The sequence below is a fragment of the Bos indicus genome, chromosome 9 (assembly GCF_029378745.1).
Source record: "Bos indicus isolate NIAB-ARS_2022 breed Sahiwal x Tharparkar chromosome 9, NIAB-ARS_B.indTharparkar_mat_pri_1.0, whole genome shotgun sequence".
In the NCBI taxonomy this organism is placed as follows: Eukaryota; Metazoa; Chordata; class Mammalia; order Artiodactyla; family Bovidae; genus Bos; species Bos indicus.
The window spans coordinates 61,102,024-61,246,202 of NC_091768.1; the positions used below are offsets into that span (position 1 = coordinate 61,102,024).

At 41.4% G+C, this 144,179-nt stretch overlaps 4 protein-coding genes across 7 annotated transcripts; 2 read left to right on the forward strand and 2 right to left on the reverse strand.

The window, feature by feature from the left end:
* Window positions 1-18,856: 18,856 nt before the first annotated feature.
* Window positions 18,857-55,973, forward strand: GABRR1 (gamma-aminobutyric acid type A receptor subunit rho1). Its single transcript, XM_019967370.2, has 9 exons — window positions 18,857-19,504; window positions 34,880-34,986; window positions 36,624-36,691; window positions 38,276-38,499; window positions 42,855-42,937; window positions 45,503-45,643; window positions 47,959-48,111; window positions 49,976-50,172; window positions 52,197-55,973. Exons 1-9 carry the CDS (start codon window positions 19,401-19,403, stop codon window positions 52,488-52,490), a joined length of 1,371 nt encoding a protein of 456 aa, XP_019822929.1. The 5' UTR covers window positions 18,857-19,400; the 3' UTR covers window positions 52,491-55,973.
* A 3,886-nt stretch (window positions 55,974-59,859) lies between these two features.
* Window positions 59,860-77,788, reverse strand: PM20D2 (peptidase M20 domain containing 2). The gene is made up of 7 exons (XM_070796084.1): window positions 77,194-77,788; window positions 74,660-74,808; window positions 70,378-70,520; window positions 68,884-69,038; window positions 66,153-66,288; window positions 65,005-65,112; window positions 59,860-64,784 (listed from the first exon to the last, which is right to left on the reverse strand). Exons 1-7 carry the CDS (start codon window positions 77,647-77,649, stop codon window positions 64,645-64,647), a joined length of 1,287 nt encoding a protein of 428 aa, XP_070652185.1. The 5' UTR covers window positions 77,650-77,788; the 3' UTR covers window positions 59,860-64,644.
* Window positions 77,789-105,437: 27,649 nt separating this feature from the next.
* On the forward strand, window positions 105,438-128,324 carry SRSF12 (serine and arginine rich splicing factor 12). Of its 4 annotated transcripts, none has more exons than XM_070796086.1 (5): window positions 105,438-105,880; window positions 113,467-113,571; window positions 114,897-115,000; window positions 115,178-115,319; window positions 122,246-128,324. In XM_070796086.1, exons 1-5 carry the CDS (start codon window positions 105,816-105,818, stop codon window positions 122,613-122,615), a joined length of 786 nt encoding a protein of 261 aa, XP_070652187.1. In that variant the 5' UTR covers window positions 105,438-105,815; the 3' UTR covers window positions 122,616-128,324. The 4 variants fall into 4 exon arrangements, with proteins under 4 accessions (XP_070652187.1, XP_070652190.1, XP_070652188.1 ...); XM_070796087.1 differs by lacking the exon at window positions 113,467-113,571 and adding an exon at window positions 113,709-114,055 and having other exon boundaries at window positions 105,686-105,880; window positions 114,877-115,000; XM_070796088.1 differs by lacking the exons at window positions 105,438-105,880; window positions 113,467-113,571 and adding an exon at window positions 113,709-114,055 and having other exon boundaries at window positions 114,889-115,000.
* Window positions 128,325-137,089: 8,765 nt separating this feature from the next.
* On the reverse strand, window positions 137,090-141,136 carry PNRC1 (proline rich nuclear receptor coactivator 1). Its single transcript, XM_070796085.1, has 2 exons — window positions 140,433-141,136; window positions 137,090-138,171 (listed from the first exon to the last, which is right to left on the reverse strand). The coding sequence occupies exons 1-2, from the start codon at window positions 140,976-140,978 to the stop codon at window positions 137,728-137,730; spliced, it is 990 nt and encodes a 329-aa protein (XP_070652186.1). The 5' UTR covers window positions 140,979-141,136; the 3' UTR covers window positions 137,090-137,727.
* Between the last annotated feature and the right edge of the window lie 3,043 nt (window positions 141,137-144,179).

Sequence of the window (144,179 nt, forward strand, 5' to 3'; positions counted from 1 at the left end):
CCTTGAGTAATTTAATTAATCTCTCTGAGTTTTAATCTCTGTACCTGAAAAAAAAAAAAAAAAAAAGAGGATAATTCTGGCCTCTTAGTGTGGATGGGAGGAATGAGTTAGAGGGTCTGAAGTATTCAGTTCAGAAAATTTAAAAATAGACAAAGGGGAGAAGGAAGGGGATGAGGAGGAAGAAGAAGGAAAAGAGAGGGGAGAAGGAGAGGACGAGCCAACTTTTAATTTTGCCAAGTGAAAATATTTGAAACCACACCCACAAACCAATCTATAATTGCATCTATAACTGCAATCATTTCTAGTGCTGTTGTTCAGCTGTGTCTGACTCTTTTCGACTCTATGGACCGTAGCCTGCCAGGCTCTTCTGTTCATGGGATTCTCTGGGCAAGAATACTGGAGTGAATTGCCATTTCCTCCTGCAAGGGATTTTCCCAACCCAGGGATTGAACCTGTGTCTCCTACATTGGCAGGTGGATTCTTTACCACCTAGAAAGCCCACAATCATTTCTAAATCAAGAACAAAAATTTTCACACTGAAAATGTAGGAAGACGTGATCTCAGAATATAAAATCCTTCTAGTCTGCTCTTTACCCTGACATTTTCATCAAAAGAACAGATGAAAACTGTCATGGACCAGCTGGAGTGTTGGGAGGCCAACTTTCCAGGGAACTGTCCCACCCTTCATTTTGCAGATAAAAAGACAGACCCAGAGAGCCTGAGTAACAGGCTTTATGTCAGATGGCTAGTTATTAAATAAAAAGTAATACCCTAATATGGACAAAAGTATCTTGTCCAGATACCCTAAATTAGTTAGTATCCATCAGACTATGCAAAACTGGTGGCAACATGTGACCTAGGTTGAGGCTTGTCCTTTTGGCTCCAGAATTCATCCTCCCAGCCCTCTGATGCCCTGGGATACCTGTGAACACCCCGATCCTGGTACTACATGGGTTCTCTCTGAAGCTGGAATGAGATGGCCCAGCTCTCAGGATTCTTCGCTGAATCTTGCTATTCATTGAGCATCATGGAGTATGTTTCTGGCCTCAGGAAAACTCCTTTGAAAAAATTCTCTTCATGTCATGGAATACCTTCCCAGTTGCATTTGTTCTCAGTGACTTGCTGTTTCCATTAGACTCAGTTACCACTGAAAGAACAAGGGCTTCAGAAGAAAGCAGTCTGGAAGAGGCAGTCCAGACAGTACATCAGCTCTCTCCATATAGACCTCAGGGACGGGAAACTTTCTAGCTCACCACATACAGCCCTAGAGTGTGGCCCTTGACCTCATGGTTCAAGACAGTGACAGGAGCTTGAGCCATCATTGTTTTTTCAAATTTTTTAAAATTATTTTTTCTAGTCCTGCCACATGACATGTGGGATCCTAGTTTCCCGACCAGGGATCAAACCCATGCCCCCTGCAGTGGAAGCATGGCATCTTAACCGCTGGACCACCAGCCATCATTTCTGCCACTGGAGAAGCAGGATGCTTAAGGGGATGAAGGGGAAAGGGAGTGTGCCTGTAATCTTTCAAGGAAAGTTCCAGGAGGTTGTCACACATTTCCCACTGGACAGAACTTGGTCCCTTGGCCACATCTACCTGCAAAGAATGCTGGGAAATATATTTATTCTGAATAGGCATATACCTAACCCACAAAGAGGAAATGCTGAAAGAAAGGGAAAACACAGAGTATAGGATAGAGCAGTTCCTGCCATACCACCGAATAGCGCACTCCCTTGTTCCCATGTGCTGTGCTGTGCTAAGTGGCTTCAGCCGTGTCTGACTCTCTGACGCTATGGACTGTAGCCTGCCAGGCTCCTCTGTCCATAGGATTCTTCAGGCAAGAACACTGGAGTGGGTTGCCATGCCCTCCTCCGGGGATCTTCCTGAAGCACCAGTGAAGAACTATAGGGAAGCTCCTCTCTAAGCACATGTATGGCTGATGCATCCGCTCTCCCTGCCTCTCACGCATACTCCTTCCTGTTATATCTCAAATGTGAAGCAGACGGTTAGAGAGAAATGAGTCTTTCTAATGTACTATGGTGATGTCTAGAGCTTCAGCTACAACTAAGCTCAGGGAGACGTGGAATGTTTCTGAGCCTGGAAATAGGACCCGAGCAGTGAGTGCCCATTGTTGTTTATTTTGGGGGAGAGAGGAGTTCTCCCTTTCCCGCCAACTCTGCCAATTAGGAGAGAAAGCAGTGGGGTCAGGAAATCTAGGGCAATTCTCCTTGGGGTAGACTGTGGAGTCCCAAAGATTCCGCTCCCACCAGCTGCCCCACTTGTTTGGTGATTGCTCCCTGAGCTGCTCTCTCCAGAGGACAAGCTGGCCTGTAATCGCCACCCTCTAGAGGAAGTTTGATTACCACATTCAAGAGGGCAGGACATGGTCTCCGTAGTGAGTCATCACTTTAGTTGTTTTCCCAGGCGCATGAAGGATTTGCACCAGTCACCCCCACTCTCACCACAACGATAGTGCCTCGTTTTGAGATATCTTGCTGGCTGAGGGGATGTAAATGTGACCACAGGGGAGAAGAGAGGTTCTTCTGAGTTTGAATATTTTTTAAAAATTAAGTCAGTAGGCAAATATGATATATATATGTATGGAAAACAAGAAGAATATCAGAGTGAGATCGGATAGGTGGAGTTTACTGTTCTGGAGTGGCTTTCTTCACTAAAGAATAAAGACTGCATTTAAAAACAATGTTGTAAATTAACAATGGGTCCCTAAATGAGTTAGTAATCTGGATTGCTTGATTCAAGATACTGCTCACCTTAATGTTGTAGCGTCCAAGAACAAAGGAATCTTTTATTTTCTACCACGTTATGCTGCTCTTGTCTACCGAATGTTAGTCAATAGTCTGTATGAAGTGTTGTTGTTCAGTTGCTCAGTTGTGTCTGACTCTTTGTAACCCCATGGACTGCAGCACTCCAGGCTTCCCTGTCCTTCACCATCTCCCAGAGTTTGCTCAAACTCATGTCCATTGAGTCAGTGATGCCACTCAACCATTTTGTCTGCATGAACATGGGCATCTAAATAGTTGGCATGCTTTTTACTGAGTCCAAGCTCACTCTGCTTGCCTCAAGATGGTCCAAGAATCCAAGACAAAGTGTTGGGACAAGGAAGGGACTTTATTCAGGAGTCAGCTGACCAAGAAGATGGCAGGTAGCGCCTCAAAATAATCATCTTGTTGGGACTTGGTTGCCAGGTTCTTTTTTGGATGTGTTAGTTTCACTTCCTTACCATCCTTCAAAAGTGGGCAGCTCAGGCTATCTCCCTGAGGCAGGCCATTATGTTTACCTGCAATAACAAAGCCTTGGTGGCTCAGTCAGTAAGGAATCCTCCTGCAGTGCAGGAGACTTCCTGCAATATAGGAGACCAGGGTTCGATCCCTGGGTAGGGAAGTTCCCCTGGAGAAGGAAATGGCAACCCACTCCAGTATTCTTGCCTGGAAAATCCCATGGACAGAGGAGCCTAACGGGCTCCTAACAGTCCATGGGGTCACAAAGAGTCGGACACGACTGAGCGACTGAACCACCACCACAATAACAAAAGTGGCAAGATGAGGGTTAAAGTTACAGAAGCAGATCCAGCATAAATTCAAAATTAACCCTTCCCAATTATATGCCTAGTCATATCTATATTTCTGGGAAAGTTGCCTTTTTTACCATAAAGATTTTTTATGATGTTGACCATTTTTAAAGTCTTTTATTGAATTTGTTATAATATTGCTTTTGTTTTATGTTTTGGTTTTTTTGGCCAGGAGGCATGTGGGATCTTAGCTCCCCAGCCAGGGATCAAACCTGCGCCTCTTGCAATGGAAGGTGAAGTCTTAACCACTGGACCTCCAGGAAAGTCACTTCCCTTTTAATCATAACTGTATAACCACCTACAGCTGACAGCTTTTATTGAGATATGATTTACTTGCAGTAAAATGCACAGACTTTAAGTATACAGTTCAATGAGTTTTAAAGTATATTCTGCTTAACCTGTCTTCCTATTAAGAGACAGAACATTTCTGACACCTTATAAAGCCCCTACCTGCCACATTTCTAATCATTCCTTGTGTTCACATTCCCCTGACCTGACATCCAATATTCTGAGTTCTATCACCATTGCATTTGTTCTGTCATTTCTAAAGCTTCATATAAATGGGATTATAAGGTAGGTTCCCTTCTGTGTCTGGCTTTTCTCACTCAATATAGCATTTTTGAGATGAATTCATGTCGTTACATGTATCTGTAGTTTATTCCTATTTGTTGCTGAGAAGTAGCCTCTTGTTTGAATAAACCATGATTTCTTCTTCCATTCTCATGTGGTAGACATTTAGATTATTCCTGGTTTGGAAAAATAAAGCTTCTTGTAATAATGATGGTAAATAAATAGTGACGTTGTAACTCATAAACAAGAAACTAGCAGGTGTGTGTGAGAGTGTGTGCCTGACATCGCACAGAAACACGTTCATTGAGAAGGTCCTGGATTAGGGACTTCCCTGGCAGTTCAGTGGTTACGACTTCTGTTGCAGTGAAAAGGAAAGAAGAAAAGAGGAATGAGTTTTTTTTTTTTTTCCTTTCCCTTTACTGAGAACAAAGAAGATAAATAGAACAGTGAGCAAGCCTGAACATTCCTAGTTTTTTTCACTTTAACTGCTTCTAACTCTGCATGTCTGTAACTAAGTTTGCTTTTCTGTCCCATAACTCTGTAGGAGCTACACTTCACATCTATTTTCCTTTGACCATATGCTAAATACATCCTGTGTCTGGTATTTATCCTTACAGCACCCTTCCCCTTGTAATTACGTATCAGAAAGAAGGCTGAAGAGCCACCAAACGGCCAGAATCAATTACTGGGTTACTGACACCAGCCTATGACTGTCTTTGAAACAATGCGAGAGGAAGAAATCAAGTTCTTAACACCTTTGTTCCTCATCACAGACTCCTGACTGTGAGTCCTCTTCTAATAGAAGCCCCTAGACTCCTCATGGAGGGGAGCACAGTTCCTGAGGCATGTGTTCCCCTCTCCACCAGCTGAGAACTAAAGCCACTTTTCTATTTCCTCCAGACTGTATTTCCATGTTTTTAAATTCCACTTCAGTGACAGAAATAGCCAAGATTTTGGCCAGCAACACTTCACCTTCGAATGCAGGGTGTGAAGGTTCTATCCCTGTTTGGGGAGCTAAGATTCCACATGCCTCTCAGCCAAAAAAAAACATAAAACAAACATTGTAATGAATTCAATAAAGACAAAAAAAAAGGGGCTGTCCACATCAAAAAGTCTTAAAAAAAAAAAAAAAAGAAAGAAGTTCCTGGGCTAAAGCTCAGAGGTGGCGAACATACACTTGAAGTTTGCTTTGGTTGGACACAGGTGGTGAGTGAGGACTTTGTAGACGTTGGTAGGATGAAGCAGAATTCGTGCAGTTTAAACAAGTTGTTATCAGGCGTCCCTGGTGGTTCAATGGTGAAGATCCCACGTGTCGCGGAGCAGCTAAGCTCATTCTCCACAACTATTGAGCCTGTGTTCTAGAGCCCGTGCTCCTCAACAAGAGAAGCCACCCCGATGAGAAGCCCGAACACCACGACCAGGGAGTAGCCCCTGCTTGCTCTAACTAGAGAAAGCCTGCACAGCAATGAAGATCCAGCAAAGCCAAAAATAAAAATAAACAAATAAAAGTAGTTTTAAAAGATTTTTATCTATTGCAACCAAATGAAATAGGCTTGGTTGGAAAATGCATGTCTACAATTTAGAGATGAGCCACTCCTGATGGGCTAGTCATCATTCCATTTTACAGCAGAAAACTTTCTTGGGCTCTTAGCTTCCTTAGGTGTAAAATAGAGGCGTTAATTCCTACCTAGCCAACCTCCTAGGGCTGTTGTGAAAAGCAAATGGGAGATTGTTAGCTTAAAGCTCTAATTGCAAGGTGGGTGGTGTCTGTAACAAATTCACAGTTTTCCCTTGAGAGACTAGAGTGGAACATTTTACATGTCATGTACTTTTTGTTTGTTAAATCATTTACCTCCCCAAGAAATAAGCACGGTTGCTATCATTTCCATTTTACAGATGAAGAACTTGAAGCCTGGGCAGGTTTACCACCCAGAAGCCACACAGCTATAAATAGCATCTCTAGGATTTGAACCCAGGTAGAATTGGCTCTAATCTGAGCTGTTACTATTGTGCCATCTGTCTTTCTAAGAAGTTGTCATTATACCTCCTCCTAGCCACCCACGTTACAGGAACTGTCTTCAGCCTTTATTTCCTCGTGGGAGGGTTGCTATATTCAAATTCTTTGGCATGTTATCTAACAGATGTAACAGAAACTGAAAGCTTGCCTAAAAGCTAATGGTCGTCCCAGAGGCTTGCTGTGACATAGCTGAGCCAGCCATATTCTTGGTGTAAACTTTGTATTTCACAATAATCAAAACCACCAACCTGCTGGAACAGATCCCAGGAGCTCCCACCTTTCCCAGGACACAGCATGGTGTCCAACTGATGTGGGAAATGCCCATGGCACTGAATGCTAAGAAGTGAGCATCCCTACACCCAAGGCCGTTTGGTCATTTACTAAATGTCTCTGTCCTCAGTGCCTGCGCAGTTGGACTTGCTTCTTAACAGACTCCTTCAGCACCTCAGTGGCCACCTCCTTCTGTCTGAGAGGCCATGAATAACTGAGCTGGGGAAGAAGCTTGCAAGACTGGGTGTGGACAGGTGGGGCTGGACAGACCAGCTTTTCATTTGCATTTAAAAATTACTAGTTGGAGGGAAGGGATAAATGAGGAATTTAGAATTAACAGACAAACACTACTACATATAAGATAAATAAACAGCAAGAACCTACTTGTTCAGCACAGGGAACTATATTCAATAGCTTGTAATAACCTATAATGGAAAAGAATCTGAAAAAGTTATACATATATATATGTATATAATTGAATCACTTTGCTGTACACTTGAGAGATTGTAAATCAACTATACTTCAATTAAAAAAAAATTACTAGGGATCAACAGACTAATGCCTATAAATTGACCTGAAAGTAAAACATGGTTTTTAAGCAAAAAAGTTATGTCTAAAAATTACACTTCCCTAACACTGAGGTTTCAAGGTGTGAGCTGTGGACATCCTAAAGGTGAATGAAACTTCACTCAGCAACTTCTGAAACAACTGAATACACAACTCAAGAACCAGCTGAGAAAACCACCTGCAGCTGCTCTCTTTAGCATTTGCTATAGAACAGTTGACTGGCTTCCCAGGTGGCGCTAGTGGTAAAGAACCTGCCTGCCAATGCAGGAGACATAAGAGATGCAAGTTCGATCCCTGGGTTGGGAGGATCCCCTGGAGGAGGAAATGGCAACCCACTCCAGTGTTAATGCCTGGAGAATCCCATGGACAGAGGAGTGACGTAGCACACCACCCATAAAGTAATTAAAAGCAGGAGTCATGGATCCAAAGACCACATCACCAGGGACTGGCCAGCTCTCTCTCCAGCGTTGACCAAAACCAGGAAATTACAGTTGTACCTAAATGGAACTAATAAAACCAGAACCTTCTATGACTTTATAGCCACTTGGAAAAAGCAGCTAAAACCAAATAACCCATCTGGAGCTGTGTTCTGTTACTAAATGAGGTAAGTTAACCTGGGGAGCCCCAACATGTATTCCCAGCTGGAATAGTCATGATTCTGTACATTTGAGCCACCACCAGTGAGGGGCTACAACCCTCCATGTACCTGTAATGTTCACATTTGAGCTGTCCTGGGTGTTTTCTCGGTGGGGAGGCAGGACATGGAGGAGAGAGATTGCAGAGGCCCCCAAGGAAATCCTAACCCCAACTCTCAGAGGGCAGAAGGTGGACACAGGCTACAAACATCCCATGTCACTGACTCAATCTCCAGCACCTTCTCTCTCCTTAAAGCAAAGAACCATGTCATCTGAAAACATGGAGACGAATACAGTCTGAGACTTGCTGTTTAAAAAGATTTTTTAACAGATTCAGAGAAAAAATGGAATTTGTTAGCTTATTTTACTAAATTATATGCAAACAAAATTAATCTATGAGCCAAGAAAGTGACATGCTGAAAAAAGTTAAATAGTGAAGGGAAGGCGAATAAGTCACCCCCAAATAGGCCACTTTGGCATGTGGATTGTTTTGAACTGAAGGCAATCAAGACCCAGCAGACTCAGGGAAGACTTTTACTTTCCCTTAACTGCCTAAAAGAACTTAGATAGGGGGCCTGGTCCAGGAAAAGAGATCCTAGTAGAGACAACATTTTATTTGAACGACCTATCTACATGGAAGGATGAAGATCTAACCATCAAATACCAGCTCTTCTTATCTTCTTGTGAATTACCCTCCTCCCTTTGGAAGACTCGGGCCCGTGGTCCAATTCTTTATTTTGGCTGCACTGCATATGGGATCCTAGTTCCCCGACCAGGGATCAAACCCCTGCCCCCTGCCTTGAAAATGCAGGGTCTTATCCACTGTACTGCCATGGAAGTACCCCTACCCGATGCTTGACTGAGGATGGCATGTAAGTCTCAGTTGCCCAATTTAACTCTGGGTCTCAAATTTTTATGGGAATCCTATATATACAAAATTAAATTTGGTTGTTCTCTTATTAATCTGTCTTATGTCAATTTAATTATTAGACCAGCCAAAGAAGCTAGAATGGAAGAAGGGAAAAATTGTCTACCCCTAGAACATTAAATTGCATTGTCACATATTAAATTGCACAACTGTCCTTTTCTGCTGGACGTTGACTCATGAGCTCAGTTTAAGCCTGTTGTTTATTTAGTCATACAATTAAATTACATTCTTTCTTTTCTTCAAGAGTTGAATAGGTCCAAATGTGGTTTCTGACTCAAAGAATTCATTCTAAACCACTGCCAGAAAAACCCTTTATTTCATGCTAATGAATCAGTTTCTCAAATTAGCAGGGAAAAATCTGGAACTAATTAACTAAAAGATCTGAGTTGTCATCAAACTGCCTTGGGAAACATATTGAGTAAGATAACAAAATCATTTTACAGACCAGCCAGGAAGGGAAAGCAAGATATAGAGTCAATAGAAAAGCATGGGCCCTGGGACTGAAAGCACAAATTTTCCTATTTATTAGCTACATATCCTGGGGAAAATGATGTCTTAAGGCCTTGGGTTCCTCACTGATGAAGCAAAAGTAGTAACCTAAGTCTGCCTCCGAGTTCATTCTTGGGGCCCAGTGAATCTTGTAAAAATGTTTTATAAATGCCAAAGGGCCATTTGACTGCAAACTACAATTATTTAGTAGTCCAGCTGCTTTGGAGACAACAAAGTCCTTGTGCTTTACATCCAGCTTTCAGACCACGTAAGGCTGCTGCTGCTGCTGTTGGTTAGTCGTGTCCGACTGTCTGTGACCCCATGGACTGTAGCACACCAGGCTTCCCTGTCCTTCACTGTCTCCCCGAGTCTGCTCAAGTTCATGTCCATTGAGTTGGTGATGCCATGCAACCATCTCATCCTCCGCCGCCCCCTTGTCCTTTTGCCTTCAAAGGCTGCTGAGGGGACCCCATATCCTCACCCACTCTTCCATCCTAACAGACTCCCTGAGGGGCTCCATATGATTAAGGCAGCTTTAGACCTAGATTGATCTCACAGTATTTCCTTTTTTCTCCACAGTGACTCCCCTGGAGCCAGAACAAGAATATCAAAGTCCATCAACAGAAAACAAGGGGACTTTTTATATACTTGAACCTAGAAACGTGTTAAGTGAGATAATAAAATTTTTTGCATACTCGAACCTAGAAGAATGTGGTTTTAAAAACAGATTTGGGAAGGAATTAAGTTGCCTTCAACAATTTTGCTATGATTCCAGTAGAGGGCGACAGGGCTGCACTGACTCTCCTATTGGAGCGAAGTCAAGTGAAGTGAAAGTTGCGCAGTCGTGTCCGGCTCGATTGCATGGACTTCTCCAGGGAATTCTCCAGGCCAGAATACTGGAGTGGGTAGCCGTTCCCTTCTCCAGAGGATCTTCCCCACCCAGGGATCGAACCTGGGTCTTTCACATTGCAGGCGGATTTTTTATCATCTGAGCCACCTGGGAACTGCAATGTAATTCAAAGGTTAACACCACAAAGAGCCTGTCTTCTTGCAGGAGATGAGGTTCGATTATTGGATCAGGAAGGTCACCTGGAGGAGGAAATGGCAACCTACTCCAATATTCTTACCTGGGAAATCCCACGGACAGAGGAGTCTGGTGGGCTATAGTCCTTGGGGTCGAAAAGAGTCAGACTTGACTTAGCAACTGAACAACAGTCGCAGTTTTAATATTTTTGTGGAGAAAAGACATTACTGAAGGCCATTATGCTTTCAGTTGCACTTCCAAACACTTCCAAAATGGGTTTGAACTTTTTTTAATTGCAGGAGCCACTTGGGCTTTTGCAAACTGAATGCTTTCACCTTTGGTGAGCAATGGGCACCACTGGTGGCTGAGCTAGCAGTCATCCTGTTTTCCTTCTTCCTGAATCAGAACTTTGGTTTTGCTCAAGTATCTCCCCATTCCTAGTCCAGAAGAGATCCTGTCTAGTCTGAGCCAATCAGAGCATGTTTTAACCTGGTAAAAGCAACTGGTCCAGGAGTGGACTTAGAACCTTTCTTGGTCCAGTCAGACTGAAGTACAGGGCTTATCTATTATGATCTGGAAGAAAGCTTTTCCTCCTTCTTTCCCACTGGATACGAATGTGGAATGAAAGTGGAAGCTTGTTGTTTTTGGCAGTCATATTGTAACCATGAGTACGATGGCCAAAGGAAAAAGGAGGAGGGAAGGAAAGAACCAGATTTTTGGTAGCATCACTAAATCCAACAACCCTGTAACCTGGACTTCTTGTCTTGAGAGGTGATACATTTCTGTTTAAACCTGCTTTTGTCAATCTTTTATTTTTTGCAGATATCATGCTTATATGGATTAATGAACTCCATTCAGTTTCCCCAAGGCCACCCACTAGCTGAGCTGACATAGGGGCCAAGAGTAACTACTTTGGACTACTCTTCATTTTAAACTATCTATTGGTTTTCCCTGGGTCACTTGTTGAGAATGTTGTTGAGTATTATTCTTTTAATTGACCCAGTACTTTAAAGATACTTGTTATTTATTCTTAGTCCTAGATGGATCTGTAACTTAGAAGGGTTATCGCTCCAAGTGAGAGATTGCAGCACAGCAAGTCAAAACATGTCCAAAGTCACCCAAGATGTCCACGACTGTGCTGAAAATACCACGTACTTCATAAGTGCTCCATTCATTTCTAGTTCTACCCTGATGGCGGGAAAAATTAAAGTTAACTAACATAGCAAATTATGGTCATTTTAAAAAATTTTATTCATTTATTTTTGGTTGCACTGGGTCTTCGTTGCTATGCTCAGGCTTTCTCTTGTGGTGAACGGGGCTACTCTCTAGTCGGGGTGTGTGGGCTTCTCATTGCGATGGCTTCTCTTGTTGCAGAACATGGACTCTAGGGCATGTGCTCTACAGTAGTTGTATCACATGGGCTCAGTAGTTGTGGCTCATGGGCTGAGTTGCCCCACAGTATGTGAAATCTTCCTGGACTGAAGATTGAACCCGAGTCCCCTGCATCGGCAGACAGATTCTTAACCACTGGACCATCAGGGAAGTCCTATGGTAATTTAAAAAAATAGAAATCTTTACTGCTGCCTCCTTTGTTCTCTTTTTCAAAGGGTGGGAGATGATATATGTGTTTTTACTTATCGATTTTTCATTGCTAGTTAATCTTTATAGCTTCTAAAAACAGTATTATAAAAGTCTTTCATGGCTTGTGGTAGAAAGAACTTGCCAGAGCAGGAGGACTGAGCGACTTCACTTTCACTTTTCACTTTCCTGCATTGGAGAAGGAAATGGCAACCCACTCCAGTGTTCTTGCCTGGAGAATCCCAGGTACAGGGGAGCCTGGTGGGCTGCCGTCTATGGGGTTGCACGGAGTCGGACACGACTGAAGTGACGTAGTAGTAGTAGTAGTAGTGGTAGTAGTAGTAGTAGTAGTAGTAGTAGTAGTAGTAGTAGTAGTGATTGCCTCACAGGAAGGAGACCTAGACTCAGCATCCAAAGGACTTTGGCCAAGTGTTTGACGGCTTGTTCAGAGAAGCACCAGTTAAATGATCTAAGCATTCATGAAACAGTTATTATTCGGCTATAATAATGAGAAATAAGAGAAGGGCATGGCAACCCACTCCAGTATTCTTGCCTGGAGAATCCCATGAACAGAGGAGCCTGGCAGGCTGTAGTCCATAGCTTTGCACAGAGTTGGACATGACTGAAGCAACTTAGCATGCACGCAGGCATGAGAAATAAAGAACCAAAAAGGAGGGGAGTTCCCTCGTGGTCCAGTGTTTAGGACTTAGTGCTTTCACTGCCATGGCCTGGGTTCAGTCCCTGGTTGGGGAACTAAGATCCTGTGGGCTGTGCAGGACAGCCAAAAGATAAAATAAAAAAGGGATGTAATTTTTCAGCTAACAGTATACAAAATCTTGTGCTCAGTGCTGATGTGATTAAAAGATGACTAAAATACAGTACTGACATTTATATAGTCTTCCTTAGAGAAAGAAGACTAATACGGTATATGGGAAAACAAGTAGTCAACCATTTTAGGCAGCAGATAATTAAATGCCTGCTGGGAAAGACAGAAGGCAGAAGGAGAAGAGGGCGACAGAGGGCCAAATGGTTGGATGGCATCACTGATGCAATGGACATGAACTTGGGCAGACTTCAGGAGCTGGTGAGGGACAGGAAGGCCTGGCATGCTGCAGTCCATGGGGTCATGAAGAGCAGGACATGACTTGGTGACTGAACAACAACAACAATTAAATGCCAAAGTTAAGAGATATAGAAGTGCTATCAGTATACGGAAGAAAAGGGCTTAGAGTGAGCTACTATGATCAGGGGAGGTTTTTTACAGAGAAGCGCTAAATAGGGTGGTTTGGATTTGAGTCAACTTGCAAAGGGAGAGAATTGGGGCAGTTACAGTATTGGGTTTAAAAAATGGTATCAATATTAGTCAGGAATAATTTTTGTGTCAAACACTGTTGTTGAAAAATTTCTCCCAAATGTATTAATACATGAGCATTGAAATAGTTAACAGTATTTTAGAATATTTCAAAATTAAACTTATAAAAAATGTAAATATACTTATACATTATCTTCCTTAAGAAATAAAAGCATTGGGCATTTAATAGGTTCATTTATTCATATACTAAATATTTATGGAACACCCACGGTGAACCAGCTAAGGTTCCAAGTGACGAGCAAAACTAATATGCCTCACTGATGATTAAAATCTTAGGGATATCAATAAGATATGTTCAGATCACAAGACTTATACTGTAAAAAAAAAAAAGTTAACTCAAGTACCTGAAGCTTCTTATTAATTTAGATTTCCCATTAGAGATGAAAATTTCTGTATGGATGGTGGGTAGTCTCTGAATGCGCTTCCCAGGTATCACTACTGGTAAAGAACCTGTCTGCCAATGTGGGAGATGCAGGTTTGATCCATTGCTCAGGAAGATCCCCTGGAGGAAGGAATGGTAACCCACTCCAGTATTCTTGCCTGGAGAATACCAGGGACAGAGGAGCCTGGTAGACTGTAATCCATAGGGTTGCAAAGAGTTGGACACGACTGAAGCAACTTAGCACGTACAGTCTCCAGACAGCCTATTGTCGTTGCCATATTAAATAACTTGAATTAAGTAATTTAAGTGTTTTTAGTGGGACTGGTGGTTCAACAGGGAAGGGGCAACAGGGAAATGAGAAAGAGAGCGCACATTACAGATGGGCTTTAAAGGACCTAGGGATCAAGGACTCTGACCTGAATTAGAATAGCAATGCAGAACTGGGGTGGTAACTGAGCTGCTCATCATAAATACCAGCCTTTCAAAAAGCCTCAGATGAATGGTCTGACTGACTTTTGTCCCCTTTCTCTTTAGTCTGGATGCTCTGACTGACCTGAAAAGTTTAGCTCTATATTATAAAGCAGGCCAGGAGGAAAGGGACCCAGTAAACCCTAACAAAAGGGGTTTATTGGAATAGAAGCTGCAATTCTAGTCACTGCTACCTGATTCCTAAGATGGAAAGCAAAGTTGGAGAGTTTGGCAGATGGCTGAGTGTTCCTCCAAATTTACTCTCCTTTTTTCCCATAGTGATGGAATTTTAGCTGAACATAAGATGACTCAGCTAGAGACTACATTTCTGACTCCTCACAGCTAGGAGTGGCTATGTGGCCAAGTTTTTGCCAATGGAATGTGAATAAAAGTGATGACTACAGCTCTTGTGTCATTTGTGAAATTGCTTGCCTTTCATTTCTTCTCCTTGCCTCTCTCAGTGGCCAGGACCACAGTATTAGTGGCCACCCAACTTTGTGCATCTGAGGACCACACACCAAGAAAGGGCAGCAAGACAAAAAAGGCCATCATATGCAGCAGACACCCCCAGCAGCCTAGGTTATTTGCCTCTGAATTTTTACTTTTCTGTCTTATTTATCTTCAGATGTCTTGTCAACTCCTTCCCATGTCCACGTCCTGCAGACGGGCACAGATACTCTGCAATGGAGTCATGTGGTGTTAATGGAAAAAGACAAAACAACATCCATCAAGAGTACTTACAAGCAGGAAAGTAGCAAAGATCACACAGTTTTCTGAGCTCTCCTGATCCCCCTGAGTTGTGTTGGGCATGGTTGACTGGGGCTAAATGGCTCCAGGGTGGGCTCCTGCCATCCAGCTCTGCCATGGGAGCTTCCTGGTGAAGGAAGAAGTGGCTCTGTTGGGAAAGCTCAGCACGTGGTATCAGCCTGTGCTTCCACTGCGCTAACTCAGATCTGCTGAGCCAGCTCTCTACAAAGCTACTGAGAAAAGGTAGGAAATGCCCTTGTGAGGCCATCCAGATTTGTTCTCTGTGGTTATGTCCAGGCTTCTGGCTGCTGGAGCTAGTCCAGGGTTCTCCAAACAAGAAAGAAAGAGATTTTCTAATCTGGGCATCAAAAAGCCATTTAATGTCCTTCTCAATGCCTTCTTGGCCTGGAGACCTTTTTAATATACTCAACCCCAGAATCATCCCTCTTTGCTACTTTGGTTCTTCAACAAGTCACTATTGGCTTCCTAGGTGGCTCAGTGGTAAAGAATCCACCTGCCAATGCCGGAGACAGGAAACTTGGGGTCAATCCCTGAGTCGAGAAGATCCCGTGGATCAGGAAATGCAACCCACTTCAGTATTCTTGCCTGGGAAATCCCATGGACAGAGGAGCCTGGCGGGCTAAAGTCCATGGGGTCACAAAGAGTCCGGAATGACTGAGCACAGATGTGCACGCATGCACATGCACACACACACACACACACACACACACACACACACATCAACTAAGTATCCAATGATGCTTGGCTTATATTGACTTCTGGAGATATCAAATATTCTGCCTTTCTTTCTGTGTGTTGAACTGTTTCCAACATGTATTTATTGAAAGTGCTTTATTCTGATTTACACAAGAGGATTTAATTATGACTCACATAACCATAAAATGAACACATGTGAAAGAATTTGCTTAATTCATTAATTAGTGAGGGAACATGCTATAACTGGTTCAAATGAGGATTTGCTTTTCAGAGATTTATATTCTCTAGTGGACAAGAGGAATAATTTGCATAGCTATGGACAGGAGAGATATGTATTACTATTAGTTTTCTACATGTTAATATCTACCTTTCACAGGGTTGTAAAATAGTGTAAAGAAAATCAACACTCTTCCACTGTTGGTGGGAATGTAAATTGTTATAGCCACTATAGAGAACAGTTTGGAGGTTCCTTAAAAAACTGAAAATACAGCTACCATATAATCCAGCAATCCCATTCCTAGGTGTGTATCTGGAGCAAACCATACTTCAGAAAGATACATGCATCCAAATGTTCATTGCAGCATTTACAACAGCCAAGACATAGAAGCAATTAGATGTTCATCGATGGGTGAATGGGTAAAGATGTGGTACATACATACAATGGAATACCACACAGCCATAAAAAAGAAAGAAATGATGCCATTTGCAGCAACACAAATGGACCTAGACATTATCATACTACATGAAGTCAGACAGAGAAAGATAAATATCATGTGATATCTAAAAAAAATGATCCAAATGAACTTATTTACAAAGCAAAAACTGACTAAAAGACTTAGCAAACAAACTTAGTTACCAAAAGTGAAAGACATGGTTCAGTTCAGTCGTGTCTGACTCTTTGCGACCCCATGGACTGCAGCACTCCAGGCTTCCCTGTTCATCACCAACTCCAGGAGTTTACTCAAACTCATGTCCATTGAGTTGGTGATGCCAACCAACCATCTCTTTCTCTGTCGTCCCCTTCTCTTCCTGCCTTCAATCTTTCCCAGCATCAGGGTCTTTTCAACTGAGTCAGCTCTCCGCATCAGGTGGCCAAAGTATTGGAGTTTCAGCTTCAATATCAGTGCTTTCCAATGAATGCTCAGGACTGATTTCCTTTAGGATGGACTGGTTGGATCTCCTTGCAGTCCAAGGGACTCTCAAGAGTCTTCTCCAACACCACAGTTCAAAAGCATCAATTCTTCGGCACTCAGCTTTCTTTATAATCCAACTCTCACATCCATACATGACTACTGGAAAAAACATAGCCTTGACTAGATGGACCTTTGTTGGCAAAGTAATGTCTCTGCTTTTTAACATGCTGTCTATGTTGGTCATAACTTCTCTTCCAAGGAGTAAGCTTCTTTTAATTTCATGGCTGCAGTCACCATCTACAGTGATTTTGGAGTCCAAAAAAATAAAGTCAGCTGCTGTTTTCACTGTTTCCCCATCTATTTGCCATGAAGTGATGGGACCAGATGCCATGATCTTTGTTTTCTGAATGTTGAGCTTTAAGCCAACTTTTTCACTCTCCTCTTTCACTTTCATCAAGAGGCTCTTTAGTTCTTCTTCACTTTCTGCCATAAGGGTGGTGTCATCTGCAGATCTGAGGTTATTGATATTTCTCCTGGCAATCTTGATTCCAGCTTGTGCTTCCTCCAGCCCAGTATTTCTCATGATGTACTCTGCATATAAGTTAAATAAACAGGGTGATAATATACAGCCTTGACATACTCCTTTTCCTATTTGGAACCAGCCTGTTGTTCCATGCCCAGTTGTGACTGTCGCTTCCTGACCTGCATACAGGTTTCTCAAGAGGCAGGTGAGGTGGTCTGGTATTCCCATCTCTTTCAGAATTTTCCACATTTTATTGTGATCCACACAGTCAAAGGCTTTGGCATAATCAATAAAGCAGAAATAGATATTTTTCTGGGACTCTCTTGCTTTTTTGATGATCCAGTGGATGTTGGCAATTTGATCTCTTGTTCCTCTGCCCTTTCTAAAACCAGCTTGAACATTTGGAAGTTCACGGTTTACGTATTGCTAAAGCCTGGCTTGGAGGATTTTGAGCATTACTTTACTAGTGTGTGAGATGAATGCAATTTGTGTGGTAGTTTGAGCATTCTTTGGCATTGCCTTTCTTAGGGATTGGAATGAAAACTGACCTTTTCCAGTCCTGTGGCCACTGCTGAGTTTTCCAAATTTGCCAGCATATAGAGTGCAGCACTTACACAGCAACATCTTTTAGGATTTGAAATAGTTCAACTGGAATTCCATCACCTCCACTAGCTTTGTTTGTAGTGAGGTGGGGAGAGATAAATTAGGAGTTTGGGATTAACATATACACACTACTACATATAAAATAGATAATCAATAAGGACCTTAGTGTATAGGATAGGGACCGCTACTCAACAGTCTGTAATAATCTATATGGGAAAAGAATATGAAAAAGAATAGATATATGTATGTGTGTGTGCTCAGTTTTGTCTGACTCTTTGCAACCCCATGGATTGTAACCTGCCAGGCTCCTCTGTCCACGGAATTTTCCATCCAAGAATACTGGAGGGGGTTGCCGTTTCCTGATCTAGGGCATCTTCCTGACCGAGGGATGGAACTGGCATCTCTTGCACCTCCTGCATTGGCAGGCAGATTCTTTACCACTGTGCCACCTTGGAAGTTCAGATATTGTATGCTGCTGCTGCTGCTGCTGCTGCTAAGTCGCTTCAGTTGTGTCCGACTCTGTGAGACCCCATAGACTGCAGCCCACCAGGCTCCCCCGTCCCTGGGATTCTCCAGGCAAGAACACTGGAGTGGGTTGCCATTTCCTTCTCCAATGCATGAAAGTGAAAGTGAAGATGCTCAGTCATGTCCGACTCTTAGCAACCCCATCGACTGCAGCCTACCAGGCTCCTCCATTCACGGGATTTGCTAGGCAAGAGTACTGGAGTGGGGTGCCATTGCCTTCTCCCCAGATATTGTGTATGTATGACTAAATGACTTTGCTGTACACCTGAAACTAATACAACACTGTAGATCAAACAGACTCCAGTATACAGAAAAAAATTCAGAAAAAGAAAGCATTTACTATCCTCCACATCAAAGCAAAACAAACAAACAAAACAAAGACAATAAAAACCACATCCGTAGAGGATGAGAAGATTCCTGGAGGGTCCACCAGACAAGGATTAGCCTTCTACTGAAATGAAATGAAAGTTACTCAGTCGTGTTTGACTCTTTGTGACCCCATGGACTGTACCGTTCATGGAATTCTCCAGGCCAGAATACTGGAGTGGTTAGCCGTTCCCTTCTCCAGGGGATCTTCCCAACCCAGGGATTGAACCCAGGTCTCCTGCATTGCAGGTGGATTCTTTACCTGCTGAACCACAAGGGAAGCCCTACTGAAGTGTTAGTCAAATAGACAACCCACCCAGTTACAGAGCCCTGAGTTTCCACAGATTCATCCACAAAAAGGAGTGGGGGCAGGGAACTGTCCAAATCCAGCCCTCAGCTGAAGCAAATAATAATGGCTAAAAGCTTAAAATAGATCCAGGGAGGAGCTCAATTTCGGGACATAAGAAGCAGTTCAGCACCTCAGGCAGTTCTGGATTTGGAAATTGTTTTGGTTCCTCCTTACTTCCTTCTATTCGTTGGACCAGAAATTCATACAGACCTTTCTGAACTAATTCACCAGGTCTGATGATGAACTTATTTAGACCAGCCAAAATAATTGTCAGCCAGGGACACAGGACTTCAACCTCCCTGCAGAAAATCCCTGACATCTGACGTAGGAGGATTTATAGGTTTAGTGGAAATTGCTTTCTCCTGCTCTCCAGATTACAGACTGTGGGTTGAATTTTTTTTTTCCGTGAATAAACATCTTTCTAATAATGAACAGACCGATAATGTCTTAAGAGAGAAAAAGAACATCCTTTTCCTTTTTTTTTTTTTTTTTGCTGTTTCTTCAGAGAACTATTTGGATTTGGAAACCCACGTTGGCCGTCCAGAATATGAAAGTTGGCGTTTTCTTTTTGTGGTGGGTGTGGGTTTTGCCTACTGAAAGCAGAGTGCACTGGCGAAAAAGAGACATACAGGAGATGTCGAAGAAAGGCAGGTGAGTGGACATTTCAGCACAGAGGATTTAGAGGGAGACGGTGTGTGCAGCGAGCTTCTGGTTTCATTGTGGAATCGTTTCCAGTATGCGGTGTTTCCTGGGGATGCCCTTTGCCTTCTTGCTCCTTTTCCCTTTGTTCTCCTGCTTCCTTCCCCTCTTCTTTTTACGATGTTAGAATTATGTTTTCTTTTTAAATGATGCTTAGATTTGGTACAGTGCTATCATTGCATATTCTCCAGTCTCTTAGGAATTGTCGTGGGTGAAAAGATTCTGGGGAAAAAAAAAAGCATATATGCACGTTAAAAATAACAAGGGCAATTATTTGATGTTTGCATCCTAGGTTGGAGAAAATCTGGGAATTCTCAAATGACTGATGGGACCTCTAATTAGTGAGAATGATTATGTGAGTTCTAATTATTTCTGCTAGATGTGTAGGTCCCTTTTACAATCTTTTAAAAGAGAACAAAACAGCTTTCTTCAAGCTATACGGCCCGGAGGATCGTTAGATTGTCCCCATCTGTAAACTGGGAGGGTACGGGGTGGACCAGCCTGAGGACCAGCTGCTGATGGTTGCCAGCAAGGTACGTGCCGCCCTGGCTGTGCCAGTCTGCGGAAGGAGCTCAGACAGAAACAGACCGATCCTTCAGCATCAGCTTCACCAGGATGGCTCTGTGACAGTGCTGGTAATGGAAATGCATGTCTGCACACCTGTTTGCCTGATACGCATCAATAAAATAGGGTATTTGGAGACCCCACTCCCCACCCCTAAAACCAGCTCTCTCTTAACTGATGGAGAGATGGAGGCAGGAAGGGCATTCTTGATTCTTGGTTCTTTATTATCCTGAATTCAAATTGAGCTTTAGCTTTCTTCATCTCTGATTGTAAGATGAGCAGAGGTCATAAGTATCAATTACTATGGGACTTTCTTGGTGGTCCAGTGGTTAAACCTTCTTCCTTCCTGTGCAGGGGGTGTAGGTTCAATCCCCAGTCAGAGCACTAAGATCCAACATGCCACAAGGTGTGGCCAAAAACTTTTTTTAAAAAAGCAAAATTGATGAATATGAAAGGAAATCCGGCTTCTTGGAGCCTGGGGCTAGTGGGAGGGCTGGGTATCTGACTTCTGAGTGACCCACTCTGGGTTTGAGAGAGCCCTTCACACTTGGGCTTCTGAACAGCCAGCTATGGCTCACAGCCCTTGTTTCAAGCAGTTTTAGCAACATATCAAAGTTAAGGAGTTGAAATATGCATTGGTCGTGGTGAGCCCAGGACACAGACAGGGACTGCTGTGCACACGACACGTGTCCCATCACTGTCAGAGTCAGGGGCTGTGGGACAAACAGTGGAATTTGTGGAGCGGTGCCGCCATAGAGATGATCTGAACCAAATGTGCTCTCGAGGATTACAGATGGCAGCAACAAATCCTATTGGTTGTCACCAAAAACTTTTCAGCCTCTCTCCCAAGCCAGAGTTAGAGGGGTGACTTATTAGGAATACCAGTGAGTCACTAGTGGTAAAGAGTCTGCTTGCCAATGCAGGAGATCCAAAGACTCAGGGTGGATCCCTGGGTCAGGAAGATCCTCTGGAGAAGGAAATGGCAATCCACTCCTGTATTCTTGCCTGGAAAATCCCATGAACAGAGGAGTCTGGTGGGCTACAGTCCATGGGGTCACAAAGAGTGAGACATGACTGAGCGCACACACACACACACAATGACAAAGTGAGTCCTGAAAGCAAAATAAATTTTCTTTTAAAAATTACTTAAAGGAACTTTTATTTTTATTATGAAAGACACATTATTTTAAAAACCACAGGAAAAAAATGTTTCTGAATGCACAAAAATCACCCATAATCCCCAAAACCTAGAAATAACATTGTTAACATTTTTGTGTATTTTCTTCCGTTTTTTTTAATAAGCATGTATTGAATATTAACTAGACTGGGGTTTTTCTATGCATATAGTTTTGTAACCTTATTGTTTTTAATGTGATTTTATCTGCATATTTTCTTATTTGAAATATATAGTGTTATCATTGGAATGAACACACTATAAAGCATCATAACAATTATAACTGCTTAAGTATCTTCCTCTGCTTACAATATTTAACTGCTTTCTCTTTGTTATTATAAATATTCTGTCTGGATATCTTTGTATATAAGGTCATTGTTTATGTGCATGATTATTTAATTAGGGTAGACTCCTGGAAGTATATTAGACCAAATGGCATAAGAACATTTAAAGTTCCAGTATAACTGGCAGAATTGCTTTCCAAAATGGTGAACCCAGCCAGGTGTTTTGTTTTTATGTAGCCTAAGTTTTTAAAGGGCTCACTTAATTTTAGCCAGACTCTAAACTCATAAACTGCTGGTAATTTGTAGCCAGGCTGCTTTTCACGGTTCATACTAATAACATAAGAAGCAAGGTGAACACACACACGTGGTGAGAGTGAGGCTAGTGAGGTGCCAATGATGCAAAATCTAAAGTGACCCTTGGGAATTCCCTGGCGTCCAATGGTTACTACTCTCTCCACTGCCAAGGGCTCGGGTTTGATCCCTGGTCAGGGAACTAAGATCCCACAAGCTGCAGAGCACGACTGAAAAATAAATAGCTGACTGAATGAATGAATAGGGCCTTGCACGACCCAAGAGTAAGGGCCTTCTTACATTTTGTGCCTCACTTGGGGCTTACTCTAGTCTCTGCCCTGGCAAATAATTTCTGTGTTTTTCTCAGCATCTTCCTGGGAGATATATCCAGATGGGATCCACCTTCATGAAACGTGCTGGATAAAGATCAGAGTGCCAGGGCATTGAGCAGTATCAATTAGAATGTATCAGAATGTATTAGAATGTATCAATACTTATGGTCTCTCCCTCACCCTTGGAAGAATGAAAATCTAGCCTGTCTACACCACAGGCCCCTGGACAAATTCCTACTCAAGCTCTGGAAGCACAAAGTGATCCCATCAGAAACAAGTACCATTAGCATTCTTGTCTGTAATGCTATAGAACTCAAATTTAAACTGCAGGAAAGAGAGGTTCTAAGAGTTTCAGCTGATTTCCATTTTGGGGAGATGACACTGGTGGCAGGGTGGCAGGAGGATGCAGAAGGAGTTGCAAGGCAGACAGAAAAAGTCATCCAGAGTCCCTGCTTTAGACCAGATGAGAGATGGTGAGAGCTGGAGCTAGGATGGTACTAGTGGGATGAAGTGAACAGGAATGGGGGAAGATGGATGAGAACTTTCAGGAGGCAGAATTGCCAGGATTAGACTGGGTGGGAGTCTAGCAGGTATCTGGAAGGTGTAACTGGGTAGGGGGGAGTGCCTGGGAAGGGAGAGCAGGAGGAGAAGTAGGTTTGGGGGCAAAGAGGATGAGATCAGTATGAGCATGTGGACCTGCGTGTGCTTACAAGCTACTAGGAGATGGTCGTCCAGTTGACAGGAAGGCCTCTAGGTCTGTGGCTCAAAAGAGAATTAGGGTCTGGAGATGTAGCTGTAAAGAGAGTTTTCCGGTGGTGATGGATGAAGTGACCCAAAGACAGCATGAGATAAGAGCAAGACAAAGAGAGAGCTGTGATGAGCAACATTCAAGGCGAAGATGAAGAGGACTCCGTGGGGACCTCCCTGGTGGTCCAGTGGTCAGGAATTCGCCTTGCAATGCAGGGGACACGGGTTCGATCTCTGGTCGAGGAACTAAGATCCCACATGCTGCAGGGCAACTGAGCTCACTCACCACGAGGAAAGATCCCGCATAACACAACTAGAGGATTCAGGGAAGGAAGCTGGAAATGGGTGATCAGAGAAACAGGTGTGGAACTGGAATGGAGAGGTGCCAAAGAGGCTAAGGGAGCATCTACTGGACAGTTATCAGATGCGTGTCACAGAGCAGACACTGCCCTGGGCAGTGGGTGCCTCATCAGTGACCAAGTCAGGTACACACTCTCCCCACAAGAGGCTTGCGGACCAGAGAGGCGTTCAGTTGAGGTGTCAAAGGTTTCCAGAAGGAGGGAGCAATCCATGTGGATTGCAAAACCTGGTGGGTCAGATCCCACCAGGGTCAAAATCAGTCAGGTAGAGGGCCAAGATGCAAGCTCCACTTAAGTGGTGAAGAGCCGTTAACAATGTCAGCGAGAGGAGATGGGCAGCGGTGTGTTGAGGAGAGGAGAAAATGGAATGAATGTGGTTCACTTTTACAAGAAGCCTGGCTGTCAACTGGACCACTGAGACTAGAAGAAGCTGAGAGCGATAGACAGTGATGGGAGCTTGCAGCGGATTCAGGTGATGAAGGGCAGAGGCCAGGAGGGAGGAGGTTGTTGGCTGTCAGAACCTGTCCTGACAAAGCACAAACCTCTGGGTTATGGGCGGGGTCTCTCTGATCGCCCTACACCTCTTTTATTAGATTTTTATTTTAAAATATTTTTTCTTAATTTGGCTTTGTTGGGTCTTAGTTGAGGCATTCAGGACCTAATACCCTGATCAGTAATTGAACCTGGGCCCCCTGCACTGGGAGTACGGAGTCTTAACTACTGCACCACCAGGGAAATCCTGTGATTTTTTCTTTTAAGTTAGCAGTGTTCTCTCTTCATTGCATCCCTTCATTCTCCAGAGAGCTTGCTAGAACTTTGAGTCTTTGTGCTTCTCACTCTCTTCTGGTTACAAAACGCCGCTCATCCTGATAGTTTCCTGAGCCTTCACTGGGCTGCTCCAGGGCTCACCACACCCATCTCTTCCCTCTTCCTCTGGCTCATTTTTTTTTCCTCCTCCAACATTTAGCATAGATGTCACCTTTTTTCGAGGACCTTCCTTGGCCCTCCCCAGCCCCTGCATCTGAAGCCTCAGATGACTTTTTTCCGAGCTTCCACGGCCCCCATCTATCCTATCTCAGACAATTGATCATTCAGTATTATCAGCCTATGAGCCCCCTGAGAGCTGTCTGCCCAGGCTGCCATAACAAAACACCGCAGGTTGGGTGGCTTAAACAACAGACATTCGTTTTCTCAAGTCCTGGAGGCTAGAAGGCCATGATCAAGATGGTAGCAACTTTGGTTTCTGGGAAGGGATCTCTTCCAGGCTTGTAGATGCCGCCTTTCTGCTGTGTCCTCACAGCATCTTTCCTCTGGGCTCACCGCTGGGGAGACGGAATGTGATGGGGAGGCTCTTTGGTGTCTCTTCCTCTTCCTAAGTGGACACCAGTTTCAATTAACCTTAAATACCTGCCTAAAGGCCCTGCCTCCAGATAGTCACATGGAGCATTAGGGGACGATATGAATGGGTGGGGCACAGTTTAGTTATAACAAGGGCTCAGCTAACACCTTTATCCTTGTCTCCCCAGGTTCAAGTACAATATCTGATAAATAGCAGATATTCAAGAAATGTTGGGCATGAATAAATGAGAGACTCTTAACCCTTCCTTTTCTTGTACTTCACTCATTCATTCATTCATTCAACAAATATGTATCAATGACACTCTGCTCCAGGCACTGGAAGAAGCAGTGAGCAAATTGGACCTCACCCCTTCCTCTACAGAATTTCAAAGACCTTGGAAATGCCCCCCTTTTAAAGATGAGAAGAGAAAGGCACAGAAAAGTACAGAAGTCATGCCAGGTCACACAGTGTACCCTCAGAGTTCTGCATCCCCTGTTTCTCTACTTCCTGTGCCCAACTCTGACCACCATAAGAGAACGGGAAGTTATACTCATGGATGTAAAATTCAGCTTGAACCGTATGAAAATGTTTTCATATGTCAAAACCAGAGCAATGTTTATGTTAACATTTTCTTATTTAATCCTTATAGTGATCCTATAAGGTTAGAGTTATTCCCTCATTTTATAGGAAACTGAAACAGAAAGATCAAGAAAAGGAGATGTTCAAGGTTGAGATTTTACCAGAGAAGCAGGTGGACAAACATGCCCTTGCTGCGTCCTCTTGTGCCCCTGGAAGGGCCACAGCAGGCCAAGTCTGATCCATCGAACCTGGGTCCATCGTGGTGGCCAGAAGGCTGGATCAGAAGACTCTGAGACAGCACAAACACCCCACCTATGCCAGACACAGCCTTCCGGTTCTAGGCAACTCAGGTCTCCCACAGGTGTGCAGACTTCAGGCATCATGGAATATTCACTGTCTCGATTAGTCAGGGTTCTCCCAAGAAACAGAACCAATAGCATGTGCATAACATGTATATATCTGGGCTTCCCTGGTGGCTCAGTGATAAAGAATCTGCCTGCCAGTGCAACAGATGCAGATTCAATCCCTGGGTCAGGAAGATCTTCTGCAGAAGGAAATGGCAACCCACTCCAGTATTCTTGCCTGGGAAGTCCCATGGACAGAGGAGCCTGGTGGGAGTCCATGTGGTCCCGGAAGAGTCAGACACAACTTAGATACTAAACAACAACAACAATGTATGTTTGTATATCTATCTCCCTATCTGTCTCTCTATGGTATTACACACATACATATATATGGTACAATATTTATTATAATATATATATATATATATATATATATATATATATATATACCTATATATGTATATATACAGGGCTTCCCTGGTGGCTCAGAAGGTAAAAAATCTACCTGCAATACAGGAGACCTAGATTCAATCCCTGGGTTGGAAAAATCCCCTGGAGGAGGGCATGGCAACCCACTCCAGTATTCTTGCCTAGAGAATCCCCATGAACAGAAGAGCCTGGCAGGCTGTAGTCCATGGAGTCACAAGAGTTGGATACAACTGAGGGACTAAGCACATACGTGTACACACACACACACACACATATGAGGGGAGCTGGGGTGGGAGGAGGATTTATTTAAAGAATTGGCTCATGTGATTGTGTGGGCAACCAAGTCTGAAAGTTACATGGCAGTCAGGCAGGCAGGGGGAAATTCCAGCAGGAGCTGATGTTTCAGCTGAAGGCAGTCTGCAGACCAAATTCCCTCTTCCTCAGAGGACCTCAGTCTTTTTTTCTAAGGTCTTAAACTGATTGGATGGGACCTACCCACATTACGAAGGGTAATCTGCTTTATTTAAAGGCTACTGATTTAAATGTTAGTCACATCTTAAGAACACCTTCACAGCAACATCTAGGCTGGTATTTAAACCAAAAACTGGTACCAGAGTCTAGCCAAGTTGACACCTAACTTACCTATCACACATTCTTAGAGGCAGTGGTTTGAAAAAGAGATCATCAGTTACCCAAAAATCCATTTAGTGAGGAATCCAAGGAAAGTTATACTTGAGGGAAAATACACAGTCCTTACTCATTATGTGGAAAAATGCACAGTCTCCCTAGCGGTTCAAGAAATGCTGTTCAAGACAGTGTAAATAACATGATGGCAGAAATAAATAAAATAAAGAAAAATTAAATGCACACACACATATTCACACAACCCCCAGGCCAACGAGTCTGTGGGGAACACAAAACCACCTCTGTGGGGCTCTGGCAGTAAACTGGCCATTTCCACATTGCCGTCTGCCTCTAGGACCAGAGCTATAATGTTGCTGTTATTCAGTCGCTCAGTTGTGTCCAACTCTTTCCGACCCTATAGACTTCAGCATGCCAGGCTTGAAGATGAAGTAATGAACAAAGTGAAGTATAACTTATCGAATTCTCTGCTATTAGTTAAATGAGTCTTCTGGCAGCACCCTGCTCCTAATGGGCCCCCAGACCTGATCTAACCTCTGGGAAATGTTTTGAGAAAACATCATCTTTAGACAAACAGACTGGGAACTACGGCAAGGAAATATCAAGAAGAAAGACCACGGACCAGAAGTTTTCATAATCTGACTTAGCAGCAGCAGTAGCAGCAGCAAGAAGATAGAATAAAAATGTATGTTCAAGAAACATACACCCTCCATTCAGTTCAAGAAGCTGTCTCAAACGTCATCCTGTATTATCATAACTTCAGTTCACTTCAGTTCAGTCGCTCAGTCGTGTCCGACTCTTTGTGACCCCATGAACCGCAGCACGCCAGGCCTCCCTGTCCATCACCAACTCCTGGAATTTCCTCAAACTCATGTCCATTGAGTCAGTGATGCCATCCAATCATCTCATCCTCTGTCGTCCCCTTCTCCTCCTGCCCTCAATCTTTCCCAGCATCAGGGTCTTTTCAACTGAGTCAGCTCTTTGCATCAGGTGGCCAAAGTACCGGAGTTTCAACTTCAACATCAGTCCTTCCAATTTACACCCAGGACTGATCTCCTTTAGAATGGACTGGTTGGATCTCCTTGCAGTCCAAGGGACTCTCAAGAGTCTTCTCCAACACCACAGTTTAAAAGCATCAATTCTTCCACGCTCAGCTTTCTTTATAGTCCAACTCTCATGTCCATACATGATCACTAGAAAAACCATAGCCTTGACTAGATGGACCTTTGCTGACAAAGTGATGTCTCTGCTTTTTAATATGCTATCTATATTGGTCATAACTTTCCTTCCAAGGAGTAAGCTTCTTTTAATTTCATGGCTGCAGTCACCATCTACAGTGATTTTGGAGCCCCCAAAAATAAAGTCTGACACTGTTTTCACTGTTTTCCCATCTATTTGCCATGAAGTGATGGGACCAGATGCCATGATCTTCGTTTTCTGAATGTTGAGTTTTAAGCCAACTTTTTCACTCTCCTCTTTCACTTTCATCAAGAGGCTCTTTAATTCTTCTTCACTTTCTGCCATAAGGGTGGTGTCATCTGCAGATCTGAGGTTATTGATATTTCTCCTGGCAATCTTGATTCCAGCTTGTGCTTCTTCTAGCCCACCATTTCTCATGATGTACTCTGCATATAAGTTAAATAAGCAAGGTGACAATATACAGCCTTGATGTACTCCTTTTCCTATTTGGAATCAGTCGTTGTTCCATGCCCAGTTCTAACTGTTGCTTCCTGACCTGCATACAGGTTTCTCAAGAGGCAGGTCAGGTGGTCTGGTATTCCCATCTCTTTCAGAATTTTCCACATTTTATTGTGATCCACACAGTCAAAGGCTTTGGCATAGTCAATATAGAAGAAATAGATGTTTTTCTGGAACTCTCTTGCTTTTTCCATGATCCAGCAGATGTTGGCAATTTGATCTCTTGTTCCTTTGCCTTTTCTAAATCCAGCTTGAACATCTGGAAGTTCACGGTTCACATATTGCTGAAGCCTGGCTTGGAGAATTTTGAGCGTTACTTTACTAGTGTGTGAGATGAGTGCAATTGTGCAGTAGTTTGAACATTCTTTGGCATTGCCTTTCTTTGGGATTGGAATGAAAACTGACCTTTTCCAGTCCTGTGGCCACTGCTGAGTTTTCCAAATTTGCTGGCGTATTGAGTGCAGCACTTTCACAGCATCATCTTTCAGGATTTGAAATAGTTCAACTGGAATTCCATCACCTCCACTAGCTTTGTTCGTAGTGATGCTTTCTAAGGCCCACTTGACTTCACATTCCAGGATGTCTGGCTCTAGGTGAGTGATCACACCATTGTGATTATCTGAGTCATGAAGATCTTTTTTGTACAGTTCTTCTGTGTATTTTTGCCACCTCTTCTTAATATCTTCTGCTTCTGTTAGGTCCATACCATTTCTGTCCTTTATTGAGCCCATCTTTGCATGAAATGTTCCCTTGGTATCTCTAATTTTCTTGAAGAGATCTCTAGTCTTTCCCATTCTATTGTTTTCCTCTATTTCTTTGCATTGATCACTGAGGAAGGCTTTCTTATCTCTCCTTGCTATTCTTTGAAACTCCGTATTCAAATGGGTATATCTTTCCTTTTCTCCTTTGCTTTTCGCTTCCCTTCTTTTCACAGCTATTTGTAAGGCCTCCTCAGACAGCCAGGTATCCAACTTGGAACATGTCAATTCCTTCTTCTTAAGTTCCTAGGGACTTAATCAGTAAATGCACTCATTTTTTTCCCCAACCAGGATTGAACCCACTTCCCCTGCATTGGAAGCATGGAATTTAAACCACTGGACTGCCAGGGAAGTCCCAATAAATGCCCTTGTTTAATCAATGAGTGGGCACCAGTTTTGTGCAAGGTCCATGCTGGCTCTTCTGTGAGGGGAAAGGTAAGCTTGGACCTTCCACATTGAACCCAAATTCCAGGCAATGGGAGCCAGATCTCCCAGTGAGATACAGTGGCCAAACTTGCCTCCCATCCTTAGAGCCAGAGCCTCTGAGTGTGACTCCTGGCTCCTTCACTTTCACAAGTTATTCAAACCATCTGTGTCTTAGCTTCCTCATATATGAAATGAGCACAATGGCAAGGCCTACCTCACAGGGTTGTTATAAAGACTAACCCAGTTAATACATGTGATATTGTTAGCCTGGTAACTGGCAGAGAGTAAGTACTCAGGCAGTGTTAGTTATCCTTTTATTTGCTATGTGTTACACTTCATTTCAAGGTCAATACTCATACCTCGGCTGGTACAATGATGCTGGTGACATGAAAAGTATTTGAAGATATATGTAACTTGAGTTAAAAGCAAGTTACAGTGTTTCCCCTCTCTCAGGGTTGTAAGGATATACTCAGGATGGTACAGGTTATTTCTTAGTGGTTTTCATCCTTTCCTTTAGGCTTCAATCTATTTTCCAAAAAATGTTAACATAGGAATGTGAACAGAAAATAGTTATTTTAAAATATTAAATAGCAACAATTTAAAAAAGATTTTAGGGGAGTTCCCTGGTGGTCCAGTGGTTGGGACTCAGTGCTTTCACTGCCATGGCTGGGATTCAATCCCTGGGCAGGGACTAAGATCCCACAAGTTGCATGGTGTGGCAGAAAAAGAGTAAGATTTTACATGTCCTAATTATCAGTTTTTTGCGAAGCTAGAATCTCAGCCTCATGATGGCAGAGGTAGTGACATCTCAGAATTTGGTAGCCCTTCCTTTAGTCGGTGCCCAGTTCTGTTTTAGACTGGCCCAAAGCCACAGTAGGGCTTCCCTGGTGGCTCAGTGGTAAAGAATTCACCTGCCAATTCAGGAAACTCAGGTTCGATCCCTGGGTGGGGAAGATCCTTTGGAGGAGAGCATGGCAACCTACTCCAGTATTCTTGCTTGGAGAATTCCATGGACAGATGAGACCGGTGGTTTATGACATAGTGACTAAACAACAAAAGCCACAGTAAGATTGGGGCCCAACTTGATTTTTATTCCTACCCTCTCTTTCTTCCTGCATCTCTTGTATTGCTCTCTCTGGCACCCATCCAAAGAACTAATACCGTTCTTCACTCACTAACATGTACTGAGAGTCCACAGGAACTCGGCACTGTGCAAAATGCCAAAGATGAAGAGGACTCTGCCCTCAGTGGCCTGTGGCCTCGTCCTGCCCCTGCTGACCATCCACTGTGATGACCTGTAGCTCTCCCTCCAGTCTTTGCCCTTCCCCAGCCATGGAACCTGGAGAAGGCAATGGCACCCCACTCCAGTACTCTTGCCTGGAAAATCCCATGGACGGAGGAGCCTGGTGGGCTGCAGTCCATGGGGTTGCTAAGAGTAGGACACGACTAAGAGACTTCACTCTCACTTTTCACTTTCATGCATTGGAGAAGAACACTCCAGTGTTCTTGCCTGGAGAATCCCAGGGACGGAGGAGCCTGGTGGGCTGCCGTCTATGGGGTCGCACAAAGTCGGACACGACTGAAGCGACTTAGCAGCAGCAGCAGCAGCAGAAGCAGCCCTGGGACCACCTCCTGCAGAGCGCACACCTGCCCCTGCTCCACTTTGTCTCGAATGACATAATCCCTGTGCATCAGCCCTGATATCCCTGGGTATCAGTCGGGTCTTGGCAGAAAACAGCACTGCACTCAAAAGGGCTTAACCAATAATTGAATAAAGAGACCGCTCGCAGAGTGGTGCACAGGGTTCAGGGCAGCAACCAGGCAAGTGAATGCCCCACCCCCAAGCACAAGAAATACAGGAAGCCATGCCTACCTGCAGACCTGAAGGGGAAATTGTGTAACTGGAGCTTATTGAAGTACTGTGATTATCTGCGGTTACAGAGCAACACAGACATGGCTAGTCCCTGGCATTGAAGCCGAGAGAGAAGGAGGACTTACCCTCTGCTCTCTCATCTCCTGCCAGTGCACTTTTGGCTGAATCCCTAAGCTGAAGTACAAGGATGCCCAAGAGAAATGGTTCACCTGGCAATGTGTCGCTGTCCATACTGACAGCTTCATGGCAGTTCCAGGTTAAAAATGCCATCAGTTTCAGTTGGGGAGATAGTTTAGATCAGACCTCTTGAAATCAGGCCTTCTGAATAATTAATCCTCCAATTCCTGCTTCTGTGGGTCATGGGAATTGCTCGTTGAAAAGCTAAAATAATGCATTGCAGTTTTGTAGTCTTTTTTTTTTTTTTTCTTCACATTTTATTCCAGTTAGATTTGAAGCAAATCTAGAGGGTGAAGGATACTTTGTTGATTTGAGTACCTGGACTCTCTAGAATACCTTTAGTTTTAATTTCATAGTAAGCCTCAAAGACGGAGTGCACAAAGATGTCCTCAAGTAAGGCATTCAATGACCAGAGGTGCACGCACACCAGTGTAAGGGACCTCTTCTCCACACCTAAGCTACAGTGATTTGCAGCAACGCCTCTACTCCTGGCTGAGGGGCATGGAGCAGAAGGAGGGCTCCTGGCTCCATTAGGAGAGAGAGAGGAGGTGGGCAGCAATGGCTTCCTCCCTCCCTTCCAGCAGCAGTGTACTTCCTCCCTGATCCATTAGTTAAGATTCTTCCCTGGGGCAAAGCCTTTGTTGCCAGGGATTTCCTTCCTTTAGGAGGAAACTTCCTGTTGGCTGAGAAACAACAATGACTCCTTCCATGTGCGGTCCACCTTCAAGTTCCAAAAGCAAGTACACACACACACATGATCCTATTGGCTCCACACAGCCCTGGTCCTGTCACAGAGCTTCACCTTCAATAAGATGAGGAAACCGAATCCCAGGGAAAGGTGCCCAAAGGCACGGAGCAGGCAGGTCACTGGAGGGTGGAGCTCTGTTTTCCTGTCTCCCAGACACATTCTCCACACCCCACAACCCCTGCCCAGAATGATAGTTTCTTTAGGAAGGAAGATAGCCAAGCACTTAACGATGGACTGAGCCAGTTACAAGGGAGGAAATTGTGTGTTGAGGATGAATGCACCAGAGCTCTCGTTCTCAAAGTGCCATCTCCAGGGACTTCTCTGGTGACCCAGTGGTTAAGACTCCACACTTCCAATGCATGGACCAAGGTCCCATCCTTGGTCAGGGATCTAATATCTCACGTGCTGGGTGGCGTGGCCAAAACATTAAAATAAAGTGCCATCTCCTGACCACCACCACCAGCAGCAGCATCTGGAAACTTGTAACAAATACAGATTCTTAGACCTTAGCCCAGACCTGCTAAATCAGAAACTTTGGGGCAAGGCAAGGTTCAGGAACCTAGGTTTGAAACAGGCCTCCAAGAGATGCTGATGTAGGCCAAAGTTTGGGACATGTGCATTGAAAGAAGTGTGAGTGTGTGTTTGAGTGTGCATGGTACACGGGAGGACACACACACACACTGCTGTTGGGACGAGGAGGAGCTGGGAGGGCAGTTGATTGTTTCTGTGAGTTCCAGAGATGCTGCTGAGGGGTAAGTGAAGACTGTAAAAGGCCCTTGTGGCACTGATTGTAACAGCAAAAGACTAGAAGCGACTCACGTGTCCACTGATAGAGGACTGAGCGTGTGAGTGATGGTACATCTGTGCAATGCAACACTATGTAGTGTGAAAAAGAATATGAGGCTTGGGATACTTTGATATGGAAAAAAATCCAAGTTATATATATATATATATAAGGGAAGAAAGAAAAAGTGTAAGTTTATATGTTACTTGATGTGTAAAAATAAGAGACCATTTGCCACAGCATACATGACAAATACTGTATCATTTCACTTCTACGTGGAATTAAAAAAAAAAAACAAACTAGTAGGTATGGAGAACAGATAGGTGGTCGCCCTAGGTGTGGGGTGTGGGGTGTGTGGTGGGCGAAATGGATGAAAGGGATCAAGAGGTACAAGCCTCCAGTTATATCATAAATAAGTGCTGATGATGGTAATGTACAGCGTGGTGACTATAGTTAACACTACTATATTGTATATTTGAAAACTGTAAGAGTAGCTCCTAAAGTTTCTCATCACAAGAAAAAAAAATGTGTAACTATGTGAGGTGAGGGATGTTAACTAGATGCATTGTGGTAATAATTTTATCACAAAATATACATGTATCACATCATCATGTTGTACACCTAAAACTAATACAATGTTAAGTATTGAGTATATCTCAATGAAACTGGAAAAATATGGGATATAAGAATGTATGTTTGTATTTACTGGTACCTACGAGATACTCTGAACAGATAGACTAGAAACCAATAAGAGAGGTACCAGGGAGAAGGGGGACTTCCCTGGTGGTCCAGTGGTTAAGACTCATGCTTGCAAAGCAGGGGCTCTGGGTTGAACCCTGGTCAGGGAACTAAGATCCTACAAGCCCCATGGCCAAATGAAGAACACAGAGAGAGCAGTAACAGTGGTTGGGGGAATGGGATGAATGGAGGCACAGGTAGAAAGCCAAGTTTTCACTGCATTTCCTGTCTAATTGTCAAACCCTGCAAATATATTACCTACTTAGAAAAAGTGAATATGAATTAAAATGGCCCTAGATGCGATTCAGAACCAGAAGTACAAGAAGCTGCCTCCAAGGAGCCAGAATGGTTGGCATTTGACCCAAGGGCAAGTCCACGCTCTCTCTGTAGGATGGGCCAGAGGGGTCCAAGGGAGACAGGCTCAGCCCACACCCACTGCCTCTCCCCTCCAGCTGCAACCTGCCCCAAATAGCTGAGGAGCTTTGGGTGAATTTAGACTTATTAGTAAGCCCAGGACCAGCAGTTTTCGCTCTTGGTTTCACATTAAAATCATCTGGGAGGCTTTTAAAAACATTAATGTCCAGGTTCCATTCTGCCCAGATCAGCACCTCTGAGATGGGGCCTGGATATTGGGTTTTAAAATATTTTATTTATTTTAAAGTCTTTGTTGAATTTGTTACAATATTGCTTCTGTTTTATGGGTTTTGGCCAACAGGCATGTAAGATCTTAGCTCCCTGAACAGGGAGCGAACCCGCACCCCCTACACTGGAAGGTGAAGTCTTAACCACTGAACCACCAGGGAAGTCCCCTAGATATTGGTATTTTGCAAGCTCCTCATTCACATTCCTAAACTCCTGTCTTGGACCTTCTGGGTTGGTTCATTGATCCAGAAAGCCCGGGAATGGAAGAGAGGATTTCCAGTAGCTTTAAAGAAGAAATACCACAGCCCATCAAACTTGTCAAGATCAAGTCTGAATGCAAATAGTTTTCAACCGACTTAATTAGGGTATGTGATCAACCTGTTTTCTCCCGCTCTGCAGCCCAGTTCTTAAACGAAGCCCTGATATTACGAAATCGCCACTAACAAAATCAGAGCAGCTTCTGAGGATAGATGACCACGATTTCAGCATGAGGCCTGGCTTTGGAGGTATGAGGCATGCACTCTTGGGGCTTGTCTTCTTTCCAGGTCCTTCTGTCTATCTGTGGGCAGCATCAGACCAGGGAACCATTCAGCATTGCTCCCTACCCGTCAGGTCTGCCTAGGTTGTGAACAAGGCCTGAGCCCCCAACATCATCTGAGCACCTGCCCTGGCCAGCCTGCCTTGGGCTGTGCTGAACGCATTCTTGGGAGGCAGCTGCTGGTTTGTGGCCAGACCAGCCCAGCTGTCCTCAGGCCACGGCTCCCAACAAGGATGTCTCAGTATTAGGGAGGCTAGTAGCTGGCTGTAGGGACAGTTGCAGTCCAAAGTTGCCTCCTGAAAAATGCTCTGAAATAATTTTTTTTAATTGGGTCTTTTAAATTTATTTCTTGATTTGTGGAAGCAGTTTTTGAAATTTTCTTAAATGCTCACTTTCATAGCTCCTAGAAATACATAATTTTTAAAATAAAATGTGAAAGTTATGACTGTAATATATGTTTAAAAATGCACAATAATCATACCCCTAAAATCATGACTGCATTATCAATTTAATGTGAAATACCAATCTTGGACTAAATTTATTCTTATCCTGGAGCTGGCAGACAGAACTCTGGGCTCATATCCTAGGGTAGAGTGTGGTCTGGTGAGTTTAATTAAATTAAAATTGTTTAGAAAATAATGATTTAGTACCAGAGCCCTTTGAAGCTGGCAGATTTCAGGTTTCTTAGTGTCAAGTAGGGTTTTCACTCTTATGAGTTTTGGTTTTTTTTTCCCCTGGGGAAAAAATATTTATTTCAGAAATCATTCTCATGCCTTTTATTTCTTCCAGTCACTTTTGCCTAAAGGATAAACAGGTTCTAGAAGGGAGTCTTTATTCAGTCTCTAATCTGTTGCTGTTGGACCCAAATTCACCTTTTTACTCCGTGATGATGTTCCATGATGATATTCTGTGATGATGTTCCATGCCTGTCCTATACACCTGAAAGCAGGGAGGAAAAGAGGCAGCAATCTACTTCCCTGATAATTCTTTCTTTTTATAAATATTAAGTTTTTATGGCCTAGAAATGCCCCCCAAATATAGTATTTTCATATCCACCCAGTGTACCACATCCCCCATGGAGGCGACTCCATCATCTAGCAAAGATGCAGATCAGCACCTTGGCAAATGTTTTGAATATCACCTTGGTTCTAATTCACCAAGCAGGGCCTTTCTCCTGGCCAGAGACACTGGCTTCCAAGATGAAAGAAGGTGCAAAATCAGGAGGTAAATACAAAAATTTTAAAATGTGTGGCTTCATGTTAAGGAGTAACTCTTTATATGGGACCCAACTTTGACCCAGGTCTCATCTTTCCTTTAGATGAGCATATGTAACCAAAGACAAATGCTTTGCATTAACTTCCTCATTTCAGAATCACCTGACTGATTCAGACCAAAAAAGAATTTTTTTTTTTTTAACCTTAGCTGGAATATTCTAGGGAGCGAGGACATGATGCCAGCCTTTTATCTCTGGTTTCACTTTAGCCTGGCATGTGGGACACCAAACCTTCAAATCTGAATGTGCTAGGAGAAATCCTTATGCCTGTCTCATTTGTAGTCAAAGTTCAAATAAAAAGAGTAAATGCTCTTGCCATGCCCTGTCCCCAGGGCCAGCCATTCCTGTCGGCGTGGATGTGCAGGTGGAGAGCTTGGACAGCATCTCAGAGGTGGATATGGTAAGCGCTTCTCCGGCCAAGGCTGTGGGCGGGGGGGATCCCCCCGGGCCCTGTGCTGGGCCAGGAACGCCACACATCACAATTCCCCTGGCTCACAAGCCCTGGGTAGTGGGAATTCCCACACTCATGTTACAGGTGGCTCAGCGAGGTCAAGACACTTACTCAAAGCTGCCCCATTGGCAGGAGACAGAGCCGCATGGCAGACATGACTGACCCCACCCCAGTGTCCAGGCTCTTGCCACCAGGATGTGTTCTCTGGGCAAATGCTGTCCAGCATAAACAGCGGGATCCAAGGAGCCAGACACAAGCTGCTCCTGTGGACTCTGTGTCTGGCTGTGAAAATGCAGAAAAAGCTCAAGTTTCCTCTGTTTTTCTTTTTTAAATGGGCTTTGATTAACAAATAGAACATTCTGCAACTCTTTGACTTACACGACTTTTTAGAAACTTGTCTTAGCTGGTGAGAAGCAGATCTGAGACTAGCATTCTGGCACAAGTAGTTTAATGGCAGCCCACTCCAGTATTCTCGTCTAGAAAATTCCATGGACAGAGGAGCCTGATGGGCTCTGGTTAATGGGGTTGCAAAGAGTCAAACGCGACTGAGCACACACACAGACACCAAGGAAATACAAGAAAAGAGTGGGGGGAATTCTCTGATGGTCCAGGGCTTAGGACTCCACACTTTTAACTATTGAGGGCCTGAGTTCAATTCCTGGTCGGGGAATGAAGATCCTGCAAGCTGCATGGCACAGCCTATATGTGTGTGTGTGTGTGTGTGTGTGCGCGCGCGCACGCGCGCGCACGCTAGGTCATTTCAGTCATGTCCAGCTCTGTGTGACCCTATGGACTGCAACCTGTCAGGCTCTTCTGTCTATGGGATTCTCCAGGCAAGAAAACTGGAGTGGGTTGCCCTGCCCTCCTTCAGGGGATCTTCCTGACCCTAGGAATCGAACCTGCATCTCCTAGGTTTACCTGTATTGGCAGGCAGGTTCTTTACCACTAGCACCACCTGGGATGGTGGTGTCAAAAAAGATTATCTGTATCTATATAAGAAAAGGGTGGAGAGGTGAGACAGGGAAAAGGAAGGAAGCAAAAATGGTCATGTCATCAGATCAGATCTATGTGAGAATCAGTCCCTCTGGGCTTCTCTGGGAATCAGCAAAGAGCTCACCTCAGGGTTGTCCCCACTGAGGGGCCAGAGAGCTGGGTTATCCATCCCCCTTACCCATCCCCAGCCCCACTCCCTGGCTGAGGGCTGCTTCCAGAGGCGTGAACTCTTAGGCTGGCAGTTGGCCCTGTGTGTGGGCAGGCTGCCCTCAGGCTGGGGTCCCAGCACCGGCAGGAGCAGCCTTCTGCAAGTGGAGGCAAGTGCCCAGGGGTGGGGTGGGATGGGATTCAAGGACCCCTCTGTACAACCTCCTGCTGAGTCCCCCATGCAGGGTTCCCTCCCTCCTGAAGCAGCAGAGACTAGAAGCAAGGCCTCCTTGGGCTCAGTTCACTCCTCAGCCTGGTGGCGGGGGTGCAGGATGCCCTGCTATCACCCGGCCGTTCAGTGTGTGGGCTCCTCCTCTCTACCCTTGGTCCCAGGACTTCACGATGACCCTCTACCTGAGGCACTACTGGAAGGACGAGAGGCTGTCCTTCCCGAGCACCAACAACCTGAGCATGACATTTGACGGCCGGCTGGTGAAGAAGATCTGGGTCCCCGACATGTTTTTTGTGCACTCCAAGCGCTCCTTCATCCACGACACCACCACAGACAACGTGATGCTCCGGGTCCAGCCCGACGGCAAAGTGCTGTACAGCCTCAGGTGAGCCCTTCCCGACCTCCTTCTGGGCCTCTTCCCCTCAGCGTCCTCTTATCCCCGAAGCTGGGAGGAAGTGCAACTCATTTGTCTACCAAGAGTATCATTGCTCCCACCACAGCGCTTTTGCTTTTCGCTTTGAACAGTGAACTTCTAACTTTCCAGGGGCTCTGACTTTTCAACATCAGGAAAACTTAACTCTACACATGAGTAAACATTTTAAAGAATTATTTCTCCTTGAAAATACATTCGGGGAAATTTCTCTTACTGATGCTTATGATTCAGGCCCTGTTCAAGTTCAATTTCAATGTTTAATGAAGGTTTTATTTCTCTAGTAGGAGTCAGAAAAGTAGATAATGTAATTCTTCTCAAAGACCTGCCTCCTTTGACCTCTCTGATTCCCATTTTGGAATTTTGCTTTAAAAAAAGTTGTTTACCTCACCTGGTCGGTTTAGGCTTTTTTTTTTTTTAATCCCTTCTCACCAGAGTGTCCTCCTTGAGAGACTATGGGGACCCCGGGCCACTTGAGGATTTTAAATGGTATTTTGAGCATCACTTCAAAAATATAAAGAATAAAATAATTGAGCTCACCTGACTTAGAAATGTTTTTTTTTTCTTCTTTTTCTTTATTCCTTCCTTCCTTTCTTTCATTCATTTATTCTGTCTGTACAGTTGATTTATAATATACATTAGTTTCAGATGTATGACATAGTGATTCATATGTGTATAGACTATACTCCATTAAGTATAAAATATTGGCTATATTCCCTGTGCTGAGCAGTAGCCTTAGAAATGTTTAACTACTCATTAAGCAGTGACCTGGATAACCTTCCCTTAGGCACAGACATCGCAGTGGGGCTTTCCCTGTATGGCCCCTTGAGAAAATCCTGGTGCCCGCCTCCCCCAGGAGGACATGTAGAGATGAGCTGCAGGCCTTTACAGAGCAGCACCTCAGCTACTGGCTGAGATTTACTCCTTCTGTGCTGTGCTGAGAGTGCATTCAGTTTTACAGACTTTATTTTGGTAAAGCTGAATCCACACACCAGTGTCTAAGAAGGGAATGCCTATACCGATGCAGTGTGTCTTTAGAGTCAGAGATGGGAATGTTGAAGCTGAATTTTTGCCCCAAAAGAATATTTATAGTAATCTTTTATTACTTTATCCTGACTTAGAATCTAAGCAGCTAGGTACCAGATTCAGAGTTTTACTTCTGTTCTTAACATAACATTAATTTTAAGTAATGGCTATGTTTGGGACTTTCTTGGTGGTCCAATGATTAAGACTCTGAGTTTCCAGTGCAAGGGGGAATCTATCCCTGATCCCACATGCTGAGCAGCAAAGCCAAAAGAAAAAAAAATTATGTTTAACAAGTGGCTTTTAAACTTCTGATAGTCTAGCAGTCAGGTCTCATGAACTGGTGGAGGTCGAGTCTGGCACTATTGGATGTGACACCAGAGGCAGAAGAGAGAAAAGAGGAAGTGGAAAACCTCTGTTTATTCAGCATCAAAGTTGTCAGTGAGCCTCCAGGTGCCTAAAAACCTATAATTTGATTTTTCATTGCAAATGAAATCATGGGTTTGTTTAAGAGAGAAATAAAGAGGTCCAAGTTAGTGAGGGCTATCACTCTGAGATTTATTTGGGGGAAAACATGGAGGAGCTGGGTACTGTCACCTCTGTCGACAGCAGGTTAACACAAACCAGTACTAATACGTTGCCCTCCACCTCATCCATACTCTTTGAGCCATTCAACAGAATGTGTTTATATTAAGATTGGCCGCCAGAGTTGTACAGATAAAAACCCTGTCAGGTCTTGTCTTAAGCTCTGGGTGCATAAAGATGAATAACACTGAGCTTAGCATGATTGCAGCCTAGTGGGGGAGACCTGCAGGAACCAAAGGATTAGATGCAGAGAGAGGCACGAACACCAAGGAGGTGTGGGCAGGGAGCGACAGGTAACAGGAAGGTGAAGTTTCCTAGGCAGCAAGAGACAATAACAAGTGAAATTCACAAATGAGATGCTCCATCACACTAGGTAGATTGAAAAATCAATTCCATGGTTCTTGAATTCCCAGTCAGTTTCAAGATTTGAGAGTCAATGATTGTTGGGAGGAAGAGATTTTTCTTGGGAGAGAGGTGTGGGCATGCCATTTGCTGGACTGCAGAGGACACATGTGTGCTTATGGTTGGGGGACACTGCAGTTAGAGGGTGAGAGAAGAGCTGTCTCACCACTGAGGGGCAGAGCTAGGAGGAGTTTTGGCTCTTATGGGGCCAGTATGCACTCCCAGGCTTGTTGGGAATAGTTCAGCATGTGTGGCATGGAGACTGGTGAGCCAAGAGATGGAGTGGAAGATGCTGCTGGAGGATGGAGGTGCCCAGTAGAGGGAATGAAGGACCTGGGGAAAAAGTCTCAGCTTCAACCACATAGTGGTCCCAGAGAGCTTGAAACCACCTCACCAGAGAACCATCCCTCTCTTATCTCACTTCTACCCATGTAGGAGGTGATTAGAGATGGGCAGACACTGACCACTCAAATGCCAACTCTGTGCCTTAGCTGGGAAGGGGGAGCAGAAGTCTCAATGTGAATGAAGTTTGAAGTGTCGATACCTTGGACCAAGATTCTTTGTTTCTGAACTGAGATATATTTGGTTACTTCTGAGGATTTTGACTGCCTGTTACATGAGAGGGGTAAGCAGGAAAATCTCAGGACCGGCCAAGCTTCCAAGGGAAGATGCTCTAGATGAAATAATTCAAAAGGACTTGAGGGAAACAACAGTGAGCATGGGTGAGATTACACCACATGCTGGGCTTGTTCAATGCGTGGGAAACAAGCAGAAAAGCATCAAGTCAGGGTGCCAAGAACAAGTCTGATAATGTCTGTGATTCTAAAAAACCTGTTCCTGTATCAACTGACAACAGAGAGAAGAGCTGTTTAATACTTTCGTTCATAGCAAAACCTACCTGCATTTGACATCTGATGTCCCCAAAGTTTGCCACAAGTGTCTCCAAGCTTAGCCCCTAGTTTCTTTCTTGCTGGTGATGCCATCAGGTATGGTTGTGCTGGTGATGCACCCATAGAAATGGGAGCCCACCCATTAGGTGTCCAAGTCAGAGGCTGGCCTGACCACCCCCCCAAAAATACATCCTGTGTATCAGTATTCCCAGGGGAGATAAGATGATCCAGCTGCTAACAATACAAGATCCCTCCCTACAACACTCAAATGGAATGAGGAAAATAAGGCAAATATCTGGATAACTGAGTTTCAAAAAAAGCTCTTTTCCTTGAAATTTCCATTTAAAAGTGATTTTTTCTTTTTGGCCATGAATTATCCAGATAATTTTCATAACTTATACATAGCCAATTTTCTGTGGCTGAAGGAAACATAGTATGTTCAAAGCTAATGACTGTTAATAATACCCTGCCATGGAATTCCACACCGGGTGGGAGATCTTCTACGACTAACAATCTGTCTTTGCTTATTCTTTGACGCAAAAGCCAATTTTCCTGTGTAAACTCCGAAGCAAAATCATTAGATGCTAGCAAGTGCTTGCATGTTGATGCATAAGATCTTCCAGTGTTTTTCCATTTTTATGATCTCTATGGAATTATCCACTAAGAACACCTGTGCCCACTAGTAGATGTTATTATCAATATAGAAATATCAACATTGTAAAAAAAAATAGAATGCCTAATTTGGCAACTGGCATAAATACTTCATGAATATTATTGTAAAAACATTGTACACAAATAGTGAATGTCAGTAAAATCAAGAAAAGAAGAATTTGAATGAATCTGAAACAGGAGAGCAATATACTCTTACGGTTTCTTTTAAGAAGCCATAGGAGTTGTGGTTTCACATTGTTTTATTTTTTATTTACTTTTAATTTCAGAAGTGGTTCTTTAAAAAAAAAAAACATTTATTGAATTTGTTACATTACTGCTTCTGTTTTATGTTTTGGTTTTCTGGCCACAAGGCATGTGGGATCTTCGCTCCCTGACCAGAGATTGAACCTGCACCCCCTCCCCTGGAAGGCGAAATCTTAATCATTGGACCACAAAAGAAGTCCCCACATTGTTTTATCGATGGAGACCATTGCTTCTCTAAAATGCTTGCATGCGATGGGGGTTAGTGGAGTCATTGTTGGCCCCATGGTGAGCCTGGGGTTAAACATAAACACCCAAGAGTTCTCCAGTGTGGAAATCACACATAAGCTACTTGGTTCTCTAGGTCCTGGCACACTGCTTATGAACTACAAGATTCTTCTATATTGGGAGGAAGCAGAGGCCTTTTCTTTTTGTTTTATCATTTTGCGCTTATATTTTGCAGCTTCTGTACATTGGATTTTATCTGTTTGTTTCTAGGGTTACAGTGACCGCCATGTGCAACATGGACTTCAGCCGGTTTCCCCTGGACACACAAACGTGCTCGCTTGAAATTGAGAGCTGTGAGTAAGCCTATGCTCAGACAGCCCCCGCAGACCTTAAGTTACCCTAGAGCCTCTGACTCTCAGGAGTAGGAGCAGAATATCTTGTTTCTCTTTTTTTTTTTTTACATGAAATTTAATCTCTTAATAAATTTTAATTAATTTATTTATTTTTAATTGGAGGATAATTGCTTTACAATATCGTGTTGGTTTATGCCATATATCAACATGAATTAGCCATAGGTATATGTGTGTTCCCTCCCTCTTGAACCTTCCTCCCACCTCCCACCCCATCCTACCACCCCTCTAGATCATCACAGGTGACTATGATTTTGAGATGACTTTTCAGATAGAAGCAATATCTCAGGTAAGTTTGAAAATCAGGAACAAATTTGGCACTGAAAACCTTTTATTCCCATAATTGACCCTTTTAATACTCATGGCAGTGGTTATAAACTCGGTCCTGTGGAAACTGAAGGTTTCCCAGTTCCCCAGGGCAAGTGCCTGGGTAAGGGGAGCTGAGGGCTCAGCAAACGTGGGTCTCCTTCCAAGCCCCCAGCATGGCATTCATCACACAGTCCACCAGAGAGCTCCTGTGGATCTCTTTTATTGCTCTTCTGAGTAAGGTTTCCATTGAAGAATTTCCTGGTGAAAACAAGTTGGGCAGCAACTGCACCAGGGCACAAGTGAGTGCAGGTGGTGGCTGAGACACTCAGGCATAACCTAGGGGCCTTGGGAAACTTACACACATGCAGAAACCCTGGAAAATTAAATAGCCATAGGAGGACCAAGGCTGCGGCCGTGTCCAGGACTGCCATCCCTAGCTCTCTATGCACCTGCCCCGTGCTCCAATCTCTGCCAAAACGTTTCCTCTGACTGTCACAGTCTGGTCCACCCCCCACCATGACTCCTTCTACACTCGTCTCAAACCAGCACACACCCACTGACACGTCCCAGCCCATGTCAGAGTCTCAGTGAGGACTTTCGTTGACCTGGGGCATCTTGGTAAGCCTGCCAGGGCCGTGGTGGTGGATCAGGAGTCTCCTGGCTCCAATCACCCAGGGCTGAGGAGCGCAGGGACATGGACTCCACACATAGGAGGGACAGCTCTGTGGGCCGCTCAACGTGGGGTCAGGGAGAATAAATCCCAGGACCAAGGGAGTGACTGCCTCGTGCACCGTAGCTTTCGGCCTGCTCTGTCCTTTAATCCTCCCAAGCTCCCTGTGAGAAGGTTACTGTTATCTCCTTTATGGAGCTTAACAGCGAGGGACTAATCGTTGGCTCCAGAATTTTGCTTTCCCTATGATACCCAGGCAGTGGTACCTGTCAGGCTTTCACCAGAGAAACAGAAACATAGGACGGGGGTCCCCAGCCTTCAGGATCTAACGCCTAATGATCTGAGGTGGAGCTGATGGAACAATAATCGAAATAAAGTGCACAATAAATGAAATGTGCTTTAAACTATGCCCCCTACCCTGGTCCAGGGAGAAAACCGTCTTCCACAAAACTGGCCCCTGGTGCCAAAAATGTTGGGGACTACTGCCATAGGACATACACAGGGAGCGGGCTAGTGCAGAGGACGGGCTTATGTGACTGTGGCCTGGTGGGCAGGAGCCCACCCTGCTGTCCACATGTGGAATTTTATCTTCCTCCAGGAAACCTCAGGTCCGCTCTTAAGGCCTTTCAACTGATGGGATCAGACCCACCCAGGTTATCCTGGGTCATCTTTATTTCATGTGAGCTAGGTGTAGATAACACAGCAACAAGCATCTCCCCAGCAGCACCCAGATTAGTGCCAGATTGAATCACTGGGTACTTACTATAGCCTGGCCAAGTCGACACGTTAAGGTTAAAGGTAGAATAAAAGAGGAATAAAACAGACCCTCGGGGAACCCCAGAAAGAACGGTTGACACAGGAGCAGCCCCTTCAGGTTTTACTCCTAGTTCTGCTCAAACAGCAGGTAGGTCTGCTGGGTTGGGGTAAGCAGTGTGCTCACCTACAATAAGTGGGGTGGGGAAGTATGGGACTGGAGGGAGGGATCCTCAGGGAAATCCCCTTGATTCTACCCTGCGCAGAGCAATGAGAGGCCTGCACAGAAAGACCTTGTTTGGCTGCAAATCTCCTTGTGGGTCTTTTCTTGCTAGAATTCAGCCCCTATTACCTGAGAGTGTGTAAAGGTGTTTGCCATCAATGATGCATCATCACCCTTTGAAAGAAGAAAGGGCTAGATTACCTGTGGTTAAGAAAGTTGAACTATATGCAATGTTGCCACTATTTAACCTGCAAAAAAAAAAAATTTTTTTTAAAGAGCAAATTGTAGTTTCTAGTCTACAAAAATAGCAATTTCATCTGCTTTTAGGCTGACTTGAAGGGTGAACACTTTTGCAGTCAGGATGAGTATTTAGGCCTGAGAGCTTTGCCCTGATGATTCTGGAAGACTGAGGAGAATTAGATTTGTCTTTTTGGATTTTGTTTTGCTTTGTTGGACTGCAGTTTGTTTATTCAGCTGATCTTGTTACAACCCCCACAGAGCCTCACAGACAGGCTCATCTTTCCTGGCGTCTGATGCCATCTTGTCTTTTCAGATGCCTACACGGAAGATGACCTCATGCTCTACTGGAAGAAAGGCAATGACTCCTTAAAGACAGATGAGCGGATCTCCCTCTCCCAGTTCCTCATCCAGGAATTCCACACCACCACGAAGCTGGCCTTCTACAGCAGCACAGGTGAGGGCGAGGGGGCTACTTGGATCTCAGGAGGCGTGTGGATTGGTTATCAAGTGAGCAGAGCCTGTGCCTCTAGGATTTGAAACCAAAGATGAGATTTCCAGATCGGGTCTAGAGGGTGGTGAGCACGGGGTGAGGGAGGTTTTTTGATACCACCACAGCATCAGAAGTGATAATCTAGAAAATCTTAATAAAAACTACAACATAAGCCCTCTGTGTAGGTCTATTTGAGACAATTGCATTGACAGTTTAACAGCAGAAATTTCACCCTGATATGACTCCCAGAGACCCCTGTCCAATAGGCAAAAATAGTCCAATTCCAGGTTTATTATTTTCCATTCATGTTCTCTTGACTTTAGCACCTTTGAGTGCTTCTCTCTTAACCAATCCCCTGCTTCCATACTGTTTGCACAGCTCCTCTCATGACCCTCTTGTGAGCCACAGTGCAGGAACTACACACCCCACGGGCAGTATCGTTGTTGTTTTTTGAACCAAGTCTGGGCAAGCTTGCCACCGCTGCCCCCCGCCTCCACCACCACATTGCCTGTGGACAGGCGCTGTGGCCTTCCTCCTGGCAGCTGAGGTTACAGCTGAGCTTCACTCTCTCCAACCCTTGCAACTAATTGCCTTTCAAGATGACTTTGCTCTTATCTTTCCGCAATTTCTGTTGCCAAAACACTGCATGGTTGACTACACTCTTTGATCTGTAACAGAAGGCATTGTTCATTTCCAACATATGGTGATATCACGTCTCTTATTTTTTGCATACCTCACCCACCAGTCTTGGTCCTTCAGGGAACCCTCATTCCTTTGACTCTTAGCATTTTGACATTCCCTCTTGTCTGAGTGTGCTTAGGCTGCTATAAAAAACTACCATAATTCTGTGTGTGTGTGTGTGTGTGCTCAGTTGTGTCTGAGTCTTTGCAACCCCATAAACTTGTAGCCTACCAGGCTCCTCTGTCCATGGGATCAAGAATACTAGAGTGGATCACCATTTCCTCCTCCAGGGGATCTTGCCAATGCAGGTAGCGAACCGGCGTCTTCTGCATCTCCTACATTGGCAGGCAGATTCTTTACCACTGAGCCACCAGGAAGCCACAGACTGGGTGGCTTCTAAACAACAGGAACTTGTTTTGCACAGTTCTGGAGGCTGGGAAGTCAAGATCAAGGAAACTCACCCTACTTACAACCCCCACAGAGCCTCACAGACAGGCTCATCTTTCCTGGAGTCTAAAATATTCAGTGTCTGATGAAAGCCTCCTTCCTAGGACTCACTGTGTCCTCACATGAAAGAAGGTGCAAGAGAACTCTCTGAGGCCTATTGTGTAAGGGCACCAATCCCACTCACAATGAAATCACCTTCCAAAGGCCCCACCTGCAAATACCATCACTTAGAGGATTAGGTTTCAACCCATGAATTTGAGAAGGACATATTCAATCTCTAGCACCTCCACAATCACTTTCTGGAGCTGTTATAAATATAACTGTTGCACTAAAATTGTCCTGGGATGCCAGTTTTCCAGTTAATGCTGCCAAGTCCCCATTTTATTTTCAGTTCTTGTCATGTCAAGTTTATCCTGCCTTTTCCTCTCCTTCTACCATTCTCTGTTCCCTTCAATTCCTCCATACAAGTTTTCCTTGTAAAGAGCACCAGGGTGAAGCTAAAGCATAGCCTAAATGCACTGTTGTAGTGAGCAAGGTATTTTTACTTTAAACATATTTTTCCCCCATAAAGAAATCCAGAGGGAGTTGTTAAATCCACACATCTCAAGCTTTAACATATGTAAGAATCATGTGGAGAGGAGTGTTAAAAGAAGTTTCTTTTTATTTTTTTTTGACCACAGTGCGGGGCTTGTGGGATCTTATTTCCCTGACCAGGGGTTGAACCTGGGCCACCACAGCGAAAGCACCAAGTTCTAACCACTGGACAATCAGGAAATTCCCAAAAGGAAGTTATGATTCAGTAGATCTAGGGCAGGGTCCGAGAATCTGCGCTTCTAACAAGCACCCAAGTGATGGTGATGCTGCTGGGCCATGTGCCATATTTGAGTAACAAAAGTCTTACATGGCCTTCCGGAGGGGTTCCCTTTGTGTATAGGATGGGGGCCAAAGATTCCTTGAAATGTACTAACCCGTATGATGTGGGTTATCATATAATTATTCTGTTCCATGGTTTTTCTGTCTTCCATTTTATAAAGGTAGGGTAAGTTTACAGGCAAGCGTCTAAGGCATTTATGATTCTCTGAATCAAATCGGTCCTATGGGGAAGCTGAGTGGCTATGGTGTGTATTCTTTCTTCTTCCTGTGTCCCGCAGGCTGGTACAACCGTCTGTACATCAACTTCACGTTGCGTCGCCACATCTTCTTCTTCTTGCTCCAAACCTACTTTCCCGCCACCCTGATGGTCATGCTGTCCTGGGTGTCCTTCTGGATCGACCGCAGAGCCGTGCCCGCCAGAGTCCCTTTAGGTAAGCAACATCTCAAGTGCACGTTCCAGACATCTGAAAATACAAGGAATTCCTTCCAGATTAAAAACCCTTCTTTCCAAATGGGTCCTGAATCCCGGTGGGCATTATAACTCAGAAAAACATCAAGTTATTCATTCACAGGTATAATGCCACTATTAAGAATCTGTGCAGCAAAGCTGTTTATAGGTCCTCCTGGGAGTCCACACAAACAGTTCATCTTTAATCTTATTAGAGCTGAGTCCTGGAGTGGGTTGTCCTGGTCTGCGGTGCTTTCTCTGCTCACCTGGATAAGAAAGTCACATTCTGTAACAGGGCTTTTCAAAAGGTGGCCCAAGGGATCTTTGTGATAGATTCTGTGGGGGAAATTGTTTAAAATGAAGAATCCTGGGGTCTATCTACATGTATAGGATCAGAATCTCTGAGAGAGTTCCAGGAATTTGCATTTTGAACAAGCTCCCCCAGTAAACCTTTTTTTTTTTTTTTTTTCCTTCGATGTGGATCATTTTTAAAGTCTTTATTTAGTTTGTTATAACACTGCTTCTGTTTTATGTTTTGATTTTTTTGGCTGAGAGGCATGTGGGATCCTAGTTCCTTGACCAGAACTCGAACCTACACCCCTGCATTGGAAGGTGAAGTCTCAACCACTGGACTTCCAGAGAAGTCCCTCCCCTAGTAATTCTTATACATACTCAAGTCTGAGAATCCCTACTGTACTATCAATGGCTGTTTGCCATCCACTCTCTTCCCTGATTTAAATATTGCACCCATTCCACACGCACCACCATGGCTCAGAGGTCCTGGGGCTTCAAGGGAGAGAATGACTCACCAGGTTTTAGTGAAACTGGATTGGTGCTGGCTCTTAAGATGACCCCAATCCGCTGTGATTTGGTGTTTGCCAAGCAAATGTTCTGAGCTTAATTTGAAATCTCAGGGACATTCCCACTGACAGATGCCCTGGCCTTTAACGGTTGTTCTGTAGCTTGAACAGTTACTGTGCTGAATAAATAAATATTCTAGTTTCAGAATCTGTCTCCCATAAATGAGGTTAACATCATTCTTGGTAAAATTGACAGGGTCCTTAAGTCAACATTGCAGTGTGGGCAGCCAGGTCCAGGACCCAGCAGGCCCTGGCAGCTGACAACACAGGCCAAGGACTACAGGATTCTACCCCAGCAACAAGGACACATAGATTAAAATGCAACTTGTGTACTTTCCCCCCCTCTTTTGGAGAAGGAGTTCCAAGAAACATACATACCTGCTCGTATATACAGTCTTCTTCTTATTTTGTTTATAAATATTTATTTTATGAATAAAGTTAATTAATTTATTTTTTGACTATTTTGCAAGGCTTGTGAAATCTCAATTTCCCAGCCAGGGATTGAATCCTAACCACTAGACTACCAGGGAACTCCTCTGCAATCTTTGTTTTAAGCAACTGAATGTAAAGAATTGTCTTACTGCTAACCTGTCAGGGGCTCTCTGCGGAAAAACAAAGTGATAAAGGTGCCAGGATGAAGACACAAGGAGGGGGAACTCCCTGGCAGTCCGGCGCTTAAGACGCCATACTTTGACTGCATTAAGACTCCATGCTTTCACTGCAGGGCGCTCAGGTTCAATCCCTAGTCTGGGAACTAAGATATGACACTGAGCAGAGCAAAAAAAAAAAAAAGATTCAGGGATACAGCTGGGAGCAGAGGAATAGGAGAAACTTTATAAAAGCTAAAACTGGAAACTTGAGCAGCTGGAGGGCCAGGGAGGGAGACGTTCTAGGCCAGAGGAGCAGCTGGGAGAAAGAAGAGGCACGGAGACATCCAGTGGGTTTGGTGGAAGACAAACCCCTGCTCCTTTCTCTCTGTGTCTGCAGGGATCACCACGGTGCTGACCATGTCCACCATCATCACGGGCGTGAACGCCTCCATGCCCCGCGTGTCCTACATCAAGGCCGTGGACATCTACCTCTGGGTCAGCTTCGTGTTCGTGTTCCTCTCAGTGCTGGAGTACGCGGCCGTCAACTACCTGACCACCGTGCAGGAGCGGAAGGAGCGGAAGCCACAGGAGAAGGTGACTTTACCATGAGCAGGAGTGTCTGCAAGGGTAGGATCTGGTCTAGCAATGGACCTTGGGCAGGTCCGACTTCCTCTGTAAAATAGGGTAATGGCACTCCCTCCTCCACTATTTCACCAGTTAGCTGTGAAGAGCAAACAAGAGAATAAGTTAAATGGTGTGAAATTTACTCTGAGCTACCTCTTTTACTCATTCAAACATTTATTTAGCACCTACCATAAACTAGCCTCGGAGAAGGCAATGGCAACCCACTCCAGTACTCTTGACTGGAAACTCCCATGGACGGAGGATCCTGGAAGGCTGCAGTCCATGGGGTCCCGTAAAGTCGGACACGACTGAGTGACTTCACTTTCACTTTTCACTTTTCACTTTCATGCGTTGGAGAAGGAGGCGGCAACCCACTCCAGTGTTCTTACCTGGAGAATCCCAGGGACCGAGGAGCCTGGTAGGCTGCTGTCTATGGGGTCGCACAGAGTGGGACATGACTGAAGCGACTTAGCAGCAGCAGCAGCAGCATAAACTAGCTTCCTGGAAATGGCAACCAACTCTAGTATTCTTGCCTGGAAAATTCCATGGACAGAGGAGCCTAGTGGGCTGCTGTCCATGGGATCTCAAAGAGTCAGGCAGGACTGAACAACTGAGCACCCACACATAGACCAGGATCTGCTAAGTCAAGTTAACTAAGGCCAGGTTGCTTCAATCTTGGTGGTGTTCCTAGTTCAGTGATAAAAGTAAATGGCAATTCAACATGGTGGGACAAATGATTTAGAGGAATCATAAAAGAAGCTTCCAGAAATGTCTCTTTCCAAGACAATCTTTTTAATAGTTGCATAATAAAGAATGTCTTGGATGTAGTATAACATGATTTATTCCCCTATTGATGGGCAGTGTTTTTTTTCCATTTTTTGCCATTATAATAAATGCTGCAATAAACATTATATATATGTATTATACATAGATAGATGGATAGATATGTCTGTCTCTTGAAAGCTTATATATATATAAGCTTCCAAGGAAGCACATCCTCCATTCTAGGAAAATTTCCTTAATATGTGAGCTCATACAACTCCCACCACTTCCCAGATCACCTTCCCTCCCACCTGGTTTCCCCTTCATTCTCCTGTCTGCAGTTCAATGATTATCTCCTCCAGAAAACTCAGGTTCTGTAGAGGAAACTATCCCCACAATGCCACACTTTTCAAATTCCCATCCCATGTCTCTCTCTTTCTCTCTCTCCCCCTCTCATACACACACACACACACATACACACATAATAACTGCAAACATTTCTGCTACTGCTGCTGCTAAGTCACGTCAGTCGTGTCCGACTTGCGCGACCCCATAGACAGCAGCCCACCAGGCTCCACCATCCCTGGGACTCTCCAGGCAAGAATACCGGAGTGGGTTGCCGCTTCCTTCTCCAATGCATGAAAGCAAAAAATGAAAGTGAAGTCGCTCAGTCGTGTCCGACTCTCTGCGACCCCCATGGACTGTAGCCTACCAGGCTCCTCCATCCATGGGATTTCCCAGGCAAGAGTACTGGAGTGGGGTGACATTCAGGGGTCATATCAGAGAACATGGCAATGATCTGATCGTGATCCTTCTTGTGGGCCTCCGATATGACTTGGTGTTTCCTAACAGTTGATGGGTTATCTGCTCTTTCATTGATAAAATGTTTACAGTGCCACCATCATTATTTCCACAACCCCTTAAAAGAAAGAACCTCCCTGTAGCTCAAATGATAAAGAATCTGCTTGCAGTGCAGGAGAGTAGGGATTGATCCCTGGGTCAGAAAGATCCTCTGGAGAAGGGAATGGCAATCCACTCCAGTTTCCTTATCTGCAGAATCCCATGGACAGAGGGGCCTGGTGGGCTACAGTCCAGGGGGGGTCACAAAGAATGAGACACGACTGAGCAACTAACACACACACCTTGAAAGAAAGTAGGAAAAGGCGATCCCCTCCTCTGTGCAACTTTGTTGGCTGAGCTTGAATTCCAGCATGTGTTTGCTGTGTCCACAGCTTCCCTGCACCTGCGGGTTGCCTCAGCCACGCGCGGTCCTCCTGGACGGCAGTTACAGTGACGGGGAGGTGAATGACCTGGGCAACTATACCCCCGAGAACGGAGACAAGCCCGACAGGATGATGGTGCAGCTGACGCTGGCCTCGGAGAGGAGCTCCCCGCAGAGGAAAAGCCAGAGGAGCAGCTATGTGAGCATGAGGATTGACACCCACGCCATCGATAAATACTCAAGGATCATTTTTCCAGCTGCATACATCTTATTCAATTTAATATACTGGTCGATTTTCTCATAAATGCCTGTAATTCTATACATTTCACATTCTTCTGTATGTACTACAGAAATAATTGAATGATGAGACATACTTTAAGGTTATGATGAAAAGAAAGTTCCCAGTACCCACCCTTTTCCAGCTTTCCAAAACTACACTGACAAGGCACTTACTGGTTTAATTTACACGTATTAACCGCTTATTGTATACACAGCATTATATTTGGTACTGCAGGTATAGAGATACCCATAGCAACTGATGATAGTTGTTACTGGGATCTCTTAGAAAAGCACACTGCTTTTCTAAGAGAAAAGGCACACTGGGATGGGGTAGGCACATGTAGTTCAACCTCTTTTAGACTCTAGATACTTATTCCTACGAACCATATCCTTTATGTGAGTGTCACTCTAGTCTCTGGACCAGGTGGATCTGGGAAGCACCTGAAGTTCTTTCGTTGCTGTTGTTTAGTCATTAAGTCATGTCCGACTCTTTGCGATCCTATGGACCGTGTAGCCCAGCAGGCTCCTCTGTCCATGGGATTTACCAGGCAAAAATACTGGAAAGAGTTGCTGTTTCTGTCTCCAGGGGATCTTCCTGACCCAGGTATCAAACCCACATCTCCTGTATTGGCAGGCGGATTCTTTACTGCTGAGCCACTCATTTACATGCACCTAAATCCCCACTTTGACCAAAACTTATGCTTCAGTCTGTAGCCTCTTACCTATTTTATATGCATTTCTTTGTGTTGGTTTCATTACAAGGCAATAATAATATTCCTACTTTATTTACATCTTGTGGTTCCTAAGGATTCACCTCTTCACAACAAAAGCTCTTTAGAGTGGTACAGTGGTTTCTGATTTTGGTAGGTATTTCCCTGGTAGGGAAACTTTGAAGAAGAAACTATTTGCAGGCATTTTGTCAGTTTTGTCATAGAGGTAACTAGCCTAGAAAATCTGTGTGTGAGTATTCCCTGTTTGGAGAAGGCAATGGCACCCCACTCCAGTACTCTTGCCTGGAAAATCCCATGGACGGGGGAGACTGGTGGGCTGCTGTCTCTGGGATCGCACAGAGTTGGACACGATTGAAGTGACTTAGCAGCAGCAGCAGCAGCATTCCCTGTTTAATAATCACTGCTTCATGAATCTCCACCTTGCAGCCTGTCCAAATTCAAAGTGAAGTTAGTAATGTGATATCTTCACTGATGAGCCTGGGATTAGACTGACTTTTTCTGCATAACCATGACAAGGAAATGCATCATTTGGGACTACCTATAACTTGTTAGGATGAGAAATACGTGGTTACTGAATGTAGAAGAGAATGCCAAAATGAAAAAGAAATGGTTACATATCACTGGATAGCTCCATTTATACTCAGTGAATACCAGCATCTTCTGTGAACCAGAAAATAATGGCCACTGATATCAGGGCAGGGGATAAAGGAGAGGGTTCTAATTTGGTGTATTATTTAAACAACATATAGCTATTCATACTATATAGCCACAGGATCAACTCCCATCAAATTTATGCATAAAGCATTTGTTTGAAATTCAAATAAACTCTATACCTTGTCATTTTCACTCCAAAGCTAATTTGATCCCTATATCACGTTATTTCTTCATGAGGGCTATACTTTGGTCTTTAAAAAAAAAAAAAACAACCAAAATTTCAGAAAGTCTAACTACAGGGCAATCTCCCATTTTCTTGAAATAAAAAAAAGTTTTTTTTTTTTTAATAGCAACTAGTAGAAAAATGTAAAGCAATATAGATGAAATAGTTAAATGTAAACTTTTAATACTAAAAATATTTTTAGAACATTACCTTTTTCATGCTTATTTTAGGAAACAATTCCAATCAAATTTCACAAACATCTTCGCCACTTGCTTTTTCCTCGGAGCAGGACCACTTTGAACCATCTGGGCGGGTTTCCAGGACACATAATGTGCACTTCCATCCACAGCGTTTGGGGAGCTTTGCCATTTGAACCAGCATATAGGATGCTGTATTGTATTAGTCTGCTCAGGCTGCCAGAGTGGAGTACCGTAAACTGGGCAGCTTAAACAATAGAGATTCATTTTCTTTCAGTTCTGGAGGCTGGAAGTCCAAGGTCAAGGGGTTGGCAGGTTTGTTTTCTCCTGAGGTCTGTCTCCTGGGCTGGCAGATGCCGCCTCCTTGCTGCCCTCGTCTGGCCTCTTTGTCTGAGCACATGCGTCTTTGGTGTCTCTTCTTTTACGTGACACAAGTCATATTGGATTTCAGCCCTGCCCTTGCGATCTCATTTAACCTTAATTACCTCTTTGAAGGCCCTATCTTCAAAGAAATCACAGGGGTGAGAACTTCAAAATACAAATTTTGGGAAGACACAATTAGGGAATTATTCAGCTTCATAACAGTATAGATAGTGCATCTGAGGGCAGGAGGAGACGGGGGCGACAGGATGAGATGGTTGGATGGCATCACTGACTCAGTGGACATGAGTTTGAGCAAACTCCAGGAGATAGTGAAGGACAGGGAAGTCTGGCATGCTGCAGTCCATGGGGGCACAAAGAGTCGGACACAACTGAGCAGCTGAACAACAACAGTGCATATTATAAGTATTTACTCTTGATCTTTACAACATAATCACATACAATATTGTTTTTTAGAGTGATCTTTAAAAGGCTTGTTCACATTGATATCTATACTAGTGGTATGAAGAATAAGTTATTGAATTCATGCTCAATGTCTTTGCTACCTTTTCTAGCAACTCTCAGGTGACCTCTACAAAGCATCTAACAGCATTGATTGAGGTGGCAGTACTTTGCTTTCAAAGCTGTCACTGAGACAGAACTCTGTAATTTGACTTCATAAAAACCCAAATACAAAGCAACTCTCTTTTCTGATAATTTTGGAGAAAACCACCCTTTATACGTGGACATCTATAGTACTTAATAAACTTGTTGGCTTGACTGGAGAGTAGAGAGATTTGGTTAATAATATTGTCTAGTTAACAGGCAGGTATGAGGACTTCCCCGCCGGTCCAGTGGTTAAGACTGCGTCTCACTGCAGGGGCATGGATTCAATCCCTGGTGAGGAGACTAAGATCCTGCATGCCATGCAGTGCAGCTAAAGAAAAAAAAAAAGGCAGGTATCACCTGAATACTGAACAAATAAATTGGCACTCACAATACATGAACATTAATATGAGGAAAAAATTTTTAATAGTTGCACTTTTCTATTTATTCATTTTTAATAGTGGCACTTTCTGTATCCATTCATTCATTCAGCAAGTAATTCTAAGCACCTAGTATGTAGCATGCAACGTTCAAGAGCAGTGCTCCTCAAACTGTCTGTGGTGAAGGACCAGTTTGTTTAATTATTTTATATTTCCAATTCACTGGAGAACTTCACAAACCTAGGTCTAAGCCTGCATTCCACCCTGTAGGAATGGACTTGTGGGTTTGACCATGGAGCCCAAAATTGTGTGTGAATGTAAGTCATAATAATCAAAATAAAGCATACAGAAAAAGAACATTTCATTCTGATTATTAAAAAAACTGTGTTACAACTGAGTTTCTTTGTATGGGAAATTCCAGTATTTGCAGTAATAAGAAAGCACATTATCCAACAAACACATTAATAATGTTAGAATAAAACCATTTAATTCACTTAAGTATTATCACCACTCTCAAAATAATTGGATGCTTTAACTTTTCAATTTAATATTGTTTAATTTTTATCTATATATAATTGGGACAAATACTTGTAATTCCCAGAAGAACCCTGGCATTACCTAGGAACATGTTAGGAAAGCAGAACATCAAGCCTCACCCCACACCCAATTAGAATCTGTATGTTAACAAGTTCCCCAGGTGATTCTTACGTACATTCAAGTGAGCAAAGCACTGAACTAGGTTTGTGTGACCATATACCTTTAGTATCATTCACAAAAAGTTACGTAAGAGCTGCATTTATACATGAAGCAACTCAGTATTGCATGCTTACTCTATGTGGGAGGAATATTTCCTTTCTTTCTACCTTTTTTGTTTTGGAGGGGATGGTAATTTGTAAAGTTGTAAAAAGCAGAAAAAAACCCATTCATAATCCTATTAGCCAGGGGCAACTAGTGTTACTTATCTTTTTTTCTACATGGTTTTGTAAAGTTGCCACCATATGTTATATACAAATTGATACAGGCTTTTTTCCATGACATAGTATGACCATTTTCCTACTAAAAACTCCCTATAGTTTGCAGCCATTAAAACCATTCCATACTATGAGTGTGCATCTTTTCCTTAACACTGGATAAAAAAATAATACTGTGATGAATACTCTTAGGGAAATATTCTTGTCACACTCTAGACTTAATTTCCTCATATTAACAATGAATGTATAGAATGGATGCTGATTTGAGATCAGTAGTATTATTATATTGAGTAAATAGTGTGTAGTGTAATTCCAAGTTCTCAGCTTTTTAAGACTTTAAAAATCACAAATGGAACTAAACTATACCTTGTTAATGTTAGTCACTCAGTTATGTCCGACTCTTTGTGACTCTATGTGACACCATAGCCCACCAGGGTCCTCTGTCCATGAAATTCTCCAGGCAAGAATACTGGAGTGGGGGTAGCCATTCCCTTCTCATGGGGATCTTCCCAATTCGGGGATCAAACCCAGGTCTCTTGTATTGCAGGCAGATTCTTTACCATCTGAGCCAACCAGGGAAGTTCAAAACTATACCTTAGTGATTCAATGGAACAGAACCCACTCAAACTAGCTTAAGACCACAGGAATCACAAAGACATGAAGTGCATAAATGGCTATGCCTGATGAGTACTGTAACGATTGCAGATGGCTTCTCTTTCTCGGCAGTTACCTTTCCTTTTTTTTAGTGTGATTTGCTTTATTCACTATGAAGATTGTCCTTTTCTGCTCACACATGACAGTCACCTCCAGATTCATTGACCTTAAAATCCCAGAGGTCATCATCCTCTAAATGACCTCAATTCTTAATTCCCAGGACAGCTAATTCAAGTATCTCTCCACCCTTATCAAAGTCCCATTTCAGTCTGTATAGGCCTTCTACTGAGCTAAAAGAGGGTGAGCTGGCCCTTCAGGAGATGTGAAAGGAATTAGAAACAAGAGTCAGAATAAGCTTTTTCCTACTCAGCCTACCCTGCACTCAATAATAGCTGTCTGCAAATGAGGTCAGAACAAGGACACTTCACAGTGTTAAACAACCTACCCCCGCAAATTACCAAAACATCAGAAACTGATTGAACATGAAGAACACGCTTCTGTACAGGCAGAAAAATGTATTTCTTTGGCAATGGGAATGGATAAATCAAAGCCATATATTAATAGGTAATAATAAATACAGTTATGACATATTGGGGTGAGGAGAGAAGATAAGTTTGATTAGTCAAATTGTTCTTATCTTAGAATAAGAAATCTATGCTTTGTGAGTTAATTTCTAAATTTTGTTATTATTTCCACTTGATTTTCTAAATTCTTTTGTTCCAACCTTGGATCAATGAAACAAGTAGTATTTAGGCCGCCAGAACTTAGAAAATGGCAGAGGGTAGGTGGGGTAATAGCAACATCAGAAGCTGGGAAACATGGGCTAAAATCTGATTGGAGAGACTCCTAGAGATAAGGGGCTTCCCAGGTGGACCCAGTAGTAGAGAACCTGCCTGCCACTACAGGAAACATGAGATGTGGGTTCAATCTCCAGGTTGGAAAGATCCCCTGGAGGAGGGCATGGGAACCCACTCCAGTATTCTTGCCTGGGAAATCCCATGGACAGAGGAGCATGGTGGGCTACAGTCCATAGGATCACAAGGAGTCGGACATGACTGAGCACCATCATAAACATCTGAAACAGCTGTGGCTGCGATCTCTTTCTGGCTGGGATTTTCTATTATAAGCTCTTCTTACATACATATTTTTTACAAAAGAGCTTGTCTTAAAAACACACAACCCACCTGAGTGGGTTTTGTGACTTTGGATGGATGGGCAGAAGCTAAAAGCTAAGCCAATGGGAGGTATACCAAATAGTTGCTGCGGGTAACCGCTCCATCTCTGAGGAAACATTAGGCTGAACAATAACTGAGTAGCCCCTCACCACTTTCAGAGATTAATGGACAGACAACAGCTTAAAGTTTTGCTAAGATTTCAACTGCACCCAAGTCTACTTTTTCACAGGTGGCCTCTTACTCCCCTATCAAGCTAAAAGCAAACTTGAATTCTTATAGTTCAGGGGTACTTAGATTCGTATCAAACTCTTTTAAGCTTCTCATACACAACACATGATCCTCCTGTGAGGAAGGAGTCAGGTCTGATGACAAGGCTTGAAGTGATGGTTAATCCTGAATCTATATCATTCACAGGCAGTAACAGTGCTTGGATCTAGATTTGGTTATTCCTTAAATAAATTAAGCTCAAGTGGGAAAACATGAAATTTTGCAACTGCTTTCCATTCTCTCGGGTCAAATAAAAAGGTGTCAGGCATTAGCAACACAACTAATAGATAAAAGTCCAAACTCTCAAAGGCAACTCATTGTTTGCTCAGTGGGGCAATGGCTAGTCTTTTGAGCTAAACAAGAATTTTGTCTATTGAAGACCCTGACTTGATATTCTTTTCTATTTCGTATATCTGAGGTTTATTTTTTAAAGCGACTGGATGCTGTGAGCCATTATACTAATCAAAGCTCATTTTACATTTTATTTTTATTTTTTTATTTTTTTTAAATTTTACGCCCGCCGGAGAGAACATGGTGACGCCGGCCCTGCTGAAGGTCGGTCAGACAGGCCTCACCGCGCATGCGCGGAAGCTTCGTTACGCGCCCCGCCCACCCCCCTGTCTCTCATTTTACATTTTAATCATTGGGAAAAAAAGAACAGATTTGGACTCTATTTTGAAAGCCAGTTCAAACCAAAAAAAACACGGACACTTGTAATTTTTTTCATATGAGGCACTTATTCTCTAGCCATTGATAAGAATCTAAAAATCTGCTCTGTTGCATTTATTACACAGTATGACTTTGTACTGAAGTTGAAAAACATTTTTTAAGAAAATTCAATACTGTAATTATGTACCTATGTCTTATCATGTAAAACTTGTCCTGGCATTTCTCAGCATCTGAGACTAGTAAAACACTCGTTTTTAAACAAAAATAATTGTTCTTTTTAAATTCTCATATACATAACATGACATTATAGTATAAAAGCAACATCTGTAATACTGAATAAGAGACTATAATATATACAGCAGAAACCAACACAACATTGTAAAGAGATTATCCTCTCCAAAAAATAAATTTTTAAAAAAGATTATGTCACACTGTATTTGGGTAATTGTGCTTTATAGTCATGCATTTTCAAAACTCCCTATATAGGTTGAAAAAAACCACAACTGCTATTTGATAAATACATTTATTAACATCATACATTTTTTCATACATACTTTAATATATGTATGCATTAAAATATTTTTTAAATGACTATGATCTGATGGTAGTAGAGATTGATTTTACTTGAAAATATTAACTTCATACATATCAAATGCATCATCCTTAACTATATAATTTGTTTGCAAAAGGCTTGCTGAAGTATAAACAAAAATAAAGAAGCAGTTTTTCATACTTTACACACTTATAAAGAGTTGCTGGCTAGCAGGAAGACAATTGACTTATTTTATAATGAAAATTTACTTTGATCTTTTGAAGGCTAGTACTATGTAGGACATTTTCCAGAAGACCAGAGATACTTCAGATAAAAAGTAAGAAATGTATAAAATAAAAACTATCTGAAAGGTTTTCTAAAAAGAACATATTATACAGGTTTGTAGATAATCATTCTTTAAGAAGACTTTTCATATCAATTTCTTCTATTCAAACAGACTGAGATAACTCAGGTATTTTAAAATATTTCAGAAACACTTCCTCAAAAATTTCCAAGACAGCAGCCTTCAGGTGTTCCCTCAAACCCAGTGTTGCTTAAATGAAGCCAATCTTATGAGAAGTTACCACCAACCACAAGTGTTTGGGAGCATGAACTATATTTCACTCTTTACCTTACCCCCAGTGCTTAGAAGTAGGCTCTCCTGGACAAATGTTTACCAAACTCAACTGTTGAAAAGATCACTACAACTCACTAATAAATAAACAGTCCTTTGGAGGATTGTGGGAAACCAAAACAGTTCCAGTTTATATAAGTATTCACAAACCGATGAAAATGTTCTGCTGCTGCTGCTGCTAAGTCACTTCAGTCGTGTCCGACTCTGTTCAACCTCATAGACGGCAGCCCATCAGGCTCCCCTGTCCCTGGGATTCTCCAGACAAGAACACTGGAGTGGGTTGCCATTTCCTTCTCCAATGCATGAAAGTGAAAAGTGAAAGTGAAGTTGCTCAGTCATGTCCAACTCTTAGCGGCCCCATGGACTGCAGCCCACCAGGCTCCTCCGTCCATGGGATTTTCCAGGCAAGAGTGTTCTAGTTTAACCTAAATGTCCCAGCCCTTATGAGTGCTACAGGAAGAAGCAATTAAAAGGGAAAAATTCCTGAATAATTAATAAAATATGAGTAGTTTTTAAAACTAATAGAACCTGAGAATTTTAAGAGGCAAGCTAAATATTAGCTACATTCAATCATTATTATAGTATATAGCAACTTGGTAGTGAGTCAAAGTGAAGTCGCTCAGTCATGTCCGACTCTTTTCGACCCCATGGACTGTAGCCTATCAGGCTCCTCCATCCATGGGATTTTCCTGGCAAGAGTACTGGAGTGGATTGCCATTTCCTTCTCCAGGGGATCTTCCCGACCCAGGAATCGAACACGGGTCTCCCGCATTGCAGGCAGACGCTTTACTGTCTGAGCCACCAGGGAAGCCCTCTAGTAGTGAGTAGTACCACATAATCGTTTTATACAGGTCCCATATTCAGTCAGGCCTGCTTTTAAAATTAAATCACAAAAGAAAACACATGTTCAATCTGTTATTAAATGTAAACCATTAATCTGGATTATACATTTTAGGTCTATTAATTTAACAAAAATAGCCAAAAGTTGGTATTTGAGGAAAAGGCTTTTAGTTTAGCCTGTGAATAGTGAAAGTTAAAAAAAAAAAAGCATGTAAAAAAACCATTTTCTATATAAACCAAGATACTCAAGCAGGTCCACCTATGTCTCTAGTTTAGGTCAGAAGTTGATTCAATATTTTAAAGGTCAAATTCTTTTAAACTTTATACTGACTTAGCTTGGCCTGTTTTATCTTTCAAATGAGTCAGGTTTTAATGTACCTAAAGGAAATTAAGCATACTGAAAAGACAATGGCTTCAAAGAATACATAATTGAGCAGAGGAATAACATACAATCACTGAATCTAAGAGATGGTCAAGTGTCATTATTCAAACTAATTCTGGGAGAAAAAGTTAGTTGCCCCCTTTCTGAAAAACGAGACACCAAATTTTGAAAAAGTCTTATTCATGTGTCAACCTCCTAAAATTATTCATCATTTACATATATAGAGTATATGTATATACATATATATATAACCCTTTTTATCTAGAAGTGACACTGTTCTCCTGAAATTGAGTGGTTCTCCATTTATCCTCCAAATAATCTTTGGAGATTTAATCTAAAATGTGAGGCCCAATCAACACAATGATAATTTAAGCTAAGTATAAACATTTATGAAAATTTAGCACATTACAAACACGCCACTGAAGTATGAGGATAAAGAAAGACCTTAGTTCCAAAAGGAAAAACTACCGTTACAAAGAAGTGTTTCCCTGGTGACTCAAACGGTAACGAATCTGCCTGCAATGCGGGAGACCTGGCTTTGATCCCTGGGTTGGGAAGATCCTCTGGAGAAGGGAATGCAACCCACTCCAGTATTCTTGCCTGGGAAATCCCATGGACAGAGGAGCCTGGTGGGCTACAGTCCATGTGTCACAAAGAGTCTGTCACGACTGAGCAACTAATACTTTCACAAAGGAAGTAGTCTCCCAAATTCTAATTACATAGCGAATATTAGCTACACTTATTCCTCTGGATGGGAGATTTTGACTCAGCATTTATTTACGTATTTATTTATTTATTTATTTTTTTCTTGGGGTAAGTGTGAAGGACTCCCGTACTCTCCGAGTTGACCCTTCTCCCCCAGTCTCCAAGTTGGCCTCCTATTTACGTATTTATTTACATGCTTTAATGTAACATGGCTATTAACTCACTAGTAAATAAAAATGAAGAGGGATTTAAAAAGTCTTAATTATAAAGAATAAAGTCTGAATTATACTAAATAACTTAACATAAAATGTGAAGGTGAGATCTAGGGGGAAATGGAATTCTCCAGGCAAGAATACTGAAGTGGGTAGCCATTCCCTTCTCCAGGGGATCTTCCGGATCCAGGGATCTACTCTGATTTTTAAAAATCAGACAAAGAATGTCAAGGAGGATCAAGTTCTAAAAGCTGATACAAAGAGTTAAGAAGAGTGGCTTGCACAGGAGACGGCCTTAAGGCTGGATACTACAAGAAAGCAAACTTTGAAAGAGCCACAACCCCCAGTGAGGACAAACCACTGACACATTATGGGCACTGCTGTCTAAATCCCTTTCTCAGTGTTTTCGATCCAGAGGCTTGAAGTCTTCTTCTAGGAGAAGATCTGATTATATGATGTAAGTCAAAGAGGACCAGTTTTTATGTTATACAGGATGGACTGGGGCAGACAGTAAATATTTTAGGTGTTGCAGGTCACACAATTTGCTCTCTGATGCTGTTTCTTCCTGCTCCCTTTAAAAAAAGAACAGCTCATTTTCAGCATGCTAGCCATAAACAATCAGGCTGCTTGCCAAATCAGGCCAGTCTGCAGACAGCAGATACAGAAGGAAAGCAATTCTCAAATACTAACTCTCCTCTCAAATTCCCCTTTCTTTTATCTTTAAATAGCTTCAGATAGAAGAGGAAATAGAGGTTTAAAAGACTATAAGGATAAGGGATCAAATCTAACTTTCCAAATGAGAAGCCAAAGTGTTAGAGCATACAAATTGACCTGCTTACAGCTGAGACCAAATGCTCACTTTGCTCTCTTCCCCCCTTCCATTTTTGGAATGCTTATGACTCAAATTTGAGGACTCTCTTTAAAATAAAGACTCCTGGACCTTTACTATACTCACAGCTTAATATATTTGTTTTACTGGAAACTTTTCACATTTTTTTATCATGACAAAGAAAGTCACACCAGGAAAAACTAATATAATACTTTTTAGTTTATACTGGGTTAGCATGGGGTTTAAGGGGGCTTAGAATTCTGTTCCCTAAATTTAATAAACTACCGAGTTTGCTCAGGCTGGACAGGCTAGCTTCTGAGGAGAAGCCTGAATAGGGCTGCTAGGTAAAGGGGACCAGTTCCATGATATTAACATTCAAGATAAGCAGACATCACTCCTCTCACCATATTCCTCTAGGACACATGGGGCCACCAAGCAAAAACCTTACAGGAAGAGTCTAATCCTATCCATCTACCATTTTCCCTATTACAATAATACGGAATGAGAAACAGCACTTCATTGCCACTTCTCAGAGTAGGTTATATACAAAAAAGAACATTTTCATTTTCTTTCAAATGGTAACTTAAGCTCATTCTTTGTAGCTGAGTTTCTAATTGTTTCCCACAGCATTTCTGATTAAAAGCCTACCTTTATTATCAATGAAAAGAGTCTCTAGACTGAAACAGATACAGTCAGATATTCCAAATGAATCTTCCCTAAATTTAGAACAGGAATTCTTAAACAACTTTATAGAACACGTGTTACCAACCAATACCAAAAATATCTCTTCATGTGCCCATTATGAATGTAAAGCCTGAAATCTCTTGGATCTTTTAAAATACACTCACACAACATATGGCTTTATAAAATATTATCACCAATAAACCATGTGTCATCCAGGTTGTTTATGAAATGCCAGCTCTGAAAGGTCACAATTTCATCAGACACAGATTTGCGAAATTTTCACTGTAGATATGAGGTAATATGTTTTTTCCACATCATGTCCTCACTTTTCAGGTAAGAGGAATTTGACTCCTTTAAGACTGAAAAACAAGCCATGCCCTCCTCGCTCATTAAAAAAGATTACAGGAAAAAAATTATCACTTCTTCTGAATGATCTGTAAGTAGCTCCTAAACCCTCCTTTTATTCTACTGTATTTAAAACTTTTCTTCTTCTAGTTTCAATCTGAAGTCCTCTCTGATTCTTTCCAGCAACTCTGGTTTAAAAATAACATCCAATGCAGTCATTGCCAGAGCTTTGGCTGTTCTCAAAGTGTAGAACTGAGCTTCTTGTGATCCTAAAGAGGAGAGAAGTTAAATAAAGGTAATTTCATATGTATTACACCTAATTTATTCGTTTTCAGGTTAGCTCTCAATATCTAAATGGCCTCTCAACTGACCACCACAATACAGTATTTCCTGAGGTGTTCGGTAAAGAAGTGATAATGGGCTAAACTGAGCAGTTAGAAGGGCAGCTACTACTACAAAAAGAGCTCATGTCAAAACATCAACACTTACCTGCAGCTTCAGTATATTGTTCTGTATGATTCAAGGCATTAGACCCAATGTAAAAATATGGATGAATCCCGGGAACCACAAAAGAAACATTTCCAAAATCGGTAGATCCTTGGAAAGGTAAGACGAATCATGAATTTTTAATTGCTAGTCCAACAGAGCACATGTACCTTAATCTCTATACATCTGACATGATTTATAACTCCTTCCCTTCCAGAAATTCTCTACCCTTTTGGTTTCCATGACTCCACTCTCTACTGACTGGCTTTCTCTATGACTCCCTCTCTAGTCACTTCTGTTGCCTGTTTCCTGAGCACTGGTGATCCCTAGGGCTTCATCTCTGGGTTACTCCTTCCTCTGTGTCCTCAGGCAACCTCCTCAACATTGAAACCTATGTCTTCAATCACCTCTCATGTGTTGACAACCCCTAAGTCTGGACCTAGACAACTTTTGGAATAGGCTATTGAACAGCTTTCCTGAGAAGTCCTATGAAGACCTCAAATTTAACAAATGAATAATTTATACCAACCCACCCTACTTCAGCCTGCTCTTTCCCTTGAACTCTTATCTCATTGAATGACATCAACACCCTGTTTTTATCTCCAAGTCCCCCTGAGTCTACATCATCAATATCTACCATATTTTAGGAGATACATTTCTAACATGTAAACATGTTAACAATAATGCTCTTTAAAGCACAAAAAAAAAACCCTAAAATAACCTGATATACTTATGCATGTTTAAATTCTAATAGTTGTTTGTTATTTCTCAGAAACTGAAAATGTCCCCATATAGCCAAGTCCTTAGTAACCTGTTTACTGATAACTGAGAATGAATTAAAATTCGATTTCCCCTTTAAGTAGCTTACTTAAAAATTAGAACTAAGCAAATTTAAACACTAGAAACACTTAGAATATAAAGCCAAGAGTAGGTTGGCTGTTTCTAAAAGCAAATCTGTTCACATGACATTCTACATTCACTGAAGAGTTCTTTAATGTCTTTCTCCTAACCATTAAGTTTGTAAAAAAGTGTCATTAAAAAGCATAAGCAATACTTCCCCCAACCTCCAAAGTTGTTAAGCAAAACCATTTAACCTTGGATGGTAGTTCCCTTCCTCAAACAGCATGGTATGTCTGAAAGAACTTAATTACCTGAAGGGCCACTGAACATAGCATCTTCTGAAATGAAGTCTATTCCCAGCTTTTTTCCATTTTCAACATAAGCTTTCCACAGACTCTTATTGGGAAGAACATTGTAATAATCATGTGCTCCACCGTTAATTTCCACCTAATAAAAATTATAACACAAATTTAAAATTAAGAAATTTGAATTCACGATCTAATTTTCAAATCAGCACTGGTTCTCTAACAGGAAGAGGTTTTAAAAGGAGGCGCCTCCCCTTCAGGATATAAACTCTCTCAAATCTTTACTTTAAAAAAAACACATTTTTCTATAGTGGGAGTTCCTAGGACCCTATCTCCTTTATGCTTTACACGCACCAAAGCACACAAGGTCACCTAGTTCTACCAACCAGTAGTCTCAGTTTCAGTCACCTAAACCAGGAGTGGGGGCAGCCAGGAATCTCCACTTTAACCAGCACCCCCAAGTAATTTTGATGCAGGTGGTCCCAAAGCCACATAAGAAACACTGCTCTAGGCTACAGCCCCTAAAAGACAAATCAAGATTTACTAATTTTCAGCCTGGAAAACCCCATGGACAGAGGAGCCTGGTAGGCTGCAGTCCATGGGATCGCTAAGAGTTGGACACAACTGAGCGACTTCACTTTCACTTTTCACTTTCCTGCATTGGAGAAGGCAATGGCACCCCACTCCAGTGTTCTTGCCTGGAGAATCCCACGGACGGAGGAGCCTGGTGGGCTGCTGTCTATGGGGTCGCACAGAGTCGAAGCGACTTAGCAGCAGCAGTAGTATACAAACTGACACTGACACCACTACCTGGTCTGAAAGGTATGAAGTACTTTAAGAGAAAGACAGAAGATCCACAGTGTGGAGGGGTTGACTATGGTCCTCATTTATTAATTTCAGTGCATTAAGATACAGAAGCAGTTTACATGTGCCCAGTTAAGAGGATTTACAGATTTAGATTTTATTAAATAAAAAATGGGCAATATTCCCACAAACTAAAGATAATTCCAATAACATTAGCAAAAACCAATTATAAAATGGCAGAGATAATAATTATTTTACTCTTAGCAATATCTAAGTTAGAAACAATGAAAATCTAAACAAAGTCACACAGTTGTGTCTGACTCTTTGTGACTCCAAGGAATTCTCCAGGCCAGAATACTGGAGTTGGTAGCTGTTCCCTTCTCCAGAGGATCTTCCCAACCCAGGGATTGAACCCAGGTCTCCCACATTGCAGGTGGATTCTTTATGAGCTGAGCTACCAGGGAAGCCCAACAGATACTATAAGTCAGCCAAAACATAAAAATTATTAAAAGACTATTTAAGTATAAGAGGAGATAAGCAATCTATCTGATAAGATATTTAAAGTAATAATCATAAATATGCTCAAAGAACTCAGGAGAAGAATGGATGAACAGAAAGAGAAGTTTTAAACAAAGAGTTGGAAAATATAAAAAAGAACTACACAGAGCTAAACAATACAGTAACTGAAATAAGAAATACACTAGAAGAAATCAACAGTAGATTAAATGATACAGAGTAACAGATGAGCAAAGTGGAAGACAAAGTAGTGATAATCACTCAAGCTGAAAAGAAAAAAGAAAAATGAATTTTTAAAAATGAAGACAGTTTAAGAACCCTTTGGGACAACATCGAGAGTATTAACATTTGTATTATAGGGATCCCAAAAGGAGAAGAGAGAGAGAGGAGCAGAGAACATACTTGAAGACATAATAGCTAAAAACTTCTCTAATCTGGTAAACAGACATCTAGTCCAAGAAACACAGAGAATACCAAACAGGATCAACCTGAAAAGGACCATGCTGTCATTAAACAGCAAAAATTAAAGATGAAGACAGAATATTAAAAAGCAAAAGAGAAGAGCAACAAGTTACCTACAAGGGAATTCCCATAAGGCTATCAGCTGACTTTTCAGCAGAAACTCTGCAGGCCAGAGGGAGTAGCGCAATATACTTAAAGTGATGGAAGGGAAAGCCTACAACCAAGAATACCCTCCTGACAAAGCTTTCATTCAGATTTGAAGCAGAAATCAAAAGTTTCACAGACAAGCAAAACCTAAGAGTTCAGTATCACAAAGCCCCAACTTTCTAAGAAATGTCTGAAGGACTGTTTAAGCAAAAAAAAAAAAAAAAAAGGCCATGATTGAAAATATGAAAATTACAAAAGGAAAAATCTCATTGCCAAAGGTAAATACATGGTAAAAGTAGTAGATCAACCACTTTAAAGCTAGTAGGAAGGTTAAAAGACAGAAGTAGCAAAATCATGTGTAATTATAATAATGAGTTAAGGGACACACAAAAGAAAAAGGTGTAAAATACGGTATCAAAAGCAGTAACTGTGACAGGAGGAATAAAAACAAAAGATAGGTTTGGCTGATTTTGCCATAAAGTTGCCTTCATAGCAACTATATAGAGCAATTCTAAAAGCATAACTGCCAATAAGGAAAAATATAACTTGCAGAAAGGCAGGGATTCTAGCTCAGCAATACCAGTTATTCTAAGTCCTGTGCGATAAGACAACTGTGGTCTTCCCTGTGCGAACACCGAGTAAAATAAATAAGAATGAAAGACTTTCAAATCAACTGATTTTTGCATATTCAAGACACTGCCAAATGAAAGCAAGGCAAAATTAGGTTCTAATGTAACTTAATATAGACAGTCCCAGCCCACATATATACTTCTGATTATAACTTAGATTAACTCTTAAAAGTTCTTACTGTGCACCCAGTAGCCAAAGCTGCAGCTCTGAAGCAATCTTCTGCCTTTTTGGTCAAAACTGGAAGTTCTTTCATTGAGGGTGCACGGAAGTAATATATTAACTCAGAATAAGAGGGAATGATATTGGGTTTTACACCACCATTTTTTATTATACCTATAAAAAGAACCAAATTACTGGAATTGAACTTGGAGCTTGGAGACCATTCCTTTAGTTTAAATACAACCATAAAGTTTTTCAGCCAAAACAAATATACAGAAAAATAGTTTAAACTTATTACCTTCACATATACACCAATCAAGATTTTGATGTTATTCAAGTTTCAATGCATTGTGGGATACTTACTGGCTAACAGGAAAAATAAAATAACTGTCTGTATGTACTTTAGCCTGAGGAATTTACATGATGTTAATAAATTATGATTCTTGACTAAAAAGAAACTGTCAGAAATTTTTACAAGTATTGTTAGCCTTCTGAAAGGGAGTTTTATTTCAGTGGGCTTTCTCACAGTTGTATATTTTGCTAAACTTTTGACATAAGGAAAAACCCCAATGGTATGAGGTTCTATAATTACCCTCATATCTTAGGAATCCCACTTTAAATGGCGTTTGGCTCTGGGGAAATATTTGAGAATATTTTTATGTCAATAAGAAACCAATACAAATCAAAGATCACAAAGTATACTCTCAGCTGTCAAAACAAATGCATTTATTTGGAACTACACTGAGAAGGAAGATGTATCCATTCAAAATAATAACTAAAATAAATAAGCAAAGCCTAATATTTTATGACCTGCTTTTTTTAAAAAGTATTTTTACATATTCATGTTTGGTCCTTTTAAAGACACTAAAGTAGAAAATTGGTAAAAGTGCAGTTACGAACTAATTTTAGAGTACAGCAAAATCGGGTAAAGAAGAGATTTGAAGTAGAATACTTTCCCAAAGCATAAGGAAAGAAACTAAAAAATAAATCTGCAACTTCAAGACAGTACTTTATTACTGTATTTACATTAAAGTGCTACACATAATTTTAAATTATGCGTAATACGTTTACTTAGGATTAACAGCACTTGAATATATAAAACCAGTAACCATCAATTTTTTTTAAATGAGAAAACAATGAAATTTTGTTATCAAGAAACAGGATAACTGGGAAATCAAGTTCTAACTTTCAAATACCAACAGAAAGAACATATATCCTTTACATAAAAACATCAGTTCTAATACTCAAAATGACCATACTATTTATGTACAAATAATCTTAACCACATGTAAACAAACATCTACTATCCTGCCCCAGGAATTTCTGAAAATGTTAAAAAATTTTTTGAATATTCATACAGTACATAAAATGTCCCCAATTTTTTTTACATTTAAAAAAATTTATGTATTTGTTTTAAACCCCAATTTTTTTCATCAAATAGTCTATTAAAGAATTGTATTGCACTCAAATATATTAAGCACCATCTATTACCCAAAGTATCTGACATTTGTACCATGAACTCTCCAGGTTGGTTTCAGTTGCTGTCTTAACACAGACAGATTGTTGTAAGCGAGGACAGCAGCATCTAATGCATTCAGCCCTTCCCAGGGATAAGCAGCAGCATGAGACGCTTTACCGTAGTACTTCACAGTCACACTAGGAAATAAAACATCATTAGGGATTACTTTTTTCAATATCACTAAACAAAGAAAACCCAATCATTATTCAAAATTAATTCACACTGCTGGAATTTTTATTTGCAAATTATTTGTAGCAATAATGTATCAATTTACATATTTTAGTTCTAATTTACGTGTAAAACAGGAACTAACACAAAGAAGGCAGTCCAAAAAAGAATTTTGCTCAAACTCCTCTTCAAATTAAATCTGTACACCATTAAACTTAAATAAACAATCCAATACTGTATTAAGTGCTGGTATTACAAAAAAGATGGCTCCTGTCTTCTACACTGTATTGTGACAGTTCTCTATCAAAGGTCTGCAGAAACTCAGATAATTCTGTCTTAGGGGTGGGGAAAGGTCAAGGAAAGCCAAAAGGAGGTCACTTTTTTGTGTGTGTGGGTTTTTATTTTTACTTTTTTTTTTTTTGCAGAGCTACCCCGCTTATGGATTTTTAGCTCTCTGAGGAGGGATCAAATTCTGTGCCCTCAGCAGTGAGTGCACAGAGTTCTAACCAGTGGACTACCAGAGATTTGCCAGGATGTAATATTTGAAATGGGTTAAGAAAACCTCTAAAAATCAGATTAAACTCACAATTTTATAAATACTATTGCTTTAAGTCAGCTGTTCCTGATCAATACTTTATTAATGTTCCAGAATACCCGTATCACTAAAGCCTTAAAATTTTATACACTGTTTTCTCACTTTCAAATAGTTCTCATGCTAGTCTAACTACTCAGATACAATAAAAAACAAATTTCAAGGGATTAGATCTGACAGACAGAGGGCCTGAAGAACTATGGACGGAGGTTTGTGACACTGTACAGGAGGCAGGGATCAAGACCATTCCCAAGGAAAAGAAATGCAAAAAGGCAAAACGGTTGTCTGAGGAGACCTTATAAATAGCTGTGAATAGAAGAGAAGCAAAAGGCAAAGGAGAAAAGGAAAGATATACCCATTTGAATGCAGAATTCCAAAGAATAGCAAGGAGAGATAAGAAAGCCTTTCTCAGTGATCAATGCAAAGAAATAGAGGAGAACAACAGAATGGGAAAGTCTAGAGATTTCTTCAAGAAAATTAGAGATACCAAGGGAACATTTCATGCAAAGATGGGTATAATAAAGGACAGAAATGGTATGGACCTAACAGAGGCAGAAGATATTAAGAAGAGGTGGCAAGAATACACAGAAGAACTATACAAAAAAGACCTTCATGACCCAGATAATCACAATGGTGTGATCACCAACCTAGAGCCAGATATTCTGGAATGTGAAGTCAAGTGGGCCTTAGAAAGCATCACTATGAACAAAGCTAGTGGAGGTGATGGAATTCCAGTTGAACCATTTCAAATCCTAAAAGATGATGCTGTGAAAATGCTGCACTCAATATGCCAGCAAATTTGGAAAACTCAGCAGTGGCCACAGGACTGGAAAAGGTCAGTTTTCATTCCAATCCCAAAGAAAGGCAATGCCAAAGAATGCTCAAACTACTGCACAATTGCACTCATCTCACACGCTAGTAAAGTAATGCTCAAAATTCTCCAACCCAGGCTTCAGCAATACGTGAACCATGAACTTCCAAATGTTCAAGCTGGTTTTAGAAAAGGCAGAGGAACCAGAGATCAAATTGCCAACATCCACTGGATCATCGAAAAAGCAAGAGAGTTTCAGAAAAACATCTACTTCTGCTTTATTGACTATGCCAAAGCCTTTGACTGTGTGGATCACAATAAACTGTGGAAAATTCTGAAAGAGATGGGAATACCAGACCACCTCACCTGCCTCTTGAGAAACCTGTATGCAGGTCAGGAAGCAACAGTTACAACTGGACATGGAACAACAGATTGGTTCCAAATTGGGAAAGGAGTATATCAAGGCTATATATTGTCACCCTGCTTCTTTAACTTATATGCAGAGTACATCATGAGAAACGCTGGGCTGAATGAAGCACAAGCGGGAATCAAGACTGCCGGAAGAAATATCAGTAGCCTCAGATATGCAGATGATACCACCCTTCTGGCAGAAAGCGAAAAACTAAAGAGCCTCTTGATGAAAGTGAAAGAGGAGAGTGAAAAAGTTGGCTTAAAGCTCAACATTCAGAAAACGAAGATCATGGCATCTGGTCCCATCACTTCATGGCAAATAGACGGGGAAACAGTGTCAGACTTTATTTTTTTGGACTCCAAAATCACTGCAGATGGTGACTGCAGCCATGAAATTAAAAGACGCTTACTCCTCAGAAGGAAAGTTATGACCAACCTAGACATCATATTAAAAAGAAGAGACATTGCTTTGCCAACAAAGGTCCGTCTAGTCAAAGCTATGGTTTTTCCAGTAGTCATGTATGGATGTGAGAGTTGGACTATAAAGAAAGCTGAGCGCCAAAGAATTGATGCTTTTGAACTGTGGTGTTAGAGAAGACTCTTGAAGAGTCCCTTGGACTGCAAGGAGATCCAACCAGTCCATTCTAAAGGAGATCAGTCCTGAATATTCATTGGAAGGACTGATGCTGAAGCTGAAACTCCAATACTTTGGCCACCTGATGCGAAGAACTGACTCATTTGAAAAGACCCTGATGCTGGGAAAGACTGAAGGCGGGAGGAGAAGGGGACGACAGAGGATGAGATGGCTGGATGGCATCGTTGACTCAATGGACATGAGTTTGAGTAAACTCCAGAAGTTGGTGATGGACAGGAAGGCCTGGAGTGCTGCAGTCCATGGGGTTGCAAAGAGTTGGACATGACTGAGTGACTGAACTGAACTGAAGGTTTAAAGAAACGATTACATATTAAATAGTTATTTACAAAGATGACTTGCTTTGATAATACTTTTTAAGCCTGAATAATAGTACCCATGTGTAAATTAATAAAAAGTCACTTAGATTTTTTTTTTAAATGAGTAGATTCAGGAGGCTCATGACAATTCTTACTGATTCCAAACATTCAATTAACAAAACAAAACAAGTAAAAGCATTCAAGTAAAATACATTTTAAAAATTTTAGGATACTTGTTATTTCCTCAATATATATCTTATCACCATCACTCAGAAACTGGAATTTTAACAAAACTGGTGATAAATATTATAAAATAGAAAAGGATGTCCTTTATGAAAAGGATTCTAGCACTATTTTTTCTAGGATTCAAATCTATGTACAATTAAAGCACAATAAACTACAGGAAAAGAAATGCTAATGCTTGTTTTGTATTAGCATTAGTATTTTAGGCTTAAAAACGTATTTAAAAAGTGATGTGGAATGATATTCAAGACATACTGTTTAATTTAAAAAGCAAGAGCAAGATCAACAATATATTTAGAAGAATATTTTTTTGGGAAATCCTCCTTTAAAATTTAATTTATACATGTACCTATTTTATGGCTATTAATACACCCTAAAAGTTCTGGAAGAATATACATCTCTAGAAAAGGACAGGATGTGACACAGTGCTTTATTTATTGTTACAGATTTTTAGCATAAATAGATGAGTAATTTTTTTAAATTTTTGTTCTTGTTCTCTTTCCACCTTAGAAGATGGCCAATGAAAATCTAAGAAGTCAGATACTAAGAAAAGGCCTGAGGCCAAAAGGGCTGACTTCAGGATCAAGGCCAATAAACCTACCTAACCCTAAATCCTAGAAGGCTAATGGACTGGGAAGCCTGCCTGCAGCCACTGGCCCCTTCTAGCCAGAGGCATTGGCAGAGATTTCTAATCTCTAAAGTTTTTCAGAGGTGTACTACTATACATCATCCTTGAAACCAAAGACGAAAGATTCTTCCTCCTGTCACAACACCAATTTCTGGTGATAAGGCCGAAGACACCAGGACAGTTAAAATACTCACCCTCTGAAAACAGGGGATGCAGAGAGGTAGGTTAACTGAACTATCCTTAGCACTGAACTATCACTAGCCCTCCTGGGTTGGTTCCTCTATTACTCTCTAGATACTGCAGAGAATGTAGGGTTTTCCTGAAGCACCTGAGCAGTGGCTCCTTGGAACCAGACTACTAACTGGACCATTAACTATTATGGTGAAACTTCTGATGTAAAAATTTAAACCACTTCAATGATGCACCCAGGTACCAAAATAAATAAGAAGTTTCTTTCAACTTGATTACTCACTCATGTTCAGCAACATCAGGTAGATAAGCAGCATTCTCTTGAGATGGATGGGCCATAAAAACAACATCAAGATTTTTGAAAGCCCCGGCTTCAATTAAATCAATTTTGCCACCACCATCTTCCTCTGCAGGGGTTCCCAGGACAATTACCTAGAAAGAAATAACTGTGTCAGAGGGACAAAAATTCCTAGTAGGAAATGTCAGTCAGATTTCCTTGCATATATATTCACAATCTACATCAAACTATGAAGAGAGATTTTGTTCTCTGACTCTTAAATTATGCAGTGGGCATAAATATATGGTGCTAAATTAATCACAAACTTGCAGTTGACATTATTATACCAATTTATTGCAGAGTATGTACTAAAACCTCTACAGGAAATTTTTCCCAATCTTCTAACACAATTTTATATAACTAATGTCAAAGATGAAAAAAGATAAGTACTATATACTAAGTCCCTCAAAATTATTTAGGACTTATTTCTTAAAGCTTTTATTTGATTATCTTTTAGTATATGTATATAATGATTCATAATCACTTTACTGTAAGGAACTTTTTAGTTACTAGTTATCCTCACAACAACCCTGTGAGGTAGGTAAGAGATTCTTGTCATCATTTTAAGAAAGGTGGTTTTGAGGCACGGAGTCAAGTGTCTTGCCCCAGGTCACAGAGCAAGTCTTAAGGCAGAGCTGGGATAGATACCCTGACCTTCAGGCCTGAACTTTGTTTCTTTACTAAACTACCTCTTTAAAAGGTCTTAACACATTAATCCTTTATGAAAAATATTAAATAAATCTTAATACCACAGTTAGAAATGGCCAACTGTTACACAAACTTACTAATTCGATTCCACCAGCTCAACCAGGCAGATTTATTGGTCACCAAACACCTAATTAAACAAAAGAGAACTTTACAGAATAAACATTTTACTTTGATATTTAAACTTTAACTTCTTCAAACAATTTTTAAAAGTAAAGACAAATTATCTATAAACAACTAATACACTTTCAAGGTCACGTACAAGAACACAATGAAACAAGCTGGAAAAAGTCTTGGCTTGCAAAGAGAATCAACATAAAACTCCATTTTCAGGTAAGACAGATAACCTTCTAAATCTGAGTATTAAGATTCAAAATCAGAAGTGTGTATACTTCCAGGCATCCAAACTCTTATATTAAGCTGCTTTTTACTCTTAATCTTTGACTCAAGAAATCTGATGACTTTTCAGGTTAAATCTTGCTGACTTCTCTGAACCTTTCATAAACCTGGTTAAAGCTAAACCTCTCCAGTGTTTCATGCAACAGCAAAGGACACCTCCTCCCCCAAACAAAACAAAATCCTAGCCAGATGAAAAACAATGGCCCAATCAGAGGCAGAAAAGAGAAGGCAGCTAAACAAAAAAAGCCACAAAAGATGGAACTGTTAGAATAAAAGAGAAAGGTTACTGACGCTGGAAAAAAATGGGCTAAAGAATATTAAATATAACACTAGTCTTCCCCTTAACCGGAATGGTGCTGACTGAATCTTAGCTCACAGAATGAAGAATATACAATTTGGAAAAACAGAGTAACACAAGATTAAACTTGCCCACCTGGTGGGCTGCCGTCTATGGGGTCGCACAGAGTCGGACACGACTGAAGCGACTTAGCAGCAGCAGCAGCAGCAGCAGCAGCACGGCTAACATAAACAACATTTCCCTGTTTAATTTCGAGTTAATTTCTTAAAATCACGAAATAAACTTTAAGACTTAAGGATCAACTCATCTATGTTCTTAATGGTCACTCTCTTCCCATTTTCTGTATACTTCTAGAAGTTTTGTAGTTCTACTGGCTGAACATTTCCTATCCAAACTCCAATGATTCTAATCACAACAGCTTCTAGAACTGCCACAAACAAAAAAAAAATTTTTGGAGTCTAACAAGGAGGGTCTGCAGGTCTCCCTACAATAACTACTTCCTTCTAGAGCTTGCACAAGCTTGTCAGCCAATTGCGATTGCCCCATTACCAAAAATAAGCCATCACGAAAACCAGGCTTGGTTCTAAGGTTCTTTACTAAGGGAGAAAGTCAACTCAATTGTTTACAACTATACAGGAGAAACTTCCCTGGCTCAGACGGTAAAAGCATCTGCCCACAATCCGGGTTCGATCCCTGGGTAGGGAAGATCCCCTGGAGAACGAAATGGCAATCCACTCCAGTACTCTTGCCTGGAAAATCCCATGGACGGAGAAGCCTGGTAGGCTACAGTCCGTGGGGTCACAAAGAGTCGAACACGACTGACTGACTTCACTTCACATACAGGAGAGAAAAAGCAAAAATCTGTAAAATGTCGCTAGGTCTGCAACTCATGAACTACTGATTTTGATCCAGGGATTCTGCCCACTATAGCAAAGGCCAGGACATCGAGCGCTGTCTCTTACACCTGCCCCGGGGTGGGAAGGGACTGATGCGCAAGGGAAGCGCCAGCTGCCGCCCTTCTCCGGTCGGTCCTGGACTGGGCAGGCAAAGAGAGCCCCACTCCCGGGTCCCACCTCACCTTCACCGGCAGAGGCACTCCGGCGAGGCTCTCCAGGGCCCCCTTCACGCCCAGGGCGGCCGCCGCCCCGACCTCGGCGATCAGGTTGTGGCCGCAGGCGTGCCCGATGCCGGGCAGCGCGTCGTACTCGCATAGAAAGCCCAGGTGCAGCGGGCGCGGTGCCGCCCAGCCCCCCGGCGACCCCCACTCCGCGCGGAAGGCCGTGGCCAGCTGGTAGTGCGGCTGCACGGCCCACGACCCGGCCGGGGTCTCGCTCTGGAAGAAGCGCGTCAGCACTCCGTGGGCGTGATGCTCCTCGTAGGCCAGCTCGGGCTCGCTCCAGATGGCGCGGCTCAGGGCCCCCAGGCGCTCGGCCGCCGCGTCGATGCACTCCGCCGCGCGCAGCTTCAGCAGCTCCAGATCGGAGACGCTGGCGCAGGCACCCCCTTCCACCGGCCGCTCCTCTCCGGGTCTCATCGTGCCTACAGCCTGTGACCGGTCAGCAGTTCTCGCCGTGGAACGCTGGCCGCTCCCGGCGGCCCACCGAGCCTGCGTACACACCCGGCGTCCGCGGAGGTCGTCGCCACAGCTCCCGGGAGACCCGCCCCCGAGTCCCCCCGGCCCCGCCTCCAGAGCCTCGCCCGAAACGTGCTCCGCCCCTTCTGCAGCCCGCAGGTGCTCCGCCCCCCAGTCCGGGCGCGGGTCGCTGGGAAAAACCCGGTTCTGGCGCCTCCTCCGCTCTTCTCAGGTCTCGTGGCTGTCCTGACAATTGATCTATGCTCTAAGGATATTATTCCTTGCCCGTCGTTGCTTCTGTCCCACAGTAGCAGAATGGGGACGGTTTCATTGGCTAATAGGTATCAGAGGCAGACCAAGTGAACGTTTGTTGATATTCAGAGTCGATAAGTCGTGTCCGACACTGCGACCCCGTCGACTGTAGCCCGCCAGGCTCCTCTGTCCATGAGATTTTCGGGCAAGAATACTGGAATGGGTTGCCATTTCCTTCTCCAGGGGATCTTCCCAACCCAGGGATTAAAACACAACCCCTCTCCCCCCACCTCAGCCCCAGCACGTGCTGCAGTGCAGGTGGATTCTTTATCGCTGAACCAACCAGGGGAGTCAAGTGGAACATAGTCTCCCTGAAAAACCAGCTCTCTCTAAAATAGGAATAAGCCACTCTGTTTCTAGAATAGTAATACAAATTTATACAAGGTTTTTAGTTCATAAAATTGGGTGCCAATGTAAATGGTTTGCAAAGAACACCGGTCTATAGACTACGAACTTCACTTTGCGGTTTGCCCTCACTTTCTTCTCCTTGAGGTTATTACTGTGTAATAGAAAAGCTGAAACTACTGTATATGGCTTTCTCATTAGAATCAGTACTCACTAATGACTGGAACAGCGTCTGGAACGCAGTAAGCACTATCTATGTATTCCCTTTATAGTCTATTTGAGTGGAATAGAATTAGAATTAAGAATGTAAAATGAGGTTTTGTTTTTTTTTTTTAAAGCGCAAAACAAAGTTAATTAAAAGATGACAGAGGATGAGATGGCTGGATGGCATCACTGACTCGATGGACGTGAGTCTCAGTGAACTCCGGGAGTTGGTGATGGACAGGGAGGCCTGGCGTGCTGCGATTCATGGGGTCGCAAAGAGTCGGACACGACTGAGCGACTGATCTGATCTGATACTCATTCTACTTTGTTGATTTGACTATGTTTTTTTTAATAGTAACAGCTTTGACAGAGAACATATTTTCTGTTTTCATTTACAATTTTGAGGCTGAACTCAAGTAACATGAGGTGTGCGGTTGCTGTCCACGTTATAACTCGGTTTTAGATTACCCAATGAAGAAATTCAAGATTCTCCAGAGTGAAGCACAAAGTCTGAAAAACTGTTGTTGATGATATAACTATTAATAGCACGGTAGAGATTTGTAATCTAAGGTGTTCCACATAGTAAAAGCTTCCATCAGCATCTCATACCCTATCACCTCTATTCTTAATTTGTAACAATTAGGTTAAATCAGACAGAATATATTCATGTAATAAGACAAATATATTTTTAAAAATATTTTTGGTATGAATCTTTTTAAAAGCCTTCATTGAATTGCTACAGTATTGCATCTGTTTTATGTGGGATGTTAGCTTCCCAACCAGGGATTGAACCCACACCCCCTTCATTGGAAGGGGACGTCTCAACCACTGGACCACCAGGGAAGTCCCCCAAATGTGTTTTTTTTTTGAAAATGCATTTCTGATCTAAAGAAAGCTAATATACATGAAGACTATCTACTGCTGCTTTTACCTACTACATGTATTGACATCCTAGAGTATGTTAAAATACTAGAGTAATGTCACATTCTAGATCAGAAAATACTGTCATTCTCAGTCTAACCAAAACTCAGCTCTAGAGACAACAAAGGTGGAATTAAATTCCTGGACCGTCTTGTCTATGCTTAATAAAGTTACCAAGATACACTCCTGCAGTAATCTCCTTTGAGTCTATGTGATTCCGCATTACTGTGCTCAGCTGGCTGAAAAACTGGCCTTGTTTGAGTAAAAACAATAGGTGACATTTGTAGAGCACTTCCTCTGTAACAGGAGCTAAGTGCTTTACAAAGTATTAACTCATGTAATTCTCATAACAACCGATGAGGTTGCTAATGAGATTGTTTATCTTCACTTTACAGATGCACTGTATGAGATTTCACTGCTGGTAAGTAGTGGATCTTCTAGATATGTATAGATAAGTATAAAACAGAAGCCAGTCTGGCTCCAGGGGCCTACTTTCAGCCTCTGTGCTCTATTGCTTATCCAAATTCTTAAATTCATCTATAGCTTGTCAATTGTCACCAGAACCCATAACAGTTACTCATTTTGAATAAATTTATTGCAGCAACCCTGCCTGCTGACATCAGTAGCACTCATGTTTGCTTGCTTTTATAGGCAGCTATAAACAACAACAGAAAAGGGGTACATAGAAATTCTATATAGAAGCTGCTATTTATATGACTTGTGAATTAACAAAGCTGTCACTTGAGGTAGAGAAAAGTAGATTCATTTCAAGCTTTGTTTTGTGTGTATGCACATGCATGCATTCATGTGTTGGGTTTCTATTGTTGGCAGCCTGTATTTCTTACTTATTGTATTCTTAAATTAATTTATTTAATAAATTGTAATAAGTTGTTGAATATATATCTTCCCCTCCAGTCTTTAAACTTCTTTTGCCTTCCCACTGTGTTTCTAACATGGTACGGTGGTGATACAACCTTTCCTTGTCAATAAATGTTTGTTGGTTGATTTTTCTTCTTGAATCTAATAGGCTAATGGAGTAATGGTAGCAATTAACCACTCAGCTATGATAAATACCTACAGATACTGTGTGTGTCAGTGTGATTCTTCTCCCCAGACTTCTCAGTCCTTTGCCTGTGGGGGTTGAGAGGCAGGAAGAATGGCTTCTGGAAGCTGATGGAGTTGGACATATGCCTTCTTGAATCAGGTCAGCTCAGTAGTTCTCACTATCACAGTCATTTATACGCATAATGTTCATACAACTGTCTATGTGCTGCCACTAAGAAGCCTGTAATTCTTTTTCCCAGAAATATTTTTTTTTAATGTAGAGTACTTCCCTTCCTTTACCAGGTGCTATATGTGCAAAAATAATACAATACCCAGAATTTAGTATTAAACTGTTAATTTTGACCTTTGTTTTGGGGAATGGCTGGGTAGAAAGTGTTCTCATTAAAGGATTGGTTTTAAAGTCCAAGGTACTTCTCTCTCTGCTCAGGAAATGAGCCTCCATGACACCAGATTCCATATCTTTTAGAAGAGAAAATTCATGACAAATGAGTGCTTTGGTGGGAAGAATAGATCAAGTATTTCCTTTACTCTGGGAAAGCAACATTGTCCATGACTGAAACACCAGCCAAATTGTACAAGACTAGACTGGATAGTATTCTGGACTTCAGATTTAGAACTCTTTCTGGCAAGACAGCAGACTTGGATAAGGTTTATATTCTTATGATTATAATAAAATAAAATAGTAAAATAAAACCCTCAACATAGACTTGCAAAGCATGACCTAAATGAGAAGAAAAAAAATATGTTGAGAACCCAGAAAAAGAAATAGAGTGAAAAATTAGATAGCACATTAAGAAACCACTTCTGGGCTAAGATATTGGGAAAGCTGGCTATAAGGCTGAGTAACCAGAGAATTGATGCTTTCAAACTGTAGTGCTAGAGAAGACTCTTGAGAGTCCCTTGGATCGCAAGGAGATCAAACCAGTCAATACTAAAATAAATCAATCCTGAATATTCATTGGAAGGACTGGTGTGGAAGCTGAAGCTCCAATCCTTTGGCCACCTGATGTGAAGAGTCGACTCATTGGAAAAGACCCTGATGCTGGGAAAGTTTGAGGGCAGAAGGAGAAGAGGGCAACAGAGAATGATATGGTTGGATGGCATCACTGACTCAATGGACATAAGTTTGAGCAAGTTCCGGGAGTTGGTGATGGGCAGGGAAGCCTGGCGTGCTGCAGTCCATGGGGTCTCAAAGAATCAGACACGACTGAACAACTGAACAACAACAACAATAATAAGTGAACCAAGAGAGCGGGTTAGCAGAAAGATGAGTTTTGATTGAGGGTGAAGGGACATAGCAGAGTTGTATACACTTTTTTTAAAAAAAAACATTTATCTATTTTATATATTATTTGGCTGCACTGGGTCTTAGTTATGGCATGTGGGATCTAGTTCCCTGACCAGGGATGAAACCCGGCCCCCCTATACTGAGAGCATGGAGTCTCAGTCACTGGACCACCAGAGAAGTCCTGCACTGTTAAGGAGACAGTGAGTAACTATCAGATGTTACTAAACAGGAGAGAAATAAAATCAGATTTTTGTTCTGGAAGAATAATTGATGATGATGTGGAGGGTAAATGGAAACAGAGACTTTGGGCTGAGACAAGCTAAAAACTTCCTGCAAAGTGCCCGGACTCTAAAAACATTCTTCAGACAGTAGTGGCCAGATTTGATGCCTGTTTGAAAGGCATTCTTTTGGGGGAAGAGAAGTGAGCAAAGGAGGCGAGATGACTGAGGTTTCTAGTGGGAATGGCTAGGTGGATGGTAAAGTCATTCAACAGATAGGGACAGTGAGAATGTGAGGGGCCAGTGGATGGATGTGTGTCAAAGGAGATGGATGCCGCCATACTAGAGCCTAGCAGTGGCTGGAAGGAAAGAGGAGGAGCTAAGGAAACTGCATATCCATGTATCTACTATGCATATTGGGTTATACCCAGAGGAGAATTAAACCATCCAGGGAGTGAGTGAGTAAGCAGGAAAAATGTTAAACTGAGGAAGAAACTCTGGAAGACAAAAACAAACGGAATGAGCAAAGATGTCTGGCAGGATCTTGCTTCTGTTGGGTAAGGTTCTAGTACAACTTGTTTTCAAGTTCTGTATAGATTTCTTCAAATGACCCATGAGGTAAAGGCAGCTATTTTAAAGCCTGGAATGTCCTGGTACTAAGTTACTTGAGGCTCCCTTTGACTTCCCTCCCTCTTGGCAGTGAGATTAGCTGCTTTGCTGACCATAACCATTCCTGGAAATGAGGATAGTGAGCTTCTCTCAGAGGAAAGGTGTCTTTACTGCCTGATTCCCTAGGGCTAGGGGACTACAACACTGTGTGGACACAGCCCAGCTTGTGCTGTGAGAGCATTTCTCCCCTAAGGTTATGGTTCAGGTAAATGGAGACAAATTTTATGGCTCCCCTACCCTTGTTGATACAACATTTAGAACTTGGACCCAATGCAGTACTAGAAGGTCCTTCAAGAGAGGACATCTCTTCAAGGTCTTCTCTCAAGCAATGTGTACAACTTGATCATGTACATATCACGTTAATAATTACCTTTACTAAGGATTCACCTCTCAAACTTCTCAGTCATTTTGGTGTTACTTGTTTGTTTATTTTTGGCCGCAGCATGAAGCATGTGGGATCTTAGTTCCCTGGCTAAGGAAGTGCAGATTCATAACCTCTGGACCACCAGGAAAGTCCTGGTGCTACTTATTTTGAGTTGCTAGCAGGACTGGATTACATGAATGGTCATGGGATGCTTAAAATACTCAAGAAGATTTATAAAGGATGTGATCATGAAGAGCCATTCAGTTCAGTTCAGTTCAGTCGCTCAGTCATGTCCGACTCTTTGTGACCCAATGAATTGCAGCACGCCAGGCCTCCCTGTCCATCACCAACTCCCGGAGTTCACTCAGACTCACGTCCATCGAGTCAGTGATGCCATCCAGCCATCTCATCCTCTGGCGTCCCCTTCTCCTCCTGCCCCCAATCCCTCCCAGCATCAGAATCTCTTCCAGTGAGTCAGCTCTTCGCATTAGGTGGCCAAAGTACTGGAGTTTCAGCTTTAGCATCATTCCTTCCAAAGAACACCCAGGGCTGATCTCCTTTAGAATGGACTGGTTGGATCTCCTGAAGAGCCATTAGTGACTTTTAAAATGTGTGGTCTAAAACTTAATAAATAAACATCTAGGAATTAAATGGAACATTAAACAGGAAGCAAATGAGAAATATCCAATAAAACTGATTAGGAAAAATGCAGTTACAATGTTCTCTAAGGTCTTCTGCATAAAGTGCTCCCTATTCTGTTTTGCTTTCGGAGAAGGCAATGGCACCCCACTCCAGTACTCTTGCCTGGAAAATCCCATGGACGGAGGAGCCTGCTGGGCTGCAGTCCATGGGATCGCTAAGAGCCGGACACAACTGAGCGACTTCACCTTCACTTTTAACTTTCATGCATTGGAGAAGGAAATGGCAACCCACTCCAGTGTTCTTGCCTGGACAATCCCAGGGATGGGGGAGCCTGGTTGGCTGCCTGCCGTCTATGGGGTCGCACAGAGTTGGATAGGACTGAAGTGACTTAGCAGCAGCAGCAGTATTCTGTTTTGCTACAAAGTGTAAGACCAAAGTAAAGGAAGAAGAGACACTGGTGAAACTTCTGGCTGACCTAAAAAGACAGAAAAGCCAAGTTAAGTCTTTTTACTAGTTAACATTTGAAATATTTTGTTTGTTAATATGAAACAAATAAGCTTCTGGTACTTGGTTAAATTGAAACTGGAGCCAAGCTAGAAGGCTCAATGCCTGAAGAGAAGTGGTCAAAGGGTACAGAGTTTCAGTTATACAAGATGAAAAATTCCTAGAGCTCTACTGGACAGTGTAGTGCCTGTGTTGACAATTAAGAATTGATTTCCCTGGTGTTTCAGTGATTAAGAACCTGCCTTCCAATGCAGGTGACACGGGTTTGATCCCTGGTCAGGGAACTGAGAGCCCACATGCCAGGGAAACTAAGCTGACGCATCACAACTAGAGAGCTTGCAAACCACAACAAAGACCCCTCACAGCCAAAAAAAAATTTTAAGAATTGGTTAAGAGAGTAGATGTTATATTAAGTGTCCTTATCACAAAAACTAATAATAATGAAGGCAGGAGGAAGCTTTTGGAGGTGATGGATATGTTTACGGCATAGATTGTGGTGATGGTTTCACTGATATATACTTACATCCAAGATCATCAAGGTGCATACATTAAATATGTATAGCTCTTGATATGTCATTCATGCCTCAATCAAGTGGTCTGTTGAGAAAGAGGTGCCTGTAAGAACCACAAAGCCTTCCTGAATATCATATTCATAGCCCCCGCCCCTCACATAGCATGATGATTTCCAAGTTAAAAGGTTTTAGGGGAGTCTGCTCAACTCTAGGGGTAAGTCCTAGTTTAGGTTAATTAATGGCTGAGAACGTTTAAATATTAGTGGTTATGGTAACAAATTATAATTGAGTTCACATTTTAAAAACATGTGTCTAAATTGTGTGGCCTATATTTATGTAACCAGAGACAGGGATCTCATCTCAGTCCTTGACACTTGACCAGTGTCTGCTTGGGTCATTCAGGTTCTCACCTGTAAAACGAGGAGATTAGACTCAGTTTTGGGTAAAACCCATTTTGGGGTAAATATACTCCCCTATGACCTCATTCTTTAATCATTCTGCCTACCTGCTTCAATAAAATATTTTCATTTTTAAAGCACAAATTTACTAATAAGCATGCTTTTCATTGTGAGTTGATCGTGGTGGTGAGGAAAAAAAGTCCTAGCACAACCTACCAGTACCTTCTGTAGTTCCCTCTCATCCGCACTCTCCCTTTTGCTCTCTTCTTTTTGAGTGTCCTTTTCCTTATTTATGATTTTTAAATGTAATATATCATGGGAATTCTCTAGTAGTCCAGTGGTTAGGACTCCAAGATTTCGGTGCTGAGGGCCAGGGTTTCATCCCTGATCAGGAAACTAAGATCCCATAAGCTGTGTGGCATAGCCAAAATAAATAAATAAGTGAATAAATAAAATAGAAAGAAAACAACTAAGCCCAAGTGCCGCAATGAAAGATCCTGCATGATGCAACAAAGATCCTGTGTGCTGCAACTAAGACCCAACACAGCCAAATAAGCCAATTAAAAAAAAAAAGAGTATCAAGCCTTTGCTTTGAATTCCTCCATTTACTAAGTCCAAACATCTGAATTGCTTTAGAGAAAATAATAAAATTTCTACAATAGAAATATCAACAATAGAAACTGCAAATTCTCAATCTCTTATGCAATTCTTGAAATACTGTTAAAATCTGTAATTTAGTGACCAGCTGAGTGAAGTAGATGCATCATCACCGTCAAATTACTTATGTTGTAATGCTTTAACTGGAAACATCTCCTCTGTTCAAAAGTGGTATTTTGACGCTCCCCAAGGCGAATCTGGTGCTATCTCTACCCTGTGCATCACATCAGACGTTGCCAATCCGCAGACTCAGAATTTTATTTAATGTACAGTCCTTTTAAATCTGTATTGTGCCTTTATCTACTATCTTAGTCTGCCCAGGCTGCCATAACAAAATACCAGAGCCTAGGTAGCTTGAACAACAGAAGTTTATTTACTCACTGTCTGGAGGCTGGAAGTCCAAGATCAGGTTGCTGTCAGGATTGGTGTTTGGTGAAAACTTTCTTCCTGGGGTTGCAGACAACCACTTGCTCATTTTGTCCTCAAATGACCTTCCTTCTGTGCTGGGGAAGATGGGTGGGGAGCGGAGATGAGAAAGAGAGAGAGCTATCTGGTGTCTTTGCCGCTTCTAAGGACACGGATCCTATTAGATTAGGAGTCCATCCTTATGACCTCATTTAACCTTAATGCCCTAAAGGCCCTATCTTCAAAGACAGTCGTATTGGGAGTCAGAACTTCAACCTATGAATTTGGGGAAGTGCAATTCAGTCCATAACAGCTACCAAACATCAGCAGCTCTAGATAACTACGTATCAGCAAAGCAGATGATTTGTTTTGAGTAATCTCTCATTATAGGCTATGATAAAAAGTATTTCTAAAAAGAGACATGTATGGTAAACACTTAACAAAACTAGATACATTTTTAATAAAGGCTTCCTGTGTATTGGCCTTGAAAAATTAAAAACTGTTAATGTATTTTTTGATAACATTAGAATTGAAAATGTTCATTTCCTTTCTAGAGATCATTCCTTGAAATTACATGTTTTTTTAAAGTAATAAGTATGAATCAGATTAAAATGTTCTTCAAAAGGTGCTTTTCACCTCTCTATTTGCTCTAATGCATTTTATGTCAGTTAACACATATTTAATTTTTGTTATTATAAGCTATTTAACTTCACTGAAACTAGCTTCCTTTGTTATAAATTGATATGGCTTAGGAGAAAAGTTCATTCAAGCTCACTTATGAGAGAAGAGAGATTTCATTCAATATTTTAATTTTTTTCAGGGAAATATGATAGCTGACCAGTTTTTAAAAATCTAGAATGTCACTTATCATTTCAGAAAAACATATTTTATTCATTGTCTAATTCATATCAAATGGCAGCAATTGGTCTGTCCCTTGAGGTTGGCCCACTCCCACTATCCGCTGTTTAATAAAAGTTCTGTATCCTTGGACTGTATGGAAAAAAAAAAAAGCAGCAATTGATGCTCTTCTGTGTTTTTCTTTTTCTTGTCTAAAATTAGTTTATAATTTTACCTAAGTGTTGTTGTTGCCAAGAAGTCAGTTTCTTTCTCCAGGAACACTTGACTAGTGATCTGCAATCATAAGGACATGTAATAATGTACCTATCACCTTGGTTTGAAAGCTTCAAAACCCAGATTTGACCATAACATTCAATACCAGAGTTCAACACAGAGCAAAGTTAACTGTAGAACAGTGTATACTACTGAATAGAAGTGAACCAAAATTAATATTTGAAATGGGAATAAAAGGTCTAAAGTCAAAGTTATTACACAGAAATATTCAAGGTTTATACTTGTCATTAACAGACAAGACCCTATACCATATAATTTTACAATACTAGAGAAACGATGAAAAGAAATTGAAAAATGCAATGTATATAAAGGAGAGAGCGACAAAAAGAGGGGTAGTAAGGAAACATTTTGCAGCTGTGAAATGTTTACACTGCTGTAGTCTCGTCTAAATGGTTTTATTTTTAAAATTAAGTCTGCAATATGTACAATTAAACACACATAAATATGCCATTTTTAGCCCAGGGAATACACAATGAAGGTGAAGATGAAGAAAACAAACTAGGCTAAATTAAATGAGTAAAAAGGCCAAAATTGCCAATCCATGACCAGCCTATTTGTCTTCTTTCAGTTGATGGCTACATGAATTTTACACAAGATCAAATTCAACCCAAGTTTCTGCGTTGCACAATAGGATGATCCACCATAGCTGCTAATCCAAGATAATTTGATCTTCAGATGCTAATGCTGTGAAATAAACTCCGCAAATCGTAACCAACAATCTGGTTTCAAATTCCCAAATTCTTTCTGAAAAGTGCCTCTTATGTCCCTTTTTGACATCGGAGTACCTGTATTTCCATTAGCTTTATTGTATATTTTTACACGTGAGTCTGAGTGAACTCTGGGAGTTGGTGAGGGACAGGGAGGGCTGGCGTGCTGCGATTCATGGGGTTGCAAAGAGTCGGACATGACTGAGTGACTGAACTGAACTGACATCAATATAGAATCTCAGCAAGTGTTTGTTAGTTAACTTTGATTGATGTGGTATCTGAAACAGCAGTTATTAGTAAACTTTTGGTAGAATTGAAACCCTCGTGTGCAAGGAAATTACACTGCTATCCAGAGTATCCGCTTAAGCAGCCTATGATTCTGATAAGACAGCAAGCCTGTGGAAGCTGAAAAAGCTTAAAAGTTTACAGAACAATCCCGGGGAAACATCTTATGAAAACTATCATGGTAAAAGTTCCATAACAATGGATTCTACTTTTAGCTTCTGCTGCTCATATCAGAGAAACTGCCCACCCCCATTGCTACACTGCCATTTTCTTTAACTTATAAGGAAGTGTGGTTGTCGTTGTTGTTCAGTCACCAAGTCACGTCTGACTCTTTGCGACCCCATGGACCATAGCCCACCAGGCTCCTCTGTCCATGGGATTCTCCAGGCAAGAATACTGAAGTGGGTTGCCATGCTTTTCTCCAGGGGATCTTCCCGACACAAAGATCGAACCCACGTCTCTTAGTCTTCTGCATTGGCAAGCGGGTTCTTTACCACTAGCGTCACCTGGGAAGCCCCCATAATGAAGTGTTCAGTTCAGTTCGGTTCAGTTGCTCAGTCGTGTCCAACTCTTTGCGACCCCATGAATCGCAGCACGCCAGGCCTCCCTGTCCATCACCAACTCCCAGAGTTCACTCAAATTCATGTCCATCGAGTTGGTGATGCCATCCAGCCATCTCATCCTCTGGCGTCCCCTTCTCCTCCTGCCCCCAATCCCTCCCAGCATCAGAGTCTTTTCCAATGAGTCAGCTCTTCACATGAGGTGGCCAAAGTACTGGAGTTTCAGCTTTAGCATCATTCCTTCCAAAGAACACCCAGGACTGATCTCCTTTAGAAAGGACTGGTTGGATCTCCTTGCAGTCAAAAGAAAAATATATTCTGAGGAAATATATAAAATTAATGTGTATAAAACCTGAAACTTTTCTGAGTACAGTATAACAGTATGCATGATATATCTGGTTAGGATTATATGAAGGATTAAAGCATCATGTGGATATGTGTGTTTGAAAACTACTTTGTGTACTAATAAGTTAGAAGTAAATTGTACTGAATTAGCAGATTTAAGTGAACATGACTCATTTGCTAAGAATGGGTCTCAGTCAGCAAGATATTTGGAAATAGATACAACAAAGAGGATGAAACCTCACAGTGTGAAATTCCTGTATCACAAAACGAGGGAGAAACAGAAGTGAAGTTTGGGAGGAATTTATGCAGAAGCCAGTGTTTAAGATCACGAGAAGTGATTGGTTTGTGAATAAAAGGATGTTCTTGTGTCTCATTCAACTGAACATGTTGGGCATAGTGGCTGTTGTTTCTCCTGGTACTGTGATTGCAACAACATAAGTAAACTAAGTGTTCCTGTTTGATAAATGTTATTCCACCTGTCCAATCGGGACGCAAATATACGATGAAGCTAATGGAGCTTAAGCTTCAGAGTCCCTCACTCACACAGACTGCTTCCAAGCACATTAAGGGCCTAAAAATGACCTCATATGGTCATATATTTGAGTAGAATTTGCCAAAGATATTTCAATCACAATCAGTTAGGACCACTATTTCTTTCCATTCTTACGTTCCCTCTGATAGACTTCCCCTTAGTCATGTCACGTTGGAATGGTCATAAGCATTTTGGGATCCAGTTAATGGGAAGTTGAACTGCACACACATTGGTTTGAGTTTCATGGAATATGATTATGTGTGATGCAGTATTTCTGTGTAGAGGTAAGTATTACTAGCCATCCAGGTATAGAAATGGCTTTCAGGAATATTCCTACTGCCCTCTGTGCCAGCTTACCTGGGATCCTGTCATGTAAAGTTACAGAACCAGAGGATACGTTGCAATGTGACTTTTTCCTACAATTGATGGCCCAGTAAGTATTAATATGTGGGTTAGTGGAGAAGAAACAAAGACTAAAAGGAAAGGAGGTAAAAGTCAGTCTATTGGAAATTCTTCCAGTCACTAGATAGTAAATTGTTAAGGAGAGAGAAGTCTATGTATATTCTCCTAGGATGGAGAAGGAAATGGCAACCCACTCCAGTGTTCTCACCTGGAGAATCCCAGGGACGGGGGAGCCTGGTGGGCTGCCGTCTATGGGGTCACACAGAGTCGGACACGACTGAAGCGACTTAGCAGCAGCAGCAGCAGTCAAAAAGGAAGTTCTGTCCTGTCAGCAACATGCTCAGTAATGCCATGTACACAATTATCAATGTATCATAGTCTGGTTTTAGTCTGGGGTAACTCTACAGCCACCAGGGACCAAGGCTCCTATATTTCTGCTTTGTCATCCTCAGCATGTGGCTTCCTTCCTGAAGATTCTCTCATGAATTCAGAATAATTACTGGTGTTTCAGCTATCATGTTTACCTTCCAGGAAGAAGAGAAAGATAAAAGGATGTGCCCTACAGCCAAATCAAATCCCATTAAGGGGCTATTCCAGATATTTTTCATAGCATTTCCCTTTTGGTCAGAATTTAGTAATGTGACCATAACTAGATACTAAGGAGGTTGAGATGTGTCATCTTTTCAGATAGGCGATTTGCTGCTAGAATACAACTTGGAAAATGGCAAACAGGTGGACAAATGGAGACCTAACAAAGCAGAGAAAGCTGACATTTAAGCATCTGCAGTCAGGGACCTCCTTGGTCGTCCAGTGGTTAAGACTCCATACTGCCAATGCAGGGGGCCCAGGTTCCATTCCTGGTCAGGGAGCTAGATCCCACATGCTGCAACAACAGCAACAAAAAGCATCTGCATCAGAAAAGCCAAAAAGCAAGACAAAAATGGCTGCAGAATTGGAGTATCTGTCACTTTGAATGGGGCATGGATTAAAAACAAGATTAGTTGAAAGTCTGTATAAAAAGCAGTTAGATCTCTATATGCCAGCCCTAACATTGCACAGCTGGGCACCTAAAACTTTCCCACCCCAACAGAAGACAGGTATTCTCACTGGAAAAGTTGAACCAGAACTCTAGCCTCAGGAATATTTTAGGAAAGTAAGACAAAAAAGTAAAACAAGGAGATAAAGTTAAATTTTATATCCTGCATTGTGAGAACTTAATTCCCTTGCCCTTACTCAACTCCTAGAATAATAGCAGCCATGTTTACACCCTCTTCTGAAACATACAACAACAATACAAACAAACATAAAAACAACCCAAAGGGAAAAAACCCTGCAGATGCTAATATTTGCACATCTACAAAGTAAGGCCTGAGTATAGGCCTACAGTAAACTGTACAGTGAAGCCATCAGTTAACAGCTCCTAGCCAAGCTTTTGAGCCATTCTGATGTTTCTCTCTTAAATAAGAACAGAGAGCAAAAAAAAAAATCACTAGATGTTTAAGGATGTCTCTGCAAGATCACCTTATTGGCACTCTAAAGGCCTGGGATCAAAATCCCAGTGTATGTGTTAGTCGCTCAGTCGTGTCCAACTCTTTGCAACCCCACAGACTGTAGCCCACCAGGCTCCTCTGTCCATGGAGTTCTCCAGGCAAGAATACTGGAGTGGGTTGCCATTTCCTTCTCCAGTAAATCCCAGAGATGCCTGCAACTGGGATTTATGCTATTTCTGAAGCTCTCAGTTCAAGGAAGCATATGTTAGCCTGAAAGACTGCAGGTGATTAAAAAAAAGACAGTGCTCATGTCTGGTATTCTGTGCTATCGTGTGCTCTGTCTTGTTTATTGTGCACAACAAGATTGATAGGGTGCTCCCAGCTCTAATGAGATGGCCTCTGACATAGATCAGGATTGGCTTAAGTGCAGAAATCCAGGCTCTCAGCTCCTAAAATTACCCGACATAGCTGCTTGCGACTTCTCTACTGAAAATGAATTACTAGACTGCTACCAGACAACCCGTTGACATGGCAGCACAACTTAGGGACACTCAAGACCAAAGGTTCCCATAATTTCCTGGGTGGTGTCAGAGAAGCAATGGAATAAGGAAGGAGCAGTTACATCTATCTCATTGATTTAATGTGACTGATACATTCAGGAACATTTGAAAAGGGGCAGGATGGGAGGAGTCTAGAGAATTCATAGAGCAGAGGCATCCAGTGCCTGGGGATGACATTGTCCCCATTACGTGCTGTCTCTCTGACAGTGGAGACTGCAGTTCAGATGAAGCGAAGTAAAGTCACTCGATCGTGTCTGACTCATTGTGACCCCATGGACTGTAGCCTACCAGGCTTCTCTGTCCATGGGATTTTCCAGGCAATAATACTGGAGTGAGTTGCCATTTCCTTCTCCAGGAGATCTTCCCGACCCAGGGATTGAACCCAGGTCTCCTGCATTATAGGCAGACGCTTTACCACCTGAGCCACCAGGGAAGTCGAAGTTCAGAAGGATGTGACTGAGCTTCATTTGTTGATGGCGGTGTCCACAACTCTGGTAGGAGAAGGCAAGGGAAAGTCAGCCTGAAGGGCCTAGTTACATATGGTGTGGTTGGCTGTACATTCCAATGTCTTAGCTTAGTTTTGTCTGAAAGCAGAACCAGAGACATACTCTCAGGGGCATGTAACTTATTTGGAAGCTAATCCCGGAAAAAGCAGAGTGATACAGGCAAGGAGAGAGAGCCAATAAAATGTATGTTATTGAATGGTTACTACCCTATAGAGCTCAGGCTTGATCCTACTTGTGCTGTGCTTAGTCGCTCAGTCGTGTCTGACTGTTTGTGACCCCATGGACCCCAGGCTCCTCTGTCCATGGGGATTCTCCAGGGAAGAATCCTGGAGTGGGTTGCTATGCCCTCCTCCAGGGGATCTTCCCAACCCAGGGATTGAACCCTGGTCTCCAGCATTGCAGGCGGATTCTTTACCATGTGAGCCATGAAGGAAGCCCTCAGTCCTGCTTGGGACTCTCTAAAGAACTATAGAATCCTCTTGGAATTGTATGCTATTGATAAACTGCACGTATAATTAAGGAAAACATAATATATAGTGAAAAGTAAAAATAATTATAAAATTTATATAAAAATAATTTCACAAAACCCTATTCAGAGAACTAAAGGTCTATTGATTTTTTAAAATATTTATTTTATTTATTTATTTGTTTGTACTGGGTCTCAGTTGTGGCATGCAGGATCTAGTTCCCTGACCAGGGATTGAACCTGGGCCATCTGCATTGGGAGCTTGAGTCTTAGTCACTGGACCACCAAGGAAATCCCTATTTATTGTTAATTAGAGCACAAGTATGGTTCTGGAAGTAGCATCAGTTTTTAAAATGCTGACGAATGAGATTAAAATTCCTTTTGAAGAGACATAATTTGTAAAAGTCTCTAGTTTCTTGATGTTGGTTCCAGTCGTTGGTTCATTTGAAATTTGGATTAACTTCAAAGGAATTCACTTCTGTTTTTAGGGCTTGAGGGTTGAGAAGAAACTCCAATCCAAGAAGGTGGGGGTGGGGGGTTGTCCATGAGCACCTCCCAGAGGAAGAAGAGAAAGAATGGGAGGTCTCTGCAGGAACTGTTTGCTTTCATCATGGGCAATGACAAGGTCATACTGGAGGGGAGGTGGGTATATGTGGCCTGGCAGCACGGGAGGCCTCTGCTTTCAGACCAAGGCCCACAGTTTGGAGGGACAGCAAGGAAGCTGTTGTTTGAAGTTTACTGAGATGTGTTCGCTCCTGTTTCAGTGACTGGGTCAGTCTTGTAACTTTAGTCATCATCTCCTTTTTTCCTGAGTATCTGGATCTCTCTTCATCTCTCACTTTTACTAGGTAAGTATTATTTTATTATTTCCTCCTTTAGGATACAGTTAGTATTCGTCTGTACTCCCTCTGATTCTGCTAGGCTCTGAATCTTTGATAACTCTTTCTCTAGGCTTCTATTCTCCAGAGATGACCCAGTCGCTGTATCCCCCCTTTGCACAGTGCCATCCTTGCCAAGGAGTTGATACTTCTCTTAAATTAGTGCTACCAGTTTGTGATTTTTCAGCCAGCATTTGTAAAAGCAGCATTTCCTGTTTCACATAAAGTCAGCTTTTAGACAACAAGTCTGAACAAATATTCTAGGTTGCTTCAGTCGTGTCCAACTCTTTGCAACCCTATGGACCAGAGCCTGCCAGGATCCTCTGTCCACGGGATTTTCCAGGCAAGCCTACTGAAGTGGGTTGTCATTTCCTCCTCTAGCGGATCTTTCCAACCCAAGGACCGAGCCAGCATCTCTTAGGTCTCCTGCATTGACAGTCAGGCTCTTTACCACTAGCGCCACATATGAGACCTACCAAAAGGCTGATGACTGGTGCACATATCTCAGACTCCAGCTGGAGGCTGCAGAGGGCAGGGCCTGGGTGCCCCTCACCCAGCCAGGGCTCCACCACCACTGCTTGTAGCTTCCCAAGGATGCCTGAAGCCAAACTCTAGAGTGACTTAAATCCCTCCCATGAGACTGAAGCCCACCACAGAGTCCTGTAGAATAACCACACCCCTACCCAGCTCATGAAAACTTCTGAGATCCCTCTAGTTACACTGGCAACATCCCACACTAGCAACCCAAGCAAGCCACCAGTGGAGCTGGTTCAGAGAATGGATGCGTGCTAAGTCACTTCAGTCTTATATGACTCTTTGCAGCCCTATGGACTGAAGCCTGCCTTGCTTGCTGTCCATGGGAATCTCCAGGCAAGAATCCTGGAGTGGGTTGCCATTTCCTTTTCCAGGGAATCTTCTTGACCCAGGGATCAAACCTACGTCTCCTGTGTCTCCTGCATTGCAGGAGTCTTTACTACCGAGTCACCAAGGAAGCCCCAAAGAATGGATGGATCAAGTTTTTAGTTTCTTACAGTTACTGTCCACTGACCCCCTCCTCTCTTCTTAATTAAAAAAAGAAAAAACATTACCTTTCTTTTTTCAAGCCATGCTATGTGGCATGTGGGATCTTAGTCCCCCTACTAGGGATTGAGCCTGTGCCCCCAGCAGTAGAACTCAGAGTCAGGAAAAGTCCTGAAACATTATTTTTTATTAAGGTAAAATATATGTTCTGTGAATACATATCTTAAATGTATATAATTTGATGACTTTTGACAAATATATACACCTGTATAACCAACATGCCAGTCTGGATGTAGGACAGTTTCATCACCTTCAGAAAGTTCCCTCATTCCCCCTTCCAGGAATCCCTACTTCCTGAAGGCAGTCGTCTCTGATTTTTATCAACAGATGTTAATTTGAACTCTTGGCATAAATGGCATCACGAGAACGTATTGTTTTGTATCTGGCTTCTTTTGTTCAGCATCATGTGTTTGGGGTTCATCCATGTTGGTCCATGTCTTTCATTCTGAGTTGAATGCCATTGTACAAACACACATGATTGGACATCATCAGCCCACCCCTCTAGCTCCCCATTCACTCCACCGCCTCTGACCTCACATCAACAAGGCAGCCCCCTAGCTCTACAGCAAGAACCCCTCATTGAGTGCCAGGGGTCCTCAACCACAAAATAAGAGGCCACCACATCCTCTAGTTCACATTAGCTTCCATCCTTTTAAAAAATGTTTGCAATTTATTTGTTAAAGAAACTGGGTAGTTACTCCTATAGATTCCCACATAGTGAAACTTGTTAACTGCTTTCTTCTGGTATTGGACAGTACAGATACAGAATACTTCCAATATCAAATAAAGTTCTGTTAGGCAGTGCTGAGCTATAGGCTGGATCCCTCAATGTTTTTGCAAGAGTATACTGATATGAACTTCCTTCAAGAGGGCATATAACTGGTTGTTTCTTTGTGTTAATTGAACAGCCATTCATGGTCATTGCCTAGATCCATTATTTCTCTAGAAGTTGCAAAATTGTGATATTTTAATTCTATCCCTGGAGAAGGAAATGGCAACCCATTCTAGTATTCTTGCCTGGAAAATCCCATGGATGGAGGAGCCGGGTGGGTTCCATGGGCTTTGTGTCCATGGTCACAAAGAGTCGGACACTGAGAAATTTCACTTTAATTCTATTGTTCCTTCTTTAATTCTATCATTCCTTCTTTATTTTACTGACTGAAATACTTTTTGAAAGAAAACTTCTCTCATCAACCATTTGGGTTTCCTTGAGGTATAAGTTTACACAGAGAAGTTAGGTTCAAAAGGTGATCAATCAGACTTATTTTTTAGTATGAGTGGGACCTTGCACACTTACAAATAAATGATGCTTTAATTTATCGCACTTATTGATACTCAAATTGTCCCCTCTTTAGCTCTTACTGACTTTTGAATCCTTTTGACAGGACACCAGAGGACTTTGATAGCTTCTTTACTTCTGATTTTACAAAATATTCTAGACTTATTTTCTACATTTCTTTCCCCAGACCTGACATTAGCCACTCTTTCACAGTCATGGTTCCTTTGAGAAAAAAAATTATATTTAAAGAGTATAGTCCACGCTTTCAGGGTGCTAAGCCTTTTCAGTGAACAAAGCTAAGAAATAGTATTTAAATTGAGGTATAATTGACATTGGGAAAGGAAATGGCAACCCACTCCAGAATTCTTTCCTGGAGAGGAGCCTGGCAGGTCACAGTCCATGGGATCACAAAGAGTCAGACATGACTGAAGCGACTTAGCATATTTGCGTATAATTGACTTGTAACATTGTATTAGTTTTAGGTGTACAACATAATGATTTGATGTATGTAGATATTGTGAAATGACTACCACAGAAAGTGTCATCAACATGCATTACCACACACAGATAAAAATTTTTCTTTACTTGTGATGAAAACTTTTAAAATTTACTTTAAGCAACTTTGAAATGTATAATACAGTATTGTGAACTCTAGTCACCATGCCGCACATTTTACCCCCAGGACTTATTTTCTCACTATTGGAGATTTGTACCTTTTGACCACCTTCATGCATTTTCTTCAGCCCCTTCCCCCTGGCTTTGGCAGCCATCAGTCTGTTCTCTGTATCTATGAGCTCCTTTATTTTAGATTTCATAGGTAAGTGAGATCCTGTAGTATTTGTCTTTCTCTGTCTGACTTAAGAAATATTTTTTTTAACAGAAAACATACCACATGTAAGAGCCTTTTAACTGATCTGTTTGTGCCAGTTTCTACTTCACTATTCCTTCCAATTCATCCTCCGCATTTCTGTCAGAATCAGCCTTGTAAAACACAGATCTGATCTTCTTAATCCCCTGCTTAAAAACTTGTGCTGGAGTTCCATTGCCCAAAGGATTAAGCCAAAGCTCCTTGGCATGATATACGTGCAGATCCTCTCAAAATTTGGCTCCTGATCTCCATTCCAACCTCTTTACCATTCATTCTTTCCTCCCCCGTAGTTCAGCACACCATACTGTTCCCACCACACTGTCCCTTTGCTTATCTCCCTGAAATGCCCTGATTTCTCTATTCCTCAGTAAAATTGTACTTATCCTTCAATAAATAGCTCAAACGTCAGTTTTATCTAAAATAAATTGTGGTCCCCATAGAAAACTAATCTGTTTCTATCATGTCCTTCATAGTACTTTGAAATATCTGTATGTGGTGCTAATGAAATTGTATAATAATGATTTGTTTACATGCATCACTCTCTCTCTTTCTCTAGCTAGAATGTTCCCCCAAAGGTAAAACACTTACCACCAGTGGTACTGTAAATTGTTTTATGTGTTCCACCGATATGACATTAAATATTGAATTGCATAGTGTGAGAGTTATTCCCCTTTTAATACTTTAGGGAGGAAGTTTTAGTTTTGTGCTAGTTACTAGCTTCCCTGGTGGCTCAGATGGTAAAGAATCCGCCTGCAGTGCAGGAGACCTGGGTTGGAGACCTGGGTTTGATCCCAGGGTCGGGAAGGTCCTCTAGAGAAGGGAATGGCAACCCACTCCAATATTCTTGTCAGGAGAATCCCATGGACTGAGGAGCGTGGCAGTCTATAGTCCATGGGGTCAAAAAGAGTCGGACATGACTGAGTGACTAAGCAGGCACACATACATGCATGGCTTTAACATCTATTATTGAGTGATTAATTTCCCTTTTAAAAGAGAGAGCAGGTGTCAGGCTTGAAATTATGTAGATACCTACTTAAATTGGCTGAAGTTTATATATTTCTTCAAAATATTTTCTTTTCTTTCTTTTTTTTACTTTCTGACCTCACCGCACAGCATGTGGGCTCTTTGTTCCTTGTCCAGGGATTGAACCCGCGCCCCCTGCATTGGAAGCACAGAGCCTTAACCACTGGACCACTAGATAAGTCCACTTCATGATATTTTCTGATGATTGCTTTTTGTCTGTGAAATTTAAAAAATTAATATCAACAATAGATTTTTCTTTTAAAATAAAAGATAATTTAAAGAAACATAGCTTATAATAGTAACAAAGTGCATCACTATGGCAAAACTCTTATAGGATATGTGAAAATGACTTAACGCCAGGAAATTGCACTAAGTCCTTCAGAATTAGGAAACATCTATTTTCATCCTAGTACTATGTTTAGTAGATCACTAGATATTTGTCAAATTAAGTTAGGAAGAAACACCCACCTCCAACATTTTTGAGATTTGGTGTAATTTGGGGGGATATATAAAGAGACAAGCCTTCTCTAATTTGACTTTTCTGAAAAAGTTAAATAATACTCATTGTTATCATATAAACTACCTTTAAAATGGTTTCCTATAGCTATGCTGTGCTTAGTCACTCAGTCGTGTCCGACTCTTTGCGACCCCATGGACTATAGCCCTCCAGGCTCCTCTGTCCATGGAGTTTCTCCAAGGAAGAATACTGGAGTGGGTTGCCATGCCCTCCTCTAGGGGATCTCCCAACCCAGGGATTGAATCCAGGTGTTCCGCATTGCAGGCGGATTTTTTACCATCTGAGACACCAGGGAAGCCCAAGAATACTGGAGTGGGTAGCCTATCCCTTCTCCAGGCGATCTTCCCAACCCAGCAATTGAACCAGGGTCTCCTGCATTGCAGGCAGATTCTTTACCAGCTGAACTATCATGGAAGAAATGTTCATAATCCTCATAAGAGGATATGTTCTTCAATTGGATTGTGTGAAATGATGTCTTATTAACCAAAGTTCAGGGGCAATAGAAGAATGTTTACAAGACATTCTATTCAAATCACCACATCACTTTCTACCAACAACACCATCAAGGTCATGGTACATTTTAAGGGAGGATAGACCAGAATAGCTGTCACTAGAGGCAAGCTAGCACCATCTGTTGGAGAATTAGTTCACAGCATAAGATGAGACCAGCTGACTTCATTACTGTGGAATTTATTTCTCCAAAGTACTTTTCATCTTCCAAATTTCAACACATTCATGCATATCCAAGTACAATTTAATTTTCATTTACGTCTAATTCTCCACTATGATAGTCAAAAACAAAACTAGTTAATTAAACTGATTAAAATATACTAATTTTTCATGATTTGACTCTTTAATTACAGATTTGATAATGAGACTATTTTGACCCATTTAAGAACTGGAAAAAAAGTTAGTGATATTATACAGCCTCAGGCATTGTAGGTTTGCTGTAGAATAACAAATACATATTGCACAAAACAGACTCATAGATACAGAGAACAACTGGATGGGTAGTTGCCAGAGGAGAAAGTGGTGGAAAGGTGGATGAAACAAGGACGTTAAGAGGTATAAACCTCCGGTTATAAAATAAGCCACAGGGGTGTAATATACAGTATAAGGATATGGTTAATAATACTGTAACAGCTTTGTATGGGGATGGATGATCACCAGACTTACTGTGGTGATCACTTCATAATATATGTAAATGTCAAATTGCTATGTGGTACTCCTGAAACTAATATACTATTGTACATCAGCTCTATTTCAATTTTATATATATGTGTGTGTGTGTGTGTGTGTGTGTGTGTGTGTGTTCAGAGTGAAAAACAAAAATACATTGTTTGCTTTTATAAACCAGCCTTGGTATCTCTTGATTATCCATGGTAATTAGAAATAGGGCTATCCTTAGGACTTCCCTGGTGGTCCAGTGGTTAAGAATCCACCTTCCAATGCAGGGGATGTGGGTTCCACCCCTCATCAGGGAACTAAGATCTCACATGTCACAGGGCAACTAAACTTTCACTTTCACCTAAATGCTAAATGACAAGTGAGTTATCAGCAATTTTCCCAGAGACAGGGCTTAGGAGTAAAGTTTCAAACATTAGAAATAAAATCGTAAGTGCTTTTATTTTAAACATAACTTACAGGTGGCCGATTTGAAAGATTTGTCCACTACAACAAGTTTTAGCAAATTAAAAAAGGATTCTGAATTTTTCATGCTATATTCTCTATGGAACTGTGATTTCAATGAAAAAGTTTAACATTTATTTACTTTTGAAAAGTGAGCTAGGTAAAGTAATGATATTATTTAAATGAGAAATAACCTAATTTTCCTAAAGTATTTTCCAATCAAAGTCTCTCTTACAGGGAAAAACAAGAAGCATTAGATTGTCAGTCAGTCAGTTCAGTCGCTCAGTTGTGTCCGACTCTTTGCGACTCCATGAATCGCAGCACGCCAGGCCTCCCTGTCCATCACCAACTCCCAGAGTTCACTTAGACTCACATCCATCAAGTCAGTGATGCCATCCAGCCATCTCATCCTCTGGTGTCCCCTTCTCCTCCTGCCCCCAACCCTTCCCAGCATCAGAGTCTTTTCCAATGAGTCAACTCTTTGCATGAGGTGGCCAAAGTACTGGAGTTTCAGCTTTAGCATCATTCCTTCCAAAGAAATCCCAGGGCTGATCTCCTTCAGAATGGACTGGTTGGATCTCCTTGTAGTCCAAGGGACTGTCAAGAGTCTTCTCCAACACCACAGTTCAAAAGCATCAATTCTTCATCGCTTAGCTTTCTCCACAGTCCAACTCTCACATCCATACATGACCACTGGAAAAACCATAGCCTTGACTAGACAGACCTTTGTTGGCAGCATTTATTAATTACTTATTTATTTTACGGAGCTAGAACTGACATAACACTGCCTACATTTAAGGTGTATAACATTTTTTTGATACATTTATGTATGGCAACATGATTAACATTTGCTAACACTTCTATCACATCGCATAATTAATACCTCTTTTAGGTGAATATAAAGTGTAATTTTGAAACTGCATTATTATTATTATTATTATGTACTGGCCACGCTCCTTGGCTTGCAGGATTTTAGTTCTCTGACCAGGGACTGAACCTGCATCCTTGGTAGTGAAAGCACAGAGTGGTAGCCACTGGACAGCCAGGGAATTCCCATTAAAACTGTATTAAATGGAAAGGAAGTAGTAATTGCTGCAAAGAATGATACATATAACTCTGCTATACAACAGGGGCTATAGTTATTAAACAGTCATCAGATTTTGCCAGTGGTATACCCCTTGGGAATTCTCTGGCAATTTAGAGAGAACATTAACTCTCCCAAGCCTTGAGGGGTACCATTTAATGCCATAAGGCAATGATTCATTAAAGCGATACTTTCACTAAATGCATCTAGCTAAAGTCTAGTCTTAGGGTAAATATGAATATGTCCGTGAGCCTGGTGACAGGCACAGTATTTAGTCTTGACCTAAGCCTTTTCTTCGCTTCCTTAAGTAAGAGTATCTGCCCTTGTGGCTCAGCTGGTAAAGAATCTGCCTGCAGTGCGGGAGACCTGGGTTCAATCCCCAGGTTGGGAAGATCCCCTGGGGAAGGGAAAGGCTACCCACTCCAGTATTCTGGCCTGGAGAATTCCATGAACTGTATAGTCCATGGGGTCGAAAAGAGTCGGACACGACTGAGTGACTCTCACTTTCGCTTTGGTAAGTACCCAAAAATGCCAAGGGAAGGGTAAAGCACAGAGCAGCAATTACCATCTGAACTGGTTTAAGGACCTGGTTAGAGGCTGGGGGAGCCTAACCCTCTGTGTAACGCTCTTTGGTTGTCCCTTCCTGACAACAGCCCTCTTCCAGACTTCCAACTAGAGAGCAGTTCCCCACACTTCTTTACACTTCATTGCCTCAAATCAAATTTGGAAATAGGAGGAACATACATTTTTATGTCATATAAACAATTAGGGTTCCATAACTTATTTATTATTTTAAATTAAAACTGTACACATTTAAAGCATACAACATGATAAATGGGTATATACACACGCATAGTGAAATGATTACTACAGTCAAGCTACTTATCGTATCCATCTCTGACATAGTTATCATTTCCATAACTTAGTTTAAATCAATTCCAGCTAGCTTTAAAGTTCAAGTTTGTAACTGAACTTCCATAGTTTAAGTCCCTTTCCTCAAATGCTTCTATCAATAGGAACAGGAAAAAACCCACTACCTATCCATTGGGTCTTTTCAGATATGCCAATAAAAGCTTTTTTCAAACTGTAAAGAGATTTGTAGGGTTTTTCCAATTATAAAAAGCATTTTAAAAATAACCCGACAATACCAAATGTAAGGAAAAGAAAGTGAAAATCAGAGTGTAACGCCTCCACCTAGAAACAGCTCTGTTTATAAATGAGCATACCAATGCATATATTTTTAACTAATAGGTTCATGGTTTACATAGTCTAGTGAATTTTTACCCCACAATGTGTCAGTGTGCATGTGTGTGTGCTAGGTCACTTCAGTTGTGTCCAACTCTTTGTGACCATATGGACTGTGGCCTAGCAGGCTCCCTCGTCTGTGGGATTATCCAGGCAAGAATACTGGAGTAGGTTGCCATGCCCTCCTTCAGGGGATCCTCCCGATCGAATCCACATCTCTTACACCTCCTGCCTTGGCAGGCAGGTTCTTTAACCACTAGCACCATCTGGGAAGCCCTAGGGAAGAGGTTTATTAATAACTCTCACTTCCTACTAAATCTCTTTCCTCGGCAAGGTCAGTGTAGTGGGTTGAATGGTGGCCCCAGAAAAGACAGGCTCAAAACCTAATCTTATTTAGAAAAAGAGTCTTTGCAATTAAGTTAAGGATGTTGAGATGAGATCATCCTGGATTACCTGGGTGGGCCCTAAATCTAATGACAAGTGTGCTCATAAGACAAAGAGGAGAAAGCTGTATGAAGATGGAAGCAGAGACTGGAGGCACTAGGGACCAGAAGAAGCAGGGAAGGATGCTCCTCCAGGGCCTTAGGAGAGAGTGTGGCCCTGCCAACACCTTGATTTCAGATTTCTGGCCTCCTAAACCGTGAGAGAATACAATTCTGTTCCTTTAAACCACTGAATTTGTGGTAATTTGTTTCAAAAAAAAGTTACAGACAGCATATTAAAAAGCAGAGATGTTACTTTGCCAACAAAGATCCATCTAATCAAAGGTATGGGTTTTCCAGTAGTCATGTATGGATGTGAGAGTTGGACTATAAAGAAAGCTTGAGTGCCGAAGAATTGATGCTTTTGAACTGTGGTGTTGGAGAAGACTCTTGAGAGTCCCTTGGACTGCAAGGAGATCCAACCAGTCCATCCTAAAGGAAATCAGTCCTGAATATTGGAAGGACTGATGCTGAAGCTGAAACTCCAATACTTTGGCCACCTGATGCAAAGAACCGACTCATTGGAAAAGACCCTGATGCTGGGAAAGATTGAAGGTGGGAGGAGAAGGGGACGACAGAGGACGAGATGGTTGGATGGCATCACCAACTCAATGGACACGAATTTGAGCAACTTTCGGGAGTGGTGATGGACAGGGGAGTCTGGCGTGCTGCAGTCCATGAGTCACAAAGAGTTGGACACGACTGAGCAACTGAACTGAACTGAGAAAATCCAACTTTCCTACCATACACTCAACCTGCTCTCCAGCCTCATTTTCTTGTTCTTCTCCAGCTGGCTGGTCCTGTTTGCTGCCTTTCATTTCCCTGTATTGCCTCAAAGCCTTTGCACATGCTGTTCCAGTGCATGGATTGCTCCTCTTCATTCTTCAAATATTCCTGTAAGGCTTCTTCAGGGTAAAGGTCAGTGATCCTCTAGCCTTGTTTGCCAACCCTATAAAGTACCCTTCCAGCAGCATGTAGCTCCTTTTCAAGAAAAAAAAAAAATTATTCATTTGACAGCATCAGGTCTTGCAGCACACAGAATCTTTCTTGCATCATGTGGGATCTTTCGTGGTGGTGCATGGACTGTCTGGTTGTGGTCCTCAGGCTCAGTTGCTCCAAAGTATGTGGGATCTTAGTTCCCCCACCAGGCATTGAACCATTATCACCTGCATTGCAAGATGGATTTTTAACCACTGGATCACGAGGGAAGTCCTGCATATAGCTGTTTTCCTACCCTTAGCATAGGCTTGTCTTTATTAGTGTGATAATTAGATTCTGCCGCCTCTAGCAAGTTGTAAGCTTCAAAGAATGTGATCCCACTACCACCCCTTAGATTCCCAGGCTAGCCCTGAGCTTGCTGTGCCCTAAGGAATCACATTTTGAACGAATGGCCACTATTCCAGAAGTATTTGCTGACCTTGGGAAACTCTCACAGCCTTTGAGACAGCCATGGGCTAGGTAGGGTGACCATATTATTTACCCTCCCAAATTAGCCACTTCTGAGAATGAAAAGGGGTGCTACTATAATTACAAGCCACCTGGTTTCAGTCCTGGTAACAAGTTTTTCTGACCACAGTAGCAAATGTGAAGGCACGAGTATTACTAAGAAGGGGTGGCTATGACATTTTGGAGAGGCAGGGAGAGGATAATTTAAATTTGCTTAATTGCCTCTGCATTTTCATCGCTTTCTTCTACAGCACGTATTCACTTGTTCATTTTTTTATTGTCTGGTCTTCGCTCAAGAATGTAAGCTCTATGAGGGCAGGGATGTGGCTTCTTTTGTTTGTTGCTGGGTCCCACACCAAGAATAGTTCTCGGTTTATAGCAGGTGCTCAATAAACATCTGAATGAATGTACTCACAGCTGAATGGTGTACTCTAAACGAATAATGGATGAAGAATCAAAACACACAGAAAAAAAAAATCCTCACAGTTTGAAAGTCTAAACAGCCTCAGCATTCAAAGAGCAGGAGGCAGAACCATTGCCAAGGTCTGGGGCTGAGGATGCAATAAAGAAGGCCCCAGTGACCATCCGGCTGTGGCGCGGTTGAAGGCATCCTTCACCCCGCCCACCTCCGACTTGCGACATCTTTTCTCCGGACGCTCTCTAACCTCCGGTTCACCTGCTTCAGCCCCTAGGACCGCTCTAGTCCACGCCCTCCTATTACACTCTGACCCCAGGCGCCCCCTCTGAGAGTCCCTTTCGAACCCCCGGGACCCCCGCGCTGCCTCTTCCCCGATGCCCTCCACTCCGGGGCTCCTGCGCCGCCCCCTTCGAAGAGGCCCTCGAATCCCGGGACCCCCGCGCCGCCCCCTCCCCACACGCCGCTCGGCCCCGCCCCCCGCCCCGCCCCCGCGTGGTCCGCACGGACAGACTCGCGCTGCACATCGCTCCCCCCGCGCCCGCCTCTGCGGCTGCGCGCTGGCGGGGCCGAGGCCGAGGCGAGGGGGTCGCGCCGCGGGCCGGCGGAGCTGCTGTGGCGGCGGCGGCGGCTGCGGGAGACAGAGCGAGCCCGGCGGCCGGGCAAACCCCCGAGGGAACGGAGGAAGCGGTCATGTCTCGCTATACGAGGCCCCCCAACACCTCCCTGTTCGTCAGGAACGTCGCGGACGCCACCAGGTGAGCGGCGGCGGGTCCGCAGGTTGGGGCGCGGGGGAGGGGCGGGTAACGGCCGCGACGCAGAGCCCGGCGGGGCTAACCCGCACCTCCCCGCCAGCCGGCCCGGGGCTCGCCGTGGAGGAGCATCTCCAGAGGCCGGCGGGAGTCCTCGGGCTGCTCGGGGCCTGGGCGGGACTCGCGCCTCCGCCCTCCCGCCCGGCCTTCCGCCCCGGCGCGGCCCCGTCTCCGGGCCCCGCCGCCCTTGACCGCCCCTCGCACCTGGGCGGCTGGCCGGTGCCTGTTCCTAGCGGAGAGAACAGGAGGAGCGCCGGCTGCCCCTGTTTGGGAGCCACGGTCACTCCCCGCCTCCGCCCCTGAGAGTTCCTCGGGCTAGTGCCAGCGTCTCGCCCCTTTGTCGTTGTGCAGGGATAAAGCCGCGCATCTCACTACCTAGATGGGAAGGAATTGGGGATGGTGAGAACGCGTTAGGGAATAGTGCGTACCTTGGGCCTTACGACTCCCTTTCCCTGTAGTCAGTAGTCTGGTTTACTTACAGGTGGCGCTGGTTAAATTTTATTTGTTGCACAATTTTATACTGTATACAAAGGATAACTTCAGTGAATGAGATTTATGTGTTTTTCTTTAAAGTTTTGAGTGCAATGTAAACACTCAATGGTTTGGAGAGACTCCCTGTTCGATTCTGTTGCATTCAGCCCACCCGCCCCCCTTTGGAGAATCCTGTCTGCATAGTTTCTAACATTGACTAGCTTATAGCTGTGTCTTTCTCCCTCAATAGGAGCCAGAGGGGATGGGGGGGGATTAGTAGACATTTTCGTTTCACTGGGCTTGCTTAATTTACTCCACAACCCTCCTCCCCATCCCAGTCTTTATAGTTATGCAAGATTATCTTGTGGTCCATAAGGGAAAGCTGAAATTCAGAGTGTCAGTGACTTACCTGGGGCTTCACGGCTGGAAATATATTGGAGCCTTTGACTCCAGCGCTATCAGGAGTAATCATTATAATTTACTTTTGAGAAGTAAATTTTAAGTCTCTTTTAGAAACTTGATTTCTGTTAATAATATATATATATGTATGTCACAACTATAGACTGTGAGTTAACATACTTTTAACATCCTAAGTATGCCTGTGTTTACATGTCTTCGCTCAACTTGTTTATCAGTGTATTACATAGAAAGAAAGCGAAATTTATAATTTGGGTAAGGTTAAACAAACCACTTGTATACTGAATAAGATTGCAGTGCACCCCACTCCAGTACTCTTGCCTGGAAAATCCCATGGGCGGAGGAGCCTGGTAGGCTGCAGTCCATGGGGTCGCTAAGCGTTGGACACTACTGAGCGACTTCACTTTCACACATTGCAGAAGGAAATGGCAACCCACTCCAGTATTCTTGCCTGGAGAATCCCAGGACAGGGGAGCCTGGTGGGCTGCCGTCTATGGGGTCGCATAGAGAAGGACACGACTGAAGTGACTTAGCAGCAGTGCCAACAAAAAAATGTAAGGTTTCCAATTCTAATGACCACAGAAGCCAACCAAGGTAATATGAATGAATGAGTGAAGGTGTCAGGTTAAAGCCCATAGAATGGTGTGGGCTGTTGCAAATGGAAAAGAACATGGGCCATCTCAAGGGGACAGCGGCTGCTGCCAAGCTTTAGCTGATAACGGCTGTATAGGCATTTGGACTTGTGGCCACATCGTTTTAATTTTCAAAAGAAGTCAAAAGCCTGTATTTTGTGTGTGTAAACTGTCAGTTTCAAACTGTTGGCAGTATCTAAGTTGAATTATACGAAATTGCCATTTTTGTAGTTTGAAAAGCTATAAAATATTGGCATTTCCATGTTTCAGCACTTTTTGTTAAATGTTTAAACATTGTGCAGGCCAGATAACACACACAGACACACATGTATGTGTGATGCATGATCTCTGATCTAGATAATCAAGAATGATAATTGAGGTCTATTTATTTCTTTTTCCATCTTTTCCACAACTTTTTAACATTGCCACTGGGCAGTGAAGGGTGGGGAGGGCAATCAAAATCTAGGAGGTTTGAAGTAGTGAAATTACAGTAATCCTAACATTTGTTGAGTACTCATTGTGTACCAGGCACTGTACTAAAAACTTTACATATATTATTTTATCAAGTTTTCAATAACCTTATATAACAGATGAAAATGTGAGATTTTAGAGAGATTAAGAATCTTGACTAAAACTGCTCAGCTGTTGACTAGTGTTACGAAAGTAGAATCATCACATGTAACCTTAATAGTTTTTTTTGTACAAGGTGGCATAGAGTTTAACTAGCAATATGATACCTAGACACATTTTAATTTTTTAACATTTGCTATGCTTGTAAAGAAAATCATTGGGATAAATGTTAAATGGGGTATAAAATTATATACAATATGTTTTCAGTTATATAAAATGAAGGGAAAAACTATATAAACACATAATCCACGCATATAGAAAATAAGCTTAGAAAGAAATCTCTTTGAGTGGTTTTCTTTATCCTGTTTTCAAATTCTAACTGTTAGTTTTATAACAAAGTCAAATTTTATTTAAAAATTTTCTTTAAAGTAGCTGTTTAATATATATAATAAAGCACAAGCCATTATAACATGCAGGTTAGCAAAAAATTTGTTAGAAATGAAATTCAGCAAAAGAACTAAGGAAAGGTTTAAAAATACATTTTGTAATTTTATAATTTGTGTTATGTTTCTCTTCACTGGTGAAATAAGATGTGGATTGGGAAGAATATTAACTTTAAATCTTTTTGTATAATTTTTTTAATGGCAGATACAGTTTTCTAGTGAAACAAAGCAATGCCCAAATCTCAAATAAAACATTCCTGTTTTGATGCTTAACATCATGTTAGGTTGGGGAGCACCGATCAAGTACTTCTCTTGGACATACTTAGTAGCATTCTTTGGTTATAGTGTGTATGAGGCTTACATTAATATTGGTGTAAGTGGTGATGTAGAAAAAAGCATTAAACAAAATCCAGCCGAATTCATGATAGGAAGGCTCAGCAACCTAGTAATAGAAGGGAACTTCCTCAGGTTATGGACATCTATGAAAAACCTTTAGCTAACAACATACTTAATGATGAAACTGAATGCTTTCTCCTTAAGATCAGAACAAGACAAGGATGTCAACTCTTACAACCACTATTCAACATTTTATTGCAGGTCCTAACCAATGCAACAAGGCAAGAAAAATAAAGACATAAAAATTATAAAGGTAAAAGTAAAACCTGTCCCTGTTCTTAGGTGACATGTTTGTTTACATAAAGCTACAGTAACTGATAGTTTCCTTAAGTTACCAGAATATGAAGTAAATTTAGTGAATATTCTATTTGTATATACTAACAGCAAACAACAAAAACTTTTAAAATTCCTTTTATCTTAGTATCAAAAAACGTACTTAGGAATAAGTTTTGCAAAACCACGTAAAAACCTTTGCATTGAAGATAACAACACATGGCCAAGAGCAATCAAAGACCAACATAAATTAATAAATATACTGTGTGCTCTTAGATTGGAAGGTGAACTGTTATGTTATCAGTTCCATCCCAATTGATTATATTATGGATTCAAGGTATTCCTGATCAAATGCTTTTTAAAAATAGGAACAAATTAATTCTAAAGTATATTAATATGCAAAGGATCTGAATAGCCAAAATAATTTTTAAAAAGGTCACTGAAGCTGGAAGGCTTATATTCCCTGGCTTAAAGATTTACTAAAAAGTTACAATAATCAAAATAGTTTGTTATTGGCCTAAGGATAGACGAATAGATCAATAGAACAGAAAGAAGGTCCGTAAATAATCCACACATATAGAGTCAATTGATTTTTGACAAAGGCACTAAACTAAAGCCTTTAGAAAAAAATCTTTACACCAAATGATGCTGTAACAACTGGATATATATGTAGGGAAAAAATGTACTTTGACCTCTGTCCTACATAATTTGAACTGGATCATTAATTGATATATAAAAGATAAAATGGTAAAGCTTTTAGAAGAAAGCAAAGGAAAATATCTGTATGATTTAGGGATAGGCAGATTTTTTATAAGACAAAGTCATTACCTTAAAAGGGAATACTGAAAAATCAGATTTCTCCAAAATTAAAATTTCTGTTCATTAAGAAAGTAAATAGGTGAGCCAGGGACTGGGAGAAAGTATTCAGAAAGCATATATCTCACAAAGGACTTTTTCTAAGAATAGTAATGAACTTTTTTTATAAGTCAACAATGAAAAGACATGTTATTATTAAAAATGGACAAAAACTCCTAAATGTTCAAGAGAAATACATATGAATGTCCAATTAGCATGTGAAAAAGTGCTCAGCATCATTTGTACAACACAAATGTACAAATTGAAATGCAAAAATTGTAATGCAAATTGCAATGCAAATTGAAACCGCAGCAAGATTCCACTTAATACCCTCTTGAATGGCTAAAATTCAAAAGACTGACAGTACAAAGTGCTGACAGAGATGGGCAGAACTGAATCGTACATGTTGTTGGTAGGAGTATAAAATGTTAACCATTTTGCAGAACTGTTTGGCTGTTTCATAGAAATTAAATATATATATCCTCTTTAGCCCAGAAATTCTGACCCTAGAGTAAATGACCCATAAGCATGTAAAGATGTTGAACCTAACTGGTGTTTACAGAAATTAAAATTCAAATAATGAGGTACCCATTCACTTTATATCCTTCAGAAGGCAGGGAGTGAGAAGTTGGATTCTTAGGAATTCTGATGCATGTCTTGGGGAGTATAAGTTGATTTGGCTGTTTTGAGAACATGTAGTAAAGCTGAAGATATGTATACTCTCCAACCCATCAATTGCATGGCTAGTGGTACATCCCAGAAAACTATGCTACAGTACAATTTGCACTTAAAAAAAGGAAGCATATTAAGTGCTCACCCATAGAAGTGTGTGTAAAATTGTGGTTATCCATAACAATAGCAGTACAGAGTTAAAGTGAGTGAACTAGAACACCATGGAGAAATCTCAAGGGTGGAAAAGGCAAGGTTCAAAATTTTACAGGTAATCTGATACCATTTGTGTAGATTTGCAGTAGAAATACAAAGTTATGTAGAGGAATGATGAACACCAGTGATTATCTCTAAGGGAGAAGGAAACAATATCTTACTTCTTAAAAAATACTAAAAATTACAAGTATAGTAAGTATTAAGGCATAATAAATCTTGTTGATGGATACATGGGTGTTTAATATCAAGATAGATTACACCAGAAATACGAAAATAAATGAAAAAAAAAACAGCTAACAGATGGAGTGGAGACTGAATGAGAGCCAGTTCTTTTGAGAAGGTTCATTCCCTCAGACTTCTGGGATTCTAAGTCTCTATGACACATTGCTCTAGCCTCCTTTATATATCTAGTATCCTTTTCTGTCAGCCACTCACATTTGGTTGATGGAATTGGTTGCCTATGAAGGTACTCATTTGAATTCTAGCTTTGCCGCTGGCTGTGTACAGCTTTGGGCAAGGTAACTGCTCTCACTTTCAGTCTGCTTGACTGGTAAATGGTAACAGTAATGTGTCCTTCACTCATTAATACAGCAGGTATATTCTGAGGCCTCCTATATGCCAAGCAACTATGCTAGGTACTGAGATATATTAGTGAAGACATCTGCTTTAGAAGTGATTCTCAACCCTGAGCCTCAGAATTGCCTATGAAACCCTTAAAAAAATTAAACATAACTGGGGCTCATCATGGGAAGCACAAATTAGGTCAGGGATGAAAGGATCAGGCTGGAATGCCTGCTTCTATGACATCTCCTTTATAGATGATTCCAATATTCAGGAATGGTTGAGAATTTTTGCTCTGTTAGTCTGTGTTTTATGGGAGCAGGAATTGTGTCTTTCTTGTTCTCCATCATATTCCTAGAGCCTGGCCCATAGTACATACTCAATAAGTATTTGTTGAATGAATAAGTGAAAGAAAAAGACATTGTCACTGTCCTCTAAATCTAAAGTTAACAGTCACTCAGGAAAGGCAGGCAGTTAAGCATGGTATAGTGAATAAAATAATAAAAATAAAATGAAGTTGTCATGATATCAACATAATATTGGCTACTTGGTCAGTGTTAGTTGAAACTTTATGTAATTCTTAAATTAATATCTCTAGCTTTAATCACTGACTTCTAGTCTTGAGAAAAAATAAAATTGAATTTGTATAACCAGTTTTCAGTTGCTCATAGAATAGAACTTTTATGGCTGTTCCACCATCACCTCAAATTTGGCATTTCTAAATGTGAAAGTTTCTTCTTTTGCCTCTCCTCAATCTTCAATCTAACTCTCTTTTCCAGCTATCTAATTTTTATCTTGGACACTATCTTTCTTCCAGTTGCCCAAGTTAGAAGCTTTGTACTCATCTTTGGGCCCTTTTTTCTATGGAGTATGTTTTGAAATACTCTTTAATTCCTCTAAGCCGTGTTTTGTGCTCATAGCTGGTTTTGAATCTCTAAGAGCTCCATGAGGCAGTAGGATATAGTCATTAGGAAGCCAGACTAGTGTCAGATTGTGGGAGTTTGCTTCCAGCTCTGTCTCTTGCTGACTCAGTGATGTTAGGTGACTTTATCTGTCTCTACCCTCATCTGTAAACAACATTTGTAAAGATGTTATGGGAATTAAGTGTTCTTAAGGTGAACAGTGGCTGGTATGTAAATGCATTATAAATGTCAGATTTTAATGCTAAGTGTTTTGTCTCTTCAGTTAAATTGTAAATCCTGAAGAGAAATACTATGCTATGTGTTTCCTTGGTGTCCCCTCTTTAATATCTATGACAGTAGAAAGCATGTAAGTGACTCAAAAATACTTGCCAGATTTGAGGCTCTGGTAGTTATTTTTGCTTTATGTTTACTAATAAAGCATCAATTTTTCTTTTAAAGGCTGAGAAATAACTTTAGAACTTCTTTAGAATCTTATTGCTATCTGACAACATTTAACATAAATATGAAATTATAGTGAGACAAATAAATGTGTTCTTAATGAATAGTTAATAGTACTCTGTATTTTGACAGTTGAAAAGTCTGGTAATAGAAGTAACTTTCAAAAGTGCATATGCTCTATATAAAATAAATAACCAACAAGGATCTACTGTATAGCACAGGGAACTGTACTCAATATTTTGTAATAGAAAAGAATTTGAAAAGGAATGTGAAAAAAAATATAAAAACTAAATCACCATGCTGTACACTTGAAACTAACACAGTATTGTAAATCAGTTATACTTCAGTTTTAAAAAAGCAAAAAAAAATAGTGAATGTGCTGGATCAGTATCCCCAGCCTGAATAAACATAAAAGCCACCTAGAGTGCTTATAAAAATACAAATTTCCAGACCTCTTGAATCAGAATCTCCAAAACTTAGAACTGAGAATTTGTCGTTTTATTTTTTCTTTCTTTTCTAAACCCTGGGTGATTCCTATGAGAGACAATTTTAGATAATTCTAGTCTGGAAAATATACTTTCTTCTGAAGGTTTCAACTGAATTTCTGTAGGCAAAATATTTGAATCTAGCTATTCATATTTCTTTACCTTATTTCTAAAATACTTCAGGCCTGAGGACTTGCGCCGTGAGTTTGGTCGATATGGCCCTATAGTAGACGTTTACATTCCACTTGACTTCTACACCCGCCGCCCAAGAGGATTTGCTTATGTTCAATATCCTTTATTTTACTGTGTGCATGTGCATAGACTACATACATGTGCATATACATATATGTATACACACACATACTCAGGAGCATATTTTATGAAATAATATTGCCTAATTAAATGTGTTTATTTCTTTATCTCAGAAAATCTAAAGCAGTCCACAGTAGCTGGCAAGCGCCCCTCAGTTTGAACCAACCTGTTAGCTAGAATCCAAGCATAAACCGAGCAGGCGAGACAAAAGGCACCTAAAGTTCAAGCATCAAGGAGTAAAGAGGGAGGGTGGACACAGATATAAAGACCTGGAAGAGGGGAAGTCTTTACCAAGCAAAAGACAAAGCCAACACCAGGTTGAGACTTCGGCTTTCCTACATTTACTCAGAGTTCCAGGATCAAAGCCAAGTCTGATTTTGTTGGTTCTGCGTCTCTTATAAAGTCCATCTTGCAAGCCCTAAAGAATAAAGGTCAAGGTTCAAGATCAAGTGACACTGAGGTAATTGCCTAAGTCTCATTTTGTATTGCATTACTTGAGCTTTTTCTGTTTTTAAAAAGTTAAACCAGCGACAACCTCCTGAAATACAGCTAGTTGGTTTATATAGTTTGTTTCCATTTTAGTTAGGTTTATTATATAATTTACATAGATAAGGGAGTTCCGTGGGATATATAATTCCAGATGTTAACAGATTGTTCATAGATGTTAACAGATTGTTTATATATTTCTTTTATAATAATATCCAAAGTAATAAAAACATAAAGGTATTTTAAAGCAGTAGGTTCAAAGTCAAATATGATCACTTTTAAAGGACCAAATCGGTTTTGAATATATGTTTTAGCTCACTTATATGTGTGCACGTTTGTTTATAAGTAAATTTCTCCTAAATTAATTTAAAAAGCCTTTTAATGAAAGTAATTTTAATTTCAGAATGAAAGCTTCTGTGTACTGATTTTTACCTGAAATACTGAAAAACCTGGTAAATCTTTTACCTAAGAGAAGGGAGTGAGTCCTGCCTAAATGTTTTATTTGATAATACTAGCCAGTGTTGGACTTATTCTCATGTTTCAAATTACATGCATTCTACAACTTTTAATGTATACATTAAAAATACAGTTAAAGATTTGTTTCTGTTCTTTTTATTTTCAGACTCACTCTTCAGAATCATAATGGGGCATTTGTTTTGATAGTGATATTTTTTCTGATTTTTCAATTATGTTAGAGATATGACCTTAAAAACTTGAGCTTGTTTTTCCTAATAATTTCATGCCACCTGTAAATTATTAAAAAAAAATAATATTTTTGATATCTGATGTTCAAAGTGTCCTTAACAGCTAGTCATATTTGAAGATGTTCGTGATGCTGAAGACGCGCTTTATAACCTCAATAGAAAGTGGGTATGTGGCCGTCAGATTGAAATACAGTTTGCACAAGGTGATCGCAAAAGTAAGTGTGACTTAATAGCAGATCTTGCTTTTTTAGCAGGATGAGTTTCAGCAATGACAAATTTTTTAATTTAAAATTATTTCAGAATATAATACTATTTGAGTGGCTTATTTATTGAATGATTGTTTATTGAGGTTTTCAGGTAATGAATTATAAATCTTGAACTTCATATTCTAGCACCAGGCCAGATGAAATCAAAAGAACGTCACCCTTGTTCTCCAAGTGATCATAGGAGATCAAGAAGCCCTAGCCAAAGGAGAACCCGAAGTAGAAGTTCCTCATGGGGAAGAAATAGGCGGCGGTCGGATAGCCTTAAAGAGTGAGTACAAAATAAAAGGGGATTGAAAACTTAATTTTCTGCTGTTTGCAGAAAACATTTTAAAGAGTTTTCAAAAACAGGACACCAGAATCATTTTATTTAATATAAATAAAGAATCAACTTTTTTAGAAGGATATGCTCCTCTCAATTTATAATGTATTGTTATTTTAACTTGGGTTTGTTAGATACCTTCCAGTGTGTTCATTTTATGACAGACTTAAGTTCAACCTTTCTAATAGAAAGATAATATATACTGAGGAAAAAAGCAAAAATTTAAAGTTGTATACTAGACAATAAAATGAGGATTTTAAATAAAAAATTTTTAAATGAACCCCCAAATTAAGAATATGAGGCCTGATAATTAAAAACTCATGTGAAATAAAATATAATCATTTGTGAAAGAAAGTTGACCAAAATGTGAATCAATGTATTTATAAAAAGCAAATTATTTCAAAAATAAATTCCAAGTATGGTAGTATTGTAGGAAGAAAATATAAAAGCACTAGATTTTTAAGAAAAAGATATTTACAAGTTATCTATTTTTCCTGCTAGGAGTTAGTTTCTGTTAGAATAATAGGAAATTGCAGTGGAAATTACTTGATGCTGTTTTAGTCATAACTGAAATTGTATTAGCATACCTAAATTCTACCACTTACTGTTTTTCTCTTGAGTTTTAATGCTGTAGTTTTTTTATAGGCATATGGAATTTTAAGGTGAATTCTGTTCGTATAGATTGATCAGCATTTACACTCTTTCTATGAGTAAAAGGAGTTGACTCTCCTGGGACTTCCTTCACAATCCAGTGGTTAAGTCTTCGGGCTTCCACTGCAGGGGACTTATCTTGGGTTTGATCCCTGGTTAGGGAACTAAGCTCCCACATGCCACATGGCGCAGTTAGTGATAAGAAAAGAAAGAGTTGGCTCTCCGGGCCATATATCTAAGCTGTCCAATGACAACATAACCGCAAATCAGAGCTGATCTGTAGAGCAGCTCACTTTCACTCCACTCTCTCCGTTCCTCAACTCCCAGGAGCCTATACAAGGAAGACACACCAACATAGGGTGTGTGTACCTGAGCTAGACAGTCTTTACCCCAAGTACCTAGTTCTAAAAACAAGACTGTAAAGTGGCCTGGCTCCAGTCCCTCCAACCAAGTGGAAAGAAAAGACAGGAAGAGAGAAATATCTGAGAATCCTGATTACTAGAAAATGTGGCCGATTCAGAGCCCTAGAATCTTAACATGTCAGATCAGTCCCTCTCCTTGGGTTTGAACCAAATGTTTTGATTTTGGCACATTCTTAGGGAGGCATGCAAGTAAGAGGAAGCCTTGAGTTCCTTTTATAAGCCAGGAGAACCCAGGTCAGGATTGAGCCATCACCAAGGTGGGTGAAGAAATATTTAGGAACAGTTATGTTTTGGTCTGGAATTTGATTCTTTTTATCATACTTGGTCTGATAGTGTAAGAATATAAACCTCCCATGAATCTGTGGAGAATAATCCATTTTGTTCCATGGCTAAAGGAAAGCCATTTTACTACTGATTATTTGAGATTTTGACACCAATATACTCAAATACAAGTTACATTTATAGAACCTAAAATGTGGTGAGAACAAATTAAGAAATTTTATATGCCATGTGTGTAGCAAAGTCACACCAATACCACTGGTATTGCTTCTGACTTCACAAAGGACTTGAGTAGTATGAATGATATTCAGCATTTCACATTACTATAAGTTAATGGTTTATATACAAAAAATCAAACTAGATATAATATTGTACCTAAAGCAGTACTTTCCTAACTTACTAAATGATAACCAGTGGTCTTGGTGAAAAAGAGTAAAAGAAAAGGAGAAAATTGTCCATCTGATTCATTAAAAATATAAGCTGTTTCCAAATGCATTAGAGCCTTAATCAACCAACTTTTCTCCTGATTGATCTAGAGAAGTGAATATTCACAGCATTTTCTGCCTTCTAGTGGCAGTAAAGTATACTACTTGTCTGGAGAAAAATAAACAAAAAAAGACTCAGTTCCCAGTCACTGTGGAGTATCAGGAATAGAAAGAACCACATTTTCTTATAAGACAGTATAGTTCTACTTTGTTCTAGTTATAGTTCTAGAGGATAAGACTGTTGCTTAAACTCTGTGACCTCAGTGGTTTTTGTTTGCAGTTACATTGTTTGTTGTTCAGCCACTCAGTCCTGTCAGACTCTTCAAGACCCCATGGACTGCAGCACACAGAGGGTTCCCTGTCCTTCACTGTCTCCTGGAGTTTGCTCAAACTCATGTCCGTTGAGTTGATGCCGTCCAAGCATTTCATCCTCTGTCACACCCTTTTCCTGCCCACACTCCTTGCCAGCATCAGGGTCTTTTCCAGTGAGCCAGCTCTTTGCATCAGGTGGCCAGAGTATCAGAGCTTCAGCATCAGTCCTTCCAGTGAATATTCAGAATGTTTTCCTTTAGGATGGACTGGTTGGATCTTGCCGTCGAAGGGACTTTCAGGAGTCTTTTCCAGCACCACAGTTGGAAAGCATCAATTCTTTGGGGCTCAGCCTTCTTTATGGTCCAGTTCTCACATCTTTACATGACTACTGGAAAACCATACAGCTTTGAGTATACAGACCTTTGTTAGCAAAGTGATGTCTCTGCTTTTTAATATGTTGTTTAGGTTTGTCATAGCTTTTCCTCCAAGGAGCAAGTATCTTTTAATTTTCATGGCTGTGGTCACCATCTGCGGTGATTTTGGAGCCCAAGAAGATAAAGTCTGTCACTGTTGCCATTGTTTCCCCACTATTGGCCATGAAGTGATGGGACTGGATGCCATGATCTTCATTTTTTGACTGTTGAGTTTTAAGCCAGCTTTTTTACTCTCCTCTTTCATCTTCATCAAGAGGCTCTTTCCTGTTCACTTTCTGCCATTATGGTGGTGTCATCTGCGTATCTGAGGTTATTGATATTTCTCCTGGCAATCTTGATTCTAGCTTGTGCTTCAGCCAGCCTGGCATTTCGCATGAGGTACTCTGCATATGAATTAAATAAGTAGAGTGACAATATACAGCCTTGATGTACTCTTTTCCCAGTTTTTAACCAGTCCATTGTTCCATGTCCTGTTCTAATTGTTGCTTCTTGACCTGCATATGGTTTTCTCAGGAGGCAGGTAAGGTGATTTGGTATTCCCATCTCTTGAATTTTCCACAATTTATGTGATCTACACAGTCAAAGGCTTTAGCATAGTCAGTGAAGCAGAAGTAGATGTTTTTTGAAATTCCCTTGCTTTTCCTATGATCCAGTGGATGTCGGCAGTTCGATCTCTGGTTCCTCTGCCTTTTCTAAATTCAGCCTGTACATCTGGAAGTTGCACTGTAGACCCCTGGCTTAAAGGATTTTGAGCATTACCTTGCTAGCAGGGGCAATGAGCTCAGTTGTTTGGTAGTTTGAAGATTCTTTGGCATTGCACTTCTTTGGAATTGGGATGAAAACTGACCTTTTCCAGTCCTGTGGCCATTGCTGAGTTTTCCAAATTTGCTGGCCTACTGAGTGCAGCACTTTAAGAGCATCATCTTTTAGGATTTGAACCAGCTCAGCTGGAATTCCATCACCTCCATTAGCTTTATTTGTAGCGATGCTTCCTAAGAACACTTGACTTCACACTCTAGGATGTCTGGCTCTAGGTGAGTGATCACACCATAGTGGTTATCCGGGTCATTAAGACCTTTTATTGTATGGTTTTTCTGTGTATTCTTGCCACCTCTCCCTAATATCTTCTACTTCTGTTAGGTTCATACCATTTCTGTCCTTTATTGTACCCATCTTTGCATGAAATGTTCCCTTAGTATCTCTGATTTTCTTGAAGAGATCTCTAGTCTTTTCCATTTTGTTGTTTTCCTCTGTTTCTTTGCATTGTTCACTCAGTTCTTTAATCTTTCGGCTGCTGTTTTTGGCTAACCTCTTAGAGTCTTACATGTGCAAAGTAGATAGTGGCCAATGACTTAAGGAAAATTTATAGGCAGAGTTTAGGGTGGGGTGAGGTGGTTTATCTGCATTTTCCTCATCTCTAGGATTTTTGTCTGTTAAGTCTTAGCTATTTTGATGGCCCTGAATTCCAAGCTCTGTCTCTTCAGCTTAGTCCAGTAGCTATTTTCTAGTTGAGCTTAATTCTCCCATTCTGGCTTTTGGAAAACGGTCTCAGGAAAAGAGCTATGGCTTATAACCCTTCAAGTTCTGCTTTTGTTGGTTATTCTCCAATGCCTTTTAACAGTTGTTTTATAAGTGTTGTCTCAGTTCAGTTCAGTCGCTCAGTCGTGTCCGACTCTTTGCAATCCCATGAATTTCAGCACGCCAGGCCTCCCTGTCCATTACCAACTCCCTGAGTTCACTCAGACTCACATCCATCGAGTCGGTGATGCCATCCGGCCATCTCATCCTCTGTCATCCCCTTCTCCTCCTGCCCCCAATCCTTCCCAGCATCAGAGTCTTTTCCAATGAGTCAGCTCTTCGCATGACGTGGCCAAAGTACTGGAGTTTCAGCTTTAGCATCATTCCTTCCAAAGAACACCCAGGGCTGATCTCCTCTAGAATAGACTGGTTGGAACTCCTTGCAGTCCAAGGGACTCTCAAGAGTCTTCTCCAACACCACAGTTCAAAAGCATCAATTCTTTGGTGCTCAGCTTTCTTCACAGTCCAACTCTCACATCCATACATGACCACAGGAAAAACCATAGCCTTGACTAGACGGACCTTTGTTGGCAAAGTAATGTCTCTGCTTTTCAATATGCTATCTAGGTTGGTCATAACTTTCCTTCCAAGGAGTAAGTGTCTTTTAATTTCATGGCTGCAGTCACCATTTGCAGTGATTTTGGAGCCCAAAAAAATAAAGTCTGACACTGTTTCACATCTATTTCCATGAAGTGATGGGACCGGATGCCATGATCTTAGTTTTCTGAATGTTGAGCTTTAAGCCAATTTTTTCACTGTCCACTTTCACTTTCATTAAGAGGCTTTTGAGTTCCTCTGTACTTTCTGCCATAAGGGTGGTGTCATCTGCATATCTGAGGTTATTGATATTTCTCCCGGCAATCTTGATTCCAGTTTGTGCTTCCTCCAGCCCAGTGTTTCTCATGATGTACTCTGCCTATAAGTTAAATAAGCAGGGTGACAATATACAGCCTTGACGTACTCCTTTTCCTATTTGGAACCAGTTTGTTGTTCCATGTCCAGTTCTAACTGTTGCTTCCTGACCTGCATATAGATTTCTCAAGAGGCAGATCAGGTGGTCTGGTATTCCCATCTCTTAAAAGAATTTTCCACAATTTATTGTGATCCACACAGGCAAAGGCTTTCGCATAGTCAATAAAGCAGTAATAGATGTTTTTCTGGAACTCTCTTGCTTTTTCGATGATCCAGCAGATGTTGGCAATTTGATCTCTGGTTCCTCTGCCTTTTCTAAAACCAGTTTGAACATCTGGAAGTTCATGGTTCACGTACTTCTGAAGCCTGGCTTGGAGACTTTTGAGCGTTACTTTACTAGCATGTGAGATGAGTGCAATTTTGCGGTAGTTTGAGCATTCTTTGGCATTGCCTTTCTTTGGGATTGGAATGAAAACTGACCTTTTCCAGTCCTGTGGCCACTGCTGAGTTTTCCAAATTTGCTGGCATATTGAGTGCAACACTTTCACAGCATCATCTTCCAGGATTTGAAAGAGCTCAACTGGAATTCCATCACCTCCACTAGCTTTATTCGTAGTGATGCTTTCTAAGGCCCACTTGACTTCACATTCCAGGATGTCTGGCTCTAGGTCAGTGATCATACCATCATGATTATCTGGGTTGTGAAGATCTTTTTTGTACAGTTCTTCTGTGTATTCTTGCCACCTCTTCTTAATAGCTTCTGCTTCTGTTAGGTCCATACCGTTTCTGTCCTTTACCGAGTCTATCTTTGCATGAAATGTTCCCTTGGTATCTCTAATTTTCTTGAAGAGATCTCTAGTCTTTCCCGTTCTGTTGTTTTCCTATATTTCTTTGCATTGATCTCTGAGGAAGGCGTTCTTATCTCTCCTTGCTATTCTTTGGAACTCTGCATTCAGATGCTTATATTTTTCCTTTTCTCCTTTGCTTTTCGCTTCTCTTCTTTTCACAGCTATTTGTAAGGCCTCCCCAGACAGCCATTTTGCTTGTTTGCATTTCTTTTCCTTGGGGATGGTCTTGATCCCTGTCTCCTGTACAATGTCATGAGCCTCCGTCCATAGTTCATCAGGCACTCTATCTATCAGATCTAGTCCGTTAAATCTATTTCTCACTTCCACTGTATAATCATAAGGGATTTGATTTAGGTCATACCTGAATGGTCTAGTGGTTTTCCCTACTTTCTTCAATTTAAGTCTGAATTTCACAGTAAGGAGTTCATGATCTGAGCCACAGTCAGCTCCCAGTCTTGTTTTTGCTGACTGTATAGAGCTTCTCCGTCTTTGGCTGCAAAGAATATAATCTAGCCTTTTAATATAGCTTTTTTTTAATGGGAAGATTGTTCTAGAACAAGTTGCTCTGTCATGTCAAGATTCAGAAGTCCTCCATCTAGGTTTTTGTTTTTATTAACATTATTTAATATTCTTAGATATTTTCTTTTTATCTTTTTTCCCCTTTCAGATTTTCTTACCTCTTAGGAATTATGTAACCCAGACTAAATATGCAAAATATATTTTTCAGAACTGACTCATAAAAGATACCCAGCAAAGTCAAAATCTTTTGGTCAAATATTACAAACTTGTACATATTTTTGAACCAAAAGCACTCATAATAAAATTAGAATTTTTTTCTCCAACAAAAGCACAACTAATGTTATGTAAAGTATATAAGTTCCTGAAAGTGTTGTTTCCTAACCTATTAACTATTTTTGTACGAAATATATACTCTGACGTTATGGATGTTTGCAGGTCTCGACACAGGCGATTTTCTTACAGCCAATCTAAATCTCGCTCCAAATCACTACCCAGGCGGTCTACCTCAGCAAGGCAGTCAAGAACTCCAAGAAGGAATTCTGGTTCTAGAGAGCGGTCAAGGTCCAAGTCCTTGCAGAAAAGGTCCAAGTCAATAGGAAAATCACAGTCAAGCTCACCTCAGAAGCAGACTAGCTCAGGAACAAAATCAAGATCACATGGAAGACATTCTGACTCCATAGCCAGATCCCCATGTAAATCTCCCAAAGCGTATACCAATTCTGAAACAAAAGCACAAACAGCGAAACACTCTCATTTTCGATCACATTCCAGATCGCGGAGTTACCGTCATAAAAACAGTTGGTGAACAGCAACAGAAGAATGCTCTGTAGTGTTAATATAGGTTATTAAACTTCTCATTATGTTGAATAAAAATTCTTGAAGGCTTACAGAAAATGTGAGTTGATATTAGTTACTTTGGGCATGTATAAGAAATAAAGGCTCTCTCACTTGGGTTAATGAAGATTTGGTCTAAGGACCCACACCACAAATATGATGTGAGTGATGTCCCATTTTATGGACCGTTTTTTGCTTACATTGTGGCAGAAGAGTACTTTTTAGAGGAAATGTATAAAGTGGAACTAAATTAGAAACTTTGATTTGGATATTAAGTATTAACAGTAATTAAAAAAAATATTTTTTACTTTAAAGCACTTTCATGTAAAAGTAATGATGACTATATAATTGCATAAGGCAAACTTAAGACTGTTTGACACTGTACGTCTCCTTTGTGTTTTCTCTTTAAACTTGGGGCAATTCCTGATGGTATTAGTTCTGTATCACAAAATACTGACATTTCTAAAAGTGGAGTTTATGTAGAGATCAAGCATTCAAAAGATACTCTTTCCTAGGCTTAAAAAAGGTTCCTGAGTGGAACAGTATAGATAAATTGATATTAAGTTATATCCTGTATCATGTTCATTCATGTCAGAAATATCAAAACATTTGAAAAATACTGAATTTTGAATGGTTTGAGACTGCTATAAAAATGATGTGCAACACTCATAGTCCAAAAATATTCATATCAAGCCTTATACATATGAAGATTGGTACATTTTATATAAAATCACATTTTATACCATTAATTCTGCATACCTACTTTTCATCTGTTACTTAGTGGTTTCTTTTTAGAGCTTTTGTTCAAGGACTTTAAATGGTATTAGAATAAGTCTTGTTTATTTTTGAAAATGTTTAGTACCTTGTATTAAACTCAAGACTGCATTCTCAGAAAACATCTTCTCAGTACGGGATTTACATTACACTGCCCTTCGTTTTTTAAAGCCAAATAGCTTTATTGATATTCTTTTGTAGTTGTTAAAACAGAATTTCTTTAAAAATGTGTTTGTAGTTTATGTTTTTCAGAGGGTTTGGTAGTATTTGTGATAAAATGATTTTGCATATGGTTATTATAGGGGATATATTTATAGAGCTCTACTTGTGTACCTTGTTGAATTATATTGAAATTAAAAGTTCTCAGCCCATACAGTTAATATTTGTATCTAGAATGCTTAAAAAAAAAAATCTGTTTTATATTTTTAGCATATAGGAGCCAGTGTTGCTTCTGTTTGTTTTGAATACAAATTCCATTTTTTTTTTTTTTTTGCATTTTACATCCTGTGTGTAAGAAATAACTTTACAAAATAATTTATATGCTGGTGGTAATTGGATAAGTACCGTAAATTCGTGTATTCTGTACTTTCTGAATAGATTTTCTCTCTTTAATCATAGCAAAATTTATTTCAAAACTACAGCTCTTTGAGGTGTTCAGATGTAATAAAAATTAGTTATAAAATTATGTGGCACTATTGAAAATTGAAAGGATAGTCTGAAGAAAGAGCAAGACAAACAGTAATTTTTTGTATTTTCTAAATAAATGTTTTGGTTTATGTACACATATATGTAGTTATTGTGGATACTAACTATGAATTGATTATAGTGTCTACATTTAATCACATTTTAGTAAAAAGTTAATAAGGCAGTGTTTCTGAACATGCTTAATCCTTCGATTTACTCTGATTTGGTTTGTCCACTGTAATTGCTAGACTGCTTATGAGGATGCTGTTTGGTTTGATGGAAAAACTGGAATGATAATAGTTTAAACTTTATGATTATTTAATATGTGCTTGGCAATGCTCTGTAAAGTTTAACATTACTCACTCATCACAAAAACTTTATGAGGGGAGTACCACTACAGATAAGGTAAGTGAGATGAAGAGAGGTTAAATGACATGCACAAACAAGGTCACACAACAGACTTTGTAGCTGGGTGGTGGCTGGGCTCCATACTGCCCTCCCTGATCAGCTTGCTTGTCTTTTTGGAAGACGAACGTCTTTGACAGATATATGCTAAACTAAGATAATATTTAGAGGAAAAGGAGATAATAGAATTAGGAAAAAAAAAAAAAACAATTATAGGCTTCAGTGAAACTGGGTTCTGTGAGTAGAAGTTGATTAACAATTATGCTGATACCCTGGAAAATTGTATTCTGGGTACATCTGTTCTAGGATTCACTTCTGCTATAGAATTGTTTCTTGGGCCAAAAATAAGAGAGGATACTTAGGGTAAGATTGTTAAATAAAGCAAATGTATCACCTATCTGTGATCATTTCCTTTAAAGATAGTATATTTATTCAGGTACTTCCCCAGTTTAAATATAGGGGCACTTCCTACCTCCATTTTTTCAGGATTCATAGAGGATCAGATATGTCAGAGAAGGTAAAGATGGCCACTTTGATTGCTTGTTTTCTTTCTCTTGTAAATAATACACATAATTGCTGTATGCTGCTGCTAAGTCACTTCAGTCGTGTCCGACTCTGTGCGACCCCATAGACCGCAGCCCATCAGGCTCTGCCGTCCCTGGGATTTTCCAGGCAAGAACACTGGAGTGGGTTGCCATTTTCTTCTCCAATGCAGGAAAGTGAAAAGTGAAGTGAAGTAGCTCAGTCGTGTCCAACTCTTAGCGAACCCATGGACTGCAGCTTACCAAGCTCCTCCATCCATGGGATTTTCTAGGCAAGAGTACTGTAGTGGGGTGCCATTGCCTTCTCCTAATTGCTGTATAGCAGCTGGCATTTTGCAGCTGCAGACAGATAATGGGGGAACATGCTAAAATTTTTTTATCAGGATAGGATTTAATCTTGTGCCACTGGGCTAGTTATCTTTAAATGTACAATATTAACTAATTTCAGGACTTTATGTGTTATCTGAGATACATATATATTAACTTGAGATACTACTATTCTAAGACATGCTCTTCTATTATAAATAAATACAAGTATCTCTCTTTATTCCAGTTCCATTGCATGAGGCAAAATCAGAGTTTAAAAGAAGAAACATTTAGAAATACTTTTACAATTCTTCTAAAGAAAAGTGAAAGTTGCTTAGTCATGTCCAACTGTTTGCAACCCTAGAATTCTCCAGGCCAGAATGCTGGAGTGGGTGGCCTTTCCCTTCTCCAGAGGATCTTCCCAACCTAGGGATCAAATCCAGGTCTCCTGCATTGCAGGTGGATTCTTTACCAGCTGAGCCACAAGGGAAACCCAAGAATACTGGAGTGGGTAGCCTATTCCTTCTCCAGAAATCTTCCCAACCCAGGAATCGAACCAGGGTCTCCTGCACTGCAGGTGCATTCTTTACCAACTGAGCTTTTCAGGGAAGCCCATAATTCTATGGAGAAGGCAATGGCACCCCACTCCAGTACTCTTGCCTGGAAAATCCCATGGACGGAGGAGCCTGGTAGGCTGCAGTCCATGGGGTCGCTAAGAGTTGGACACAACTGAGCGACTTCACTTTTCACTTTCATGCATTGGAGAAGGAAATGGCAGCCCACTCCAGTGTTCTTGCCTGGAGAATCCCAGGGACAGTGGAGCCTGGTGGGCTGCTGTTTATGGGGTCGCACAGAGTCGGACATGACTGAAGCGACTTAGCAGTAGCAGCATGATTCTAAACTACATTAAAATTGTAATTTCCTACTTGGAGTTAAAAATTAAATTTGTTTTCCAAACAGGGTAGCAGAGTATCTGGAGTACTTGTATAGCATTGCTGCTTATGCAGAGGATCTTAATCCAGCATCATGAAACCAAAGCTTCAGATCTAGCACCTGTAGATTTTAAAACAAGTCTGTCACTCCTAGTAGTTTGAAAACTAGTGGTTCAGTGATACATCCAGATACCAGTCTCAAAACTCATATATTCAATTAGAGAACATTTAAGCATTAAGTGAAGATTATGAACTTAGCATCTGAATCACTCCCTTGATGAAAATAGGATATTTAGGATCATAGCATTAGCTCCAGCTTTGGTCTTCCAGGTCAGTTTAGGCCCTCTGCAAAATTTATATCTTGTTCAAGATGCTCTTAAATCAAGCAAATTAACCAAGCTTGTGCATCCCAGACCAGGCCCCATTGCCTCACATAAACAGCCTCAGGGGAGTAGGCACTTCATTCTTGACTGGGCTTCCCTGAGTGCCTCCCGGCCCCACCCCACACTTAGAGAATGTTCCTGATGCACTGATCCCATCCCAGGAACACAGTAGAGCTGGGACAGTCCACAAAGAAGGTGGATGGACTATAAAGGAGTCGTGAAGAAATTGGGAAGTTAAAAATAAACCTAGGCTACTATACCCCAGTAATAGTCCCCCCACAAAACATGGTATAATGTTTTAAATATATTGGGGGAAAGGGTTATATGATTACTCTTCTTGAAGCTTTTTGTTTTAGGAATATACAACAATTTTGAGTATATGAAAAAGTATCAACTTGTGGAAGTAGATGCTCAAGGGGATTGATGGTTACCATTTTTAAATGTATTATGCAATTTAAAACACCATATTAAACCTACCTCTTAAAGCCTACTTAGTTTATAAACTAGTATTTAAATAGGTTATAAATTAAAATCAGGAATATCTTACTGGTGTGTCAGGTTTCAGGTTCTTTCAGAATGTGGATAGAAAATTTAAAGGGTCAGTCTCCAAATGAGAGAATAACTTGACCACACATTTATTACTGTTTGATCTTACGTATTACAGCTTGTGTAGGATGAGTAGTTTCTCAGGAAAAGTATAACTGAAACAAGAAGCAAAGTTACAGCTTCCCGAATTCAGGAGTATATTATATGAACTAAAGACCTAAGAACTATATGCTTTTTAGAAATGGATGTAGATGTAGATTGAGGAAACCCAGGATTCTTTGCTATGAGCAGCTGTTTCCTAAAGAAATAACTACATTGTAGTTTTCTTCGCTTACTCCTGATAAGTAGTCTTAAAATGCTGTTAAATTGACTTATTTCAACAGAAATCACAATATAAAATAGTCTTCCAGGCTCAAGTGATACCCTGTTTCAGTAGTAAGAAAAAAAATTAATGCTTTTTTTGTGAGGTGAAACTGAAAACCATTCCTTTTAAATTTGTGAGGCAGTATCCACTTTGTTGTAATACTTTACACCTTGAGGAAAAAGTACTCTGATGTAAGCTGTATAATTGATTGAATGTTTCAGGGCATTTTTACATTTTAAAAATGAGAAGGAGTGTTACTTAAATTTATTTTAACACTGAAACATAATTTCATAAGAACCTTAAGGAAAAGCATTTACATTCATCATTGTCAGTAAACCTTAAAATGTTCAATGTAGCTGAATTAGAAATACTCAGGCTCTAGTTTTGTTAAGATATTCATTATAATTTTTAATGTGCATATTAAGTCTAACCATTTATTGTTTTATACTTTATAATTTATTCCCTAGTCTTGTCATATAATCTATGTGGAGTTTTTTTTTAATGCCACTTAAAAACATGGATAATAAAATTTTATTCCATGGTATCTCATGAAAAGCACTTGTATAAGGTGCTCTTAGCTGGTTGTCAGTAGTCAAGTATAACTAATACTCAAAGAGGTTTTGGTGACCACACTTCTGTCCATCACCTGTTATCTACTTTTGACTAAAATGTGGTTTTACATGAATATCTATCATGGAAAGTGGAACTACACTTGAAGAATAAATGTAAACGCTTTTAACTTTTCATTAGCTCCACGGATGTTAATTCAGCATCAGAGGTTTTAAAGAGTGGGAGCCAGAGAGTTGCATGCTGCTTTGTCCATCTACTTCCTGGTCACCTCAGTGCTAACCAGCCCTTTGCTGCTGCTGCTGCTAAGTCATTTCAGTCGTGTCCAACTCTGTGCGACCCCATAGACAGCAGCCCACCAGGCTCCCCCCTCCCTGGGATTCCATTTCCTTCTCCAGTGCATGAAAGTGAAGAGTGAAAGTGAAGTCGTTCAGTCGTGTCTGACTCTTAGCGACCCCATGAACTGCAGCTCACCAGGCTCCTCCATCCATGGGATTTTCCAGGCAAGAGTACCGGACTGGGTTGCCATTGCCTTCTTCAACCAGTCCTCTAGCCATCCCCTTTCTTCTCCTTTTGGCATCTCATACAAACAGGTATTTCCTTACACTGCTTGTGGATCATTCTTTAACTTTCCTCTCAAACCGTGGGAAGTTATGATAAATGCCTTTCAGAATCTCAATAGTCTCCACCTACTTCCTCCTACTCCTCTAAATTTAGTTTCAAGCTTTAACATTTATTTCAACATTAACATTAAATAACAATTGTCACATTTCCCAAATAAGCCAGTGCTTAAATGCATTATCATTTCTCTAATTTTTCAGTTCTTAATTTACAATGACTTTGGTATTTCAGTCACTGACTAGAGTTGTGTTATTTTAGAAGTTAGGACCAAATAAGCAGCCTAGTTGAAAGTGCAAAGAAAAAACATTCAGTTTACAGCCTCAAAAGATTGACTTATTTGTGCTTTATATTTAATGTAAATGAATTTTTGGAATTGTTGGCAAATACTCAATTTGTGTATAATACAGGAGTAATGTGGTTTAATCGCTAAATGGACCCATGAACTGCCTGCCAGGCTCCTCTGTCCATGGGATTTCCCAGGCAAGAATACTGGAGTGCATTGCCATTTTGTTCTCCAGGGGATATTCTCCAACCAGATATCAAACCCAGGTCTCCTGCGTTGCAGGCAGATTCTTCCCTGACTGAGCCACGAGGGATGCTACTAGGATATTCATTATAATTTTTAACGTGTATAAGCAGCCTTCATTTTCCCTAATTCTGTTAACATTTTGTTGTAGAAATCTTTAGTGAGGTAATCTTACAATGAATACCCATATACTCATTAATTACATAGAGTCTACAATTGAACAGTAAATTATGCTTGATTTATCACATCTTTTCCTCAGTTATTTTGATTTTTAACATTTAGTAAATTTTTGAAAATTGGAATGTTCATAAGTAGGCTTTTCCAGTTAGCAAAAGAGTGATCAAAAAATCTTGATTATCTTTCATAAACATAATCCTGTTTTCTTAGTTTTAAAATTCAGGGTGTGGTTTCAAAGATCACATGATTTACAGTAACCTAACTTAAAAAGCCTCTTGATGAAAGTAAAGTGGAGAGTGGAAAAGTTGGCTTAAAGTTCAACATTCAGAAAACAAAGATAATGGCATCCGGTCCCAACTTTATTTTTTTGGGCTCCAAAATCACTGCACATGGTGACTGCAGCCATGAAGTTAAAAGACACTCCTTGGAGGGAAAGTTATGACCAACCTAGATAGCATATTCAAAAGCAGAGACATTACTTTGCCAACAAAGGTCCGTCTAGTCAAGGCTATGGTTTTTCCTGTGGTCATGTATGGATGTGAGAGTTGGACTGTGAAGAAGGCTGAGCGCCGAAGAATTGATGCTTTTGAAGTGTGATGTTGGAGACGACTCTTGAGAGTCCCTTGGACTGCAAGAAGATCCAACCAGTCCATTCTAAAGGAGATCAGCCCTGGGATTTCTTTGGAAGGAATGATGCTAAAGCTGAAACTCCAGTACTTTGGCCACCTCATGCAAAGAGTTGACTCACTGGAAAAGACTCTGATGCTGGGAGGGATTGGGGGCAGGAGGAGAAGGGGATGACAGAGGATGAGATGGCTGGATGGCATCACTGACTTGATGGACATGAGTCTGAGTGAACTCAGTTAGTGATGGACAGGGAGGCCTGGCATGCTGTGATTCATGGGGCCACAAAGAGTCAGACACGACTGAGCGACTGAACTGAACTGAAGAAACATTTAAAGAGATTGGACGAGTGCACAGTGATTAGGACCCTGGGAACACTGACTGAAAAGGGAACTCTAACCTTTGATAATCCTTTTGTTCTATTAATGTGAGAGCCCTTAATGTCTGGTCACTTTAAGGGTAATTTCAACTTTGAAAGGGACTGTTAACAGCCATTATTTTATAGCAAGATCTCCCAAATTGTATATCTTTCCAAGATTTTGATAGGAAGAGCCAAAGGCCTCTGGTTCCATGCGGCCAAGCAGAGTGAAATAAAGATCTTCCTGTTTAAAGACCTTACTGTTAGAAGGCAATTTGAGTTCAATTAAATCAAACATTTCCATGTCAGAAATAATCAAAAAGTCACCAGAATGTGTTCATCCTGCCATCTTCTCAAGATTCTAGACTGGTTTGTAATTCGGCTTTGACAACTAATCAAGTTAATTTCTAATCTTAGAACAAAGGAACTATCTGTAATAATTTAGGAGTAGCTTGAAGGATCCTGTGGGCAGAGGAGTCTGGCAGGCTACAGTTCAAAGGGTCACAAAGACTTAGACACAAGTCAGTACAAAGCACATGTAGATACGGGGCTTCCCTTGTGGCTCAGCTGATAAAGAATCTGCCTGCAATGCGGGAGACCTGGGTTTGATCCCTGGGTTGGGAACATGCCCTGGAGAAGGGAAAGTCTACCCACTCCAGTACTCTGGCCTAGAGAATTCCACAGACTGACCTGCTTTCACTTTCACTTTATCTGGTGGCTCAGTGGTAGAGAGTCTGCTTGCCAAGCAGGAGATGTGGATTCAATTCCTGGGTTGGGAAGATCCCCTGGGGAAGGAAATGGCAGTCCACTCTAGTATTCTTGCCTGAGAAATCCCATGGATAGAGAAACCTGGTGGGCTACAGTCCATGGGGTCGCAGAGTCCCAACACAACTTAATGACTAAACAACAACATCTACTTTAGAAAATGAATTCTAAGACCTTGATAATGAACCCTCAGTAAATGTAACACCTATAAATCTTAAATTGTAATTCACAAGCTTAGTTTTGGCAAATACAATTCTTGGGTGTTGGGAATATTACTCATACTTCTTAGCATATTCAATTTAGAACTCCCAAGAAAATTGCAAAGGATATGAAAAGTAATCTGAAAACTGTCAGAGTAAAACAATCTAATCCAAGAGATTTAAAGAAAAAGTTTAATCCAAGCATAAAATAAATTATCCCTAACTCTTAAAATTTCATCCATCCCATACCTTCAGAGAATCCTAAAATTTTCAAGAAAGTTTCTTTCAAAGGTTAATTTTTTATGAGTGTTTATAAAAAGCAATCTATAAAATGTACTCAAATTGCTTTTCAGATACAAAAACAAGTGAGCTCCTGAATTACACATGGTGTGTGCTTACAATTCATTTCGTAACAGACATATTGTTTACCCATTTGGAAACTTTTGAAAGATTTATGGATTCAGGAGAGGAATAAAGTACAAAAAAACCCAACTTGGAGGCATTACCTCAGGGCTAGAAGAGCGGGCTTGTGATTTTGTAATGTTTTCATTCAGCAGCGTCCTTCAAAATGTTAAATAGAGGAAGATGATGAGACTGTCAGCCTTTCATACCCACGTGTAAGTACATTTGCTTGACTCCGCTCAACCTGAAGCAAGTATCAGCTGCATAGAGGGCGTGGGAGTCCGGGGTGTCCACCCTCCAATAAAGAAAAACGTATTCAGCAATAAAATTGGATGGTCATTAGAACGGATAAGATTTACAAAAAATTATAGTATTATAAAAGATCAGTTTTACCCAGTTTGAAATTCAGAAAAGGGAAAGAAACTTTGTTCCTCCTTTCCAGCAACCGGCTCCCTGCTGTCTGTTTTTAATCGAGAATTTAGTATTAGAACCATTACTAACAGACTTTTACAGGTCAGTAGTAACCATCATTTAATACTGTTTCAGAGGAAATACTTTAAACCATTTACTATCATAGATGAAGTCTAGAGTCTATAGGAGGCAGAAAGGATGAGGTCAGGAGTACTGGTAAAGGTGCTAACCTAAGGAGGGGAAAAGAAAATACAGGAAGACAATACTTGTTTCATATTCATGTTGTAATTAGGGTTTTTGTGCAGTTACCACGGCTGTGCCTCTTAGCCTGACCTGACCTTACTTGCTGTATATTTCCACCTGGATATCCTACACACATCTCAAAGTTCAACATGCAAATCAAAATTACCTTCCTTTACAATTCCAGCCCCTTCCAGAGTTCCTTAATTGCTGGCTTTATCTTCCTAATGGCTCAATTTTAAATTAAATCTTTTTCTTATGCTTCATTCAGTTTCTCAATTCTGAATTCTACGTCCAGAACATCTCCCAAATAAGTCCATGCTTCTGTATAACCTCCAATAATGCCCTTTAGGCTTTTTTTTAAAGTACTGAATCCTCAAGCGGCTTTCGTGTCTCAAGATCTCCGTTTCCAAACTATACTCCATCTTTTCACGTTTTGTTTTAGAATCTTACTACCTTGTTCATAAACCTCTGATGACTATCATGCTTATAAAGTTGAAACTCTTATTAAACATGGACTTTAAAGCCCTTCATGTTATTACCCCAATACACCATTCAAGACTGAATCTTCTGACTCTAGTCCACATCTTTTCATGTAACACTGCTAAAACTTTTACCTGTGACAGTTATTTAGCTTTTCTTTGCATGTCATACTATTTTAAGGCCCCATGCAATACTCCTTCCAGAGGGTCTGGTTACCAAGGAGATGATCCCTACTCTTTCACTAGAGTTAGTAACCACCTGTTGGAAAACATTGACTTGTTTTTACCTCCTAAAGACATTCGGTAGGGTGTAGGGTGAAGGGAAGGCAGCTTGTATTTTAGTTATGGTGGCCATTTCTTTCTCACCCACCTATGTTGTTAACTTTTCGTTTTGCCAGTTATCCTTGTACAGTTGACCCCTGAGCAATTCATAGGTTAGGTGCACCTTGCAGTTGAAAGAAGCATGCATATAAATTATAGTCTGACTCTGTTATCTGTGACTCCTCCATATCCAAGTTTCCACATCCTGGGATTCAGCCAACTGCAGATCATGTAGTAGTTAATATTTTAAAAATACGTGTGTATAAAGTGGACCTGCTCAGTTTGAACCTGTGATGTCCAAGGGTTAGCTATCTCCTGAACATAACTTCACACTTAATCTCCCACATTCTGTAGACATGCTGCTCAAAATGACACAAAAGAACAGGTTATTTCAAACAAAGGAGAGTAGTGGTTGAAGTTTTTATCCAAGACAAGGACTCTATATTAGTTTGTTAGGAATTTTATTATATGAAGAAATGTGCATATGCACATAAATGAGCCATTTGATGGAATCATAGACAAGATTTGGGAGACTTCAGAACTCATGTAGGCCAATTAGTGGTAATATTTACAACATACTATTTTTAAAAGCTAAACTTGGTGACTTAACAATTGAGGGAATTTTTAACTATGGGCTTAACTCTTAAAATCAATTTCCCATCTGTAAGGAAGACCTCTGCATTTGTGTAAGCAGCAATGAAGACTCATACAAAAATGCCAGTATCAAGTAGAAGTTCTTTGCAGCTTCCTTTCTAGAACTGATTGCTTAATGGAGAAAGTGTCTGTTGCTGTTGTGTTCGACTCTTTGCAACCCCATGGACTGTAGCCCATCAGACTACAGCTCCATGGGATTTCCCAGGCAAGAATACTGGATAGGTTGCCATTATCTTCTCCAGGGGATCCTCCCAACTCAGGGATTGAACCCTGGTCTCTTGCACTGCAGGCAGATTCTTTACCATCTGAGCTACCACAGGAGCTCAGTGAAACGGTTAGTCGCTCAGTCGTATCCAGTTCCGACCCTGTGGATTCAACTCAAAATTAACCCACCGCCTCAATCACAAAACCAGCTTCCCCCACAAAACACTTGCCTTGCATTTTTTTGGTAATCTCAAACCAATGAATATTCATGTTTCTCCCCAGCACTGCTTCTGGAGGAACCAGGAATAAATAGGGTAGAGGTTGGTGGTTTTGAGCTATGACAGCCCTGTTCCTCCCCAGACATTGAACTGCTTTTGAGAACATGCTGGGAGCTGAGGCATCAGAGGGGTCTAGTTTATCCACTACATTCATAGTTCCTCATAATCCTCATTTCCCTGTCTTGGGTGGATATCCACTGTGCCCTCCTTACCAGGTCCATGCTGGGCCCTGGTGCTGAGGGGCAGAAGCACTGGGATGGGCCTGGGTTTTGTTCCTTCTCAACACCAAAATTGAGTCAGGGCTTTTAATGAAGGCAGGTGAAGACAGAACAAATACTATGGGTTTTTAGCTAGTTTAAAAACCACGTACTAGGCAAAAGAAATACAAGTGGTTTTAAGTACAGCATAACTGGATCCCATTCATTTCCCACAATTGTACTAGTTTTATAATTTGTGAAGGAACGGGGTATAGAAACCTGAAAGCTGGTTAAGAGTAAAATGTAAACTACTTGATAATACATTCAGATCTTCAAATTTGTAAACTACACTAAAGTTTGTATTTTAACTTAAAAACCACCTTTAAGTTTGAAAAGAATGGCTCCCATCAATCTTTTAATATTGTAATTTGGTCTTTTATTGTTTTTCCCTTTCTCATTCTGCAGGGACACAAATTACGTAGCACCAAGATTAATGCAAATAAAAGCAGCTTTCTATGTTGTCACCACATCAGTGGTATGAGCTGAATAAACTCAGTATCAAATTGTACAAATTTACCTAAAGACATTTCAGTATGAGATTCTAAACTGCATATATGTTTTATAGGGGAAGTGCCACTGAATAGAACAATTTTTTTCCACTCACATACACATTTTACCCCTTTGCAATTTTAAACTAGGCCATTAGTTAAAATTAGTAGTTTACTTTATACCCCCACAAAACAAATTACAGGAACATTGGGAGGAAATGTTTCAAGCTCCAATAGGGGAAACATAGTACTAGGAGGTAGAGACTTGGCAAGTGATTAGGATAGGAGGGCAGGAACCCTCATGAATAGGATTCATGTCCTTATAAAAGGGAGCCCAGAAAGCACCCCCACCCCTGTGCCATGTGCGTACACAGCTAAAGGTCGCCTGCTACAAACTTTATGAGGGCTCTTGGGCATGCTTAACGTGCTCACTCCAGTCCTGTCCCGATTCTTTGCAACCCTATGGACTGTAGCTCACCAGGCTCCTCTATCCATGTGATTATCCAGGGAAGAATACTGGAGTGGGTTGCCATGCCCTCCTCTAGGGGATCTTCCTGACCCTGGGATTGGAATCTCCATCTCCTGCATTGGCAGGCACACTCTTTACCACTACCGTCCCCTGGGAAGCCCTAGACACCAAATCTGCTGACGCCTTGATCTTAAGACCTCCCAGCCTACAGAACTGAGAAATTTTGTTTATAAGCTACCCAATCTCTAGAATTTTGTTATAGTAGTCTGAAGGGGCTAAGACTGCTAAATAACTTTTACTGCAAAACCAAAACTATTCGACTTAAACTTGTTAACACCTTCTCACTAAATATATCTGTAGTCTGTTTCAACCACTTTTCAAACTATAAAATTTATTTATAATTTCCTTATATCACCCCTTAAAAAATTTAGCCATCTTCTTTACCAGTGTATTAACACTCCTCTTGGCTAAAAGAAAAAAAGTCTTAACAAGTTGAAAGTGCACCTGTATCTTAGTTTCTCTAAATGCTTTTTAAAAATCTAGCTATATATACCTGTATGTAAATTAAGTGTAACTTTCTCTAAATTCATAAGAACAAGGCATCAGTGCCAAAGAAAAATGGCTGGACGGGTTTACAAGTTGTACATTCTTAAGAGATTTTGTGGTGGCAGTAAGAAGTCGTCATGCCACTGCTTATTGAGTCAATAGGATTCTAAAGTTAGGTCCTCCCTTGTGTGAACCAAAGGATCCAAGAAATTGAGAACATGCCTCATTTTCTCCCCTTAGGATGGTAGCACCTTTCTCATCTATACTGTTTTATAAAATCATATATAACCTTTTAACAACTTTACATTTTCACACGTCTAAATACTGACCAGTTACTCATTACCACTTTTTCTTTTGTACTGTATGAGATAACCTTGGCTTTGTATAATGAAAAGGGAAAATCATGTTCTAGAATTTCTTATTGGAATAGACCTTATACACTATTGAGTAGAAGTTTGAATTTTAAAGTAAAAAACACATATGCTACAATAACTTCAAGCAAGCTTCAGATTCCAAAATCTCCATCTATTATTTTAACGTTATATTTGCTTTGATTCAAGTATCCCATTTAGTATCAATATACTGATTTTGAAAACCAGTATACTGAAAATTTGAAAACCAAACAAGTGCCATTTTCCTTCATTGTAAATGTGGTAAGTCAAATGGTACTTTACAAAAACAGTTGGGAAATAAAAACATTCTAAGCTATAAACTAAATCAGCTACACTTTTGCCCACAACCATTTCCATTCATAAGATGGGGAATTCCTCCCCTTAGAGGTAGTAGTGTTTTAGACTCTGCAAATTTCAAGAGGACATACAATTAGTATAAACATTTAGCCAGTGAAATGGAAAGTTAAAATCCATCTCCTAGTTACACATTCAAACATGAAAAACAATCACACACAAAGAGTCAAGACTTAAAAGGGGGGGGGCCAAATTATTATTATTGTTTTAAAATTTGATTACAACCGATTTTGTTGGCATTAAAAATTTAAATTTGAATGGATATAAACCAAAAAACCAGAAATTAAGTTTGGTAAAAATGGGGATAGAAGTTTTCCAGTAATTACAGATTAGAAGGCAGAAATCAATTTAGAGAAACATAGACAAACCCTATGTTTACAATGATTGTGCCACAGATTTAACTTCAGTAGTGCATTAGTAAACTGTTCACATTGAGATCTTCACCTTGAGATTCAACAGCTGTTTCTTGAAAAAAAACCTCAGTACCTTGTGCAAATAAATCGGTCTTATATGTGCCTTAGCACACTTAAAATTTCTCCACTGTATATATACAAAACACCTACCATTTGGGCAGGGCAAAATACATACTTTCATAACAAAACTATAATGTACCTCTCAAATATGAACAATATACACATAATACATGGTATACAGTATTTACAAAATATAAAATATAATACAAGCTGTTTGTAATTTTTTAAACTCATCTTCTGCCCTTGTATGTTACAAGGCAATTTTCCGTTTCTGTACCACTTCTTTTCAAGGAGTCCAGGGATTTTGGAAAAACTATGTTTTACATACATACTGAGATCTAAGTCTGAACTTTTAGGAGAGTTTTTAAGTGTACTGCCATCAACTCCCTATTTTGGTTGGAATTCTCGATGGTGGTTCCCATCCAGTGACTAGGAGGCTTTGGAAGAACACTAGGAGATGGTGGATCACTAAACTTTGCCCCAGCATAATTCTCCTTTTGGCTCACTTCAGTTAGAAATGATGATTTCTTCAAGTGCTTATTTTTAATATTCTCAGTATTTTTAAAAGGCTTTTTTTCCTGCTTCTGAATTATATCAGATGAAACAGAATCCTGCCAAAAGTTATTTTCATTTCGTTTTGCAGAGGTGATCTTGGTTAGTGGTAAGTTATATTTGTTTTTCTGTCTGTTTATCTTTGGTTGTTCACACAAGGGTATACCATGAACAAGCTGGCCGTGGGGAATGGCAATTTTCTCCGATTTTCCCATCTTTGATTTTAAAACCTACAAAGACAAGGAACATAATAAAAGTGAATACAGTCTCATGATAAAAAAAGCAGTCATGAACCTCACCATATATCTAATATTTATTTTTTTTAAAAGTTCTGGACTTTCATTCACTGCCTTGATTAAATGTGCTTGCTGCACTTAAGCACTGATGTCCAAATATGCACACATCTAATTTTACCAGGAAAATAGTTAAATCACTGTTATCAGTGCAGTGTATGACCTGATTCTAAAACGTAAGGTAAAAGGCCCAAGGTAACCAAGTTCATCTTTCCGGGAAGAAGATAATGAGCTCTCTTCCAAACAAGTATGCCAACCTCTTCCTAACAAAAGTCAGTGTTTTTACAGTAGGAGTTTTCCAAGAGAAATTTTCAAATGCTTTGGCAGATTAGAAAGAAAAACTATGTTAACAGATACACTATCTACACCTCCTAAGACCGGTACTTTATAAAATATTTAAGAATAAAAATGTGAGGAGTGAGGAAATGTTTTGACAGTGGTTACTAAGTATATACATTAAAAATGATCTCCCAGCTTCTGAAAATAAAATTTCAGAAATTTAAATACTAAAAAAACTCTATCATCCTTTCCACTTTTATACATAATGGTAAAGGCGATTTCTGCCTGCCCCCTACTTTGTTTTAACAATTGCTTCAAGAACTTTATTGCCTTAATTCTAATCACTTTACTAACTCAAGTGATCCTTAACTGGAAGGGATGAGAGGATGGAAAGGACAAGATAATCTATTAGATCACTGTCCTTTCAACCCTTGTAATGCCGTAGTGAAGGACACAAATAGAAAGCCAGAGCACAGGGTAACATAACCAAGTCAAACGTGGTAACTGCAACAGAGAGCGCCCAGGTTTGAATATAGTTCTAGAAAAGGTAATCTTACTAAGAAACAAGTATAAAAACTCGTTTTTACATTATCACTAATGCTTCAGAAGAGCCATGGAAATGTAAGACGCTCAGTCGTGTCCCACTCTTTGTGACCCCACGGCCTGTAGCCGGACAGGCTCCTCTGTCCATGAGATTTCCCAGGCAAGAATACTGGAGTGAGTTGCCAGTCCCTTCTCCAGGGGGATCTTCCCGACCCAAGGACTGAACCCGAGTCTCTTGCACTACAGGCAGATTCTTTACCGTCTGAGCCACCAGGGAAGCCCATGAAATTGAAACAAGAACCTATACAAAATTTTGAGGACTCATGGCGGACAAATTTAATTTTTGCAAGGGCACAGCTAGATAAGCTGCAAGTCTCTTAAACATTCTTTCAACAAATGGCAGTAGCTTATTTTCATTATTATGAAAATCTCTGAAATTAAAGGGAAAATGTCTTATTGCGATGTAAACGTTACCTTAGCGACTTAATACCATCTAAGTTTTAATCAGTTTTATCCTAGTCCTTTAACAGCAACTGGGCATCATAACGTCAACTGATAACTTTTCTTTCGAAAATTTCATCCTTCTGGGCACAACACCACGTTCCATTAAGGAAGCCTGGCACAGGATACATAGTGGGGATGGTTAAACCGTAAATTCCGTTCACCTGATAAAATTATCGCTTCAAAGAGACAACCCAACTCTACCGTCGCTCCTGCCAACTTCCGAAGTTTAAAAGTACAGCTAAGTAGGTCGGCCCGGCAAGGAGCTGCGCCCCAGTTGGACCGGCGCCCCACACCAAGCACCTCACAACTCAACAAAAGGCCAACGTAAGCGAGCGGCTGGCAGCCCACTGAGAACCCCACATAGGGAGGCGAGAGGCCGTAAGCGCGTCCCGACCGGTTTTGGCGCTACCAGCGGTAGGGAAGCCGCCGGCTGGCCCGCAACCCGGCCCTCCATCGCCGGCCGCTCGCCTCCTTCATGGGCGCCCGAGCGCTCTGCACGTAGCGCGCGCTGACGTCAGCTTCCCGCGGGCTGCTTCCCTCCCCCGCCCCCCGCGCGCCCGGAACGCCGAAACCCCCTGGAACGCCGCCAGCCTTCTAAATCCGGGCTGTTGCTGGGGCGCAGCGGCTTCTCTCATTGGCCGGCTCCCCGGAGCCAATCAGCGGTGCCAGCGCAGGCCTTCCCCCCTCCCCCCAGCAAGAAGGGAGCCGGCGTCACGGAAACTTCCCTCCCGAGTAAACAGCCGCCCCTCGCCCCGGCCCCCGCCCCCCTCCCCGACCCCTCGGCGCAGGGCCCCAAACCTCGGGGCCCGGCTGTGGCCGTATAGAGGCTGGAACGCCAACGGTTCCCCCTCCATCCCCCTCGCGGCCCTTACCTCTCTTCTGAACGAGGGTTGGCCGGGCGCCGCAGGCGGCAGCGGGCCAAGTAAAGGGCTCGCTTCCTCAGTTCGGGTGGCGGTCGTAGGAGCTGGGACCCAGGCGGCGGCCTGGGCCTGGTCCGGGACTTGCTGCGCTCCGCCAAGGCCCGTCGCGGGACTCCGCCCGCCCTCCAGGCTCGGCCGGTGCTGCTGGTACTGGTGGAAGCGGCTGGGGAGCTGCCCCGACGGGCTGGTCCGCACCTTCTTCTTTCGTCGCTTCTTTGGTGCCGCCCGAGGGGTGCCCCCCGCCGCGGCGAGGCTGCAGTTGGGAAGAGGTGCCGGGGCGCGAGGCTGGGGGGTCAGACAGGGACCGTCTCCCCCTAAGAAGTGAGGGAGGAAGAGAGTGGGAGGTAGCGCCCGGGGGTCCGGGATCCGGGGTAAAGGCGGCGGAGCAGTGGTAACCATCGGGAGGGCGCCGAAGTAACCGCGGGTGGAAAAGCCCATGGACGCAAGGCGGCCGCCTAGAACAAGCGGCTCCCGCTGTGGGACAGAAACGACGGTCATAGCGCTAAGCGGAAAAGTGGCTCTGCAGGAGTAGAAGGAGCTAGTGAGGCCACAGATCACAGGGCGGCGGCGGTGGCGGCTGCTGCTGCTAAGAGAGCCGGAGTGAATCGCGGACCATGGCTCGGGCGGTGGCGGCGCAGCAACAAATATCTTCAGCCTCCGCTCTGAGTGTTGTTATCCGAAGCTCCGCCCTGTGCCCGCCCACCTTCCTGAGAAAGCCCAATAAGAATGCGACAGGGCAGGTCACGCCCATCAGGCTCCGCCTCCACCGCCTGGAAGAGACACACACAAACAACCCGCTGCTGCAGCCAGGCACAAAGAGCGCGCACTGCGCAGGCGCTGCCAACGGGTTCTTTCGGGAAGAGTCGGTCCCGCGAACAATGAAGTTCCGTTTCAGCCCCACCTGCCCCACCCCCCCATCCTGACTCCTCCTTACTTATCCTTGCACTTTGCCCTGAAGGCATTGATCAGATAGCCAGATCTAGGCTGATTTGGGCGTTGGGGTTAGGGGCGGGAGCCAGGGGAAAGAATCGGAAAGCTTCAAGACCACTGACGCCTACTCCCCAGCCACTGACCTTGGGGAAGTATTTATTTCAAGCCCAACATAATAGCATTATTATTGTGTGTTTTTTTTTTTTTTAATTATTTTAAGATTTCAGAGTACGTTGTAAGAGTTTCATTCTTCACAGTCGGAAAACCAGCCCACATTTATATTACATTTGATGAAGTGTGGCTCACGTTTTTTCATTAACCTGAGTGAGAAACGCTGCTCATTAGCCATGGTAATCGGAATAAAAATTAAGAGAGTGACTCCATGAAACTGACTTCTTAATATATAAAAAGTTCTCCATAATCCGTAATTGCGCATTGGAAATGTTACCGCTTTCCATACGGTGGGACTTTGGATCGCTAAACAGTGCTTGGTACTGAGAAGGAAGCAGAGGAGGAGAGCTGTGTCTCAAAGGGAGAAAGTGAAACATTTCTGCAACACACTGCATTTTACTTGCTCTGTGTTGATAGAAATTCGTCATCTCCCCGTACTGCGCTCACACACACAAAGAATTGTGGCTATTTATCTAGTACTTTTGTACCATGACCTGTTTTTTACATAAATTATCTCGTTTGAACCTCGAAAGAACTCTAAGGAATAGGTACTATATTTTATCGCTAGTTTACAGGAGAGAACATAGGCTTGAAAGTGAAAGTGAAGTCGCTCAGCGTCCGACTCTTTGCGACCCTAGGGACTGTAGCCCACCAGTCTTCTCCATCCAGGCAAGAATACTAGAAAGCGTTTCCCTTTTTTTCGCCAAGGGATCTTCCCGACCCAGGGATCGAACACAGGTCTCTTGCCTTGCAGGCAGACTCTTTACCCTCTGAGCCATCAGGGAATCCTGAAAACAGGCTTAGAGAGACAAAAAGTACTTGTCAAATGCCATACAATAAGCAAGTTAACAGAATTTGAACTCCAGGTCAGGCAAGACTAAAATTTTAACACCATCGTACTGCTTGCAACACTAGATTACAGGTTATTAGAATACCGCAATAATCTTTTAACTTCTTTGTATCTTACCACCCTTTAACCAGTATTCTTCAGCTTTGTGTGCTTGAGAAGTATTTTGTGATTGATAGCAGAGTTGAACAGAGGCAATAGCCAGAATGATGCTTCCCAAAAACTTTATATAAACTTTGTGAATGCTACATTTCATCATTTTTCATTGCTGGATTTCACGGGTTTTTTTTTTGCTGGATTTTACTCATTTTTGTGCTTCCAACACTTACTACGTAGTAAGTGTTCATGATCATGGGATGAATAGGAATCATATACTTCCAGTCCTGTAAAAGATCTTGTTGTTTAGTCACTAAATTGTGTCCAACTCTTTTAGCGACCTCATGGACTGTAGCCTATCAGGTTTCTCCGTCCATGGGATTTTCTAGGCAAGAATACTGGAGTGGGTTGCCACTTCCTTCTCCAAGGGATCTTTTCCATCCACGGGTGGAACCCATGTCTCTTGCATTGGCAGGCGGATTCTTTACCACTGAGCCATCTGGGAATCCCTGTAAAAGATTTTGTTGTCAAAGATCTTAGAGAGCCTTTAATTGAAGTTCTCAGGTCTCTAAACTGAAGTTGGGTTTAAGATCCAAGTAAAAAATATAGCCTAGCAAGAGCTGGTGGAAAAGAGCCGGCAAAGATTGTAGAATGAGCTAATTGTTCTTTTGTTTTTGTAAGAGTTTCTACTTTTTCAAAGCACTTTTTCATCTATTATCATTTATTTCTTCACTCCTTTAAAGAAGATATTCTACTTGTAATGTAGATGTAAGTGATACATAAAGTCTCTAAAGATGAAGTGAGTGCTGAAGAGTTGATGCTTTTGAACTGTGGTTTTGGAGAAGACTCTTGAGAGTGCCTTGAACTGCAAGAAGATCAAACCAGTCAATACTAAAGGAAATCAGTCCTGAATATTCATTGCAAGGACTGATGCTGAAGCTGAAGCTCCAGTAGTTTGGCCACCTGATGCAAAGATGCTGACTCATTGAAAGAGACCCTGATGCTGGGAAAGATTGAAGGCAGGAGGAAAAGGAGATGACGACAGAGGATGAGATAGTTGGAGGGCATCAAGGACTCGATGGACACGAGTGTGAGCAAGCTCCAGGAGTTGTTGATGAACAGGGAAGCCTGGCATGCTGCAGTTCATGGGGCTGAAAAGAGTCGAACAAGACTGAGCAACTGAACTGAAAGATAAAGTAACTTGCCTCAGGGCCACATGTCCTGAGGTGTGTTGTTGTTCTGTCTTGTCTGACTCTTTTCGACACAATGGACTGCAGCACCCAAGCCTTCCTGTGCACTCTAGAATATTGGCACATTTTTTAGACTTTTAGACTCGCACATTAATTCAGTTCAGTTCAATTCAGTCGCTCAGTCGTGTCCGACTCTTTGCGACCCCATGAATCACAGCACGCCAGGCCTCCCTGTCCATCACCAACTCCCGGAGTTCACTCAGACTCCCGTCCCTCAAGTCAGTGGTGCCATCCAGCCATCTCATCCTACGTCGTCCCCTTCTCCTCCTGCCCCCAATCCCTCCCAGCATCAGAGTCTTTTCCAATGAGTCAACTCTTCGCATGAGGTGGCCAAAGTACTGGAGTTTCAGCTTTAGCATCATTCCTTCCAAAGAAATCCCAGGGCTGATCTCCTTCAGAATGGAC

Bases quoted from the DNA above. Each gene is read 5' to 3' on its own strand.
- GABRR1 (XM_019967370.2), top strand. From the start codon at position 19,401: ATGAAAGTTGGCGTTTTCTTTTTGTGGTGGGTGTGGGTTTTGCCTACT. The intron at 36,692-38,275 runs GTAAGCGCTTCT...CCTTGGTCCCAG, and splicing joins GCATCTCAGAGGTGGATATG to GACTTCACGATGACCCTCTA. The intron at 42,938-45,502 runs GTGAGTAAGCCT...TTGTCTTTTCAG, and splicing joins CTCGCTTGAAATTGAGAGCT to ATGCCTACACGGAAGATGAC.
- PM20D2 (XM_070796084.1), bottom strand. From the start codon at position 77,649: ATGAGACCCGGAGAGGAGCGGCCGGTGGAAGGGGGTGCCTGCGCCAGC. The intron at 74,809-77,193 runs GTGAGGTGGGAC...ATTTCTTTCTAG, and splicing joins GAGTGCCTCTGCCGGTGAAG to GTAATTGTCCTGGGAACCCC. The intron at 64,785-65,004 runs GTAAGTGTTGAT...TCTCCTCTTTAG, and splicing joins ACAATATACTGAAGCTGCAG to GATCACAAGAAGCTCAGTTC.
- SRSF12 (XM_070796086.1), top strand. From the start codon at position 105,816: ATGTCTCGCTATACGAGGCCCCCCAACACCTCCCTGTTCGTCAGGAAC. The intron at 105,881-113,466 runs GTGAGCGGCGGC...AAAATACTTCAG, and splicing joins AACGTCGCGGACGCCACCAG to GCCTGAGGACTTGCGCCGTG. The intron at 115,320-122,245 runs GTGAGTACAAAA...GGATGTTTGCAG, and splicing joins CGGTCGGATAGCCTTAAAGA to GTCTCGACACAGGCGATTTT.
- PNRC1 (XM_070796085.1), bottom strand. From the start codon at position 140,978: ATGACCGTCGTTTCTGTCCCACAGCGGGAGCCGCTTGTTCTAGGCGGC. The intron at 138,172-140,432 runs GTAAGGGCCGCG...TTGTCTTTGTAG, and splicing joins AACCCTCGTTCAGAAGAGAG to GTTTTAAAATCAAAGATGGG.